This window comes from Dermacentor albipictus, chromosome 7 (genome assembly GCF_038994185.2).
Source record: "Dermacentor albipictus isolate Rhodes 1998 colony chromosome 7, USDA_Dalb.pri_finalv2, whole genome shotgun sequence".
In the NCBI taxonomy this organism is placed as follows: domain Eukaryota; kingdom Metazoa; phylum Arthropoda; class Arachnida; order Ixodida; family Ixodidae; genus Dermacentor; species Dermacentor albipictus.
The window spans coordinates 74,809,789-74,936,420 of NC_091827.1; the positions used below are offsets into that span (position 1 = coordinate 74,809,789).

Sequence of the window (126,632 nt, forward strand, 5' to 3'; positions counted from 1 at the left end):
GGCACATAGCGACTCTATGGATTTGATTTATTTTTCTGTGACAGTTCCGTACATCTAATCGCCAAAGAAAAATCTAGTACTTTAAAAGAGCAATTCAATAGCACATGCTTACATAAAGAGGTCTGTGTGCTATAGAGAGTGCCACCCGAATGTTCGTCTAGGCACTTTGTCATAATTACTTGTTCATATGCACAAGACCAAGCTGTGCAAACTGGTGCTACATTGTTGGTAAACATATACAGGACTAAGTAAGCTTTCCGCCACTTTCAGTTGGGGACGCATTTCGCGGGAAGATGTAACACGCAGTGTACAAGGTGGCGAGAATAGTTACTGAAGTTAGGCCAGCGCCACGCATCCGTCCATGCCCACCGTGGCTGCTATTTTGTCGCCGCACGGGCTGTGGTGGTTCGACAAGTTTCTTTCCGCTAGTGTCTCAGGTTTGCTATCGCCGGAGCGGTACCGAAAGCTCGACAACCGTTGAAGCCACTAAAGGCAAGACTACTATGACTCACGAGCGGAAAGCTGTCACAACAGCGACGGCAACTGCTTCACTGCTGCCGAACTTTTCAGGTATAAGCACACGCCTTTCACTAGACACTCTAGTGGTCATATAAAAGGGAAACCTGTTTTGTTCTATACAAACAAGCACTGATTAATCGAGTCCTGTAATATCACCGACCCAGGTGGCGAAACTAGTGCAACCCGTTAGTGATAGGCATCGCATGTCCACACTTATATGAGAGAGCCTACTGCTTGAAGGCGGAAAGTTGACATTTTTTAGATGGTCGTGCTTTCATTGCTTTGGTAACAAGTTGCTCGCGAGTCAGCGTCTCTCGTTAAGTTAATACAAAACGTCACGTCGCAGCCGCCAACTTCTGTGGGCTGCTGCTAGCCCCACATCCCGCAAAGGAAATTGCACATACTATCGCGATAGTCCTACCGCGCGTTCGGCGTCGTCGCACTCGTGATCTTTCTACCCATCTTCAATGCTGAACGATGTCAGCACCGTCGTGTACTTTGGGAAATCATCGGCGTGGGATAACTGGGATGGAGCATGTAAGGAATGAGCTCGGTTGCGTTTATCCGCATTGACGCCGTGCACACCCCGTACCCAGTGCAGAAAGATGAAGATGCAAAATGTGCGATGATAATTTTGTCCGTCGAAGCTGAGGTCACCACAGCTCTTGCAGACAATATTGTTACAAGGCGTGGTGCTTTCATTATAAATTTTCGGCGCGTAAGCACTGCATCGGACGGGGCCGCCAGAACAAAAAACTGTCATCCTCTTGCTTCTCTTCCACCGCTCTTTCCCTACTGCCTCACACGTAGAAACGCGCCGTTACACTGCTCCTCGTGTAGGCGATGCCCGCCGGGCGAGTCAGGAGACCTTGCGCTGAGTAGATAGCTTGAGCCTGGCGATATGCTTTACTTGAGTCCGGGCAGAACGTCGGCTCTTACAGGTGAGGCGCACTGTGCTATAGTTCACCTCGCGGAGGCGGTCGAGTATCGCAAGAGGGCCATCATACTGTGCCAAAAGCTTTGTGCTTTGCTTTGCGTATTGTGCTCCACAAACACACCGAGTCATCGATGGCATAAGTAACGGGGCGGTAGCGGCTGTCGTATCTGGCCTTTGATCTATCCTGTGAAGCTAGCGCACATAGACGAGCAAGCCTACGAGCTTCTTCGGTACGACAGAGCGTCTCAGCTATAGAACTGTCAGCAGTAGTCGGCGAAGGGAAGATGGTGTCTAGAGTACAACGGGGTGGGCGTGCATAGAGCAGAAAGAATGGGCTGTAGCAAGTCGGCTCGTGTCCCGTATTGTTAAATGCGTACGTCATAAACGGAAGAATCTCATCCAAATTCTTATGATTTGACGGACAGACATAGCAATAATGTTGGTAAGCACTCGGTGGGTATGCTCTGTAAGGCCATTATTCTGGGCATGCCATGGCGTCGAAAGTAAGAAGGTAGTAGTACACAAGCTTAGTAGTTCTTCCACAACATCTTGGGTGAACTGGCGGCACGGTCGCTGATTATTATTCGAGGTGGCCCATGCCGGAGCATGATGGAGGGAGTCATGAAAAGGGAAACTGCTGCAGCAGTGGCGGATGGTATGCCGGCCGTCTCGCAGTAACGGGTATGATAGTCGACGCACACGACAATCCAGCGGTTAATCACGGAAGATCGTGGAAAAGAGCTCAGAAGACCGACCAACTTGCTCAAAAGGGGAGCTTGGAGGCAGCACAGGTGGAAGTTGACCGGTGGGAGCTCTGTTCTGGCGTTTATGACGCTGATGTTTCGTGCAGCTGGCAACGTATAGTTAGGTGGTCTGATGCATTTTCGGCCAATAAAAGCGTTCTTTAGCCTGGTACAGAGTCCGCACTGGTCTGACTTGGCCTGGGGTGGGGTCAGCGTGCATGATACGCAGCAAAGCTGAACGAAGGCTCTCCGAAAGCACTAACAGTAGGATTGCACCAGTTGCAGTGTAGTTCCTCTTGTATAGTGAGTCATCGAACACAAAAATGGCGTGCTAGTGTAGCAGTTTGCGTCGCGGAAAAGCACGGCAGCAAACAGGGGTCCTTCGTCTGCTGAGCGTTGAATGCGTCCCTGTCGGGAACAGCAGATGTCAGGGAAGCGGGTAGTGGTCAATGTTGTCAGCGTCGTAGTCCATGGAACCAAGTGGCATCCTTGAAAGGCAGTCCGCATGAGCATGGCGCCGGCCGCTCTTGTACGACGGAGTGAAATAATAGACTTGAAGGCTAAGAGCCCAGCGCGCAAGTGAAAGAGATGGATCACGTAATTTCACAAGCCAAGAAAGTAAGTGACGTTCCCTGACAACTGTGAAGTGTCGGCGGTATAAGTACGAACGAAATCTCTGAACTGCAAATGTTACGGCAAGATATTCGGGTTTGTTCACGGTGTAATTACGCTCTGGTTTGCTTAGCGAGCGGCTGGCGTAAAAAATAACGTGTTTTTTGCCATCGACATGTTGGGCCAGTGCAGCACCAATGCCTACGCCCCTAACATCCGTATGAGTCTCAGTTGATATGGAAGGATCAAAGTGTCGGAGAATAGGTTGTGACGTCAAAAGAAACTTAAGCTGTCAAAAAGAGGTGTCACACTCGGCGGTCCAATCTGAGGGTAGATTCTTTCATAGAAGACATGTCAACTGATAAGCAACGACAGCAAACTTATGAATAAAGTGGCGAAATTACGCAGACAGTTCCAAGGAAGTGCGGAGCTCCTTCACAGGCCGTGGTGCTTGAAACACTTCGACGGCTTCAGTCTTGTTTTGAATGAGGTCCGAAGCCCCGCTTATCCAGAAGATGACCTAATAGTGATGCTTCTCGTTCGCCCAAATGACACTTCTTTGAGTTCAGAATGATGCCATCGTCTTCGGTATAGCTGAAGAATACTTCAAGGCGCTTATTGTATTTACTTAGGGTGCGACCAAAAATTACGTCACCGAGGTAGCACATGCAAATCTCATAGTCTAGGCTCCACAGAAGTGTATCTGTAAAGCGTTGAAAGGTTGCAGGGGCGTTGCACAGTTCTAACGGCATTATACTGAACTCATTGAGTCCCTCTTGCGTCCCGAATACCGTTTTCTCTTTGTCAGCCGGGTCCGTTGGTACCTGCCGATAGTCAGAGCGCAAGCCTACAGAGGAGCAGTATGAGGCTGCATGGAGGCAATCAGTAGCACCCTCAGTCCACAAAAGTGGATAGACGTCCTTTTTAATGACCGAATTTAGGCGTCGATAATCCAGGCAAAATCTCCATGTTGCGTCTTTCCTTTTAACGAGTGTCACCCTGACGAGTATCTTTGTACGCCGGGTCCATCGGTATCTGCCTATAGTCTGGGCGCAAGCTAACAGAGGAAAAGTATGAGGCTTCATGGAGGCAGTCAGTAGCATCCTCGATCCGCGGAAGTGGATAGACGTTCTTTTTAATGACCGAATTTAGGCATCGATAATACAGCCAAAATCTCCATGTTCGGTCTTTCTTTTTAGCGACTATCACTGGAGCAGTCCAGGGACTGCACGACTCTTGAGCTGCTGCCTCTTGAAACATTTTGCGAACTTGTTCATTTATTACCCTGCGTTCTGCCGGGGTGACAGGCTTTAAGTCTGATCGGATGCCCCGTACCTGTGTTGTTCCTGTGACGTGTGCGAGACGCAGGGATAGAAGGCGCTTTGACACACTGGAAATAGTCAAACACAGGCAAGTGGCTTGACAGAACATTGGCCAAGGCGCGGCGCTCACTGATACTGAGTGAATTCTTGACCATGCGAAGAACACACAAGTCCATAGATCCAAAGATTCCCACCTCGCCTGGTCAATCTGCATCCGCCAGTGAATCCACTGGCAAGAGCGCGTCTTTTCGGAAGGCGGCGAGTTTAAAGCCGTCGGGAAGTTGAGCAGGCTCCATAGAATATTTCAAAATCCACAAACCAGTACGCCCATACTCTACTAGCACTAGGCAGTGCGGGGATGACAATATTCTTTTTTGCACGAACTGACCGAATGGGCTCCACAGTGGCATCAAACGTAGCGTGCGTATTGCTGACACAAGCGACTGGAACGCAGAAAACTGACAAGGGTGGAACTATAGTATCTTCAGAGACAGAAAATGTAACTTCCGTGGCAGAGGCTGCAGTCCTCCAGAAGACCGGGCGGAGTGTTGCCGTGCGCTAACAACTCTTCAGTTCGACAGTTAATTGTAGCATCACATCGCTTCAAAAAGTCAATGCTTAAATTTACGCCATGCGTGCAGTGGTATATAATTACAAATTCGGTAGTAAAAAGTTGACCGCCTAAGGATAAATCGACAGTACACACTAACAGGGCGCAGCGATACGCCACCCGCTTCAAAGAACATTCCTGCAAGATGCCACCGAAACATCACTGTTGCGAAGCACTCTCTTAAAGACAAGACTCAATAATGAAATCCGGCGGTGGCAGCGGTGAGCGCGGCCGTGGAGATGGGGAACGGCGTGCCAGAGGTTCTGGTGGTGGTGTCAGACTCCGGTCAGAGGCCGGTGAAAAATTTCTGAAACCTCGTGATAGAGATCATTGCACGATGTCGTGTGGGTAGGCAGCCGAGGTCTGAGGGGCCCACCAATGCAGCATCGTGCGACAGGCAGGTATTCGCGGAACGTGGTGGGGTTGAAGGAACTTCGCTCCGGAGTAGCTTTTCACGCACGATTTGGCGTATCGTTGAGGCCAGCTCTGACGACAAGTTCACGTGAACGCTTGTCACCATAGTTATGTTGGGCAAACGACCGACTTGGTCGTTTTTCGCTGCATCTGCAAGGTTTCAAAGATGCAGCAATGTCGAATGACACAGTTCAACATGTTCCTATTGGTGGGCAGCGCAACCCAGACCGAAGGACGAGAGGAAATACACAATACGAGCGCAGACTGAGCGCGCAGAGGAGGTGTATAATTTACACGCGTCCTCTGCAATCCCCTTAAGTAGAGGGCCAACTTTGTCTTCCGACATACATGGGTTCACCTGCTTACACAACATAAGGTTCTCCTGAATACATGTGGTGCAAGTCTCATCAGCAAGTTGAGACCTTTGGCCGAGAGTCAGCTCAGCACGCTTTTTTTTGGCAGTGGTGCCATCGAGACAGGGTTTGATTTCTTCACCGGAAGTGTTCGAGGTTGTCAGGGGGTGATGATGACTCTGGTACTAAAGGAGTGTGGTGTCAGCAAGCCAAAACACGACATTTATAAGTTGCGAGTGCCATTTCTTGTTCTTGCTCACCCTTTCGTAATGTGTCAGCGATGCATCGAGGCCTTCCCGAGTCTTTCGTGCGTAGGAACGTGGATTGCTAAGTGGACGGTAAGGGATAAGAGTTGTAGACGTTGAAGGACCTGTATTAGTGGTCATGGCTGGTGGCGATGGTGGAAGTTTGCCAAGCCGACTACTGCCAGGAAGACTTGGAGGGAAAGGTTTCGTGGTCGGACTAGGTAGCTAGTACTTAACCGAAAATGTCACAAGGCGTGAGGCGTGACGCAAGGTAACCAGACCGAAAAACAGTCCTCGTCTTCCTTCTCTTCCAGCGCTCCTTTCCTTCTGCTTCGTACGTACAAACCCGCCGTTACAATATACACAGCACAACTGCCCAACACCCAGGAATTCATTTTTATCGCGCTTCTGAGCTAAAGACGTCTGTATTCGGAGGAAAACACTGTGGATAGTTTTTTTAAACAAAGTGCACCTCAGGTTTGCCTCTAACAGGCTGTTTGTTCTAGGCGGTAGATGATGTTGCCTGGCTCATTCAGTGCTAGCATGAGTTCAAACAAGTAGGCTTCCGTCCAGGTTGAATAGCAGCTCCCTTTCAGTAAATGACAATTATCTCTTCAGGCTGCAAAGGGCCCCTGTAGTACATTCACATCAGGGCTCTGAAAACCAAGCAACAGTACACATATATCCTCAAAGAATTTCTTTATCGCGTCGCGAAAGCAATTTCGAAGCTGCATGAAGCGTTCTCATTCAATGTCATTGTCGTTTCATTCCCTGGGCATATCAGTGGTGAAGGCATAGAACCACTTCGAACCAAGACAAATACAATCGGCCTCCTGAATACAACTTCAGATGCCGGCTTGTTGTGCTCTGTTTGGCGCCTCGTTTTCAATTACTCACGCATTCACGCATTACTCACGCATTGCAGGGGAAATAGGAGCGATGCTTTCCCTTCTTTGCATGTAGACGGCTTTGGTTAAAAATGTAGCGGCTGCAACTAGGTTTGCTCAAGCGAAGGAACAACTCGCTTGCCAAGAGGTTTTGCGCATGTTCGAACATCACATACCGGCGGTCGCAGCTACCGACTCTTCCACTTAAGCATTTCGTGTAGTACTATCGCTAGTTGAGACAACTTGCATGAGCACGTTTGCATTTGCATCGCGGACAGTGAACGCCGCTCAGCGGATATACTCGGACGGTGAGCGTGAGACGAGCCTCTGACTTCGCAAAAACTTGCATGTGTATTTGTTGGGACGACTCTTCACACCCTGAACGGATTGTCTGAAGCACACTAGTGAGCCTGCTGCGTTCTCGCAGCACCGGGCACAGTATTATCCGTATGGCAAGGTGGGAAGCACAGTTCATGTGTTATAACTTTCTAGTGCAGTCCCACCGAACCTTGAAAATAAGATTTATCTTCAATAATTAAGAAGGCTGAGCGGCAGTTTTAGGTGACTTCATGATTTTGCTAATGTAGTCACAACATAGGAATGACTTCAAACTTTGTGATTTATTTATTTGCACAAACTACAGCCCAATTGGGCTATCGCAGGAGTGGGTTTGTACATTCCATATAACAAAACATTCTTCTGCACAAATTAGCATCCATACCATTGGAATCAGGATAACTTTAAAATAAAAGATATAGCGAGTAATAATAAACGCAGCATGAATCAAGTTATACAAAATTCCTCTAAAGGCAGTGACCTAGTTTCACCTGGTATTTTTCGATTGTACGAGAAAATAAGCTATGCCTAAATATGTAAGTACGCGGCGCAAATAGTGTAAGGTCAAGCTTGTGGCTATTTCTTGCAGGTCTCAATTTATCAGGAGACAGATAGTTGTTCATTATTGATTAGCGTGGGGCGTTAACGAGATTATGCAATACTTTATGCCATTCACGATCACGCCGCTGGGACATAGGTTGTCGACCTAGTGCAACAAGGTGTGATGAGGGTGAGAAGTGCCACTCGTCACGGTGGTCTATGAATCGAATTGCTTTATTTTGAACTGATTTGAGGGTGTTAATGTCAGATATTTTATAAGGGTTCCAACCTAGAGAAGCTATTTACACAGCTGTCTCTTCGCAGGTGCTAAACTGCATCTACGATCACAATGTTTCTACCTGCGTCCGGTCGGCGACTAGAACACTTCCCACACCTGCCGTGGCCTCAGACAAGGATCCGGACATTGAGGTTGGTGTTATTCTTTCGCGATACACGCGCTCATTGGCGAGTTATTGTGATTTTCGTCGTACTATGGGCGCTGCAACATGAAGCTTTTCCAAACTTTTCTGTTCCAATTCTGCAATCAGCCCTGCGCGATTGTTAGAAAAACTTTTTTGAACCACCCACACTTGGCCTGTGGGTCACCCGACATCCCGAAGACCGCGATAGCTCCCAGTCTGATATGACGCATACAGACTGATTATGCGTAATTGAACCCAAGAAAAAAAAGAAGTTATTTCTGACTGGATACCTTTTCGGCATTAGCCCTCGGCTACTGGTTAAAAGCTTTCCGGCTGCACCCACTTACCTGCCTGTCATGCGGCATCACAAGACCACAAAAGCTCACCGCGTCAAAGTGACCTGCACGCGTTAAAGACGCATTATTATATGATTTTTTTTCTGAAAAGCCACAGGCTGCCCCGTTTTGAAAGGAATCACGCACATTTACAAAATTTCACATAGAAAAGTTTATAGCACAGTTTTAACAAACTGAGCAAAATAGTTCTTACGCAATGCTTCTGAATTTATGCTGCTACCTTATACCCTAGAAGTGGCTTCCTTTCCCTTCCACAATCTTATGTTCCACAAAAAGTATGTTATTGCCCGACTTGGCCAAAACCCGTACAGACACATAAATTGAATCTGAGTATAAGTAAAGCTACTTGTACAAATACTGCGAATGGGCCGGTTGGAAGATGCTCTCACCACGAAATTACCCAATAAAATACATCACGTAAATATCATAACTATAGTAAATATGTGCCTTGCGATTGATTTCTCTATTAAACTCAGGCTAGTTTTAGTTCATTTTGCCGTTTTACTACGAAACAACTTTCGTGTGCTCTTTGACCAGTTTCCCTGCAGGAACAAGCGTGTTGGTAGCTTAACTGGAATGAACATTTCTGCAAGCAGGTGCCGCCGCGTTAGAACTTTCGAGTCTAAAGGTCAGTACGTTGGGGTCTTTAGTAAAACTGCGTCTCGTTATTCCGCTACTAAATAATCCTTGGCCCTCTCATCCGCGCTCTTGAAATTTACGGCCCCAGTCATGGCGGTCTAGTGTCGTAGGGGTGCGCTTCTGAGAAGTTTGGCGCCACCTTCTGACGTCGAGCTGCAACGACATAATTGATTTTTAGCATGCGCTCAAAGGTGACCAGTTCTTCGACCCTCACGGTGATAGACAGACTCCTGGCGCATCTGCTTCTTTTTGACGATTCCTAGAGGCGACAGGAACCACACTTGCTCGGTTTTCGGTGCCCGATGGGTGGCTGCGTTGCCATGCTAAAAACAGCCTTATGTAACAATGATTCCACGTGAACAAAAGCGGGAAACCGCTGGTGACTTCTCTAACCGACTGTGGCCCACGGTGAAGTTAATTTGCGGAGTAGGCGCTGGGTTGACGGATAGCGAGGATGGGAGGCGATTGTGAACGCGCAAATGTGTCCTGATGTCGGCGGTCGGACAGCAAGGAACGAGCAGATGCCAGGCGTTGTGTCAACGAAGAAAGCTGGTCCAAACGTAAGGACTGTGCACGTTCCCCTTGTGTTTGCTTGTTGTATGTGGGTGCCACGTGGTGAACACTGCACCACGATTTCGCCCAAGGATGATCGACGATCTGACTGTTTGTGCTAGGTGCGGGAGGGGTCTGGTTGCTGTTGATAATTTTATCTGGATGGGGTTCAAGCACGTTCCAAAGTGTGCCGCATGACAAGAGTTCTCAACATTGTTTTAGAAGCATTGTAAAAAAAATTGCCTCGTTACCCATGTTGCCATTGACTATCTGGGATCGGCTAAACGCAGTACCCCGTGGAAGCAACTTACAGATCAAACTGCATACTTTTCGCTGCCTTTCACGCATCCAGGCTTTCCATGTCATTGGATAGAATTATCAGAAAGGGAAGCTGTGGAAACACATGCATGATATCGACTGATGAGCACTGTCTGCGTGAAAGTGCATCTCGAGAATCAAGTATGCAATTCGAACTTCCTTTGGTAGGGGCCACTGCATGCGTTAGAAGCGCACCCGCCCCGCACCCTACACACTCGTGACGTGGCCTGTACTGTTCTTCAGATAGCGTTAACGTAGATGTGGTAATTCGCATTTCAATTTCCTGATACAGGCGAATTTACTTGTGACTACTTTCACCACCCCTACGACAGCCAGCGGCTGCAACTTTTGCAGTAAGCTAGTCAAGTTCTGTAATCAGGTTTTGTGGGAGTAATCTCTTTTCATTCGCTTGCAGCCACTCGGGAAGTTCGACCTGCTCACGTTGATAACGTGAAGAGGCGTATGTTATTTCCACAAGAAAGTGCCATGAAGCAGAAAGATTCACGAAATATATTTTGATGTTGCACAGTTGAGGGCTTACTATGGAAGCGAGGACCGAACAGATATGTCCGGCTGAGGGAAAGGTTGAGTGTGCACACAGCAAATGACAGCGGTACCTTGCAGTAGAATAATGTCTGGGGTTGTATTCACAACGGTGATGAATGCACAACGCTCTTTTGAACACACCAGGCTTCAAGCAATGACAACCTCAGACAGCGGCCTTTCGAAGCGACATAAACACCGCCATTGGTAACGTTGGCGGACAAGAGGGTAACAGGTGATCGTTACCGGGAGGGAGCATACAATAGGCAGCTATGAAGAAAGGTAATCGTCGCACGTAAACACTGGTAGTATCGTCGGTATCGATCGATTGTACGACGCGCTGATGAGAGAAAATTAAACCGGAAGCCAGCGAGCCAAACTGCCAACCTAAATAGAGGTCGCGAGCGGACGAGAATAAAATGGCAGACTGAATGGGGTGACGGATAATGTCAATGATGATGTGTGCAGTACATTGTGCGAATGGACGAATAATTGTTTTCATTTTTTTTTCATGTGATCGCAGAAGTCTGGATGCACCCATAACAGGAATAGTAGTTCCTCTGTCAACGAAAGCCAATAATCGCACACCTTCCACCGACACCAATAACATGCCTGACGGTCGCTATCGACAAATCGCAACAGTTTGCGAATGTGCAGGATTCACTATAAAACTGTGCAGAATAGTTTTCCGCGTGGAAAGGGATCTGAGAGGCTGGGCGTGTCGGGGAAACGGAGCGTTGGAATGATGTCGGGGATCGACGTCTCGAGGTACGTGAACACGTGGTCGTGTTGGAGTAGCCGGCCGGAGATGGAGATCGGTGGGAGAATGGAGGTCGGCTGTATGACAGAAGAGAAGATGATGCATCGCGCCTCAAAGGCAACGTAGCCTCATTCATCGTGTGGCAGATATAACTGCAGATATGTCCGGTGTGCTGCAGCAGTAGCATGTCGGCGGTTGTATATATATATATATATATATATATATATATATATATATATATATATATATATATATATATATATATATATATATATATATGTGTGTGTGTGTGTGTGTGTGTGTATGTATGCTAGGTGATTCAGCTAAATTTAGCCGCAATTTAAAGAAAAACACCGATGCATGCTAAGACGACGCGACCAAAGTCATGTTACTCCCTTTTGTATTTAGTTTTGTGCGCTAATTTTGTATGTTGCCTAATTAGATAATCACTCAAAATTAATGAGCAGACTTCTGAAACAACGAAGTTAGGCAAAAAACTTCCAATTAGAAACTTGTAGAGGGACTCACAAAATGACATATTAGACAGTGCTAACTTCCAATCAATTAAGTATTAGCCTGCAAAATACAAAACATTATGTGGATAACGCTTAAGCTTCGCGTTTGAGAGTGGAACGCGGTAGCAGTCAAAGAACTCTGGCTGTATCTCGCGCTTCCCGGCAACTACAGCGTATGTAACCGTACTGTCTGCAGGGAAAAGTTCGCGACAAATGCTATGCGCGCCGGTGGGCATTCTGGCCGAAACTCGGCCTCTCGGATAGGCTGCGATAGGGCGGAGGAGGTGAGCGCCATCTGAAGTATTCCAAGGAAGTGGGCGTACCACTCCGTGTACTATCAGATATTTACTCGCCGGCGTGCGCAAAAGGCGGACACCGTGTCAGGTCTATGCATTGTAGAAACGCTGGAAATGGGGCTTGTTTGAGTTTTCGCGTAACAGAATTATATTTGCTCATATATTCAAATTACACGCCGAGGGCTATCATGTCTGTAAGTTGTGTGTAAATCATAGTTTACGATGTTTCCACGTATTTTAGCTTGGCAAATTCAATTAGTAGTTCAGTGAATTCCTTGCGTCACATGAAAGGCCTGCGCATACATGGTTCGAAAATCATCCGAAAACACCGGATTTTGCGCGGCGTGGCAAGTGACATACCCGTTTGCGCTCTGTGGTTTCAGCGCTCCCAAACTGTCCGCGAACAAACGAAGATAGCATCTAGCAGGGCGTGACCCGCCATGGTTGCGCAGTGGCTATGGTGTTGGGCTGCTGAGCACGAGGTCACGGAATGAAATCCCGGCCACGGCGGCCGCATTTCGATGGAGGAGAAATGCGAAAAACACCCGTGTGCTTAGATATAGGTGCACGTTAGAGAACCCCAGGTTGCCAAAATTTCCGGAGTCCTCCACTATGACGTGTCTCATAATCAGAAAGTGGTTTTGGCACGTAAAACCCCATAATTTAATTTTTTAAAATCTAGCAGGGCGTGCTGCAACTTAAGCGGTGACAGGGCAGTGATGAAGGCGTTGTCTGTGCGATTTACGCCAGCGATTGCTTCCCTCGCGGCGGTTCATGTTAGCGATAAGCAGACGCAGCGACAGCACATCCGGCTAAATGCTGTGTTTGTTTGTGCGCGGCACGCTTGGGGGCAGTGCAACCAAAACATGCAAGCCGGAATATCACGTGGTATTTTTTCGTATTTTGCGGGCATATACAGTAAGCTGAAAAATGCCAATACTTAAAGATAGAGCGACAGAAGCTGGTCATTCGGATGTTTTGCAAAGCAGGCTGAAACTTTCTATTTATATTGTTTCCCTAGCTTCGCTGCTTCAGAAGTCGGTTATTTATATCGACTAATTATCTTCCTGAGCAAAATAAAATAATGGTGTGACACACTGCACACAAAAGTGTGCAGTGTGTCACACCATTATCTTCTTAGAGTGCATCGCCATATTTTGACGGCGGCCGTAGGGAGGCACAGAGACGCAGAAGGAGACCGAGGCAGACAGAGTTTATTGCAGTGCGCGCGCCTTAAATAGGCTGGGCGTCGGTACGGAAGCGCCCCCCGAGGGCGGCTGAGATACGATTTCGATTTCAAAACCCCAATAGAACAGCTGCCTCGCCATTTCCGGTTGCTGCGTCTTTGCATAAGGTGCCCCAAATAAACCTCTTCTCAATTGGTAGAGTTGCTGGGCTTCAAACCCCGTCGCTTGAAGCCGTGGAGCTGCGATCAAGAACGCTACCGCCCACCATGACCGACAGCTCATCCCAAACGGCGCCGGTGCCACAGTCCATCACGTACACCATCATTTCACGATGGCGGGGCCCCAAGATCTTCAGTATCTTCAGCGGTGCAGACGACGAAGAAGTGGAAGACTGATTTACGTCATACGAATAGGTGAGGAGCAAGTGGGATGAGCCAGCCAAGTTAACCACGCCGTGCTTTATCTGGCTGGCGTGGCCCAACTCTGGTTTCACAACCACGTAAGTGACGTACCCAGCTGGTCCGTCTTTAAGGCAACCTTTGCGGAAGTGTTCGGCCGAACCGCTGTTCGCAAGCTGCGCGCTGAACAACGCTTGCGCGCCCGAGCACAGCATACGGGAGAAACGTTCACCAGCTACGTTGAAGACGTCGTGGACCTTTGTAAATCAGTCAACGCGGCCGTGCCCAAAGCTGAGAGAATTCACCACATACTGAAACGCATTAATAACGGTCATCCTAGATGCTCCTAGCCAGGAGTCAGCGCACTGTTTCCGAAGTCATCAGCCTATGCCAAAGTTATCATGAGTTAAGGAAGTAACGCGCTTCGACTCGGCGTCTTCCGTGAAGCGACGACTCGTTGGCGAGCCTTGACAGCATGTACGACAAATCCTCATTTTTTCAGCTGGTCAAGGACTTCGTGCGTTCATTAGTTTCCTCCTCTCTGGAGCGCAGCTCCCGTCTTTCAAACGCTCTCCGCACCTTCATTGCCGAAGAGGTCGCTCATGTTATCCATTGTGCACACCACCAGCTGCCTCACGTCGCGGGTCTCAACTCTGCGCTGGCAATGCAGCCTGTCGCCGTGCCTCTCACCTATGCGCAGGCATTCCGGCCTGCGGCCGCGCCTCTTACGTATGCGCAGGAAGTTCGCAGGCCTCCGCCGGCGCCTTTCTCGTCCCAGTCCCAACCGGTGCCACCGGAAAGCCATGCTGCATCTTGGACCGCACCGAGAGGTATTTCTTGGAAGACACCTGACAATTGTCCCATCTGTTATTCGTGCTGCACTCTCGGACACATCCCCGCGACATTGCCGCCGTCGTCGTCAAGCGTTCGGCAACGCCTCTCGGCCGTTCTAGTACGGCAGCCATCACTTCCGCAACTACGCCGCTCCTTCCCCCTAACCGTATCCTCATGCTGACCTCCCAAAACTTCGGTCGCGTCTCTCGCCATCCTCTCGTGGACGCTCATTCTCCCCAATGCGTCGGCGACCCGCACCTTGCGACCAGCAAAACTGAACGTCGCAGTTGAAGAGGCAAAAACTGTGTCCGGTTCGAACTCTTTTATGTTCGGGCGCCTGTCCTGCTAACGTGGTGGAAATTTCTGTAGAAGGTGTTCCTGCATTCGTTCTTGTGGATACCGGCGCAGCCGTTTCTGTGATAGCCGCCAAACTGCCGCTGACATTGCAAGGTGACCACGCTGCTTCTGGACTGTCGCTTCCTACGCAAGTGCGCAGCACGTCATTCCGTACGCAGCCTGTACTGTAATACGTGTGCTTATTCACGGCATTGTTTATATCGTCGAGTGTATTGTTCTTCCTGCCTGCTCACATGACGTCATTTTGGATGCGTCTTCTTATCCCGTCATAAAGCGGTAATCAACTGCGCACGCGCTGAAGTTGAATTTTGCCTTCTTTGTGACGCACCATTGCACGAAGATCGTGACTGCCCTTCTAAACTTACCGTGCGCGAGGACACAGATATTCCGCCTGGCTCCTTCGCCCTCGTACCCATATTATGCGATGTCATTACTGATGCAACGTTCCTCTTCACATCGTCCGGCGTCTTCACGAGTCGTAAAGCTCTCCCACTACCCTTCGGAACGCTTGACATCACCGGTAGCTGTAGCAATATATACTTCTACAATCGCCTCTGTCCGCCTATTACGTTGCTCGTTGGTGAATGCCTTGGCTTCGTGGAACACCTCGACTCTGCGTCTTTGGTTGAAGTCTCCGTAGACACTTTTGGTGTCGACTCCGACCAACCATCTGCGATACGGTTTGTTTCTAGAAATAAAGACGAACATAATATTGATTTCATTGTTTTCCTTCTATTGGACACAAAATAATTTCGTAAAATCCTCGTCGACAGTGGTCTTCCGAGTGAGGGAGCCAAACCGATCAAATAAACGGTCACAAATGATTCGCCGCATAGGAATGAACAGGATATTCTCTATCAACGACTAAAGCTAGTACATATTAGTAAACTATATTATAATGTGTTGTATGCACATCATGCCATAGAATAAGGGAAACAATAAATGCAGAAACAAAAACAAAAGTGTGCCATTTCATGAAGTAATTCGTAGGCCGAGGAATAATGCTATATATATTGTTACACGGGTGTGGTATTTGATGGCTTGATCGAGGCGCCTGGGCGCCATCACTCGAAAAAAGAGGAGGAAGAACACTCGCTGGCTCTTGAGCTGTTGGATCAACCAGCCAGTGCTGCATTATCCCTTCTAAATATATTTTGTAAATAGTCTCCAGTTTTAACACTTCGTTCGGGTCACGTTTTGGTGGAGGGTGCCATTCACCGTCGTCGCCACGGAACTCTGCAGAGGCCGCACCGTCCTGCTTTCTGCCATGGCTCTCGTTGTCGACACCCCGTTTCCTTTTATTCTTACGACCCCAACAACAACGTACGTTATGGTATAGCAATCCCCGCGATTCTGGCATATTCTCCGGCCAGGATAATGTCAACGTCGAAGACTGGCTCCGCCTGTATGAGCGCGTTAGTCGAAACAACCACTGGGACCCTGCCATTATGCTAGCGAATGTCCTATTCTACTTGGGCGGACCTCCTCATGTCTGGTTCCGAAACAACCGCTGGGACCCTGCCATTATGCTAGCGAATGTCCTATTCTACTTAGGTGGACCTCCTCATGTCTGGTTCCGAAACAACCGCAGGGACCCTGCCATTATGCTAGCGAATGTCCTATTCTACTTGGGCGGACCTCCTCATGTCTGGTTCCGAAACAACCGCTGGGACCCTGTCATTATGCTAGCGAATGTCCTATTCTACTTGGGCGGACCTCCTCATGTCTGGTTCCGAAACAACCGCTGGGACCCTGCCATTATGCTAGCGAATGTCCTATTCTACTTGGGCGGACCTCCTCATGTCTGGTTCCGAAACAACCGCTGGGACCCTGCCATTATGCTAGCGAATGTCCTATTGTACTTGGGTGGAACTCCTTGAGTCAGGATCTAGTCCTCATGTCGACGCACGAGGACGAGTTCTCTAGCTGGGAGGCTTTCAAGGAGAAGCTCAGTGACCTCTTTGGGAATCCCGCCGGTTGGCAGCTGGCTGCTAGAAAACAGCTTGCTACCACAGGTAAGTATTCTACTGAATCGTATATCTCGTACATACAAGACGTGCTCACTCTTTGCCGGACAGTTGACGAGAAAATGGCCGAAGTTGACAAAGTCGACCAGGTACTCAAAGGCATCGCGGACGACGCGTTCAACTTATTGGTCTTGAGCAATGTGTCCATCGTCAACATTGTCATGAAATGCCGCCGCTTTGAGCTCGCGAAAAGCCGTCGCGTCATTCCACAGTTCTCCCGGCTCCCTAACATGGTTGCGACGTCGTCTTGCGTCGACCTTGCCGCTTCACCACTGTGAAATGAGCACGTCACACGTATTGTTTGCCGCGAGCTCGAGGCCACAAGTTCTTCGCCGTTACATTAAAACCCCCTTGACCTCACCATCGACCAACCAGCCCCAGCGATCTCTCTCATTCAGGCAGTTGTGCGGCAGGAATTTTCAAACGTAGGTTTTCCTGCTGCCTGCTCGATCTACCGACATGACACGCTTTTTCGTCTTTGTACCTCTGCAAACAGGTGGATCGCTGTGTCCACACATTGCGCCACGCGCTACGCCATCACTCGAGAGCTTCCCACAAGCTGCGCCACAGATGACGCCGATTTTCTTCTACGCGACGTGATTTTATTACATGGAGCTCCGCTACAACTCATATACTGTTGGAAATTCCTATCAAAAGTTATCGCGTACATCCTGCAGTCGTGTGCCACGAGGCCCAAACTATCCACGTCTACCATCCGCAAACAAATGGCCTCACGGAGCGTCTCAATCGTACTCTCCCAGGCATGCTCGCCAAATATATCTCTTCAGACCACACTGACTGGTACCTCGCTCTACCGTTTGTCACCATTTTTTATAATTCCTCGGGCCCCGCACAGCCGGTTATTTCCCATTTTTTCTTCTGTTCGGCCATGAACCAGCACGGCCCATCGACACAGCCCTCCCTGTTCACGCGGCACCGACCAGTGAATATGCACTTGACGCCATCACCCGTTGTGCCCACGCTAGGGAAATTGCCCGTGACCGCCTTCTGAAATCCCAAGAGAGTCAAAGGCGTTTGTACGACCGGTGACACCGAGAGTGCACTTCCCACCGTGTTCTTTGGTGCTTCTGTGGTCTCCGTCACGTCAGGTCGGACTGTCAGACATACAGCAGAAAAACTGCTGTCTCGTTACACCGGCCCATACCGAGTGCTTCAGGCTGTGATTCGCGTCACCTACGAAATCGCCCCTGTCGCCCCATCTGCTTCCCAGTCCAGTAATATTGTGCATGTTACATGACTGAAGCAGTATCACCCTCCCATTGATTACATTTAGACGCTCCGGGACGTCGCTTCTGCCGCCGGGGGATTATGCTACACGCGTGTGGTATTTGATTGTTTGAACGAGGCACGTGGGCGTCATCACCCGAGAAAAGAGGAGGAAGAACGCTCACTTGCTCTTGAACTGTCAGCTGAACTGGCCAGTGCTGCATTTTCCCTTGTAAATATATTTTAGTCTCCAGTTTTAATCCTTCGTATGCTTAACAATATTGTTGTTGAAATCTATGAGAAGGAAGAAATTAGGCATACACGATTTCCATAGAAAATATATGTTCATATGGGTTCTGAAGTGCTAGTGTTACTTTTGACGACAATGCGAGATTTTGCTTAATTTTAGCGCCGCCAAAAGTTATCAAACGGCGCTCGTATACATTGCCGAGCTTCGTTGAATTTATTATGAAATACTTTTAATTTTGCCTAAGAACAGTTAATAAGGTGGAACAATGAATTGTGTGCACATGCACTGATGCAGCATACTGTATTTTTATGCCTCTTATTGCTATCAAAACGTGCTTCACTTGTTTCTCGGTGCCTGAGCCTACACAACAGAATGGGCCAAATTTGTCTGAGATTTATTTTCATATGTTGACTGCAATAATGTCAATAAACTCAAGAACGCCAGGAACTTTCAAGCAGCTCCTAATTCTCCTAATTTTATACTGTCGATGAACATACAGTGTCACGTTTCAATGACGGCGGAGGATGAGACGGCACAAATGCGTATCGCAAAAGCAGCTCTTTAGTTGGTGAACGTTTGTCCAGAAATGCAAGTAACGCTCAAGCGCTACGATAGCAGTGAATTGAGTTGTCAATCATCGAAATCTTATCCCTGGGCTAAGAGCATCGGCTGTTCAAACATGACTCCTAGCACATTACACTACCATTACTGGTGTTCAGATGTCATCCAGAATGTGCAACACAAGGTTTGGCGACCGCATAAACAATAGAACAAATCGGCAACAACATTCCAGAGAGTTCGTTTACCGGAAGAAGCTTCTTGCGCTGAGCGACGACTCTCTAATTTGTTTAAGACTGTGAAAAGGGTCACCGTAAAAAGAAACAGGTACTTGTGTCAACGTACCCCTTTTAAAAGGCATCGTCTCGATGTTGGAAACAGCACACGGAGGCGAAAAGAATCAAACGTATACCACAAATAAAATTAAGCTAACAAAGTTGTAAATTCCCAGAGTTTGTTAGCGCGCGTAGATTGCATTAAGAGGCACCACGCGAACGACTTCCGGTCGGGCGCGGTGTCACTGCGATTGCGTTGTGCCTCATGGCGAGACGTCACATCCGGTGTGCTTATACGTAGAACTCGGTAAGGACAGAAATAATGTCTGAGCGGCTTTTCACTGAGTTCACGTCGGCATAATTTGGTTCGGGGTCAATGTGCTCGCCGGCGCTGGTGTGCCACGGGGCTTCGTCGAAGACTGTAGCTTTGGCTGTCGGCCTCTTGCTGTTTCTTGATGCGCAGGGCGTTTTCAGACAAGGATACACTTAAGGGGTCCCCAATATTTTCTGTTATGTGCGAACATTTTATTTGGGGTAGGCGAATGTCTCTGTGCAAAGGAATGTACAAAGTATATTTTAAGACAGAGCTGTGGTGATTTCGAGCAGGAAAACATAACGCACGAAACGTGGAGAATGTTTTTGTGACTTGCAGAAGTTTCCAATTAGTAAAATGTTTGACGCGAAAATAAAATGTCGTACACCACCAATTTTTTTTTGTATGTTTCGAACCATTAAAACTACTGGCTCACCAAAACCGGGGCTGATCTCGAGCAAAGTGTACTTTGAAAATTTCAGCATGCGTCTCTCACTGATACTTAAACGGCGCCTTGGTCGGGTAATTTAGCTAAAACGACAAGGCCTAAAAATTTTCCGAGAAATCAGCTGGCAGTTTGTTGAAAAATAAACTATGAAGAGCTACATTACTCATATTTTTCGTATTAAAATCCCAAAGGCGCGAAATTCGCAAAAAAGAACAAATAATTGGGCAGTTTTAGGGGGATTAAAAAACAAATCATCACCAGTTTAGTAAACGTTTACAGAATATTCTCGCTAACTGATAAATCTTGCACTTTGGAAAGCTCTCGCGTTATCTATTTGAAGAGAAACATTCTTCCTAGTTCTATAATCCTTTATGGTTATCTCGGCGCTCTTTGCAGTTCTACTAAAATTTAAAGTGCATTCATGTAGTATTCCGAGATTGTTTTCGTTGTAGTAAAGAAAAGTGGCTGATCTTCCTTGCCTCCTCTGAGCAAGGAATATTCGGGGTCAATGTGCTCGCCGGCGCTGGTGTGCCACGTGGCTTCGTCGAAGACTGTAGCTTTGGTTGTCGGTCCCTTGCTGGTTCTTGATGCGCAGGGCGAGAACTTCCTGGCTCCGGATACAGAAGCCCGGGTTTTCAGGGCTTCTGTATCCGTATTTCAACTACAGTACGTTGCAGCAAGTACGCTAGAGCGTTCATAGAAAGCAGTTTATGGCAGGTGTGGGGAAGATGTTTTTGGCACTACTCTCAAATTACACAGGTTGTCTAAAACACTGCTTGTTCATATGAGCAATGCACCAGCCTAGTGGGGGAGTGCCATGACGCCACTGCAGTGAATGAGTCAGTTGGGTGTGATCAGATAAGGGCAGTTGCAAAACGAATCCCAAATAATTTGTATTTCACTAAAACGTTTACATTAGGAAAAGGAGCCCTTCCTCACAATGGAATCGATATTGCGTTATCGATGCACGTGTTTGCTTGACACATAAAAAATCTTAACATATGCAGCCCAGAAATCTCGTTATCAAGTGACAAAATGTCGATACTCGAAAAGCGTCTGGTATAGATAATAGCGTTATTCAAACATAAGTGGTTTACTCTATGTCTATGAACCCTCTCAACGAATTATGCTGAATTATGTTTAACCTCGTAGCGCGGCGCGGACGTAAACAGCGAATCCTTTTTTTCCAGTGACAAGACAAGAATTGCGTTGAAGGCTTGCGCGAGGAATGCGCTCTTTCTACATGTGGATTAATGTGAAATTTGGCCAAGAAATGTACTTGTAGTGCACTGCGTGGTTAACGAGCACAGATCTGAAGAAGTTGTAGATGCACAGTTTACACATCATTTGTCCCTGACTGATCAGTTCGCTGTGCGCAAATGAGGCAAGGAATTACACTTGCAAATTCTAATCATGACGTAGACGGTTCTCGCACTTTAGCACACTTGCACCTATCCCAATCGCCCAATCGCCCAAGCACCCAATCAATACATCAGTATGTTCATTCAAGTCTTAAAGCAGCGTTTAACGAACTGCCCTTTTCGGGATTGCAGGCCACGGCCAGTGGAATATTCGCCAAGCAGCCCCTCGTGTCGTGGCTCGCCCCGAACGACAACGTGCACTGCGATGGTACCAGTGACGGCGGGGAAACAACTACGTTGAACAAGTTGAACGCCATGCAAACGGAAGACACCTGCAAGAGGACAAAAAATTGCAAAGGAAAGAGCTCGTTGGAAAAATAACGTGCTACCAAGGAGCCAAAATAAAAAAAAAAGAGACAGAGAGAAAGAGAGAGCAACATTGGAAGACCAACTGATCCTGTTTGTCGTTTTTGTCAGTTTTATCGGGAAGGTGTTAGTGCGGCTGAAGCGATCAATAATACTCTGGGCTCTTTCCGTGGTTTTACGACAGAACTAGCACAAAGAAGTTTGCGTATTATAGAAATGTGGGATATGTAGGGGTGGATGGCAGCCAAACTTCCAGGTGTGTGAATTTTAAGGAATAATTGTTAATTTGTAAAATTTCGCCCTGGGCTTGTTTGGGGACCTAATTGCAGAGCTTCCATGGTCTAGCGCCTTCCTTTCAAGCAGGCAGCTGAATTCTTCAAGCACGCAGCTGAATAAATTTAGGTCATGAGTACTCGGCAACTAAGTAGACCAGTATAAGCCAAATGGTTTCTCTGTAAGTCACTTATAGGAATGACAAATGTTCTCCCTCATCAATGATATGGCCTTTATGTGCAAACTTAAGCCCGACCTATCCTTTCAGATAGTTGAACTTAGGACAGGGGGTTATTCTGCAAATGTGCACGTAGAGACTTGTCAATTTCAGCTTCTTCTGAAGTGCATATTGGCGGGGCTGGTGTGGCAGCTCGAAACAGGTCCGCCAAGCAAGTTCGATTCTCGCACGTAGAGCTTCAGCCAATCAGCGTCGGTCGACATAGCCATAATATAATCAATTACGGAATACCTCGCCTGATATAACGTTTTCGAGGCGAGTGTATCAATAAACCTGCAGGAATTTAGTGAAAAACAAGCGAATTGTTTTGCGCTAACCGCAATTTCAACATTTGATGGGCTTTTTTGAGTCAATTTTTTTTGTTCACAGCAGTTAGAACGTGATTGTTACGTCAATGGTATAAGTGTAACTGCCTAGTGCCTAGAATAAACAATATAAGGTGCTTTAAAGCGGCGTGATTATGCGTGCGTCTTCATTTGACCGTGTTTCTGCTGCGCTTCCGGCACTCTTCGTGTCGCCATGCCAACACGCCCACATCGACATTACCACTATAAGCGCAGGGGATTACCAACGCTTTCACTATAAGGTGGAGGTACAGAGCTTACCTGATTCAGCTAATTAGTATTACGTGCGCATGCATTGTACTGTAGCATATTGCCTATGTCTCGTTCATCATTAATTTCAATACACGCCCCATCTCGAATCTGTATATTGACCTACGATGGTAATGACTCAGTTTCCCACGATCTCATCCCTGAGCGACAAGCGCAAGCAAAGTGCCTGTGGAAGCAAGACAACCCCACTTTCAAGCGAAGCCAATCCGAGCCAAGTGCCAGCAGACGCAAGCTTAACCCAAACTTCGAGAGCAGGAGGCCGAGCAGAGACGTCGACGCTGAGTGATACCTCACACGCAGGGTCCGATGGATTTTTGAAGAGAGAAGTCCTCCAACTTGAGTGCGGCCACAACTACAAGGTCTGTCATAGACTACGGTTTGATGACAACTTCGAACAACTGAAGAGTTTGCGCAACCCGGAGCCGAAGGTCACATCTAGCAAAACGACGGCAATGGCACAAAAGACTTTCATGAAAATTGCGCTATTCACGAGTTCAAAGTTGAGGAAATGGCCACCAGCTTCCATGTTTTGAGAGCTTTCACTGCGTGGAACTGGCTTTACTTCTTTATATCAACCCAATACATATCCCTGGCTCTAATCTTGGGAAGTTAGCGTGTCTATATGATTTGAATTTGTAGCTTCTGGGTGGTGGCCGTCACTAGAGCGTCTCACTGGGAAATTATCTTGGTATTTCATGATGACGTGATGATGTGCTGAGTCATTTCATGATTTACGCACCCACGCACGCACGCACGCACGTACACACACACACACACACACACACACACACACACACACACACACGCACACACACACACACACGCACACGCACACACGCACACACACACACACACGCACACGCACACACGCACACGCACACGCACACACGCACACGCACACACACACACACACACACAGTCTCTCTAATATCTCTGACCACCAGAATGCGGATAGTGGATGTAAAACGGAAGAAAAGACCAGGCCCATCTTTATAAATAAAGGCAGTACCCAAGTGACACCCCTTGCGTTAGCGCAAAAATAATGTATTATCTAGGAGCAAGTGGCCATTGACTTCGCCCTCCTGGATGACGGACATGCCAATATCTTTAGTGATTCCAGGGCAGCCATCCGCACCTTCAGCGTTGGAGCCGTGTGTAAGGAAGCCTGTCGCATCCTCCACGGCAAAAGCATCGCCACCCACACTCTCACGTGGTTCCCCGCTCACATGGGATCCATCACGGGAGGCCCCACAAACCTCAACGAGCTGGCCCACTCCAAGGCGCGAGGTCTCGCTTTCCGCGACCATGGAGAACCCCAACGCCGGCCCGCAGTGGTGGAGAACAGAGATCAACCGACCACATACAACGAAATTGCGCAGCACTTTTATCTCGGTAGGAGAGACTTTCCCCTTCCACACAAGAAGTTAAATAGAGCGCAGGCATTGACCCTTAGATTATTGCAAACAGGCTCATATCCCAACCCGGCTTTATCCCACAAAATTTATCCCGACTCATATGCTGAGGAAATTATGGCAGGTCAAAAAAGAACCGACTGCTTCGTTTGAGGTGAACAAAACAACTAAACTTTATTTCGATAGGGATGCCCGTCGCCGAGCGAGTTCGGAGGAGTACAGGGTTGCCCGTTGACGAAAAGAATGAGGCTAAAGTTGGCAGTTTCTTCATACTCCCCCCGGAATGAGCTTCAGGTCATTCGTCCATGTATTCCATTGGGTACAACAGTTGAATCGGTCTTCTCAATGTGGTTCCATTAGGCATGCGCACCATGCAAGCTCTGATTCTTCCATCTCGTCCGAGAAGAACTTCTGACACTTGTCCAGTTTTCCAGAGTTGCCTCGGTAGATAATGTTCATGAACCAACACGAGAGTTCCTTTCTTCAGTGCGCTTTACGAATTTGGAACAGCGAAATGTGCTGACCGGAGACTCGTCAGATACTCCTTTTGCCAGCGACGCCAAAATTGGTCGACCATCCTTTGTCGGTAGTGCCAGCGACGAGTGAGTTGACCAGTGGGCTGAGCCACCTCTGTAGCGGAACCACTGTCAGGAAGAGTGGTCAGTCGCTTTCCCACTAGAAAGTGCGATGGTGCTAGAGGTTCGGGTTCGCTCGCCTCCGCGTAGACGTAGGTCAAGGGTCTAGAGTTGATGACAGCTTCGATTTCAGTTAGGATTGTTGTGAGCTCCTCGAAGATGCAGTAGCTGTTTCCCAAGACCTTCTTCAACGATGTTTTCACGGACCGAACCATTCTTTCCCAAAATCCTCCTCATCAAGCAGCTTTCTCAGCTATAAATTTCCAGCGGATCTGGTGGCTAGTGAAGAAGTTGTGAATTTCTTCTCCTCTTATTGTTGTCCATAGTCGCTTTAGATCCTTAGAAACGCGCTGGAATGTCCTGGCGTTGTCAGAAAAGATCACTCGACAAACTCTTCTTCTCGAGATAAATCTTCGGAAAGCCATCAGGAAGCTAGAGGTGGACATGTCGGTCACCAATTCAAGATGTATTGCTCTGGTCACTGCACATGTGAAAATAACGATGTAAGACTTCCGGTTACTTCCTTGATCCTTTGTGTTCAGTGGGCCAGCAAAATCTACACCGGTAACATCAAAGGGTGGAGCTTGTGTCACCCTCTCACGAGGCAGAGGAGCGACTGGCTCAGTAGCAGCTCAGCTGTTGAAACGGTTGCAAGTCACACATTTCTTAAGCACCTTTTTCACCATTTGCCTTCCCCGCACGATCCAGTACATTTCCCTCAGTTCGGTAAGAGTCTCCAGTGCGCCTGCATGCAGGAGACGGCGGTGGGATGCGCTGATCGTTAGCTCTGTGAAGGGATGTCTTGACGGTAGGATAATAGGATGCTTCACGTTGTAGGACAAATCGGCTGCACCAAGCCTTCCTCCCACTCTCCGCACTCCATCGTCGTCGTAGATGACGCTGAGATCACGTATCGGGGAATCGCTTGGCATGCGTGTCGAGCGGCGAAGACACTGGAGTTCCTCCTGGAAGGCCTCGAATTGTACTTGAAGAATCAAACAAGTATGCGCCTTTTGAACTTCCTCGGTCGTAATAGGTCCCTCGTATTTCTGGCCGGGGTGCTTGGCGTTGTGGAAAAATCGCTAAACCCAGGCTGTCACTCGAACCAGTCTAGAGAGGGAGCTATATTTCTGCAGAGGCAAGACAGATTCCTTTACAGTCACGTTGTGAACGCGAAGGGTTCTTCTTTCCTCCTCTGCGAGGACCATGTCAGCGGTGCCTTCATGCCTTGGCCAGCAAGTAGATGGCTTCGAAAGCCAAGCAGGTCCATTCCACCAAAGTGAGCTCGACTTGAGTACCTGAGGTGTGACTCCCCTTGTCAAAAGGTCGGCGGGATTTTCAATCCCAGAACAGTGATTCCAGATTTCTGGATCCGATCGCTTCTGAATTTCCAACACTCTGTTGGCGACAAAGGGTTTCCATCGTTGTGCGGGACCTCGCACCCAATGCAGCGCAATAGCTGAATCTGTCCACAGATACCATTTGGCTATTGGAAGGCTCAGTGACCGCTCCAAATATTCCCTCAGTCGAGCACCTATCACCATGCCCATCAATTCCAGTCTTGCAAGAGAAATTCTCTTAATTGGCGCTACTCGGGACTTTGAGAGGACCAGAGTAACCTTTGCTTCCTTGACCCCGGATATGCGCAAATATACAACTGCGCCGTAAGCTTTGGGGCTGGCATCTGTGAAGACATGTACTTCCTTCCAGCTATCGTTGGGTAAGCTACCATATCGTCTTGGCACCGTTATGTCCGTTAAATGGTGTAGCTGGGTGTGCCACTGCGTCCAAGCTGCTTTGACTTCTTCAGGCAGAGGGGCGTCCCACTCAATACCCAATTCCCACAGTGTTTGAAACATCAACTTGGTTGTAACTGTGACCGGAGAAATGAGACCAAGTGGGTCATATATACGAGCCGATGCTTGAAGAATGAATCGTTTTTTGTTGCTGTTTCGGTCTAAAAAATCTAAGATGGCCTCCATGGAAAATGCTAGGTGATCTCTGTCCTTATCCCATACAAGTCCGAGGACCCGTGAGACACTTGTTGTTGGACATTCCACGTAGCCAAGGGCGCATCCGGTTCCTTCGTTGTTGAACAGCTGTTGAAGCTTCTTGGAATTTGAGTTCCACTTACGCAGTGTCATGCTTGCTCGATTCATGACATCTAGTGTCCCTCGGTAAAAATCTGTAGCCTCCTCCACTGTGTTCGCTCCTGTTATGAGGTCGTCCACGTAAAGGCTCTCGCCGATGGTTTTTCTTATTTGTGGATAATCTCCTGTCGTGGACAGATGGTGGCGCACGGTGGCTGCGAGGAGGAATGGACTACTTGTCACGCCAAAAGGGACACGAGTCATTCTCCAGACCTCAATAGGAGGCTCTGGGTCTTCCTTCGTTGGAAGATGTGCATACCAGAGAAATCGGAGGGCATCGCGATCCGCTGGTTGCACCGAAATTTGCAGAAATGCCTTTTCAATATCTGCACTTAATCCAATACGATGAATTCTGAAGTTCAGCAAAACCTTAAGTAAATCTGGATTCAAGTTCGGTCCTGGTTCTAGGGCTTCGTTCAGAGATATACAACCTGCATCGTGAGAAGATGCGTCAAAGACGACTCTAATCTTGGTCGAAAGGCTGTCAGGCCTAAAAACTGCACGATGAGGCATGTAGTATAATCTGCTTACATCGTTGTTGCTTTCTTGCGATGGAAGTCGTTCTGCGAACCCATGTTATTGGTACTGACGGATAGCCTCGTCATACTTGATCACTGTCGTTTGATCTTTCATTAACTTCTTCATGAGGTTAGTCAAGCGCTTCTTTGCAACAGCTTTGTTGTCGGCGAGTTGCATGTTCAAGGGTTTCCAGGGCAGTGCTACCTCATAGCGCTTGTCCATTTTCTCTACCGATGCCGAAAATGAGCTCATGACTTCTTCGCTTTCTTCGTTCGTTTGGGCACAAGAGTCGATAATTCCAATGCTCTCTAGTTCCCAAAACGATTTGAGCTCCTTGGACAAGCTGCTGGTGTCGGCGAACACTCCGGCACGAAGCACTGCCACGGTTGAGCAGTAGGCAGCTGAGCTACTGCTGGGAATCGCTCCTTGTAGAGTCCAGCCAAATTCGGTCTTTACAGCAACTAGTGCACCTTGCAGCTTCTTGACTTCACCACACACCAAAGTCCAGTAATAGTCAGCACCGATAAGAATGTCGATCCCGCTTCCCATCAAATGGGCTGGCGCAACAGTCACGTCTGCCAGTTCATCCATGTCCGCTTGCACCTCTTTTAGGATGTCCTCAGGAACATGAAGCCGATCAGAGCAGATCTCCGGTATTTCCAGAGCTTCGATAGAGTGCTCTTTGCGGTCGTATTGACTTCGTAGCCAAATTTTTACTCTTCGGCGCTTCTCTTTGACAATGTTTCCTGCTCCTCCGAATGGATAGATAGTGATGTCCTCTTCACCTACAACCTCTAGTTGCAGTTCCCGTGAAAGTCTTTTAGTGACAAAGCTTCGTTGGCTACCTCCGTCAAAGAGTAGACGAGAGAGTGCTCTTCTTCGTCCTTCTGCCCATACTTGAGCGGTTTGGAGCAGCACAGTTGCTACCTTTTCAGATTTCTTTTCTGTCCAAGAGTGCAACTCTGTGGCTTTGTTCCCGGGTTTCGGCACCAAATATTGAGGAAATTATGGCAGGTCAAAAAAGAACCGACTGCTTCTTGGCGGAGTTTTGCCATGTGTGCGACGATACGGTCGTTGTATTCTATGGTCCGCACATAATTTAGCTCTGCGTCTTGGTCTTGTACTAAGGGCTCGATGGCTGCGTCCACCTCGTTTAGCTGTATTTGGAGGGCGCTAAGCCTCGCAGACAATACATTAAGAGCTCCTTCGTCTGCATGACTCTCCAAGAATAAGTCCGCTTCAGAAATCAGTTTAGTCACTTGAGTTCTCAATGCACTTCTTTTCAGTTTGAGCCGTTCCATCGTGGCATCAATGTTTAGAGTTCGCTTACCGCGATTGGGCTTGAGTCGTGATGTCGGTTTCAGTTGGGTGTGGCGTCGTTAGGCCTTGCTGTTGAAGGCGCGCCTCGTCGACCGTTTTTTGCCCGAGGATCGTTGCTGGTTTTCCCCGAGCTCGTAGTGGTGTCGACGTCTGTTGACCTCGTTGCCTCAATGGTAAGTTCGATCGTTTCTCCCGGGTTTCGGCACCAAATATTGAGGAAATTACGGCAGGTCAAAAAAGAACCGACTGCTTCGTTTGAGGTGAACAAAATAACTAAACTTTATTTTGTTAGGGATGCCCGTCGCCGAACGAGTTCGGAGGAGTACAGGGTTGCCCATTGACGAAAAGAATGAGGCTAAAGTTGGTAGTTTCTTCATATGCCACTAGTTCTTGCAGGCACTGCAATGACATCGCTAGCCTAGACCATATGCTCTGGCGTTGCCCCTCGTTGCAAGGCACAGAACAAATCAACGAGGACAAGTGGCTCTCCGCTATCAAGAGCCCCGATGCCGGGGCGCAACTATGGGCTGTCCAGAGGGCACACGATGCGGTGGTCGGGCAAGGCCTGACTGTCCCAACGTGGGAGCGGCCCGCAGCGCGCTGAGTCGCGTACCTCAGGACCTTATTAAAGTTTTGCATCCATCCATCCATCTAGAGTTGTAATAGTGCAATCGTAAAAGCGGTAACAGGGAAATATTTTGAAGAGTGGTTTTCTGTGTAACTGACTTTTTGCCCTACGCGGACACAATGTTCCTTGCATTTGAAAAGAAAAAAATAGTACTTCACCCGTGTTTATTTATTTGCTAAGGCACAGAAGAGCCCCCCCTTTCCACGTGTCACTTAAACTTGACACAGAATGGCATGGAGAATGCAATGCATAATGTTCGCGTGTGCTCGAAGGTACAACTTAGGTCCTTTAATGAGAGGCTCTGAGTGCGGCCCGGGCCCGCTGCTTAAAGCCTGAGCCGAACCCGGACCCGCCGAAGAACGCGTCGGACGGCCCGGCCCTATCCGCGGGCCAGGCCGGTCCCGTGCAGGGCTCTACCGTATCCACACGTGCGGAAATTATCTGCACGCACCAGGTGTCCCAACGAGCTTAAGCGTGAGTTTGGGGAGAACTGTATTGTTGATAGAGGATGACCAACGTGTTAACAGCAGTCTTCGCATCCTTTTCTTGCAGCTATCAGTGAGTCTGCCTGATGGTTTTCTTGAAACCGTACACTGCCTTCAGAAAATCGCCTCTACTTTGATTCAATTTCCGGAGCTCAATTACTCAGAGACGAGCATAACTTGCACGCGCATTTGAAAATAATTTTAATAATTTCAAAGTGGAGTAATTAGCGTTTAGGCAATTTGGTTACAGCACATATAGGACGTTATGGTTTGTAGCCCGTGAGGTTGCTAAGCTCAACGACCTAAAACAAATTTTCAGGATTACGTGAATTTTCAGATAATCATTCCCAACGTGTACAAAGAAATACATGGGAGACGCGATTACTTTAGTGCTTCAGTGCATGAAACGGCGGTTTGTGAGTAAACTAAGTATAACGGTACTGTGTTTAATGTAGGACTCATCGAGCTCATCTCAACCGCGGTGCCATGCTGAGTATTTGGCCCAAGTAGATGTGCCTTTAAAGCTGACCGGTAGGAATTGCTAAATTGATTTACCTGCCGTAAACTAATCTATCAGCTGTTATTATCATTTTTTTCATTTGGTGATTACGCATTTCGATATTTTTTCTCAAGATTATAGCTGCCGCTTCGAAAACATTCAGGTCACGGTACAGAATAACGCCTTTTTTCAGGATTTCGCCACCTACTGAATCCGAGCTCATAAATCCAAACGGGACCCTTCGGTGACAGAAATCTTGATTTGGACGTCATGTACAGTAATCAACTAAAAAATCATGAGTCATTACATTCTGAGAATATGGATGACCAGCGAAGCTGTGCAGCACACGAAAAAGAGGTGACACAGAATTTTGTTTGAACAAAGGTACGAACACATTTATTGTCTTGCTCGGTGGTCATCGTCGCGAAAGGTACGCGCATACATTCATTTTTACACATCCGCGTTTATTCTTGCTACAGATTCGTTATATACACTCGTGTTTTCATTTCGCGATGTATTGAGGGAAAGAAATGGAAACCGACTGGCAGTGGGCCAGTGCCCTCAACGGCTTCGCAGAAGCAGGGGCAGCCTGGGAACGCCAGCGTGAGGAGGGGCACCGGAGCCAGCTGTGGAAGAAAACAACGACACCGAACGTGCGGTTATGCAGACACAAAAGGTTTACTTTTAAACTCCAACGCTCAAATTGTTAACTCCCTCGTTATCATTATTATTTTATGCACCTAATTGAACCACTCGATTCTTGGCCGATCCCTCACTGTGGGTATGTACAACGGCCACTCAAGACAACAACAACAATAACTATGCCGAGAGGCGCCAACGAACCAGCTGTTGTGTTGAGCCATTGCTGATGATGATAGTTTTTGCTGACAGATTTGTTGACGGACACCAAAAATGCTCAGAACTCTAGCCATAAACAGTTTCGCTGTAAAAAAAGGTGGCGGCGTGTCGCGATATCTAACTCGGAAAAGAAGGCCGTGCACATAGGCCTTTCGAGGAGGGTGAAAAACCCATGAACTCGCACGGCTACATTCATTGAGGTGCTTCTACTGATGTCGTCATCTCTGCCATGACGACTGCTTTGCAGAATGTCATAACGTGCGGGTCGGTTCACCTGACAAGGTTGAGTTTTCTCAGCGCGAAAATATGCGAGTATAAATAGACATACCTTGGTGCTAGATTCCCGTTTAGGTTTTGTCTGCACGAGTCTATAAATCGCAGGCGGGGCACCCACTGGTTGCACGAGCAATTTGCAATTGTTCTTGCCTCTCATACAAGTAGGTCTAGGTGCAATGTAATTTTTTTCTGTAGGCAAAATAAATCAGGCTATAATAAGTTCAAATTACCCGATGTTAAGAAAATCAGCCTGCAGCATCAGAGTCATAGTTCAGGTTGCAGCCGCTTTCAAATAACGATGACGGACCGCACTGACCAGCATTTATTTGTAGATCTTATATTTTATATATTTCTTGGGATCAAAGTATATTGTAGAAGTTCAATATGCGTATTTGCCGACGGATCTACCATTCTTGACGGTTTCCCTACATTTTGTTTACAACATAATCTTCCATATGCTTGGAGACTCTCTCGAAATAGCGACCTAGAGGTAAGACCATATAGGCAGCTATGCTCAAAAAGATGTTTAATGCCGGATTGGGTGACGCATTTCTCAATAGAATTGTAGGCAGACTTCAGCAGTATTGACGGCATCTAACGGAAATCTCGAGGTGTGGAGACATGACGCGAGCGTGTGAAAGTGTGCGAGAATTAGCAAAATAGTTACGATGTATGCAGAGACGTCACTTCGACTAATTTAAGTGCGCCCTCAACGAACAGGCGCTGTATTGTCGAGTAATTAGATCCAAAGCACGGTATTATACGCTTAGAGAGCTATTGGTGCTTAGCTATAAGCCGTAGTCGCGTTTGTGCAGTTTTCCCCCTCATCCAGCCTTTGCGCGCTTTATCTCCTTTCCGCTCTTTCACCAACGGCTTCTTTCACAACCCGTCGCAGTGGGTAAGCGCCTTGGCTCGAAGAGCAAGAGCCTGCTCCTTGGCCAATCTCCCATAGTGGGTATGCGCCACTGTCTGCGACACAAGACAAGACAAGACAAGACAAGACAAGCAAGAGCGTGTGCGTTGCGCGTGTCGGGTGCTGGCGTGGAATAGAACACGAAGGGCTCGCTACTGGGACCCGCATCGCAGATCCTCAGGAACCACCTACAACCACGATCACAAATGGCACCGGACCCGTCTGGCGAGTAAGTGAACCCATCAGGGGCAAGCATTATCCTGGGCACGCGAACTCGTAATGGGTGCCACAGGGTGCACTTCCGATCGCGCTCGAACACAATCGGCGCTGAACTTCTCGGTTTCTACTGATGTCATTTGCGCAAACTACGGGATGCGTCCATGGGGAGTGGCGAAATTTCCGCCCCATCAGGCTCGAATGCAGTCAGAAGGCTCCGAGTGGCGACCGCATAAGTGTTTCAGCTCGCATTTAGGGTAAAATTTCAACATAGCGAGTGAAAGGCTGCCTTACGAGTCGAGTCTTTGCTAGTGGCTGCTCAGCTATGAACACAAGGATCTGTCGCTTACTCAGAATGCACGATTGAATGCGTGGCGGCGGAAATTCCTTATTCGTGTTGAATGTGATATCGCTTCTCCGTTGTGTTCGTGATTTGGTAGAAGTTGCTGCAAAATTTCGAATAATATGCTGGTGCGCTTGTAGGTGAATCATTTGTGATATTACGCAGACGTAACCCACCGGACAGAATGGCAGAAGGACAATTTAGAGGCACTTCAATGTGCCCTGATAGAGTTGTTGGGTCTTAGCGCCTATGTTTATGCTGCGTAACTGCAAAAAGCGCTATAAAAAAGCCTGATAATCGCGATTAATTTGGTGCCCCGAGAACGAAGGTTAGCACAGGAAGTTATTGATGTTCGTGCATGCGGCTTGAGTAATTCCTCCTAAGTTATTTATTGCGCTCATTTCTTTGGAAATTTCGAAGGGCTAATAGTATTCGAGACATGGCAGGATAATTATTCTGTCTGTACATGCGTGATAATTGGGAATAGTTCCATATAGAAAGCGACGCGCCATTGCTGAAGCAGGTTTGTGGGGTTTTACGTGCTAGAACCGGCCATCTGATTATGAGGCACGTGGTGTTGGAAACTCTGAAATATGATTTACCACCTGGTGTTTCTCCAACGTTAATCTAAATATCTATGATTGCGCGGTGGTCCTTTAGGAACGGGAACACGCGAGCGCGGGGACGGTGCGCTGCGGAGACTGTTTAGAGGGCCAGGAAGTGGCAGCAAGGGGAAGCATGTGCGCGTGTGGCCCCATCTAGTGGTCAGGTTATAGTATTGCAAATGATCGGAAACAATGGACGCGACTGTTTGACGCTAGAAAGACGACGTCAAGAAAAAGTCATGTAGTTGGCTATCATGGCAGGGCTGGCTCATCCACAAGACAGAGCTCCCGTAGACACTAACCCCGGAGTTCCTTACAGCAATTATTCTTAAGAAACGTTTATAGCTGACTTGGCCTAGGTAGCCCGTTGGGAATATATTCCTGAAGCACACGCGACGCAGAAAACGCACTGCAATGATGGAACTATCGTGTACGGCGTGCTAGATCGTATGCATCGTCATCAGGCTGAAAGCTAAGCTCACGGTCATGATCGCTTTTCGAGTGAGTCGTTATTACCGACTGGCCCGTTAATAATGTGATAAATCCCATATACTGTTTAATAAAATGCGCCGCCTCAGAAGATGAAAACTGCGTCTCCGTGAACTTTGTAAATCTAAACGTGTTCTCACGTGCATTCCTTGTCGCGAAAACCACTCTTCTGATACAGAAATGATTTGGCAGAAACGTCACTTGCATCTTGGTGGTGCGAACTTTATATTTATGTAAATTAGCCGTACTTAAACCAAATTTCACAAGAGTCTTTAGTTGTGCTCGGCTACAAAATGGTCTAGATCATGATACTGTGAAATGGAGAGCTAACCATCACGGACTGTTTACAGAACTTCTGCAGTTCGGCATAACCAATATTTTCTATCCCGTGTGAATAGTTTACTCTATCACTTCCGGGTGTATTTCGAGCAAAAGACTAAAGCCAATGTATGGTATGATGCAAAACCAGCTCTGTGATATTCCACAAAATGAAGGAAGGTTCATGAAAAGAAAAACTGACATCCACACATATGTGGCGAAGCTCACATGGTGGATCGACCGCCTAGGAAAGGCGTTGGCGGCGAGTTCGAATCCCGGACGGGGACCAATTTTGCTTCAACTACGAAGCTTTGTTTCTGAGAAAGCTGTGTGGGTTTTCTTTGTGGCTTCGTGTTGCATACGGGTAGATGTCAATTTTTTTTCTCACGAACCTTCCTGCACCACGCGGGATCCTGCAGAACTGATTTGCCATATTCATTGTGTTTCTGCTTCGAGTTATGGATTAATTCTGCCTCGCATTGCGACCTGCTAGCCTCCTGGTTAGTTCAGATGGTATGGTGACCACCCCGGTAAGGCGTCGGTCCCGGGTTCGAATCCCCGACCAGAAGGAATTCTTCAACTGCAAAGCTTTGTTTCTGAGAAACCTGTGCGTGTTTTCTTTGTAGCTTCTTGCTAGATGTGGGCACATGTGAACCTTTCCTTTCACTAACCTTCCTCCACCTGACGGGGTACCGCTGAACTGATTTGCCATATTCACTGTCTTTGTGCTTCGAATTGGCCTATAATTCTCCCCTGTCTTATATAATACCGGTATGTGGGGAGTTTCAGGAAATAAAGAAAGGTAGAATCCTGCGCTACAGTGCGATCTGCTAGCCTGCTAGTGGAGATGGTATGGCGACCTTCCCGGAAAGGCCACGGTGTGGGGTTCGAATCCCCGACCAGGACAAATTTTTCTTCAACTGTGGAGCTTTGTTTTCGAGAAACATGCGTGGGTTTCCTTTGCAGCTTTACACGTGTAGGTGTGAACTTCCTTTCATGTGCTCTGACATACAAGTGGTAGCTGAAGCATGACGCAATTGTGGGAGATCTCAAGTGCCACGTCGACATTTGTTAGGGATTGCAGAGTACCTTTCAGCGAAAGGGTATGAATAGCTCGGACAAAAAATAGGACAATTCGAACCATTGGCATCACGAGTTTACAGGGCGACGTACTGAAAACCTTCATCGCTGCACTATAAAATATTCTGTGGAAAAAATAAACGAGCGTCACCTGCATTATTGGTTGTCGTATCTTATTTCGCTCACTTATTACATCTGCTTCTTTATTATACTAGAAAGATAGATCTGTCACACAAATTAAAGATTATCTTTCCGCCTAAACTCGAAACGTTTTTAGAATAACGTTCAGTTCAAAGAAATCTTCTGTTATAAAAGTAATATTTGGGTCATCTTTCCCTCATTTTTATTAATAGTGTTTCCCTCCACATTGCAAAAAAAAAACTTCGCGAAGTTTCCTCACTTGGGGGAGTACCTTTGCTTCGTTTGGAACGACACCTTTCATGCAGTGTGACGGTGTCGAATGCTGCGATGCCCCTGTAACAAATCAATAAGTGTCGCAACCTATACGTAGGGACAAAACATCCGTACAAAATATTTCCGCCGCTACGTGACATCCACATTGCAGCTCTAGCACTACATGTATGAAATCATGCATGGAATGCCGTGCTTGGTCTGGGCGACTGCTGCGTTTTTTATAGAAATCAGGACACACTGGCTCACAAATAGCAGATTTGTCTGCCTACACGTACGCGGCTGATTAAGAATTGTTGACTATTAGGCCAGTTGGTGTATCACGTGGTGCCGCTGAGGGTAAATAAGGGCGGGAAGAAACGTAGGGGACAGGACAGACGCTCAAGCTGCCCCTGAAAGGTAATGGTAGATAGTAGGACAACGAACAACTCTCATTTTCTTGAACCTATTTTTCGTCCTAATTTAGACGAATAAATCTCGGGCAATAAAGCGGAAGCATATTGGTCAACGTAAACTGAACGAAACATTTTTGAATGAAAGAGTGTTCTTCTTCCAAAACATTTGCGCCTAAAATGTTTGCTTTTGCGTTTCTTCCTTTTTGTTAAACGTTGCCAGTGCGCCTCGCTGTGGTTGTGACATTCCCTTTATTATTCTTCTTTCAGTGACAGCGAATCCAACCCTCCCGCCTCGGAAGCCAGCACGACAGCTGATGAGCAGCAAGGGAGGGTAAAGCCGGCCGGTGGGAGTAACATGGCTGCTTACCTGATCGCGGCCTGCTGTTGCTGTAGCTGCTTATTTGTGGTTGCTGCCCTGTTCACTGCCGCTCAGGGCGTTGTACAAGCTAAACGCCTCACGGAATTACTGACACCAGAGAAGTACGAGTTCGAAGCGTGGGCGACGGTGTCCGACGTCCACGAGTGCTCGTCTGTCGTCAGGTGCGTTCTCAGAGCTCGATTGTCTGTGAAGGAGAAGGAAGCTGAGAAAACTTTGGGCAGGTTTCGATGGGCCTGAGGCCTCCGTTGGGAAGATCATATGTAATACACTGGAGCGCACAGATAAGCTTATCTCGGAAACCAATGCGCCTGCTTTCAAGAGTTTTGTTGGATTTAAATGGAAAATATGAAAATCTTACGAATAGATGTAGTTGATTTTCAATTTAGGCCGACAACGTTATAAGAGCATTCTCTTCAATGCTATATTTCAAAAAAAAAAGAATCAAGCAATAAGTTATCAATAAGCAATAAGCAAAATTATGTAAGAACGCTCCGAAATATGCGCGGAGTAACGAAATAAAATTTATTTTTACGTGCTCCATTGAGTTGTACCGCGATCCCATATCAGGATTTCCGCTGCACCCTCGTAAATGTTGTAGCAGCTTTACTTAAGGTGCAAATAAATACAAAAATGCTGCTGGTTGACATGACCTAGAGGGCACGCTTTACCGCAGTTCGGTACCTTCTTTCGGCGCAGAATACGGCTTTGGAAACTTCATGTTTCTTTATTATGTGATAGTGACTGGCTATCATTGTGTCTCTGTGATCCCTTCTTTCTTCCTCTCCCTAGTTTCCTCTCTCTTTACCTGCCTGCCCTTCTCTCCGCAGCGTAGGGTAACAAACCTGATTTTCCTCTCTTGTTAACATTCTACCTTCCACTTTCTACTGTCTCTCTTTTTGTCTTCTTCAAGCTAGTCAAGCGTAGGAAATTGGAAAATATCTGGACTAAAAGAAAATGTTGCTTCCTCGCATTTGAAATATTCGCTTTCCCTTACATCAAAGAAGTTTTATTAAAAGTGCTCTTTGGCTGACTTATAATGCTATATGTTTCTGCTATTTCTGTTTTTTATATTAGGGTAAGAAAGTTATAATTCATTACGAGCAAATGCTTCCTTTTAAGTATTGTACCAATTCTTGCAAAACAAGCGATGAGAACTTTGCGATGATAGCAATGCAATAACGAACAATGCAGTGTACTTTGCTTGTGTAAATAGGCAGGCAGCTCAGTGGCCTGTCATGGATCTCCACGGAAAGTTGACGGGCGCACGAGAAATAATAAGCCAGTTTTCTCTCGCACCTAATGTATAAGCCAAGTTTTCTTCTTGGGGTGGCACGCGCAAATTGCTAAACTATGGGGTTATCGCTTCTCTTTGATAGCCATTATTTTTGGTCTACGCCACCAAGACGCTTTCAATGTGTATGAAAAAAACTTATGCTAGAAGCTGTCTACTATACCATCAAAGAAGGCTGTAATTTCAAGAAGGCTGTAAATGTGGAACGTGTCACGGTGTGTAAAAAGCGTCGATCTGAGACGTATTGATGAGCTCAAGGTGACTAGTGAGGGAAACATTATAGACTTTATATCTCCGTCAATATCGGCTCCTAGAAACAAGCTTTCTTGTATTTTAGAAAAGATATCGTACACTTCCAGCGCATCACTCTTGTTTCAAGAAAATGGGTTTCACTGCTCCAATAAAGCGCGCCAGCTAGGGGACGTATTGTATTTGTTCTTTGTAAGGTGTGCTTTGATTTGCTCAATTTGACAAATAATTTACTCAATTTGACACATAACTGAGTAAAAAGCAGATGGAAAAAAGACAGATGTACCTTAAAAATTGAGTGCATACATTGAAGTTTCAAAAGCTTTGGCATATTTAAGAACCCCTCTCTAGTTTCGTAAATTGCAAACATACAACGGACCCTTTGATAAGTGCCAAGCTGGATGTTCTGCGAAGTATTTTTCCCAAACAATGGCGGCCCATTTTCAATATATATGCTGGATAATAGGCTATTAGTGTATCGTTGTCTCTTTCTTGCATTCCTTCCCATCGTCGTTTCAGCAGCAAAGCAAAAGTAAAGAAACGTATGTCCAGTGATTGCTGTTTTTGCGTATCGTTGGCCGCCATGTCATGGGAAACTGTGCATCGAGGGAAAGCCAGCCTCGCCCTTTGTTAGAAAAAAAACTATTTATTGCGATCGTAGGCCACACGGTCGCGAACATGTGTTCAAAATATTACACTGGTGTACAACGCAAAATGAGTTTGACATTCGGGCACTCTATTGTCTAAGCAGGCGTGCGAATGACGTAGTGCGCGTTGTCACCAAGATTAGCGACGGTCGCCCATAGAATACAGGAGACGCAGTGCGGACATCACCTCTTCTTCGAACGTGGCAGGCAGCAACAATGGAGCGAAAATGTCATCCAGAGACAATTCAAGCTGTTTACGAAGAAAACAAATATAATTATGAGGTCGCTGAATAATCCCTACGAAAATAAAAACTCAGAGCGCTAAAAAGACGAAGGGCGTAGAAAAAGAAACGCACACCACACCAGTGCGTGTGGTGTGCGTTTCTTTTTCTGGGACCTTTGTTTTTTTTAGCACTCTAAGTTCTTATTATAATGCATTACCAACTAGCCCACCTATCCATCCTTTTGCAATCCGCACAACATTGTGCATCACTAAATGCATTGTTCGAACGAGCAAGAATATGAATGTGGCACACCTGATACTTTACTCATGTATCGACTATGAAAACCAGATGCAGTGTACTGTATTGTTAAAGGGCAAGGAAACATTTCTAGTTGGCCAACAAAATATATTTTTTTTGCAGACTATTCACTTCCTTAGTGTTCCGATGTTATCAAAACGCACAAATTCCCTTGGAGTGCTTGCGCTTTAGTTTTCGTTCCTACTGAAAACACACAGCGACCCTTTTTTATGGAGGTGAGCACTGATGGCGTTGCAGAATGGAAGCAGAATGGAAAGCTATCCCTGTTGTGAGTGCTTCCGCAATCAGAGAAGCTGCTGGTTTACAAATCTCTTTCTGACGCCTACATGTATTACTGCCCCTTAGTCTGGGGGTAACCACAACGCAAACGAACCTACCCCAACTGCCAGATGTTCAGAGAAAAATTTACACTTCATTTTCAACGTTGTGTTCGCTGAACACGCGTCATTAGTGTTCTAAAAGTACCGTGGTATAAAAAAAAAGACATTGACTGCTACAGGTTAACCAGAGAGCAAAGAAAAAAGCTTCCTTTAGATTGACATGGTGAATTGAGCCCGCAAAAGTTTATTCTGTAGAACACGAGAAAGAACGTACTAGAAGGTTCCGATGTGTCGTTCAACTTACGCTCTCAACTTGTAAGAAAATAGCCTACTAATAATGTTTTTGACAAGGCAGGCCCCAACCTTATTTTTAAAGCTAACCTCGCTATAATTGAACCCGCCCTTCCGATACAGATTGAGCATTTTCTTTCTGATGTTTCAATTGAGTAACGGCTACTGGTATAACTGCTTTACTCACTAGTAAGGGATGAGCGTATATTCGAAAGTTTCGATTAATTTGTACTGTTCGATTCTGTATTCGAATCGAATAGAGAATATGTTTCGGATGCTTTTCGAATATTTCATCATGTCAAATGCGCGCAATTAAACATAAAATTGAAATAAATTTCCACGTTGAAATTTCACCACCCTGGGCATTGTACAGACATAAATCGTGAGAACTTGCGTGGTGCAGCAGGCTACTTAGCGTAGGTAGCCTTGCCTTAATGGCTATGCATTGATCCTTCGCACTCTGTGAAGAGGGCTGTACATTCGAAGAAACTACTTGTTTACTCCGAATTGTCCATTGGAACTCGTAATAAACAATGCTCCATAACATACTGTGTCGTGACAGAAGCTTTATGACTTTTAGAATACTAGGATATTACCATCGTTTTATATTAATGGCCATAACGGCTATTAATTTTTACAAAGTAATTGAAAGATATTCAATATTCTATGCGATTCGAATCGCTTATGGCACGATTTCATTCGTATTCGATTCGGTCTCAGAAATCGCTATTCTCCATCCATAATCACTGATGTTCAAGCAGGCGTACGACCTGCATCTTTGCTGGGACCCCTTAAGATTTGTACACATTTTTGGCCTGTACATGACAAATAACATAACACAGTCTACTCGCGCAGCAAACATTCTTAACAATGAAATTCGGAGCGTGAGGCACGACGTTTCGAAAGCACCGTGCACTTTTAAGGTACATCTCTACAATAGACGAGTGCACTCCAAACCTGGTAATTTTCACTTGCGCCTTCGTTTACAGTGCAGGATTCAAAGGAGACAAAAAATAGTCGTTCAGAAAAGCCGTCCACCTTCCAGAAATTGACCAGGGTCACGATTCACACGTATCTGAGATTCAGTGGGAAAACGCTGGCGCTGCTAGCCAACAATCATCCGGTAGGACACCTCGGCGTTGAGCGCGCTCACCAGGTGGTGGTGCGCGGTGGGGTTGGTCACAAGTTAGCCGATATTCGTGGCAACTTTCGTTTATCGAGTCATGCGGTGAAGTGGGCGCTGAGAAAGTTTGCGACGTGTGCCCGGCTTTGCGCCAAGGCAGTGAATGCACCACTGTGCCCACTTCCTAGTGGCCCTGCCCTTCGAAGTCATATAAGTGGATTTTGCCGTGCCAATATTTGTCAAAAGCTATGGAGCTGTGAAAGCGTGTATTGTACTTTCTGCTTGCGCATTTGTGGTAGCCATTATTAGGGGGGAGCATGTACCGGTTATTAAAAGGGATGCTTGCATACTGGCTGTTAAGACGTTCTCTGCTAGACGGAGAACACCGCGAATTACGTACTAGAATAACGCCACCGCACAGCACAAAAACGTCACGCAATATAGCTCACACACGCAAATTGTTAAGAAGAGACCAAGTGATGGAGTACTGCACGAGTTAACACTGGTACCTCGTCTTCTTCGTGTTCTTTTACCAACGTAATACCACTGTCATTGCGCCCATCAGCCCGATGGACTGACCATACGGTCACACTCGCACGTATGCTTATATCGTGCGAACGCCAATTACACATTGACGCCAATCGTCGGGTGTGTCGCTTTGCGTAGCCCGAATGCAAGAGAGCTTTTGCGCGCATCGCAGTTTCCTTTACGTTAAAGACGCAGCCACAGATGGGCAAGTGTATGGCATTTGATTACCTGCTTCACGAATGCTTCGCTTGAGATAGACGCCGAAAAGTGCGTTTCATCATCCTATTTTGATCAAGCAGTTTCGTTTGAAAGGAAATACTTAAAACTACGAATGAGTCTTTAACTGAGCTAGTTGGTTCATTGTTCGAGGATGGTAGCAGCAGAAATTGTAGAGCACGGACACTAAAAAGAACAAACAGACGTGGACGCAGCTACACCCACGTCTGTTCCTTCTTTTCTGTGTTCCACAATCTCTGATCATACAATCCTCGAAGGACTGAAGACTACGACGTATGTTACATTGCCGGCTGTTGGGCTACTGTGTACGCCGCCGTACGAACACCACTGTGAACCACCACTTAACAGTAGGCTGTCAGTGGTTGTGGCTGCAATTATAAGTCGGAAATGTATTTCCAGAATTCTTTTTTATTAACGCTTGTTTGGAATACTGGAACTGGAGTCTTTCTCTGTTGCGTCTATCATAGCAAGCTTGGCTATTTTAGGAGTCATTCTTCCGTGAATCAATAATTTAGTCTCATGTGTGCCAATGCTTGTCCGTTCCTTCTCTCGCAGGGATGTCTTCTCGAAGAACGGAAACCTCGGCGACGCTGCTGTCTCCGCACTTCTCTGCATGGGTGTCGCGGCTCCGCACCTGATGGGCCTCGGCGGGGGATTCCTGGCGCTCTACTATGACGAGTGAGAGCATAGGCCCCGCGTGCGAAATGACTCAGCTTCTCATCAAATGCAAAATCTCGGACATTGGCTACGAGGTCGTGCGCTGTCTTGACTCGCACTCATAGCAAATTGAAACTTTTATCGGAAAGGATAGCCTTTAGCCTAAGATGGGGGTGAGGTATAAGGTGAAACAAAGCATGCCTGCCTTATTAGCACAGTCAAGCAAAATCTAAATGTTGCGTTGCTGCCTCCTTGCGGTGGCACCCGCTGGTCGTACCACGCCAACCTTAGAGGTCGGTTGTGCTCGTCCCTGAGGTTGTGCTCGTACCAGATGACGTGTTTGAAATTGACTTTGATCGCAGCTCAGTTAAGGTATCCCACTTGTGTTGCCCTCCACTTGCTCAACAGCTGGTGTAGTGGATGGCCTAGGTCTTGTCTTGTGGTTAAGGACCGTGGTTGCTCTGGGAATAAGAAGGATGTTCGAAATCCACTAACATAAAAGAAGCACCCTATCATGTTCCAGTGGGGCAATCCGGTGGTCTAATGCAGTGACGGATGACGTGGTGTCATAGCTATGGTCCACCAATAGTTGACTCATGTCGAAACACTATAGTTGCACGCAGTAATTACTTCAGCAAACTCTGGGGCAAGTGTCAGCGGGATCTGCAAGTGGGGTGATTTAGCCAGCAAGGGAATTGTGGTTAGTGCATGAATTTGGCTCAACTTCGTTTCTCTGTTTTTAAGCGGTTTCGCGACTCTGCAAACTCATCATTTTCAACAAAGCACTGTGTGGTAAGTATTTAGGTGAGCAATAATAAAACTGTCCGGCAGCAGGATTAAAACTCAGGACCTCTACCTCACAAGGGCGACATTGAAGCCATTAGAGCACCGACGCATGCACTGCCAAGCGGCATACAGCACGAATAAGTATTTCTCGCGGGCAAGCCAGCGCGTTCACACACTTGGCGTTTTTCGGCCTGGACGACATGAACCGCTGCAATTTGTAGCGTTTATGCGTGTTTGCAGGGTCTACTGTAGTTCGAAAAGTCTAAATTGCTTACAAATTGAGCACAGTGAAGGGAGCTAAAGCATTATAAACAAAGCCACTTGAGCAACTGAAGTTGCAAGCAGGAATATCAGACAAATCTATGTACTAACCGTCATTCTCATAGTGGCAGCACGATGGCAGCACCAGATTCTATGAAAACTTGATAGGAAGCTCTATGTGTTATACAATAACATTTCATCGCATTCTTAGGTTCACTCCAAGCACTTTCAGGTCGGCGGAATTTTAGATTCCTGTGTGCCGTCATTTCAGCCTCTTGCACTAAACATATTGAAATGTATGACGTTGAGATGAAACCGCGCTTTGTAATTATCGGCATAGGTGGGGATAAGGGTTCAACAGATATTTCTCAAACATGGCTTAAAGCGCTCATTTCGGCACAAATAATTCCCTCTTAGGATGAAACCTTGATAGAGACTGCTTTGCTTTAATGTGTACAGCTATACAGTACAGCTATCGGTATTGTGTACAAACAAGACGCACATGCACGGGAAAGAACAAGTACAGACGACTGAAATTGGCCCAAAGATACGTCAACCAAGTAGTTTAGCTTCTAGCTTATAGAGTGGAAACTCTTGATTAGGTGGTTTAACAATCCATAAAATGATTTTATGCAATGAGAAGGAAAAATTGGCATTTGACACGCCATTTCAGTAATGTATGAACCATTGTGGCAGACTGAACACTGCTAACCATACGCTTCTGCATAGTCTCTTGGCTCTGAAAACGCCTTGCCACGCCGTACTGTGGTCGACTGCGCAACACAGATCCAGGAATTTAAGCACTTGGCCTTTCGGCTATCTGCTGAACTTCAGTGTGACAGCGTCAATCAAGGTGGTGTGTTTCCACAAAAACATGTTTCAGTTCGCCAATGAAATTTTAGTACGGCCTTGAAATATTACGCGTATTTTCGGCATTTTGTCGTAACGTCATTGCTGTGTTATAGCAGAATCCTGGTCATGTATAAAAGACTGCTATAACGCTGCAGCAAAGTTATGAATAAATGCCGTAAATACGCGCAGTATTATAAAGGCATACCCACTGGACGTTGCTAATAGACAGTTTGGCTAAATTCAGAGCGCGAGCTAATGGGACACAATCTAAAGCACAAGCAAAGAAGGGACACGGCTCTTTCTTTTGCCTTAGCCTGCGTACCAGTAGTTTCTGATCAACATTTCTCATCAACTCAAAGTTGTTGAAATACGGAAGCCCTTTTGAAATATAATTTCTGGAAAGCACATGGAGTTTCGCGGGTGCATTGTGATAAAGTTCGACAAATGGCCGCCGGCGCAATGATTACCCGATACCCGCTTATGGCCACATTTAAAAATAAAGCAAGATTGGCCCACATGGGACGCAGAGAACGTGCTGGCGAAGTGCCTTCCCTCCTGTGCCCTCCGTGCCGTGCTACCAAAGACTAAGGATAAGTAAATAGGAGCCAGCATGACGTAGGGTAGCTAGCCTCGCCAAGGAAAACGATATCTGACGCCACCTACCGTTTCTTTCGGGGCATGTCTCTGCGTTGGCCGTTGGGAAACAGGACCCACGCGGTTGACCGACCTTTGGAGCTTTTGTATCGTTTGTCTTAGATGACAAGCGTTCGTCGGAATTGACCTTAGCCACATGTTTTCCGCTGTACTATATCCTATACTTTCGCTGCGCACCACAGCTAATACATACCGCTTTTGTATACCTGTCGGAAGGCCTATTTCACAAGATACTTCTTAGCATCTATTCATTGTTAGGCTTCACTTGTTCGGGCGGTGCTTTGTACATTAGCTTTTCCTTCATCCACGGCATGTAGTTCTGTTCTGTTATGACGAACTAGCTCGAGCCTATAAGAAGGGGAACCGCGGGAGCATTTTGCTGCTAGGCACCACCATTTGAAGCTAACTCATAATGAAGCGAAAGAAAGCTTAGGGGAAAGTATAAGTAGCTTTTTGACTGAAGTCTACGAGAGATAGGTGAAATTAAAGTGTATCGATAAACAACTTGCCTTTGGTAGAATTGAAAGCCACAACATCGGGATTAGAAGGTCCTTGCGCTACCAATCGGGCTGCAGCGGCGGCTGTTCTCTCTCGTTCACATTATTGGGCATTTTGGAAAGACAACTGTGGCCTTGTGGGTCGCCAAGTTTCTTTGCATCTACTAACGGAGCTGCCCAGCGCACCTGAAAGGACAGCTTATCGTCCAAGTGTGTGTTTATGTTTACATAACTCCTCCTCTATTTTGATTCGAAGCTGGAAGGTGAAGGGACGAGAAATGTAAATATGACTTTACATTTCTGAGACAAAATTTTGGGCAACTTACGATTTGCGTTTAGTCTTCTTTATTTGTTCTCATCCCTCCTAATCCCCATGAGCGGCCTAGAGCCGTCCCCTTCCTTAAAATAAAGGCTCCATTCATTCATTCATTCATTCATTCATTCATTCATTCATTCATTCATTCATTCATTCATTCATTCATTCATTCATTCATTCATTCATACGAATGCACTCCGAAGTGCAACAAAAGCCAGGTTTGTGCATTTTGCACATCCGAGCAATATTCTATTTCGTCTACGTAACCTTAAGTACCCAGTAGTCCAATTTCTTCAATACAAACAAGTCAACATTTGTGAATAATATTTAGCGCCATTTTAATATTATCTGAAGCCATGACTCATCGCGAGAAATTTGTGTAGAAAAAAATAGTGGTTTTTGAAGAGCCTCAGTGTGTCACCTTTTGATTTGTGCCACACGCAGCAAAAGCGATAAAGTCGAAGCTTTGAATGCCCTTGGAATATCGCCAGCTGACGTGTCCAACGTGGATGAGAACACAGTCAAGCGAGGTACGCTTTCGTTGGTTTATTCAACTTTGAGTGCGTTCAAGTGCCAATGATCAACACAACGGAAAATTATAGCAGTAACGTCAATAACTGGGCCAGAAGCCTAAATAAATTTAAAAAATAATTTTGCCACTTAAAAGTCGGAAAGAAAGAAAAACGTCGCAATTTAGCCCGCAAAGCCAAGCATCGATTGCGATAAAAATTATTAGAGGGATATATAAGTAAAGGCAGTAGTTTCATCGGCTGTGTACACTTTTAAACATTCGGTAACTGAACAAATAAACAAGCCTGGTGTCACGTGCACACAGGCAAACTTGAACAGATCTGACCCTATGACCGTGGACACTCCCTCTGAAAACACCTGTTCGAAAAAGAGCGGCAGCAGCGGCGAACGAATTGCCATTTGCGCTGCCTCTTGCTTCGATGTAAACTAAGCGGCGAGAATGGAGCACATGCTTAGCCCTGAGTACGCGTAGGCTTTGTACTCACCGCAGATCGTCTTGAAGGAGGGGCCCGCGCGGTCGCTCTCAGAAGCGCTAGGAGCAACCACTGCTGGAGCTGAATGCTCGCCATACCCTCTCCTACCCCTTTCTCTGTTCCTACTCCTTCTCCCGTCCCCCACCCCCCGCCTCTGCCTTCCTGCTTTGCGCGCGCGCGATGGGGAAAGCAAGCTTCTCAGTTCAGCCTCGCAAGGTTTCACTCGCGCCTTAGGCATTCGGTGCTAGGTTGCATATTTGCCACGAGTCTTTATATATTTTATGTTGCAAGAAAACGTTTCGCTGTCACTAACCACTTTGTTGCTATGTGAGCTGCCTTTCATTTGAAGGGAAATTAAGTAAACTCGGGGATCGATTTGCTTTGACGCTGGCGAAGATATCAAAAGCGTTCCACTCGACCAATAGTAAAATTGTTGTCAAAATGCATAATCACATCATAATCGCTTATGTACACTGCAGGAGGAAGACCTATCCCGGCGTTCTCCAGTTAGCCCTGTCTAGCGTTATGCCTAACATTTACCTAATTTGGGTACACGACGTAGTTCTCTGTTGTTAACGGCTACACTTCATTTTCGTTTGCGTCCATTAGCTCTAGCATGTCACTGTGCGCAGTGCTACACGTTACATGGCCTGCTCATGTAAGGGGCTACTGATGTACTGCGCATGCATGGCATGTGCATGGCTCTCCCATTTGTGGCCATGGCCTGCGTTATAGAAAGGTTTGGAAATATATAGCACTGATATTCGAAGGATATTCGGATATATGCGTCAATGGAACGGTTCGTACGAACTCGTACAACAGCCTGCATGTTCTACGAGGTTAAGCGCATATAGCTAAGAATATGCGAATATTCGAAACTATGAATAAAGAATTGGAACCTGTCCTATGCGATTGCGCCTTGTATATCGAACAGTAACTATTCGTCGATGCCAATATTTTATTCCAATAGCAATTACGGGGAAATTCCGCGCGAATTTCCTCCCGTAGGCATCGCCGTGATGTTGTGCACAAAGTTAAAGGGCGATAACACCGCCGCGGCGTCGCGTATGCTCTAGGTGCCGGTGAAAGCACGTGAGCGGAGCCTACTTTCCTTGCTTAATCTAGTACACGAAGCGCTGTGGAAAGGAGGGAGGCAGAGGGCGGCGTTCTCGTGCTGCAAGTGTGTACATCGAGAGAGAACGCAAGGGGAACCGACGATGGCGGCTCATTCTTGTGCGCTGAAGAGAGGAAAATGGGGAGGAAGCGCGCCATCTTCCGTAGCGCGCACGGACCCGGAGGGAGGGGAGCAGCGAGGCGCGGGGGTGGGGGGCAGTGTACTTCGGTAGCAAGTCGCGGCCGCGTGTGATCGCGAGGGCTTTATCTACACGGCTACGTACATTGCAGGCAGAGTCTATTTGGGCGGGCGGCACATTGCTGTGTGGTGCTGTTTTCTCGCTTCTCAGTTCGTATTGGAGCGAAAGACAGCACGAAGGTGACTTCGCTCGCTGCTCTTGCCGCGCTCCCCTACGCTAGCGTTTTGAAAACGAGGGTCTGCCGTCATCGAGTGTGATCTGTTCACTTGTCTCCGTGTGTGCTGACCCCATGCTTGGTAGTTTAGTTTATTAGCGAGTGTTTCCATGTTTCTACGGGCGATAAAGCTACTGTCATTACTTCGTATAGCTGTTACGAATTTGCTATTGCAATCGAAGTTTCGCCGTTCGGAGAAATTGGGAATTCTTCGAAATGCTGGTGTATATATCAGTATCGGCAACTGAGGTAAATCAAATATAAGATAAGAGCACAAAAAAAGGACACTGAATTCCCGCGACTAGGCAGGCATAAAACATAAACTTGGGGCGCTATAACGTAAAACTATTCCAAACTTTTCTATTCCAATTCTGCTATCAGCCCTTCACGATTGGTCAAAAACTTTTTTCGACTACCCCCACTTCAGGTGTCTGTCACGCGACGTCACGAAATCCGCGATACCTCCCCATCTGATATGATGTGTACACACTGGTTATGCATGATTTGACAAAAAAAGAAAAACAGTTATTTCTGATTCGACCCCTTTTCGCCATTAGCCCTCGGTCATTGGTGAAAGGTTTTCGGGCTGCACCCACTTCACCTGCCTGTCACGCGACGTCACAGAACCGCAAGAACTCACCGCGTCAAAGTGACGTGTACGCGATAAAGATGCATTATTATGCCGAACAAAACTGAATATTCTTCGGTATAGCCGCAGGCTTCCCCGTTCTAAAAGGAATAAAAGATGGCAGCCGCCGATCGCTCAGACGCTGGCTACTCGCACCTGCCGGAGAGCATGGGTGTATTTGCGTATTATAAAACTTTTTGTGTTGCCGTGTAACGTTTTCGAGCCCTTTCGGCACGTTTACCCCCTTATTCTGTCAACTCTTCTTTGCTGAGGGTCCGTTTTAGCGTCATTCTTGAGCTTCCGTTGCATGCCGCCGCGATTTTCGACCAGCCACCTCAAGCTAAGTAAGGGAAAGCCGACCAATCGTAGACGCCAGCACCACCCTCTTCATCCGGTTATCGACTTTCAGTGCAGTGGCTCGGCCCCATCGAATCCCTCTCCATTTGAGCGTTCTTCTCGCCTCTTGTCAGCCAATTAGATACGACAAGCCGCTCAGTGTAAGGAATGTTATTAGTTTTTCAAGCAAACAAAAGTGACCTCCTATGAACGAGGAGAGCGTTTGATTGGTCTGTTCAGACAACCCTGCAGGTGACCGCCCGATGCTTGCGTTGGGTGTTACGCAAATTTGAGGTCAAGAGATTGGAATAGAAACATATCGGAATAGTTTTACGTTATAGGGCCCTTGGGGAACAATATTTTGCCGGCAAAGGCACGTTGATTATCTAAGTAGATCATTCTCTAAGGCACGATCATTCTACTCAGTTGAGCCCAAAATTAATATAACCACTGGCTAGATTGGTAGCCACAGTGCTAGAGAATTTCGAAGATGCGCAGCACACACCGGCGATCTCAGTGGGGCGTCTCTGCATGTTTGCTTTCCTACTAACGGTGCTCAGAAAATGAATTGTCATTGTTTACACGTGACATACTTGTAAGACCATTTGTCGTCTGGAAAAAGATAATTGCTCTATGACGAGCTTGAGCCTGGGGAGGTATTCTGCTCGAGTCCGCCTAGTGGACATCTCCGTTTGGTCTGCAGTTGAAATTCTGATTCGCTGGGCTCGGCTGCGCGTCCGCAGCAACCAGGCGCCACAGTCAATCAGCACTTAGGGGCAGACCAAATGGACATGTCCACTAGGCGCACTCTTGCCGAATACCTCCCCTGGATTGCAAAGGTTGTTGGTCGCAGCGCCCATCGAGCTATGTCCACCGGCCCTATCGACAGCTGTCACGGGAGACATCACTTCGTGGCAAGCCATGTTTGTCGCTCGTACATGTTGTACCTTCACGTAGGCAATGTTATTGCAAAATTGTTGCAAAATATTTGTTTTTATCCTTTTGATGACGATGAGAACCTTTACTATCGCACGTGCGAGACGTCGGTTCTAGGCGTAGTACAGCCGCTCCCAAGTTCGCACACCTGTCATATGTGTCCTGAGACATTTCCAGCAGGAAAACGACACAAACAAGCTGCGCATCGCGAAAAGTTCACCACCACCCACGCTGCTTCGAACGGACCGAGGCGCAGGCTACGCGAGCCAGCGGGTGATGGCTATTTTAGTCCTATGGGAAGAAACGAGAGCTGCAGCATTGCCTCCGAGATTGCTTCAGTCGCACGCAATGGTCTCGGAAGTCTCGGCAACAGAATCTCTCGGCATTAGCGTCACATACAGTCTGTCACGACGTGGCCGTTAGCTGCTGTAGTTCATGAGAAAATCAATAAATTTAGCATTTTTCTTGACCTTTTTTTCGAAAAACAGCGTTCCCTTGCCCATTTTGGCACTCCAGCTTTCATTTGGGTCAAAAAGCTTGGCGGCAAAATTTTGATTCGCTATCCGTTAAACAAGCGCAGAAGGCATGGTGCATGTGCGTATTCATCTGTTTTTCCTGGCATTCTGACTATGGGAATGTGGCCGCCGTGGCAGCAATCGAACGCTTGCACCATGGAGAAAAGTGCAGGGCCGTGCCATCTAGGCCACAATCGGCAACGCTAATGATCTTACACATCCTCTTTCATTTGTTCAATAAAAAAAATAGTTTTCACGGAAAGGAGTACAAGGACACTGTTACTCTTTCCGCTTGTATGCGGAAATCGTACGGTCACATTTTCGCTTTCCATAACTTCCATAAGTATCTGGAACTAACTTCTTTCGAAATAAGTGTTCTTCTTTCTAAATAGAACCTAAGTACATTTTGATCATTAGCGTTCTTTCGGTGACTGAATGGGGCATTGCGTCAAAAATGCGTATTCATAAAAGTCGAAGAGCACAAAGACAACGCTGACGTACACGCTATATGCAGCTATATGTACTGGAATTCGAGGAAGTGACATTATAGATATTGCAATACTACAATGTGGCGCAATATTTTAGCCTAATGTGCCTTATTCGTTCGGTGGTCTGAGGTGAAAGTTTTTTGTCAATCGTTTGTTTATTTTATTCGCGTAAGCTTTCTCATTCACTTTGTTTCGCGCTTACCGTAAGTCAACGTTCTTTTCTTTCAGATCGAGTTTGGTGACTTTGGTTGGGACAACTTTCTTTTTTTTTTACCAAAGGTCAGGCAGGCCACTTCCGGTGTAACGCAGTATAAAGTAGAGTAGCGTCGTCAAATTTGCATCATTAACGCTGATTACACCGGTGCCAGTAACATTGCAGTTTCTGCAAATATTAAGGTATCTCATCTGAGACCCTTTGATACCTCTTGCGTTCGGCAACGGCATCCTGAAGTAACTAAATTACCCATTTCGGAACAGGGTTACAAACACACACAGGCAGAGCTGTGGTACGCCGAAGGCGTATAAAGTGAGCAAAGAAAACTCTTCGCAGTGCTTAAAGAAATTCTTAACATACCAACCGGAAGCAAGAACTGGCACTGAAAGCAACCACGTCCCTGAGACCTCGGGTCTCGAGACAACAAATCAATCAGCAGTCATGACACGTTTGCTCATTTTGGTGCCTCGCAGGAGCGAAGGCGTCGATTGTGCCTGGAGCCGTACGAGGTTACAAGGAGCTTCACGAAAAGCTCAGAGGTACCATGAGATGGGAAGATCTCTTCGCCCCCGCCATTAAGTTGGCCAAGGAAGGCTTTCCCATCAAGAAGCACTTTGCAAAAGTTCTCGCCAAGCACGCAACTGAATTATCCAATACGGACATCAAGTACGCATTATAGATATTCTCCACATTTTCCCCGTCGTCATTGGCCTATCACTGTAAATTGGATTTGTCGCCCTCATACATTCAGCGCACGTGAATCCACATACCGCATGTTGGCAATTTTCCCACTTTCCGCGAATAATTATGGGATGATTGGTTTAGTTTCGGAACTATAGAGAGTGCTGAGGGAGAGAGAAAAGAAATTACCAGGCAAATATAAGACGTAGACAACTATGACGGACAGGGAGAAATTTTGCCTGTCGTTGATTTCCCTGTACCTCTCTCTCTCTCTGCATCTCGATCTCCCTTGCCTATTCTTTTCTTCACTTTTCTGGGAGTCCTGTCTGTAGCGGTTCTGAAGGTTTGCTGAGGTCTTTCGTTGCAGTTGTTGTCTTTCTTTCTCTTTTTGTTGTTGCCATCGTGGCTGTTGTTGTTGATATTGTTTTGTTTGTTTTAAATTGTAACATAATGACGATGTGGTGAATGCCGTACCTTTGATTGCTCTAGGAAAATCTTCGATGGCGTCAGCAAAGAAGGCGACAAGCTTATGCAACCGGATCTGGCAAAACTTCTGGAGGACATTTCTAAGAAAGGCGCAGAACATTTCTACACTGAAGTCGGCAAAGAAATTGTCAGCGGCCTGGGAGAAGGTAAAAGTTATTTAGTCTCTGGGTAAACCACTCTTTAGCCCTGGTGACCTAAAAGCACATTCATGCTACGCTGCTGTGTCCATTAAAGCTTTAGTGGCACCCTAATGGGAAACAGCCAATTCGGCAAAGATAAGTCCATCCATAGAAACGTAGGCAAGCCTTTTCTGAGGCACTTTGTGCCTGCTTATGTCACGTCATTGCACAATCAGTTTAGAAAGAAATCTTTGATTACTGCTTTCACAAAATTCGCAGCAAGGAGGTTAGTTATTCGAAGGCAAACATCAAGGTCATCTCCAACATTATTCCCCTGAACTCCGTATAGAATCCACAGTGCCGTGGTAAGTAAGTGTGATGTTACGGATTTCTAATCTAATCAAAATGTTTACTTCTATGCACAAATACCATGCACAAGAGCTTGACAAAAACTGACCGAAAACATCTAACATGATCGTAAGTGTCAGCGACAGCTGTCTTCCGTGACCTTCTGGAAATCGCCATATCATTAGGGAGGATACATGCAATCGTCACATGCCATCGGTGAGTTGCGAAACCTTATAGGCACACTAGGAAACACACGAAGTGGCACACACGCTGCTAACCACAACGGCAAATGATGCCATGATGAAGCTTATCTAAGACACTGTGGCCACCGCTCATGATGACAACAGTATTCTCTTTTGGTATTGTAGAAATGCAATGATCTTATACGCACCGAGACATTTTTTACTTGAGAAATAACGCGACTTGGCGTTTTTTTTTTCGCAGTGAAGCTAACCGCCTGCATTTGCTTTATGCCGTGCTGAACCCTTCTCGGGAACATTTAAGGGGAACCCCTGAGTGGGCATTTCAATGAAATTTCAATGACATTTCCAATTTGCAAAAAACAAGGATTCAGCAATATATGAAAGGATTTTGCAATATAGTGCCGTATTTACTCGCATAGCGCTCGCGCTTATTTTTTGCCGTAATTATATGCAAGCTTGGCATGTGTGTTATATCTATTGCGAGAAAATTTGCTTTAGAAATGTCTTCGCTCCAAGTACAACAATGAAAAAAAAGTCCATGCATATCCCGCCCATATGTTAAAATGTAAGAAGCTAAGCTATCTTGAAGCGTTAAAAATTGATTTTATTCTGCACACTGCACCACACCATAGCGCTTGCCTACTTGCTAAGGAAGGTAGCAATAGGTGGAATCTCAACCACGTGACCTACGTCATCGCGCATTTTGCTGTCTACAGGAATGAACCCTGGTGCCATGGGAATGTATCCAGGGTCAATACGCTTACTCGAGCTTGCCTATTCTGGAGATAGTGCAATAAGTGTCGGTACTTCACTCTTGTATTTTTTACTAAAAGCACACGGAGACAATACCTCAACCTAGAGTCAATAGATGAATAAAAAGGTGGCTCTTAAGCGATCTAGCCAGAGTAGGTTTCAGACATTGGAAAAAACAGACCGCTTTTGCAGGTGAAATGTCCAATGGCCAGTGTGTGAGATGCGAGAATTTCACGAATGCATATGGACTAGCACTCACACTGCCTGAATATTGTTTCTATTCTAAAGATTAATTTTGTGCGCAATGTAATTGAGCGAGAGAAATATATTGAGATAAATTATAAGAGGGCAGCCTCGACAGCTGTTGAAGCCTGCTACTCACCGCCGACACATCACATAGCCAGCAATGTGGGGCATGAATCGCACGAGAAGCTTTCGAACGTAATTCACTTTGAGTTAATTACTGACTTGGCACCGCTGTTCAACACTCGAACCTCTCCAAAATGCGTAATTATCAATGTTGGCTCCTTTGATTTTTGAAAAAGGCCCAATTAAAGACTTTGGACTGTTCCAGCTCACACTTAAGGAAGTTATCGCTTCCGGTGTAGACTTCCATTTCAATGGGACCTCGAGGAAATAATCAGATTGCCCAGCGACTCAGAGCTTTGTTGCGAGAGTGCTCAATCTTTCCAAATATATTTTCCGAAACACCCATTTCAAATATAAAGAAAGCCTTGTTGACAACATTAGGTTCGGGAGGGATTCGATATTGGTAACAGCGTTGCCACGTTGGTGCCCTGACGTAGACTAGACCCATGTCAAAACGTTGGCTCAAGCGCCATCGTTTTGCCCAACCACAGTGACTAATGTTGCCTACCAGAACAACATACGAAGAACAACATACCAGAAAATTCGTTTTCCATGCTGGCCTTTAGTATTGAATATGATTATTACGGTTATTTGTCTTCAAGGCCAACGCCGAATGACAGGCATCAACCGTCCTTTGATGGAACACAGGGTGGGCACGAGACTCACATTATTTTGGAAGCACGTGTAGAGCAGACCAACCGATGCGAGATCTTCGGCTGCGGTGGTCTCACACGTGGGATGTAAAGTAAATTAAATGTCAATTTACGGTTCACATATATCGAGAGCTCTCTGTACAAATTCGAAACACACATGGATGGCTCGGGTTGAAGGGCACTGAGCTTTCGTCTCGGTGCTTCCCTCCTGTTGCAGAAAAAGCGTGAAAAAATATTTTTCGACTTCTTGATAAAGTTTCTTCTCGATGTATATTGGGCAGTAAGAAAGAAAATACCCATTCTTTAGCCGATCTATAGGTGGCGTCCTCAAAGGGTTAATCACTTAAAGCATCCATCTAGTTGTGAATGCCTTTCTTGCTTGGGCGCCTAGTGAATTACGAATTGCGGGTGGATGCCTGCCATGGAAAGACGCTGAGGATCTCGAACGCCTATGAAGATTGCCGGCGGGACTGTTTCGCTGCATTTACCTCCCCCCCCCTCCCCCCGAGCACCTAAATTCCGGCAACGTCTTAGCAGGAGCTTGGTCCTATGAAGCAGCCCGGAGAAATGCGTTCCGAGAGTTCGCTCATATTGGCCGCCGAACGAAAAGCCCACCGCCACACCGTTCCAGAACATTTGAAAGGGACCGGTGAAGACTGCTCAAAAGTTAAAGCACGATGTTTTGGCGAATCCATCTACTCGTATTCATTGGCATGCAGGTTAGAAAATATAACGCACGCCGGTTCATTTAAGAATCAGAATTTCGTTTTGCATTAGTGTAAATATTCCGGGTCTAATATTGTACTACGGGTGATGTTCAGCGTTTACAGTTTTTATTTTCCCGACATTTGGCCAGCTTTGTTCAACGTTTATTTCGTACATGCACATGGTCTCACGCAACCAACTCTGACAATGAATAGGTCAGGACACCGTGGCCAGTAAACCCCGTCGTGGCGGCTGGGCTTTGGTGGAGCTGAAATGCGAAAACGCGCATCTACCATCCATTGGGGGCATGTTGATGATCCCTAGATGGCAGAAATTTCCGGAGTCTCCCGCTAGGGCTAGTCTCATAATCGAATGCTGGTTTTGTCACGCAAGGCCTCGGAAATAAGAGTTTTTTAAACTGTGGCCAGTGCAGGGAGTCTTTAATTAAAACTTCCCTGTACCAAGGAAATTGTGCATTAGGCAGCGACGACTGGATATGGTAATTCGCGAATAGAGGATGAAAAGAGTCCTAAATTATTCCAGTAATGAGGTGCATCTGCCGGCGTAGCGAATGGCCTTTCGGTAGTCTGAGATTTCAGGGAGAAAATATGCATTACACTGTATTTCACTGTACACTGTTCACTGTATTTATTGACCAGTGCAATCATTGTAATCGATGCAGGTAAATGTTTTCCCTCGTATTGCCCTATACATACAGTGACAGTGCAAATCATCTGTTGCCTTTACACGGAAAACTTAACTATTGCCATGACTTCCGCCCATTTCGGAGATGACTTTTCAGTTTGAAATAAGAGTTCACGCCTCCGGCAAAAAAAGTCCCGCATAACGTGACACTTCCAAAGCAGCAAACTGAACGCTGAAAAGCGGCGCAACTTCTCTGCATAACCTATTGGACTTCGGCACCGGCAGGACGGGGAAAATCTGTTGGGTTTGATGTCACGTATGGTAACCACTGGGTGCACGCGTCCTCTGCTTCAATGCCATTTAAATGCTGGTGATGAAACATCCAGAGAATTAGAACTGCCCAAGCTTCGCCAGGATTCCTTCAGTGTTGTACACTACTAATTTATAATTTTGGCAAAATCAAGTCTCGTCAGAGTTGGCTAGAGAACTTGCCAGCAATAGACGCCAATACAGAGAGAAGTGCACCTTTGGTAAGGGCAGCCTGCGCAGTGTACGCCCGCTGTATCTGCGACCTACAATGTTGCAACGTAGATTGAAGACGGAGTCGTACAAAATAGACGTTTCTCTTTAATGGCGGGCCAGAAGAAAAGCGTGCGGCTTATGCACTTCATCGTCTTTCGTGGGGCCGACCTTCGCGGGTGCCGCACATCGGTGCGGCAGACCCACATCTTTGTGTCAGTTGCCCCCCGTGCGAAAAGCGACCTTCTCGGTCACGTCAAAAAGTTCTTTCAGCGACATAAGAAATGGAGCTCCTGAGGTGCGTCTCGGCGTTCACTTACGCGCATAGTATGGTTTCATGCACACTACATCAGCAACTTCAGCGCGAGGACGACGACGAAGTGAACCAGGGTCAGAACCGCACGGCACGACTTCGTAGGCCACGTCACTGAGGCGTCGTGTAACCTTTTAGTAACCGAAATACCGGCGGATCAACTTTTCCGAGAGTCCACGGTGACGGACGGGCGTCCAGACCCAGACACAGGCGCCGGTATTGCAATGGACGTCGTGTGCACCATGGTTGTATCGAAGGGTGTCAGTATGCTGTTGGGTCCGGATACAGTGCCATGCAAGCTGGCGTGCCTATTCGGCTCTTTGTACGAAATCTTCCACGTGTTCGCTTTTCGGGCTATTATCAGCCAGAGGTAGCATGGCGTCAACTGTTGACGTGACGTGGCGCCCGTATACAAGTTCGAACGGCATAAACTGTGTAGTCTCCTATACAGCAGTATTATACGCGAAAGTCACTTAGTGTAAGATCTCGTCCCACGTCTTATGCTCTACGCCGACATACATGGAGAGCATATTAGCCAACGTTCTATTCAGACGTTACGTTAATCCATTGGTTTGAGGAAGATACGCAATGCTCTTGCTGTGAGAGCTGTGCGTCAGCTTGAGAACGCCCTGCATAAGTTCCGCTGTAAATGCCGTACCGCGGTCGGTGATGAGAACAGACGGTGCACCATGTCGTAGGACGATGTGGCGTACAAAGAACTTGGCCACTTCATACGAATTTGTTTGCAGAATAGCTTCGCTTTCGGCTTACCGGGTTAAGTAGTCGGTAGCGACGACTATCCATCTGTTGCGCGAAGAGGTCACTGGGAATGGCCCAAGTAGATCCATTCCTATTTGTTTGAACGGTGCTTGAGGAGGGTCCACAGGATGGAGGAAGCCAGCCGGTTTAACTGGTGGTTTCTTGCGGCGCTGACAATCGCTGCAGGTCTTCACGTACCGTTGCACAGAATAATAAAGCCGTGGCCAGTACTACTTCTGCCGTATGCTTGATAATGTCTTAGCGAATTTTAGGTGTCCCGCTCATGGTTCATCATGACAGGCTTGCTAAATGTATTGGCGTAGTGCCAATGGCACGACAAGGAGGTACGTATTGGGACCGCTCCCGCAGTTTTTCCTGTAATGGACTTTGTTTTGCAAGTAGTATGATAATAAGCAGTGCACGAGCGACCGAGGTAAGACACCTTCAGCTCCTTGAAGGTGCCCGATCAGCGGCAGCAGCTCAGCGTCAGCACGCTGGTGCTCAGCCAGCTTTATGGCGTCGATAACGCCGACAAACGGCAAGTCATGGTCAGGGTCCGATGACGTCGTAGTGAGTGGTGCGCGTGACAGTCAGCGTCACTGTGCTTCCTTCCAAATTGGTAGACAATTGTAAAATCGCACTCTCTTAAGCGCATGCTCCAACGGGCTAGTCTGCCTGAAGGATCCTTGAGGTTGGCAAACCAGCACAATGCGTGGTTGATCGCTGACAGCCTGAAAGGGTCTACCATACAAGTAGGGTCGGAATTTACCAATTGCCCACATAACCGCTAAGCATTCTTTTTCAGTGGTTGAGTAGCTTTTCTCAGCCTTGGTGAAGCTGTGGCTCGCATAAGCAATGGTGCATTTGGCAGCAGCTTGTCACTGCACAATAACTGCGCAGAGACCCGCAGTGCTGACGTCAGTATGAATTTTAGTGTCAGCGTCTTCGTCGAAATGAGCAAGTATTGGGGCCTCTTGCAAACGCTTGCGCAATTCATTGAACGACTGCTGCTGCTCGTCCGCCCAAACGAAAGGCACATCGTCAGGTGTAAGCCGTGTCGGAGGCTCAGCGATTCTCGAGAACCCCTCGACGAAGCGCCTATAATATGCGCACACGCCAAGGAAGCGTTGGACAGCCTCCTTGTCTGGGGGTGGCTAAACTCGGCCACGGCAGCTAACTTGTCAGGGTCTGGTCGGACGCCTTGAAGACCAATGACATGGCCAAGCAATTCGAGCTCTTGGAACCTGAAGTACCATTTTTCAGGCTTGATGGTGAAGCCGGCAGTATGGATCGCAGTGAGGACACCCTCGAGTCGTGTGAGATGTTAGTCAACCACGCTCGAGAACACGACGACGTCATCCAAGTATACGAGGCAGGTTTGCATTTGAGTTCAGCAAGCATGGTACCCATCATCCGCTGAAAGGTGGCAGGTGCGGAATAGATACGGAAGGGGATAACTTTGAGCTCATAAATCCTGTCAGGCGTCACAAATGCTGTTTTTTCACGGTCCTGTTCATAGTCTTCGATTTTCCACTACCCTGGTTTAAGATCCAACGAAGAAAAAAACTTGGCATGTTTTAGACCTTCCAATGCGTCGTCGATGCGTGGCAATGGATAAATATGGCGCTTGGTGACACGGTTCAACTTTCTGTAATCTGCAAAGAAGCATAGTGTGTTGTCTTTCTTTCTGGCTAACACTACAGGTGAGGCCCACGTGCTGATGGATGGCTGGGTCACGTCGTGTTGGATCATCTCTTTCACCGGATGCTGGCGAAGAGGATGTACGTGCGCCGCACTTTAGATGACGTTGAAAAACAGTCTGCAAATTCATTCACGAGACTCAGTAGACGGTCTTTCTGATGGTCTGGCAGAGCGGCGTTAACGTGAATCTGTTGTCAGATTGCTGAAACTCAGATTGCGGAGACGATGCGGTTTCAAACGTGGCAATGTCGATAACGTCAGTGATTTCGCGAAGAAATGCGATTCTCGTTCCGCGCGGTACATGCCGATAAGCGCAGACAGTGAAGGCGAGGACGAAAACCAAGACACCAAGACGTATGAGGCATGGGCCAAAAAGCAACGCGAATTTGTAAAGAAATTTACGCAGAAGATTACTACTACCACGCAAATTCCCTTCGTAGACAGCAGGCTTAGTCACATGTGGGCGGCCAGGCACGGTCTTACTCGAAGGTGGAAGAGGCAAAGACATAACAAGAAGCTTCGCAAACGTATACACGCGCTCAACAAGCAAGTGACCGAGTATGCGGAACCACTATGCAGGGAAAACTGGATGAAGATGTGTGATGACCTGCAAGGCACACTGTCTACGAAGAAGACTTGGAAGCTGTTGCGACACCTCATAGATCCATTCAAAAGCAAGAGCGCATGCGTCCGAGACCTCACAAGAACGATCAACAGTTACGACGGGGACGGGGAGAAGCTCATTCGTGAACTCACAAGTAAATACCTCAAGACTGAGAAGAGCGGTAACCCGACTCACGAGTATGAAGGCGATAGCAACGTCGAGATGGACGAAGCCTTCACCGAACTGGAGCTGGTTGCGGCCATCGATGAAAGTAATCAAGGCAGCGCACCGGGAATTGACGGCGTTACATACAAGATGCTAAAAAATATGGGCGACAAAAGCCGAGCTGAACTGCTAAACCTCGTCAACGCGTCCTGGGAGAAGGGCTCGTTACCAAAAGAATGGAAAGAAGCGGAGGTGCATTTCATTCCCAAGCCAGGGAAACCACCCCACGTCGACAATCTACGCCCCATCTCCCTCACGTCATGTGTAGGGAAGGTGGTCGAGCGTATGGTGTTCAAGAGACTTCAGAGACATTTGGATGTCACTGATCAGATGCCACCGACCATGTACGGATTCCGGAGGCACCTGAGCACGCAAGACGTCTTGGTGCAAATACACGAGCTGGTTATCAAGCAAGCGAAGACCCCTACGCCAAGAGCTATCCTGGCGCTCGATCTCAAGGGGGCCTTCGATAACGTCACACACGAAAGTATTCTTCGTAACCTGCACCAAACGGGATGCGGAAAGCGGACATTCAAATATGTGCAGGATTTCTTAACCAATAGAACGGCAACCATCAAAATTGGAGAGGAGAATTCGGAACCGATAGCCCTGGGAGACAGAGGCACTCCGCAAGGATCGGTTCTTTCGCCGCTTCTCTTCAACCTGGCACTCCTCCCTCTCCCGACTTTGCTTCAAGACATAGAGGGCATAGATCACGCTCTCTATGCAGACGATATCACTGTGTGGACGTCGAGGGCAGGGTCGGAGAGTTGGATGGAGGAGACCCTTCAGAGAGTGGCAAAGACCGTGCACGAGTTCGCTAAATCGTGCGGCCTCAGTTGCTCGCCACAGAAGTCCGAGTTACTCGTCATCAAGCCAAGAAGAAAGAAAGGAGTCCAAGAGAACGTACGCATCACCATCGACGGGACGACCATAACACCAACCACGCAAGCACGTATCCTGGGTGTCATCTTCCAGAACAATGGCAAGGCGGGAGCGTCGATCGACAAAATCAAAGTTTCAACGGAACAAATTTCGAACATGATCAGAAGAGTCACAAACAGACAAAGGGGATTGAAGGAGGACGATGTACTGACGCTCGTCCAGGCCTTCTTGACTTCGCGCATCGTTTACGCGGCGCCGTACCTCAAGTTACTGAAAAAAGACAGGGACCAGTTGAACGTCATTATACGAAAGGCAACCAAGTTGGCGCTGGGCATTCCGAAGCATTCTTCGACCGACAAGCTTCTCGGCATGGCCAAGCACAACGTCGTCGAAGAGCTAATAGAAGCTCATCTATCTAATCAAAGAGTTCGGCTCAGTCAGACGTCGGCGGGACGTCGCGTTCTTTCCAAGTTGGGCTGGCAAGAGGCAGAGCGGAAGGAAACGGGGCCGTTACCCAGGTTGTGGGTGCATAAAATCCACAGTAAGCCACTGCCTAGAAACATGAGGTCGGGTCGTAACGACGGCCGCAGAGCAGCTCGTATAGCGGCCTTGACGGAGACTTTGGGTCAAATAGTAGAAGAGGAAGAGGGGGTCACTCTCTTCACAGACGCTTCGCTACCCAAGTTTTCATCGAAAGCAACGCTGGCAGTTACGACGCGGGATGTGCTCGTAACCTGCGCCTCCATCAAGACGTCTTTTCCAGAGGTAGCAGAAGAGGCCGCTATAGCGCTAGCACTCACGCAGCCCAAGGTGGGAAGAATTGTCACCGACTCGCAAAAGGCGTATAACAACTACAGGAAGGGGTGGGTGTCTCTTGCGGCACTAGATATTCTCCAAAGGAAACGCGACATATATGAAAGGAAAGTTGAGTTAATATGGACACCGGCTCACTCTGGGCTGGAGGGCAACGAACTTGCCCACCAGTTCGCCCGAGAGATGGAACACCGGGTTGAGGAAGATGAGCCACAGTCCATATTTACTTACAGAGACATTACGAACCATTATAAGACGGAGAGGCGCCGTTACCCCGATCCTCACAAATCGCTTAGCAGAGAACAGCAAGCGATCTACAGGCAAATACAGGCAGGATCCTTCCCGCACCCTTACCTTCTAAACAAGATGTACCCGGAGAGGTACGAGAAGGATTGTAACTTCTGCAAAACTCATTTAGGCACGCTCCAACACGTCATTGGAGTATGCAATTTAATCAAGGCGATCCCCCCACCTCTTAACTGCCCCACTACCCTACCCCATGCCTCATCCACCCTTACCGAGCGATGGGAGACCTTGCTAACCAGCACCGCCCTGGAAGACCAGCTCGTCCTGATCTCCAGGGGCCAGGCGGCTAGGGAAGCATATGGGTCCCGTGAAGAGGGAACCACTTCCATCAACGGCGTCTAAGAAGATGTCGAGCTCGGCTCAATAAAGTTGTTTCTCTCTCTCTCTCTCTCTCGTTGCTAAAGTTTGTTAGCAAAACGACTGAATGCTTGTTTCGCACCTGAGGAAGCCCTCTGGCTATACAAATGCGGTGCTCAAGAAGCAGGGGCATGTTTGCCTCAGCAATTCCTTCGGAGTGGTCCTCCGTGTCGCATCGGACAAGGGTAAGCACGCTGCTCTTGGGTGGCAAAGTGACGTGATCGTCCGCTAAGCGAAGTGCGATGTCATGGTCGTTGTCATTACTGTTCGCTATGGCTTGCGCAGTAGCGAAGCTGATTTTTAGACTCTTGCAGGTCGATGATGGCACCGTTCGCCCGAAGGAAATCCATGCCGAGTATACGGTCCTTTGAACGTTCAGTAAGAATGACGAAGTCGCCGATGTATGCGAAGCCCAGAATGTTGACTCGTACCATGCACCGGCCCATTGGAGTTATGAGATGCCCTCCTGCAGTACCAATCTGAGTTCCGGTCCATTGCGTCGAAACTTTGTTCAGTATACGCGCGAGATTCTGGCTCATAACAGACGTGTATCTATAGTAACTGACACGGAACTACACCGCTTTCTTTGTGTGTAAATTACGTCATATTGCGGTCGTCGTAGTGGCGGATATTCAGCGTTCGCAAAGGTCAGCGACCTCACCTCCGCCGGTCGGTGGACTCAGTTTTCCCGGGAGGCTGGGCTGGGTGAGCGACGCCTCATTGCTCTCGGCGTGAGTAGGGGGCTGGAAGACGTGTTTCGGGCGGGTGAAGGTGACCGGGGTTCACAAAATCGTGGGGCAAGCGAGGTCCTGGTGTCTGCGAGGTATGCTTCAATCTCCACGGGGCGTTCACCATTGAGCGGGCACTGCGCATTCAGTGAAAATCCACGGAGCCCAGCCCGGCGGTAAGGACACGCCTTGTAGAGGTGATCGGCTTCACTGCAATGAAAACACGAGGGTCTTCATTCTGTGGTGTGCCATACGTCTCTCTTGCGGAGTGGCCGTGTTTCAGCCATGAATGGCGTGCGGGGAGTCCTGAAGTGGCCAGTTGCTGGTTCAACGGCGCGTACATCGTGAAAGTCCGGGTCGTCGCGCGCATCGTGAAAAGTGGGAGACAATGAACTTCGCGCAGTTTCCGCTAACGACATGCGAGCTGTGGCTGCCGTACCTCATGCTGTGGTGTCGCGCTTCGCTCTTGGACTAGTACTGCCTGCTTGATTTGTTCCCGGACGACCTCAGCCAGAGCGAGCCGCGGTACCGATGCCGGAGTCACCTGAAGCTGTTGGAGCTCTTCTCGAACAACAAGCTTAATGAGCTCCCGCAAGGCGTCGGTATTGTCCAAAGGTATAGCGAGAGGTGCACGCGATAGGGTCGACACGTCGCGGTTGTACTGCCTTGTTCGTTGCTGCAGTGGCTTTTCCATTGATGTGGCTTCGGCGAGAAACTCTGGAACAGTCTTTGGTGGGTTGCGTATTAGGCCATCGAATAACTATTGCTTGACACCGCGCATCAAGATCCCGAGCTTCCTTTCTTCCTGCATGCATAGATCTGCGCGTCGGAAAAGTCGGCACATATCTTCCACAAACATTGCAACGCTTTCGTTCTGCCGCTGTACACTCGCCTGAACTGCAGATTCAGCTCGCTTCATGCGATCGAGGCTGGCGTATGTGCTGATTAGCTGCCGTCGGAATTCGTCCCATGTCGATAAGGCCGCCTCACGGTTCTCAAACCACGTCCGCGCATAGCCCTCGAGGGCAAAATAGGCGTTGCCTAGCTTCCGCTCTGGAGTCCAGCCGCTGAATTCTGCGACCCGCTCAAAGTGATCGAGCCAGTCCTCAACATCTTCGAAGGTGTCCCCATGGAAGGATGTGAGGATTCGCGGCTGGTGAAGGAAGACCTCGGTCGGTGCCGTTGAGGAAGAAGACGGAACCGATGTACTCATCCTTCTGACTGTATTCGGTAGAGGCTTGTGCTCAGGTAGCAGTCCTAGAAGGCGAAGGCTTCTCCGTACGTGAACAGGAGTCAGCTCGACCGGACTTCGTACTGGGCTTATTGTAGGCGGCGTTCGTTCTGGAAGTGGTAGCATGTACCCAGCACCTCCCCCAGAAAAATGTAACGTACATTGAAGACGGAGTTTTACAAAATAGATGTTTCTCTTTAATGGTGGGCCAGAAGAATTGAGTGCAGCTTACGCAATTCATCGTCTTTCGTGGCGCCGACCTTCGCGCGCGCCGTCCTGCGGTGCGGGAGCCCCACTTATTTTTGTCAATATAAAGAAAACACTAACATGTGCTGGTTTGTTTTGCAGATGCCGTGTTGACCGAGGACGACTTCAAAAAGTACAAACCTACCTGGTCTGCACCAGTGACGAACGAGTTTTTAGTCTACAAGTTTTACACTCCACCTTTTCCATCCAGCGGCGTGTTGCTACTTCCAGTGATTCCGTCAGGAGCGCTCAAGTAAGTGCCCCTGCCACCCACCCCCTCCGCAAAAAAAAAAAAATGCTACAGAATGCGGCTTGCCCAGGCGCGACACGCAATACCCAAAGCTTTCCACTAACCTGCGCTCCAGTTTCCACTAATATTCTAGAAAATGTTGGCATTTAGATGTGGATGTAATTGAAAGCTTTACCATAGGCGGTTTTTAAGTAGGTGCAATGCTAATATTCATGTATAACTACCCGGCTTATCGGACACTCCCACCTGCATCAGCAGGTGCTTAGTCTAACCTATGCCTTGTTGACACGTTTTTGTGTTGCAGGAGATCTCTTGCGGAAAAAAAGAAGCATTATTCATTGTGGAGGTTGTATCAGAGACTTAGTGGGAGCGGGGTACGTGAAACGTCTTCTGCATGCTACTAATGTGTAGTTGCAGCAGGTGCAGAATCAGACGTAACAAAATGCAGAAGTCATTTTTCTGTAGTTTTAACACGCACCAACTTCCCGGCGCAGTGTTGCAGTCAACACCCATTTACGTTTTGTAGGCCGCGGACATGTATTAGTTATTTTAGCACTGATGGGCGTGTTACCGGCTTATTTTGCAATCGTCTTCCCTCCATCACCATCATCAGCCTTTGTTATGTCCACTGCAAGACGAAGGCCTCTCCCTGCGATCTTCAATTATCCCTGCGCGGCGCCAGCCAATTCCAACTTGCGCCTGCGAGTTTCCTAATTTCATCACCTCACCCAGTCTTTTGCCGCCCTCGACTGCGTTTCCCTTTTCTTGACACCCGTTCTGTAGCTCTGACGGTCCACCGGTTATCTAACCTATAGATTACATGATTTGCCGACCTCCATTTCTTTCTCTGAATGTCAATTAGAACATCGGCTATGTCCGTTTGCTCTCTGATTCACACCACTCTGTGCCTGTCTCTTAATGTTACGCCTATAATTCTTTATTCCATCGCTCTTTGTGGGGTCCTTAACTTGTTTTCGAGCTTCTTTGGCAGTTTCCATGTTCCTGCTCCAGATGTTAGCACCGGTAATTCTACCGGGGCGTTGATTGTACACATTTATTTTTAGTGATACTCATAAGCTTCCGATAAAGATCTGAGTATGTCTGCCCAATTTTATTCTTCTGTAAAAATCCTTCTCATGATCAGGGTACCCTGTGAGTAATTGTCGTAGCTAAACGCATTCCTTCACATACTCTAGATGCTGACTGGCGATCGTGAACTCTTGCGCCCTTGCCAGGCTATTGATCATTAGCTTAGTTCTCTGCATAATAATCTTCAACCCCCCTCCTGCACTCTCTCGGTTAAGGTCCTCAATCATTTGTTGAAACTCGTCCCCAGTGTTGTTGAATAGCACAATGTCATCCGCAAACCGCAGGTTGCTGATATATTCGCCTTTGATCCTCACCCCTATAAGCCGTGCCAATTTAATAGCTTGAATACTTCTTCCAAGCACGCAGTGAATAACACTGGAGAGATTTTGTCTCCTTGTATGAACGCTTTCTTTATAGTTATCTTCCTAATTGTGGAGAATTAGGGTAGCTGTGGAATCTTTCTAGATATTTGCCAAGATATTTATGTAAGCCTCCTCTACTCCTTTAATACGTAGTGGGTCTATGACTGCTAGTATCTCTACTGAATTAGGTGCATTTTTCTAATTTATGAAAGCCATGTAGAGAGTTCACTGTAATCTGCAGACTTCTCGGTTACCTGATTGATTACACGGATGTTATCTATTGTACAGTATCCCTTCCTGAAGCGAGCCTTTTCCTTTGGTTGACTGATGTTAAGTATTGCCCCTATTCTATTGGAAATTATCTTCGCGAATATTTTATATGATACTGGAGGGGGGGGGTATTCTGCAAGAGTCCACCTAGTGGACTGTCCATTTCGGCCGCTGCTGATTGGATGCAGTTGTACGAGCGCGGAGGGGGCGGGTGGCCCTAGCCAATGAACAGCAGCCCGAATGGACAGCCCACTAGGTGAACGCTTACAGAATACCTCCTTGGAAGTAAGCTAATGGGTCTATAAAGTTTCAATTCTTTAACGTCTTCCTTTTTGTAAATAATATAATGTTGACATTAGTCCAGTTCTCTGGCACCCGTGAAGTCGTGAGACATTTTGTATAAAGGACCGAAAACTTTTCAAGCATGATATCTCTTCCATCTTTGATTAAATCGACCGTTATTCCATCTTCAGCTGCCGCCTTTCCTCGATGTCGGAACGTATTGAAGGAGCCTGTGTAACCTGTTCATTACTACTTTCAAAGGAGGTGTCCTGGCTGCTCTGGGTATTGTGTAGACCAGTACAGAATTTTCCGCTGATTTTACTATATCTTCGAAAGTGCTGATGATATTGCCCTGCTTATTTTGCTGGGCATATATATTGGCTTATACTATGGCAAGTCATCTTTTCCCTGGTTTCATGCTGCATCCATTTATTACTGCTTCCTCAGTCTTTCTTACTTTATAGTTTCGAATATCCTTGATTTTCACCTTCTTGATTAGTTTTGAAAATTCCGCAAATTATACCTGCAATCTCCAGTTGGACTGTTTTATTCTCTGCGGTTTCTTTATTGAGTCTTTGGTTGGTTGGGAGAGCTGACCTATTTGTTGCGTTGGTGCATTGCCTCACACTTCAAGTGCTGCTTCTGAATTCAGCCTAGTTACAGTTTCATTCCTTAACTCTACGTTATCTACATCTCCCTCTTTTAAGGCAGCATATTTGTTTTCAAGTGCCTGCCTCAATTGGTCCCCTTTTCGTGCTTACTGCGTCTAGATTGCCTGTTTCTTCTCGACATATTTCACTCTTTCTCTCTTCAGATTCAGGTGAATCCTAGACATCACTAAGCTATGATCACTGCACTTTACCACGTAACACTTCTACTTTCTACTTCCTGTACTATGCTGGGATCAGCAGAAAGTATGAAATCGATTTCATTCCTTGTTTATTCATTAGGGCTTTTCCAGGTCCACTTTATGTTTATACTCTTTCTGAAAAAGTTGTTCATTATTCATAGCTTATTCTTTTCCGCGAATTCTTCCAACATCGCTCATCTAGTGTTTCTAGAGCTGACGCTGTAGTTGCCAATTTGATGTTTACCAGCCAGCCTTTCCCCACTTCTGCATTGAAGTCATTCATTATTCAGTATACTGAGTTCGCGCTTTTATCATGGCTAATTCCAGATCTTCATAAAACTGATCTACTTCCTCATCATGGTGGCCTGAGGTTATAGCGTACACGCTTGTACACCTTTAATCTATTAGGTTTTATTACGACTCCTGCTACCCCCTTAATAGGGCTGTAGAATTCAATGTCGCCCGCTATGTACTAGCTGGGACAAATGTAAATAGAAATTGACGGAGTTGTTTGGCAAACCAGCTGGCCTTAAAATTGCCGTAAACCAGGAACTGACCCCCGTGCCCAATCTCCCATGGAGTCCTATATCTCGTACATCCAGCACGTGCTAGCACTTCTTCGTAAGGCCGATCACGACATGACAGAAGCTCAGAAGGCCGGGAACGTTCTTAAGGGCATTACTGACTACGCGTTTAATTTGCTCATGTGTAAAAGCTGCTCTACAGTTGATGCAATCATTAAAGACTGCCGACAATTCGAGCAGGCCAAAAGCCGAAGCGTCTTGCAACTGTTCGCCAGACTTCCCAATACCGCCGCAACGTCGACGTGGGAAGATCTAACCACACAACAGCATGCGTCGGCATCAGAGGACGTGGTGCGAATCGTTAGACGTGAACTGGATGCGATGGCGCCCGCAGCTTTCTGTTGGCGTAGCCCTGATGCTACCACATTTTCAGTTCCTCTTGTACAAGCCATCGTTCGCCAGGAACCTGAAAACATTGGTTTACATTCTGTGTGTGCAGTCGCCCTTGCCAGAGCTAACTAATGCTTTTCTACTATTTTAGCTCTACCCAGACGCTTCTCTCCGCGTTATCGCAAGCCGGCTGAGTGGAGAACGGCGGATGACCAGCCGATATGTTTCACCTGTCGCCGCATTGGTCATGTCGCCCTATACTGTCGCAACTCGTGGTCCTCAACACCTCGCACGCCGACCAACCTAAGCCGTTTTCATTGAAATGCCCGCAATGTTTTGCCCACCGCCGTGTCTAACAGAGCCGCCAACTCTGCTAGAAACGCGTGGTACAGCCGCTCACCAGCGCCGTGCGAACACCAGTCTCGTTCACCGCAAACACATCGTCTATCATGCCGTTCGCCGCCGGCAAGTCGTCTTTCGTCCATTGTGGCGTTTGGCGGCACCATTTCGGAAAACTACGAAATAGAGCCCTCGTAGGTGGTGCTGCATTGCCTACTACCACGGCAAATCCTCTATCTGTTCCCACGAGGGGAAGTGTAATAGACATTAAAATAGACGGCGTACTTGTCCAAGCGATCGTCGACACTGGAGCCCACGTATCTGTGATGAGTGCTATCTTACGTAGACGCTTAAACAAGGTCCTCACCCCAGCAGCTGCCCGAGTGCGTCATGTGGCCGACGGCGGCATGCTGGTTGTTCTCAGAATGTGTACTGCGCGTTTAATTATAGCCAGCCGCCCTACTTCTGTTCTCTTTCCTGTGATCGACAACTGCCCTCACGAAGTTATCATTGGATTGCACTTTTTATCCACTCATTCTGCTCTCATCGAGCGCGCGACTGGCATTCTTCAGTTGGAACTGCCTCAACTCGCCGATGCTCCGAGCACCGCCCTATCGCACTTCTGCTCGCTTCACGATGTGCGTCTGTCACCTGAGCCAGTCACTTACGTCACCTTGACCGCCCAGCCACAGGTTCCTTATGTTGAATATGTGCTTCGCCCGATCATCGATGTGCTTTTGAACCGGAACGTTGCTGTTCCGCATACGTTGGTCAGGGTTACTAACAACGACGTCATTCTACCGCTTCTGAATTTCAGCCTGTGCCTTCAAGTGATTCCGGCCGGCCTGTCCTTGGCCAGTGTTTCTAGTGGTTCCGAATTTGACATTGAGAGTCTGAATGCTGAGAGTGGCATATTAGCGTCATTTGCAGTTCACAGCTCTGGTTCCTTAACGAATGACTTCGCGAAAATGATTGCACCTGACCTCACCTCTGCACAGGCCATGGACACACGTCACCTGCTTGAATCGTACAGTGACATCTCTGATTTAGGCGACAGGCCTTTAGGTGAAACATCGGTCATTCAACACCGTATAAACACTGGAGACACGAATCCCATTCGTCGGGGTCCCTATCGGATATCGCATGCAGAATGTCGAGTCATCAAATCAGAAGTGGACAAAATGCTCCGCAAAAGGGTCATCGAGCCATCAGCCAGCCCTTGGGCTTCGTCTATCGTCCTTGTGAAAAGCAGAGATGGTAGCTGGCGCGTTTGCGCCGATTGTCGCCAGTTAAGCAAGCTCACCTGCAAAGATGTCTACCCACTACCACGAATCGATGTCGCCTTGGACTGCTTGCACGGATCAACATACTTCTCGTCCATCGATCTACGATCCAGCTACTGGCAGATCTCAGTTGATGAAACGGACAGCGAGAAGACGGCCTTTAGTCACGCCGGATGGCTTATATCAGTTCAAAGTCATGTCCTTTGGCCTATGCCATACTTCTGCGACATTTGAACATAGGATGGACTCTCTTCTGCGAGGCTACAAATGGACCAACTGTCGCTGTTACTTTGACGACGTTATTGTTTTTTTCTCCCACGCTCGGCAGCCACCTTACCCCACTCGCTGCAATTCTTGCGGTTTTCCGAAAAGCCGGCCTTCAACTTCGGGCGCCGTCAGATTACAGTGGTGGGACACCTCGTTGACGCATCCAGTGTCCAACCAGATCCGGAAAATGTTCGCGCAGTACGCAGTTGTCCTGTGCCACGTTCTGCTTCTGACTTTCGCTGCTTCGCCGGCCTGTGTTCTTACTTTAGCCGCTTCTTCTAAAATTTCGCCGGCGTTGCTCGGCCTTTGGCAGATCTTCTAAAGAACACGCCATTTTCATGGGGCCCGAAGCAGGCTCACGCGTTCGCCGCTGTCATCGGCTTTCTGACCACCCCTCCCATACTTCTCCACTTTGATCCATCTGCACCGACCGAAGTCCACACTGACGCAAGTGGCCACAGCATCGGCGCTGTCCTCACCCAACTGCAGAATGCTACCGAGTGCGTCATAGCTTACGCCAGCCGCCTGCTGTCACTCGCCGAGAGAAATTACTCCATCACCGAGCGGGAGTGCTTGGTTTTAGTTTGAGCTGTCGCCAAGTTCCGGCCATATTTGGGCGGCGGCACGTCCTCGATTGTTACAGACCACCTCGCCCTCTGCTGGCTGTCTTCCCTCCGGGACCCCACAGGACAGCTTGGTCGCTGGGCTTTGCGGCTCCAGAAATTTTCATTTGCTGTCAACTAGAAGTCTGGAGTTCTGCACAAGGACGCTGACTGCTTCTCGCGTTACCGCATGGATCTCCCTGATCCATTTGCGCATGATTCAGTGACCTGCGTGATGGCTTTAAGTGGTATGACCGACATGCACTCTGAACAACAACGTGACGCATCCTCGCAGTCCATCATCGCCGGAGTGCAATTTGGCAGCACCGATGGCACGTGCCGCATGTTCGTGCTGCATGACGGCATCCTGTACCGCCGCAATATCAATCCAGACGGCCCCGAGTTGCTCCTTGTCCTTCCTCGTCATCTGCGATCCGTCGTTGTCGAACAACTTCAGGATGCACCGACGGCGGGACACCTTGGAGTTTTGCGTACATACGACCGCGTACGATGCTGGTTCTTCTGGCCGCATCTCTACCGCTCTGTGCGTCGTTATGTCTCAACTTGCGAATTGTCAGCGCCGGAAGAAACCTCTCCTGACACCTGTCGGATGACACCATCCAATTGAAGTTTCCTGTGAACCGTTCTTTCGTGTAGGCCTTGACCTGCTTGGCCCTTTTCCGACGAAGATTAGGCGGAAGTGGATCACCGTCGCTATTGATTACGCGGCATTCTACATAGGGATGAACATTAGGTAGATATGATAGAAAAACGCAAAAATAATGCTGAATAAATAAATGAATTAGTAATATTTCTAATATATAGATATAGATATAATATATAGAAACTATCACGGAATCACATATTGGAACGCCTCTCATAGCGTAGCGTCGGATGGCGATTTAAAGCTTAGTGGTGTCCGAATAACAGGTTTTAAACCGAATCGAATGAGAATTGAATAGCGCCAAAAGCTAATCGATTCGAATATCGTTTGCTGTTCAAATATTTCGAAAATAATGAAGTGGCGTTCTCACGTTTGATATAAAACGATCTTCATAGCCTAGTATATTCACAAAATGAGCAAGTTTCTGTCAATACATTACACGTTAGGAAGTGTTCCACATTAAAGCATAACTGGGGCATCGAAATTATTCGAGAACTTAATTTGATCTCTCACGAAAGGCTGGTGATTGCGAAAGGTAGCCGTGTAACTAGAATAGTATTGCGCACTAAACGATGTTGCGTGCTCCCGTCGTCTTGTCTTTTGTGTCTACTGCAGTCGCCGTGATGTAGGTTATAGTATTTTTTCTCAGACTTCACGAATGGGCGAGCAGTTTTGATGATATATTATGTTCGAAAGCGATTTGAAGACTATTACTATCTACAAATAGACGATTTGATTTGAAGATTGAATCCAGTGGAGCTATAGTTCATTCGGTATTCGCAAGTTTCGGATATCGACATATCCCTAATTACGCACCATGCATAAATAAATGAACGCCATAATGTTTATTCAGGTAATGAAGATATTACTCCGTCACTTGTCCTGGGGTATGTATTCGAATAGGAAAAGGGGAGATGACTCACAATGTCTTGTATTAACAATTTAATACTTTTGTTTACCTTCACTACTTCTCTTGATAAGTTTTTTTATTTCCGAACTGCAGACTTTCAGAGACGCTGAAACAAGGTGGACGTGGACTTTCTAAAGAGGAAGAACTAATTCTTTATATGAACATAGACTCCACCAGGTATGAGGATTTCTTTATTCTTTGCAACTTTTTGTGGCAAGTGAATATGACCAGAGCTGGCACAGAAAAATGCGAAAAATGCACGGAACAATCTTTTCATGGCTATCGCTGTGAAATTCTAGGGACGAATGGTTCAGCGGCTGGTTATAATCATTACATAAATTTCTACTACGGTTTCTCCTATCGGACGTATAATTTGAAGGCGCTGTCGTGCCCAATAAAACTGGTTCCTACGTTAAAGGGACACTAAAGCTAAACAATAAATCAGTTTAGACTAATAAAGCATTGTTTGAGAACCCTGCAGGTGGTCATTCCAAAAAAATGGTTTGATTAGTAGATGAGAAAATGAAGGTCCAATTATCAGTATTTGAATTTCGCGCCGAAATCCCAGCGCCGCTACGTCAGCGTGACGTCAGGGATCCCCAAGTATGTTTTCGCATTTGGGCCGCGTTTGCCACGTTGCCACGTTTAATATTTGGTTCCTTTAGAGCACAATGTAGTCAATCTGTACCGCAATATATAGTTAGTAGGCACTAGAAGATGCCAAGAAAATCTACGACGTCACAGCCCCCAGGTGCGGGAACTTAAGTAGGCGTCGCCACCCGTATTTCGTTCTTGCGCTTTTTCTGGCTTACCAAACATCTTATCGTTATAAGAGTGTTTTTTTTTGGCGTTGTAGAACGGTAATTTACTGATGCAGAAGAAATCACTTTTCACTTTAGTGACCCTTTAACCTCTCGCGTCCAGTGCCCACATTTGTAGACAAGCATGGGCCCTCTAAACTGAAGTGGACCTCATCAAAAGTTACCCAACTTCCACAGAAGGACACCACATGTGAGCTGAGGCGGCCCTTAAAGAGAAAGGTGGTTGTCTGGAGCTCAAGCACCATTTTCTGATGTCGCGTTTTGATTTATCGATGTGGTATTTTTACTTCGTAACGTGTGTTTTTTTATATATAACGTTATTTATTTTTCTGTGAGCTCCTGAAACACTGTGATATCTACTTTTAGACGTAGTTGCTCATTGAATTGTCTACATTTTTTCCCGTCTTGAAGAGGTTAAAGGAGCGCTGACGAACAGTTTAAAAGTCGATATAATGCCGAGATTCATTTCTGGGGACACACACACAGAACAAGATATCCATAAGAGAGTGGAGCTTGTAACTAATATAAATTCGTTATAAGGTAGGTGTGGGGAGTCGACTGCAATGTGAAGCAGTCGGCGACGTCGACCTCAACATGTGTTGCATCGTAAACATTTGCGGCCAAACAACAACGTTACACGGCTACTTTTTAGTGCAGGTCATCATACCATCAGCCTAGCACGGCGTACTGCTTCGATTTTTGCTGATCCCTGAACCGTGACTGCGGTGCTATGGCGTTATGCAGGCTGCACTTCCAATTTTCCTCAGCTGTTGCTTATGGCGGAACACGGTACGAGCATGTCGTGCTCAAGAGTTTTACACTTAACAGGAAATAAAACAAATTCCGACTACCGCTGCTCTGTGCTTACTGAAATTTAGCAGTAAGATCACATTCATTGTGCAGATAGCTAATCATAACCCTTGAGATCCTGACTTGCCTGGATGTAACAAAAAACAAAACTAGCGGCTGCCAAGGCGGTGCTACCATATATCTGGCATATACTTAGGTCGCCTCCTATCGGTAGCTGCAGAAGCTAAAGCAGCTATTAAAGCGTGGTGACCACGTAGGAAAGGCGAGTGGTCTGATGATGCTTAGGCAAGAAAGTTATCATCAGCCACGTCTAGTACAGCGGCAACTAGCGTCAGCATAGCTTCGTCGTCACTGGATGACGAAATGTGGACGGCCATAACATCGCACGCGGGAATCGTGCTGGTGATGGAGCTGGAGAATCAGCAAAACAGATGCCGTGCTTTGGCATCCTCGTCACGGATTTGTGCGATCACGTGGCGGACTGTGTTTACAAAACCTTACATGCAGTTATGCACCTCTTTTTGTTCTCCTAAACCTAAACTTGCACTGTTCACTATAAATAAAGCTTCGAAAATCAATCTTCCTCTGAAATCAAAATTTGGGCTGGTCACTTTACCTAAAGCTTCAAATATTACACATCCCGTGCTATTTCTGGGACAGAAACCGGTTTCAAAAGATGTATCGATGCTTGTGTTAGCCGAACGCTCATGCATTTATCAAACTACTTGCGCCCGGGGTTAGCATATCTCGAAGTTACCTGTCGTGTCTCGAAAAATTAGGTCGTCTCGATTGGCGAAGTTTTAAATCTTTCAACTGTAGTTGTATATTTCATGTGCTTGTACTCAACGTGACATTCAACTTCAGGTAATATCTTACCCTATGTGGCACGCAAAATCTGAATCACATGCGTCGTAAGCTTTCATTCCTTAAAAATTGCAAGAACTGTGTATGTATGTCCAGATATGATTGATAATGTCCATGGTTTCCCATCTTTGCTCAGTACCTGCTTATTAGAAGTGCTGAGCTTACTAGAATAAGTACAGTACTTATTAGAAGTAATGAAGTATTAGATTATAGTACTCCATGGCATACATATTTTTACTGAACAAGTCATTCATTGTGAAAAACAGCGGTAATTGAACAAGGATGGACAGAACACACGAACGAGGGCTGACTCGCAATGCCGCTTGACAAAAATCATGTGAACCTATATGGATATATTTAAAAAGAAGCCCGATGAAAAACAAGTAAAGAAAACAAACAGCACCGCTAGGATGAACAACTATAGACACAGTTACTGCACAAAGATGTTCAGAGGCTCAGATCTTATTGCGTCTGGTGATACAGCCATGGTCTGCACCTATGTTCACGTGGTTCATTGTAGGGGCGCACTTTGCTTTCACTCTTTCTTTATGAGCTGCGTTCTTGATAAATTTTGTGTATATAGGGTGACGCGATTTCTCCCGTGTTCAATACAGGCACTTTTTCACTGTGAACGAAAAGCAACTTGCCGAGCTTTTCAGTCCTGTTACATCATCGCAGTGAAATATTTACGGCAGATAACACCTCCACGGGCTTTTGTGCTATGTGTGAAAGTAATGCCACAGGTTGAAGATATTTTCATGAAACCTGCTTTGTGTTAACATACATAGTCAAATTTGGAGGCTTTTGCAGGATTGAGAGAGAGAAAGAAAGTATGGGATACGAGAGGCTCAGGGTTACTGCCGCCGGTAATTGCTGACAATTAAATAATGCGCGCTTGTCAGCCGGTGCTATTTCGGCGCATCCTACTGCTTTCTTTCTGCAGATTGAAGGAGAGTCTGAGCAGCGTGCTTGCAAAGTTACCAGAGCTCGATGGAGAAGCACCCGACAAAGTAAGAGACCGGCATTACATAGTGTAAACTAGTGGATAAGATAAATTGGGCATCGCTCTACCGACTGACTTTTTAAATTCCTTTGCGGCCTCTCATTTTCTTGGAACATAAATGTGCTGCATTCATATAAAAATGAAATGAAAGGATGGGTCGAACACATATAGCGATGAATGTCGACGTAAAAGCCATTCACATTGTAGCAACGTAGTGACATGCACTTCCAAGGCCAAAACGTGTATGCAGTTGGAATCCCCTCTACTACTCGACGCTGATGATGATTGATTGGCACCTCCTTTGAAACGGGGCAGAGACAAATGTTTACCTAACCTGCTTGAGTTATTCAGATGTGCTATCAGTGTGTTTCCCGCCCGCTGGCATTCGTGTATACACCTCTTTAATCTTCCCTATTTACCTTCTATTGCTGCCTATGCCAGTAATGGATCCGGTTTTATTAGTCTCTTCCCTGCTATTTTTCCGCCAATACTCTAAACTTCTCTTGCTTACCTCGACGGCTGACCGGTTGATACCCTTCCCTCTAGTTTAAATCAAGCACTTCGCGAAGTTGTATGTTACGTACGGGTCTAGCTAGGTGAATTCCCTCGCATTCCATTAGGATGTGCAGAGTGGTCTGCGGATTTTGGTTGCAGGTGACGCATGCTTCACTTAATTCTGAATGTTTGCTCCGGTAAGTTGTTGTGCTTTGGCAACCAGCTCGAACCTCAATTAGCCAGGAACTCCTGTTCGTGTTCGTACACATTTTCTCTTCTAATTTCTTATTTCTCACTATTCTGAATGTACATTTTCTGTTTTGTTTCGAGTCTTCGGATCCAATTTGCAGTCCCTGTCTCTTGCAGTTTGTGATTAGTGATTGTTGTCTGTCTACACTTCCAATTACGCTGTACTTGGATGCTAACCTTCTCGCCCTCGTCCACGCTTTTTAGATAGAGGCACTTCTGCATTTCAGAAACCGATTAATTTTGATCCGTGTTCCTGAGACTTTCATCAGAACTAATTTTTCTCTGCGCTTCATTGACTTCCTATGAGGCCCCACCCATGTACCCTTGCCCTGCCTCATGTCGGGTCTTGCCATGGGCTCGCAAGGACAACCGGCTTCCCATTTGGTCTTCGATCATGCGGCCTCCCAACCCCATCTTTGGTTAACTTCTTGTGGCGACAATACATGCAATTTTTATAAGCAAAATGGCATTTGTGATTATCAGCGCAGGCGCCATGACTTCTTTTCAGATTTCACACACCACCTCATATTTATAATGGCCCTAAAGTGCCCTATGTTTCATTATTGCTGCATTCCGCATCCCTTTTATTTTCAGATTATCTTGGTGGGTGTCTGAGTACGCGTTCCCTTCATATATATATACGCCGAGGTATTTACATTGCGTGGTTATTGGTATGACTTGCTGTTGAGTTGACACCGCGTAGTTACTCGTTTCTTCATTAGAGATCATAATTCCCGATTCCACTGTACTAAATTTGAGACCTAGTTTTGTCGTTGCGCTCTCTTGTATTGTCAGGTAGTCGCGCTATGTTGACCGCATACATCTCTTTGGGATGCTTCTTTTACACCATTTCACCATTACGCGTGCGCAATAAATCAAATCTTAATTGACTGTTCTCCAGTTGTTGGCCTTCAACGCCTTTAACGTAAAGCGTGAGCCACAATGGAGACAGAGGGCACCCTTGCTTCATGCCTTTGTGAATTTTCGGAATTTCGTTACAAGTACGGCCTTCGCATACAATGTTTACTCGGTTGGGTGTATACATTGTTACGGCGCAGAAAGGGTGGCGCCAGGCAGAAGGTGACGATTTGACGCGTAGAGGTGCAATCCGTCTCGACAGCCATCTTGTTGATGCGTCGTTGTCTCTCTTGTAAATATTTTAAATATATCTTAAATTGTGACTTCTCCAACGTAACAAATTGGCGAGAGGTGCAAGGTACCCACTGGAGACAACGAAGCTTCGCTGTGGTCATCACCTCGGACTCGACAACATGACCGACGAAACAGGACCCGACATGGCGCGGCCTACATCATCGCCTACAATCCCCACGGTTGTGCTGGCCCAGCCGCGGGATCCACCAACACTCTGCGCATGGAAGGCTGGATCACCATGTATGAGTGAGTCTGTAAATGCTCACAAGAAAAGGGATCCGAGGATTATGTTGACTAACTTTGTCTTCTACCTGCAAGGACAGCCACGAGGAAGAGCTTAATGACTGGGATACGTGCAAACAGAAGCTGAGGAATTGTTCGGCCGTCCCGCGGACGGAAGAGCGCCCCTGAATATAACTAGCGACCCGTGCCCAGATCTCCACAGAATCATACGACTCACATCCATGACGTGCTGGCTCGGAGCCGCAAGGCCGACAGCGATATGGCTAAGTCAGACAAGCTTGGGCATGTATTGACGGGATCGCTGACGATGCTTTCCACTTGCTCATGTGGAACAATTGGGAAACGGTACAGGACATCATAAAAGAGTGTCAATGCTTTGAGCAGGCCTAGAGCCGCCATATTGCAACTCCGTTCGCACGTCCGCCGAACACAGCTGCGACATCCTTTTCTGACGACAATCTAGGTGTGCAGCGACCATCATCTTCAGGTAACCTGACGTGGATAATGTGGCAAGAACTTGAAGCTCCTGCAGGCCTTTTCTCCCGCCCCAATAAGCCGTACAACTTGCCTACAGCACCCTTTCTGCCGGAAATCATCCACAAAGAACTCGCTTACCTTGAAGTTCCTTCTGTATGTGATGTTGCCGCTTCACAGCTGTCTCGTGCTCCAGGTTCATCGACTAGTCCGCGGTATCCTGCACCCTACCTAAATCCATTCGAGTGGCGAAACACAGACGATCGGCTAGTCTGTGTTGCCTGCTGGCTTATCGGTCACATTGCTCGCCATTGTAGCAGCCATGCTGTCTCCTGCCCTCTATGACGGCTATTCACCAGTTATTATCACCCCGAATAAACGAAGTGCCGCTACCAGCCTCCTTTGGCGCACCACAACAGCCAAACAATGACGCTCGTGTTCCATGAAAAAGACCCTACTCGTCGTTCTGATGTCACCAGTCGCGTTCGCCACCAGCTAGTTGACCATCGTCCCTATCGGTACAGGCTCAACGTCCGCCGTCCACGATGCAGCCACTAACGCCCGTCTCACGAAAACTAAGCGATGCAGCTCCCGGAGTTGACGCTGCATCCATGACTAGACCGCAAGACCTTCTGATCACTTTGCCGACCAAACAGAACTTCATGGACGTTTTAGTCGATGGTGTCAGTGTGCCAGCACTTATTGTCACTGGCGCGCTTGTGTCCAAGATGAGTGCCCAAGTGCGCCGGCGCCTGAACAAAATTCTCACACGCGCTGCATCACGCACCCTACCCGCTGCCGAAGGATGAATACCTATCGTCCATGGTACATGCACCGCTCGCATTGGCATTGCGGGGCGCCTAATAATTGATCTTTTTTCACCATTTTGGAGCAATGCCTTATGATGTTACACTTACCTTAGAGATGCATCGATCTATTCAGCCCTCTAGGAGTGCGCTTCTAGTGTCACTCAGCTTGAACTGCCCGACGGCTGCTATAGTCCACCAGTCACACAACCACGGTTATGCTCTGCCGCAGGCATCCGCCTGTTTCCTCAAGCCACTGCCTACGTCACTGTCGTTTACATCTGTTCCAGACGGCGTCTACGTACTATGTCCCACCACTGACATACTGTTTGAAAGAAATTTGACCGTTCCGCATACAGTGCTCACTGTTGCAGGCAATGAGACTTAGTTCCATCTCCTCAATTTGAACTGCTCGACTTAAATTATTCCCAGAGACATGTCCTTGGGTGACATCTCACCTTTGAACGACTGTGAAAATTCGGCTATTGACGAAATTCTGTCGCCCTCTACAGGAATCTGCGATTCACCGACGCTCACCGACGAACTTAGCAAGATGATTGCAGCTTATCGTCTTCCGGCCCAAGCTGCTGACTTTCGCCGTCTCTCGAAAGCGTACCGCAATCTTTTTGACCTTGACGGCTGCTGTTTAGCCCAGACATCAGTTGTCACCCATCGTATTTACAGCGGAGACGCCAATCTGATACGTTGTCGGCCGTACCATGTTTCACATGCTGAACAAGAAGTGATACAGAAAGAAGTCGTTAAGATCTTGACTAAAGGCGTTATCGACCATCTTGCAGTCCGTGGATGTCCCCTGTTGGCCTTGTCAAGAAAAAAAGATGGCAGTTAACGCTTTCGTGGGGATTACAGACACCAACAAAATCACACGCAAGGATATCTACCCCTTCCAACGTATTGAGGCCTTGGACTGCTTCCACGGAGCCAAGTATTTGCATCGACGGACCTTCGATCAGGCTATTGGCAAAGATCGGTGGACGACATGGACCGTGCGAAAACTGCCTTCGTAACACCTGACGGCCTTTACCAATTCAAGGTTATGCCGTTTGACCTTTGTAATACCCCGGCAGCCTTCGAAAGAGTAAGGGACTTCTTACTTCGCGGCTTTTAATGGTCCACATGTATGTGTTCTCTAGACAATGTCATAGTCTTTTCACAATCTTCACGAGTCATCTAATGCGTCTGTCGGCTTCTCTTGCTGTTTTCTAACACACCGGCCTGCAATTGAACTCATCGAAGTGGCACTTCGGACGTCGTCAAATCGCCATTCTTGGCGACCTCACCAGTGTCGCCGGCGTTCAACCCGGCCCTGACAAGGTTTTTGCTGTCCAGAACTTTCCTGTTTCATCTTCCGCCCAAGATGTAAGACGCTTCGTTGGGCTATGTTTGTTGTTTCGTGGGTTTATCAAGAATTTCACCGAAACGGCTGGCCCACTCACCTACTTACTTAAGCAGGACGTTGCTTTAATATGGGGCCTTGCTCAAACCAAAGCCTTCTCCGCCCTCGCACGCTTGCTGATGACTCGCCCATTGCTGGCTGATTAGGATCCATGGGCTGTCACTGAACTTTGCACGGATGCCAATGGCCATAGAATTGGGGTTGTACTTGTTCAATTGCAACGTAACCTAAAGCGCGTAATTGCATACGACAGCCGTCTCCTGTCACCTGCCAAGATGAATTTTTCGATTACCGAACGAAGTGCCTGGCGTTAGTTTGTGAACGTGCCAAATTGTGCCCCTACTTCATATGAGACTTGATATGCCCCTACTTGACATGGAACATTGTCCTTGGTTACCGATCACCACGCCTTGTGCTGGCTTTCTCCACTTCAGGACCCCACTGGACGATTGGGTAGACGATTGGGTATGGTGCCATGAATATTCATTGCCGTTTTTCTACAAGTCAGGCCGTTTGCACAAGGACGTCGACTGCCTCTCTCGTCATCCTGTCGACCACTCTCAGTATGATGCGCATGACATTGACGCTTGCGTCCTGGCCATTGTTGACCTGCACGACATCCGCACTGTTCAACGGCGTGTTGACTGCTTAGGTGTTCTCATCGATCGTCTCATTTCAGGAGAGTCGGAGCCCCATACTGCGCATGTTCGTGCTCCGCGACGACGTTCTCTACCATCGCAGCTTACGCCCTGAAGGATCCGAAATTTTACTTGTACCAGGCCATATCCGCATATTAGTTGTTGAGCAGTTGTCAAGACGTTCTTGAGCACTTACCTTTCGTGACCTTCCATTATAAATGGTCTAGTCCCGAGACCGCTGGCTTTTCATCCTTTTACATTCTGTTTCGCCGCCGCCCTTCTTTCCCCTTTGACTCATTGCTTCCTTCCTCGAGGAACACTCCTACTGATTATGCTCAAGACGTCTTCGCACGGGCTTGCACGACACGCCAGATTGCCGGCACCCGCCTCGCCATAAGGCCGCGCAGAAGATCCGGTATGGCAGCCGACATCGGGACGTCCGATTTCCTGCGGGATTCGTTGTCCTCCCTACGGACACCTGATCCGTTGTCCTCCTATGGACACCGTGTTGCCACTTTGGTTTGTCTGTAAAACTCGCCGCTTTGGTTTGTCTGTAAAACTGCTACCACGTTACACAGGGCTCTACACAATATTGCGTCAGCTTGGCGATGAGAACTACGACATCGTTTCGCTGGACTCGCCTGTGTCGCTGCTGAAGCCTTACTTTGCCGCGAAAAAAAATTAAATTATGGGGTTTTACGTGCCAAAACCACTTTCTGATTATGAGACACGCCATAGTGGAGGAATCCGTAAATTTCGGTCACCTGGGGTTCTTTAACGTGCACCTAAATCTAAGTACACGGGTGTTTTCACATATCGCCCCCATCGAAATGCGGCCGCCGTGGTCGGGATTCAATCCCGCAACCTCGTGCTCAGCAGCCTAGCACCATAGCCACTGAGCAACCACGGCGGGTACTTTGCCGCGAGTTCACCTCGCTCATAACTAGAGCTGAGACGGCGCTTTTACAGGTGGGGGTTATGTCACGGCGCTGAAATGGTGGCGACATACATAAGACGACGATCCGACGTGTAGAGGTGGATCGATCTCGACAGCCATCGTGTTTATGCATTGTTGCCCCTCTTGTATATATTGTAAATGCATCTTTATATATGACTTCGGCAATGTAACAATATCTCACCCAGCAGCTCCACGATATCGTCATCTATGTCTTCGCGCTTGAGAATATCCCATAACAACTCCTCGTAAAAGTTGTCGTTGTAATATCTAGAAATACTATTCTCAGCTACTGAAATCTCCATGCACGGAAGTAGAACAAAAATATTTTTTGCCATATGCCTGGTTTCAACCCATTCTGCAGTTTCGCCAGTACATGATTTCTTTTCACCCATTTCGACGGTTCTAATGTTATGGCTTCGCCAGTGCCATCCTACATCCCCCCGAAGTTACTGTAACTAGCCTTTATGAGCTCGTCCTATCCTTACACTTTCGCCCTTGTAGATGAGGTTGATCTTCTTTTAACGCAATCCAACTGTAATTTTCTTCGTTTTAATCACTTGTTTAATGGCATTAGTGAGCAGTACCTTGTTCTCTCTACCTAAGTTTTTGATTGGCTGTATTGGGATTTCATTGGGTCCTGCGGCAGGGTTATTCTGGACGTATTAGTCTGCTTTTTTGATACAGACCTTTTATATGGTAAAATATGCTCTCTCAGGCTTCTATGTTGATGCTGAATCTGTTTGGGTCGAAACTGTGTTTTCTTATGTGCCGAAGTTAGCCCTCATGGCGGCTGTGATGTAGCGCAGCAACGCCTCTTTCGAAAATGTTACCTTATAGCCGTGTGGAAAATTTTAGTTGGAGCTCCGAGTGCTCTTACATGGTTCGTGAAGCTTTTTGGTGCGCCTTTGTCTATATTGCAAATGTTATGCATCCAACGCTCACTTGTGTATTCAATTTGTTCTTGTACGAGCTCAGTCTCCACTCGTTTTTTTTTTCACGGTGTTCCTTCTAAGGAGCTCCTCCTCTTCGTGTAATCCCAAATTTTTGGCTTCTCAATGAGCCCTAGGCGCTTGCTTGCGGTCTTCTATAGCTTGCTTTAGTTTTGTTGTTCCACAACATACATAGCCTTCTATTTCCAATCGAACAATTGTTTTCTTTGCCTGTTGCACAACGTCTACTAGTTGCCTCTATTCTCCGACTGTTCCAGGAAACACTTCCATTTTCTTCTCTATTTTTTTGCAATGTCTGCTATTTGCTTTTTATTTATATTTAGAAATTCCGATTTTATTGGTTTGTGTTTTGCGTTGGTATATCTCCCAGATTTTAAGGTTAAACATTTATGATCGCTACCAAGCTTATCTTTTTTGTGTTCATATATCATTAGTTGGTCTACACATAAAACCCAAGAAAGCGAATGGGGAAACGGCGCCCCGGTAGCTTAATTCGTAGGGCATCGCAGGCGAAATGCGAAGGTTGTGGGATCGTTCCCCACCTGTGGCAAGCTGTTTTTCATCCACTTTCATTTCCATTTTTTTAATGTTTCTTTATTTCATTCACTAAGCACAAGTAATTTCCCCCATGTTGTCCTTGGTGTCAGTGTTTGTTGGCTTCTTATGATATGACTAATAAATATCGGGCCCCTAGGATAACCCCCTTTCTTCTAGTTCATAAGTCGGTCTAGCCATTCGTAGACGGTTGCTGAAGCAGAGGCGCAATCGATACATGATTGCTTATTTCCTGTTTCCAAACTGCTATGTTACCTGTGCGTGACACTTACTCTCGCTATTAAGTACTACATCGCTCCGTTCATCACACAGATCCAACTCTAGAGACCCGTTGTAATCAGTATATGCTCCTAAATCATCTGCGTGCGCGATCATACTCCCACTGATGTCTTTTTCCTACTTCCTCAACTCAATAATATCGCTTCTAATGCAATAAATCAATTCTTCACTCGCTGCGGTTGTTTAGTGGCTGCGTTGTTGGGGAGGCTCAGCACGAGGTTGCGGGATTCAGTCCCAACCACGGCGGCCGGATTTCAATGGGAGCGAAATGCGAATACACCCCGTGGCGCCCACTACGGCATGCCTCATGATCAGAAAGTGGTTTCCCCATATAAAACCTCATAATTTAAATGAATTCCTCTATTTAATGTCTGCTCGCTACCTGCCCATAGGTAAACTTCTCCCAACCCCGTCTTCTTGCCTAGCAATGGGCCGCTAATCCAAAAACGCTCCACACCATTTGTCGCCTTAGAACTCGCCTTATTAGCATGCCTATACCTCCACCTTTCCTCGACACAGTCATTCTGTTGTACCTCTCCCACACAAAGTTGGGATTAACAGGCAGCTTCTCCACATATCGATGTGTTTAGGTCAACGCGTAAACGCTGAGCAGCCTTTCATTTCACGGCCATTCTTCCTGCTTGCGGTCATCCTGCAAGTTTATGTAAAAAGGTTTACCTTTTCTATGCTTATTCTTGATGCGTCCGTCCTTTATTTATTCTATGTGGTCTACTTAGATCTGCTGTTTGCTTTGAGGGCCGCTGCATTCAATACTTAATCTTTCTTCCTGATTGCCTGGGGCCCGCCTGAAAGAGCTTGCAGCACACGCGTCGCCAACTGGTGGCGCCACCATGAGCGTCATGCTTGGAATTGGTTTCGTTACACTGAGCTTCGGGAAAAAAAATTAAAAGAATCATTTTGAGTGGTCTACAAGACGAGCACGTACTGAGTTGCGCATAACCAGTGACCTAAGTTCCCTTGTTCCCGCAGCACAGCAGCTCAGTGCGCTGCCACTCCTACGATGGGTATATATATATATATATATATATATATATATATATATATATATATATATATATATATATATATATATATATATATATAGTGAGAAAAGAAGATTGAAACATGTTTACAGGGTGTTTAGTAGACGTCCATGGCCATGCAATGCATACAAAATGGAAGGCACTCCGCGCGACATCAGTGAGTGTCGCACTCGTCTGTACTGGCCTGAGCTTCTTCTCTAGCTGTGCTTTGTAACATGACCCCCCGGGGTGAATGCACCATCCCAGTGCTTGCTAGATCATACGAACGGTGTCGCTTGAGGCGGTTGACATGGATGACATCAGTGGAAGTTTAAGACATAGTGTACTCGAGAGGCGTGATCTCATACGTTACCTCGGTCACTTGGCGCAAGACATGGTACGGGCCAGGGTAAGGCGATATCAACTTCTTGCAGAGGCCAATGGCCATGGCGTTGTCCAAAGAAGGACCATATCACCATGGTTCAAGCGGGAATCCTCGTGGCGGGCATCACATAGAAGCGTCATTGATTTTCCCGCAAAGCGTTAACGCGCAGGTGTACAATCTCGCGCACCTCTGCAGCTCTGAAGATGGCTTGACGGGCGCATTGCGACGACATGTCAAGAACGGCGGAAGGAGCGTGTCAAATTGAAGCATTGGATTTCTTTCGTACAAGAAATAAGACGTAGTAAACAGGCAGAGCCATGTCAGGAGGAATTATAGGTAATTGTTAAAAGCGCAAAGTGGCGTCCCAGTAATGATGGTCGGCAGAAACATACATAGCAAGCATGTTTTTGATAGTTCTATTAGGACGGTTTTTGATGCTGTTGGTGTAAGGGTGGTGCAACGTGGTCCACTTGTGTTTTGTAGCGCCGGAGTGTAAGTGGTATTGGACAATTTTCGATACAAAATGGCGGCCCTGGTCTGCGAGGGGGCTGTCGAGGTGCCCAGTGGTGAAGTATAACGTCTTGGAGAAGGAAGTCTGCAACATCGGTTGCACAGATGGTTGGGAGAGACCGAGTTATCGCGTACCAGGTCGTGTAGTGGGTAGCGGCTGCTATCTATTGATTTCCGTAGGCAGATAGCGGAAATGGACCACGGAGGCCGAGAACAACCCTAGAGAATGGCTACGGTGGTTCGTCAAGAGCTTGAAGGTGACCTGCTTGGAGTACTGCTGGTTTCTTGTGGCGCTGGAATTGCTCACAGGATGCGGTGTAGTGGCAGAGGAACCGTAAAAACCGGGCCAAAAGCAGCAACGCCGAACACGTTCATAGGTCCTAGAGGGTCCAAGGCGATGTGCGATAGGAACATAGTGTTGCTCTGCGAGGACAGTTTGATGTGTATGTGTGCGAATAACGAATAGCAATTCAGGACCGTTAGGGTGCGTGTTGCAGCGGTACAAGACGCCATCCTACAGCACAAACATACGCAGAGAAGGGGAAGGTGTCTGAGATGTTAGCCGGATAATGAGGTCTCGCAAGTATCAGGTCACGGCGTTGCTCATCTCTGATGTTCTGAAACGCAGTAAGCGACAGCACGCACATAGACTCGCAGCTTTCGGGAAGCCCCGGTGGGTCTACTGGATGGCGTAGCATCCAGTCTGCATCTTCATGCAATCAGCCATTCTTAGGAACAAATCAACCGAGAGTTACAGTTGGATCCTCGAGGGATGAAAGCCAGCAGAAGGCACGATGGTCAATGATAACTGGGAATCGCCGGCGAAATCGCAGGGGCGAAATTTAACCGCTGCCCAAACGATGCAAGTCACTCGCATTCAGTAACAGATTAAGTGTGGTCCGCTTGTGACAGAAGACTGCTAACATACGCAATAACACACTCGAAACCTCACTGGCGCAGAGCCAAAACAGTGCCTATTCCATGACCGGTGGCATTGTTTCAAACTTCGGTTCGAGAGCTCATGTCCGTATGGGCCCGAATTCGTCGTGAATTTACCTGTACGGCAAGCTCAGTGAACGGAGTAGCTTGTTCCGGACTCCAGGCAAAAGCCGTGTCTTTCTTGAGACGTTCTGTTAAAGGACGCGCAACGTTAGTGAAATTGCATACGAACCGGCGGAAATATGAGCAGGGACCCACAAAGCTTCGAGCGTTGTTGGAAAAAGTCGGCACGGGGAAATTCTTGATGGCGCGAACTTTCTCAGGATTGATGCCGACGCTGGAAGAATCGATGAGGAGTGAGAACCGTAAGTTGCCGGCTGCAGAAATGACATTTGGACGAATTGAGTTGAAATTGGAGAAAACAAAGAATTGCCGAAAGGCGATCGAGGGGCGTGACAAAACTTGGCGAAAATTTAATAACGTCATCAAAGTAGCACTGGCAGATGAGTTAATTCAAAACCCTGAAGTAGAGCGTCTACCATACGTTCAAATGTAGCCAGGGCATTACATAACCTGAACGGCAACACTTTAAACTGTTAGAGGCCATCATGTGTAATAAGAGCGGTCTTTTCAAGATACATGTCGTCAACTGCAATCTCCCAGTACCCGGTGCGAGTGACTATCGAAGAAAAGTAATTGCCCCACGTAAACAAACGAGGCCCTCAGCTTTCCACGGCAGCGGATGCACATCCCTTTTGTTTCTTTGTTGAAATGACGATAGTCGACACACAAGTGCCACCTCTCATCCTTGTTTCTCACGACTACGAGCGGAGAAGCCGGAGGGCAACAAGAAGGTTGAATGATATCTCGGGCAAGCATCTTGTCGACTTCATTCAGTATGATTTGGCGGTCAGTAGAAGAGACGCGGTAGGGTTTTCAGTCAAGTGGGCTGGTGTCGTCGGTTTTTATCCGATGCTTCACAACTGACATTTGAACGAGCGGCCTGTCATGAGATCGAAAATATCCTGGTAAAGAGGTGAGAAGGCAATGAAGTGAGTCCGCATGGAGATCGGATGGTTAGGGACGACCATTGTCGTGAAAGGTTTTAATACTCGGGTCCCGGTTTTATTGCTACACTTCCAATTACCCTGTACTTCATTGCCAAATTTCTTGCCTGCTTAATTAAAGTGCATATACACTTGTTATCTATGGAGGCTTTACACAGCTAAGTCCTCGTAGTTATAATGAAAAGATCGATGGCGTGTGTGAGAAAAAAAAATGAGTGCTGCATGAAAAAATGCACATCTTTGAATTAAGATCTCTCCTGAGGGACAAGCAACATAAAAAATTCAACCTTGTTGAGCATACCCTGTTAAGATGTCGCAGTGTTTGCATAATGGTACAGATTTCTAAGGGGAATTGTTATGAGCGGGATGCTAATAGAGAAAGGAGCCTTTCCAAATATGCATCTTATTTTGATACAGTTACTTCTTCACCGGGAACACATCAGATAGTATTCGTAGATGTCCAACTTCCTTTGTCCTGATGACCCCTCGACCTTAATTTGATGGTCCTACCTGGAAGGAATAAGACATTTCACTTGCTGTTGGACAATGCTAGACGCTGTTTCACCTAGGCCCTGGTAGGGCTATGTTCAATAGCTAGTGAAAGCCGATACAAAAATAATTTTGCACGAAACCTGTCTCATTGTTTATCGTAAAGTCCTGATGGAGCCAGAACGGGATCCGAGATCTTTAATGTGACTGCCTTTATTTTGGTGCACCTAGCAAACCGCTCTCCAAGGCGCTACATTTGCGGCATGTTGGAAAAGAGAACCATTGTCCAGACTGTCCGCAACAACCTCACATTGCTTGGCCACTTCACATGTGCGAAGCTGCTTCAGTACACTGGATCTTGTTGCTGTGCGGACATTTCTTTACCTCTTTTATACCTCGACTCACCTACTGAATGGTATATGAGCGTGTCTAGCCATTAACGTTAAAACACTCAATTTGAATTTCACGTGCATTATTAACAACCAAATGTATTCCTACTTGATATGAATTAAATGACCCCATACCTACTGTAAACAATGTAATAAGCAATGCTAAATGGAGGAACAGATTTAATGCTATGAGCAATTTAGAAAAAGGAGTCAAATACGTTCAGTTGTGTTTTCTACATACCGTATACATAGAATATGCTTCCCATAAAGCTGATCTCTCTAAATTCTTATCCCCGCGCATGGCCTTGTGTTTTTTCAGGCATATTTGTCAACATTTGCAAGTAATTACTAATCAGGTCATCGGGTCAGCTGGCGCTCGTGCGCACTAATTTCTTCCCCCTTACACGAACTGGCATTCAACTCCACTTTCGTTCATTCATGCTCACCTAAACTAAGTCAATGACTATGAACTCTTGAGAAATAAATCTAAGTGAGTGAAATGGCTCTCGAATATTTCCGTAACTGTGGTGATATTACAGCGCATCTACCTGCCGAATTGTTATCACCATTAGAGCAATCTTGCAAACACGTCGTTTTTTCAGCTCCACCCCACTTATGTACTTCAAATTATCAGCTTTTTTCTTCTTGTGGTTCATCATAGGCATACGATCTTTGCTCCCTGCAATGAACATCAATTCCTGGCCTTCGCTTTACAGTGCTCTGAGCTACTCTAAACATTCACTGGAGAGCCGGGGGTTCTGCTTTCTCTGGTGGAGTTGTTACAACTGTAGCCCCGTGGCACATTAATCCTGCATACAAAAATATTCAGATGGGAATGACAAAATTGTGAAATTTGACAATTTCTGAAACCCAGGCCCTTAAGATATGTCTTTTTAAGCTATATATGTTTAGCATAGTTGATATCCTATAGCGAAAAATCAACATTACATATTTTCACAAAATGCAAAATGTCCACTTTGTTTATATTTTTCTCTCATTTGACAATACTTTTTGCTATGCAGCGCAGTTTTTAGGCAACAATACGAGATAACTCATGCACTGCAAACCATATGTTTTTCAGTCTGCCATGGAAGTTGAAACTGCTACACTGTACGTCAGATATCACACTTTCAGAATTTTGCCAGTGGCATAAAACTTCGCCTCTTGTACGCGTAACGAGTGTAAAGTTCATCTCCGAGACATGCGTAGGTGGTTATGCTTCTAGGGCAAACTGGCACTTCGGAGCTGCTGCTTCATAGGAGGTGAATGATCATTTGCGCGTGAAGCATGCACGGAGCCAATTGCGGTATGAATTTTAGTTAACCCGATGTATTGTAGAGGAAAGCAAGAAACCTACGGAAATCTACACACTACACGCAATAAATTACGTAACACAGTAAGAAATCGTTCAAAACGCTGCCGTCCTTTGACAAACTTCAAGTACAAAATGCAATGAACTCCTTTCTCGATGCGCAAATTCCTTATAAAATCAGAATATATCTTGCTTAAAACCGTACATGGGCTTACCATCAACGCTCTAAATGCAGGAGCAAATACACATTCGCGCGTGAAATTTTGACGATTAGGTTATTAGGCTAGAAAAGAAAAAATTGCTGAAATAATGCATTTGTAGATAACAGAAACGGATCTAAGCTTGCAGTTAAGGGATGTTGACACAGCAAAACTTTGATGGGCGTGTTCGTATACGGTTGTCCGTAGTAGGCATAAAGACTTTTAAATTGACGACATCCGTTATTTGTGGGCTCAAAACGATGCGATGCCAGGAATGAAGCATTTAGCAAGCATAGCGTATGAGAAGCGATAATCGACTTGCTGAATCGACGCTGCTTCACTGTGGTGCAGCACGCACACCTGCACCCGCCTAATCCAGCGCACATGTCTGCCGGCCGCCACTGCTCCCCCCTGTGTGGCTGCAGCACATACAAATTTTGTAGAGGTTGCACTGGCTTGAAATTTTACAGTAACATTACTGAGATCACTGACAGCCTTCATCGACGCGGCCAGATGATTCCTCAACACAAACACAGTAGCATAATATCGCCGGCTCATCGAAATGGCAACAATTACCAGTTACAGCAGTGGACTCTTCAGCCAGGTCACGCAATGATTTTCATCCTTCTCCAATGGCGCATTCTTTTCTCCTTTCTGCCAATCCAATACTCTGAACAGGGCACATAGGTGACTACTTGTTCCTTAGTATATCTGGTCTCTCCACGTTTTCCCTTTCTTTCGCTTTTGAGACTGCTCTCCTAAAGGCCGTTAGCATCACCATCTCCGCTCCTTATAGCTTTTGCTTCTTTGCATTCTCTCAACGCGTTGGCGCACATCCTTTGGCACCAATTTGGCAGGGCCACATACACACGCCCCGTTTGCCCATCGTCCGCATACAGCCATGACCAGCAGGTAACCTGCGTTTTGTCCTGTATTAACGGGCTTGAATGTACGTTTATATGCGGTGCCGGCAGCATTGAGTGCAGCTTTCATAGAGGAAAGTATGCAATACTAAACTAAGAGTGCAAAAGCCCTATCCTCAAATTGTCGGAGTATCGAAGCTGTGTATAATCCATAAATGTTTCCCGCATTTGACATAATGTCGCGTGGACACTACAACTTTGTCATCTTATTTTAGGTTGCTTTATATACTTGTGTTTCTGAAAATCTTGCACCTTTCTAGAATATTAAGAAATATATATCCTAGAAAATGTACTCACTGCAGTCACTGAACGTGGACGCTTCTTCTTGGTTTTAACAAACGCGTCGAAAATCACTGAACTGGTCCTCCCCATCCCCTGCACAAAAAAAAAAAAATTCTCCATGATCCTGTACCTAAATGAAAATTTTCCAGAAATACCTCCCTCTCACTTTCAAATCAATTCACTTCCACCTATATCGTGCCTATTTATAATAAATTAGGCCGAATTGTTTTATTGGTAACTGCTAAAGGTAGAGATGCTATGTTGTTCTGTGTGAAGGGGAGGGTCAATACACTGATGTTAAAAAGACGAAGACATGTGTTGAACGCGGGACAACATTGTCTTGATATCCACGAGACTGCGGAGTGATGCTTGAAGTAGACAGTAACATTGTGCTCATTTGCTGTGATAAGAACATATGAAACTTATAACTATGGACAAATGTGCATTGACAGTCGTTTTGAACAGATTCTTAAAGAAAGGTTTCTAGAAGAGCTGAGAATATATGCCCCTTTTTAGGTTGATTACTTGCAGTATTGGAGGACACTATTCCTTCTTTAGGTTTACTTGAAGAGGTGCAATCGCGTCACTTGACAAAATCACTTTTCGTAATATGTGAGCTTTAAAGAATAAACAACAAACGCAAGTGGCCACTTCAGTAAATAAGAGAACCCGAAGAAAACAGGTCCGCGTACTCAGCGTCTATGAACACTCAATATCAGCGCGTGTTTTTCTTCTGTAACAAACTTCAACAAACGCTCCTTGCAGGGCTTTCCGGAACTTGTGAAAGAAATAGAGGAGAGCCTTTTGTTTGGAAGGACAGTCAAGAACTCACAGCACAAGATTGTTCCAGACTACGGTGGTGTCCACCTGTCCATAATCAAGGGTTTCGAAGCCGTGACTATCATATCCGGCATCAACGAACCGTAAGTGCGCAAAAAATTACATAGGTGCTGACCCTGCCGGAATTCTGGAAGATTGTTTTTCTCTGATTATTTCATAAGAAGCACGCTTAAAAATACCATTGTACCTATTACATTTGACAAACTATTGTCACGTAGTAGTGACGGTGAGGAAAGCAACAAAACTGGGAATGAAGAAACTAGCCTTTTGAGGGGCAAACTTTTGTGGGTCAAGCGCGTCAGCCTTTATACACGAGTCGTTGAAGTTTCCAGAGTAATCGGTGGTGCCCGCGTTTCTTCCCGAAATTTCTACACAATTCGCGTCACACATGAAATCAGATTAAACAAGCTTCGGTGACAGCAGAACCATCGATAACATTTGAGAAACTTCCGATACATGCGGGTGCGTCCCGCGCTGAGCGATAACATTCGTTGGACGATCAAAAGCGCTCCCCCGTAAAAGATAAACAAGTCCATGTGTCACTATTTACTAGTTAGTACCGCTGCAGTAGGTAAGAGTAGAGTTAATACAAAAAATTTCGCCATATGCATACCGATTGCTTAGCTTTCAGTTCTGCAAAATGTTTACAAATCACCTGTTGGAGAAAGCAAACTTCTTGACCGTGAGCTGAAATATTCGAAGCGGTGGTCAATACTACCACGAGAAATCGAAACGTATAATCAGCAACTTAAAAAAAATCAACTAATAAATTCTTCGCGTGAGATAAGTTTTCGGGATGACAACAGTTTTGAGAAAGTATGGAAAGAAGTACATGAACATTCAAGATAGTCTCAGCATAAAAAAAACGTCTCCATCAAGTATTGCGAATGACAGTGTATTTTCATACTGAATTTACTCTCGATTCAACATGCTAACACATTTTCCCTCGTTTCCGCATCCTCCCGCCTCACACCCTCTCCCCTTTAGAAGAACCCCACCTATATATACTGTGGCGAGGAAAGCATACGTCGCCTTGAAAAAGACAAGTCAACTTGTCGAAACGTTGGCTCCTGCATTCACCTTGTTGACGTTTTGCTCATCGTCTTGAATTTCCATCTACCGCATTCCCCGTCTTTTATGCTGAATTTGGTGGCACTTATATCCCAACTGGTGGCATACTGGAATTCCAAGTAGATAGGCGTCAGGAATTCACCGGCTGGAATTTGTAAATTGCAAGATTACCTGTATAGTAATATTTCTGAGGGTGATTAGTGAATTTTGGGTAATTTCTTTTGTATGTGTTGTTACTCCAAGGTATATAAAATGTGAGGTAGATAAAAGCTGTAACTAGTGTGACCATGAAGCACTAACTACAATGACCAATTTTTAATATGTGTTAGGTACATAAGTATGTGAACGCCGGGTTAGATAAGAGAAGTAACTAGTGTAACAACAAAGTAGTTACGATGGCGACCTTTTTCAGGGTCAATACCTGAATGAATGAGTGAAGGAATAAGAACGTTTTTTACACATGGAGACATTTTTTTTGGACTGATGGCTCCTCTCTTCTTGTTTTGTTTATATGCTTAAATAATCATAACTTAAAAATAACTCGCATTAGAAACCTGGCCCTAGGTATATCAAGCAAAGCCATATCTCCGTTTCAATGTATTTGCTAATGGGCTCTGCTGGTACTCTTAAACATATTCCAGTCTGGTTTCAGGAATACGTAAAACATGTGTGCGAATATTTAATGCTTGATATGGATATACGTTCAACAATAACTCATGAAATACAAGAGATCCTGAATAAAACAGACTTTTAAGTTTCTTTTTTAAGCTATAGTAACGAAAAATTTCTCATCAGTGTTCCAATTTCCTTGAAATTGCTGCAGCTTATGGACGTCTTGTAACTCAAAGACGTACCGCTTATGTTGCTCAATGGTTCCCGTATTTTGTATTCCTGCGCGGCGCGTAAGTGAAAGAATCTAATTGTCTGGTTGATCCTCAATATATATCAAAAAGGTTCACATACGAAATTTGGACAAACTCCGGCTAACTTACAAGTGTGTGGAAGATTGTTCAAATGAATAGGTGCAGTTTATGAAAGTTGTGTGACAGGTGTTGACTTGCAGTGTCTTCATGTAGTCCCGCTTTCAATATCTGAAATAGAGTGCGAACTTTGCGCCCATCCCATGAATGTACCCTTCTTCGTTATTTTTTTCCACCCTTCACTGTTATGTGCTCAAAAACAGGTACAGATATCTGTAAAACGGCTGCAGAAAAGAGCTAACGTTTTACAGGACCATAATTTCACCTGTTTATTCTTACATGACACATAGCGAACGCAGAATCTTGTGTTTTGTGATTTTACCCGGAGCTCCTTTCAGCAGTAAGCGGTAACAATATGTTGAATTTTTTTCACTTTGCGCTTAAACGTAAGCGGAACGAGATTCAGAAGGATTGGCCTTCCACTCAAAGTGCGCAGCGAAGCACGAAGAAAGACTGTAAACGCACGCCTTGGCGCGCGTGCAGGTTTGGAAGCAAGAAGGCTTCAGTACCAGGCCTCATCATGAACAACTACATGAGCGCATTCGCAACGACACCCCACGTGCCAAATGGTCTTAAAGGCGGCAAGCAGCCCAGGACATCCATGGTCGCCGTGTTCGCCAAGCGCATTGACCAGCGAGTCCTCCGCTTCCAGGCGGGGGCCGGAGGAGGACTTCCTGGAATGTGGGCTTTGGCTGAGGTAAGCGGCGTGCACAAAGATAACGAAAAGCAGACGTGGCAAACACAGCTGCCATTACCCATTTTCATATGTTGCCGTTTCGGTCAGATATGAAAGTGCAAACTTTTCGTAAATGTTTCAGACTTAGACTGGAAACACCTTTTGTGTAAATTAATAAAATATGGGCATCGGCGAATAATATGTTTCAAGTGGCAAGATACGTAATGTATAGTTTGGTGGTTGTCTATGAATGTCGTTTTCTTCAAATGGGCAGTACGCCAATGAAACGGGACACCATTTCTTCCAAAGCTAAGACTCACTACGTGAAAAAAATTCTTCAGCTGAAATCCCGAAGGAGATATTTGGTCCAATGCGGCTGTTTGGTACTTGCTTATGAAATCTAGCAGAACACCGGTTTTGTGATACTAATGATAGAAACGGACGAAAATGTTTTTACACTGCAGACACGACGAAGAATCGCACTATGAATACTTCAAACCACAAGCACCTTCGTCACAAAGCTGACAGTGGCTTCTCTGCTAAATACAAGTTCTGAAGCAACTGAATGATTGCTTTCCTGCCCCAGCTAGCAAACTCGCAACAAACTTTAAAGATTTTATTCGGGTACTTTGAGGCACTTTGGTTTGGAAATGTTAATTCCGTTCCACGTTCTGCATTTCGTTATATAGAGGTGCCGTTCGGTTTTTGTCGTGCTCGGCGCACTATCGCCAGTAACGGGAATCGATACGAAACTTTAGCTCTTGGGTGTCGTTCAAGAAGTGAAAGATAGCTCAGTCTGTGGTTGTATCTACCACGCGATGGAGTAGAGCCGTCAACAAAGTCAGCCAAAGGACATGTTGGACACCTTCTTACCGGAAGATTTGACGTTTTAGGACACACTTTTATCAGCAGGACAACATTAAAGTTACACGCTCGCAAAAAAGTAGAGTTGCGGGCTCACAAACTAACCTTTTTCCAGCAATGTATGTGCCATCTGCCAAATAAGGTTTCTTTTTGCACGAAACGGCGGGGGGGAGGAGGGGGGGCGTCCTTTGGAATGTGCAGTTTACGCACCCTCTATGTTGTCAGTAAAATGTCCACTAAAGAATGTTTCCCGGGAAATCAGGAATTCCATACAACGCAGTGCGTATGGTGCCCAGCATGAAAAGCGTGCCCGAACTCTTAACTGGCAGCTTAAATGGCGGCCTCTAGTAATGTTGTATTTCGCTTAGGGTGATGATCAACTTTTAGGCACAAACAATGGCGTCATCAAGGTAGACCAAAGAGGTCTGCCATTTCAAGCTGGTCAATACCATGGGCGCTATAACGTGAAATTGTTGCAAACTTTTCTATTCCAATTCTGCAATCAGTCATCCACGATTGGTCAAACACTATTTTCGACCATCCCCACTTCACCTGGCCCTCACGCGAAGTCATGAAAGCCGCGATAGCTTCCCATCTGATGACGTATGCACACTCATTATGCATGATTTCACTGAACAGCAGAAAAATAGTTATTTCTGATTCGACGTCTTTTAGCCATTAGCCCTCGGCCATGGGCTAATGGCTAATGGCCCGCATTATTGCCCATCGATGAAAAATACTTCCGCAGAAGAGCCGGTCCGACGCGTCGCCTATTTTTGGCGGGCTGGAGGTGTACGTTCTTCTTGATATTGTTTGGACGATGATAATTGACGCACAAAAGCAGAGTTGCATCGTCACAGCAGCCAACTTCTGTGGGCTGCTGCTAGCCACACATCCCGCAAAGGAAATTGCGCATACTGTCGCGATAGTTCTACCGCGCGTTCGGCGTCGTCGCACTCGTGCTCTTTCTACCCATCTTCACTGTTGAATGACATCAGCACCGTCGTGTACTTTGCGACATCACCGGCGTGGGATAACTGGGATGGATGATGTAAGGAATGAGCTGGGTTGCGTTTATCCGCATTGACGCCGTGCGCGCCCCTTACCCAGTGCAGAAAGATGAAGATGCAAAATGTGCGATGCTAATTTTGTCTGTCCAAGCTGAGGTCACCACAGCTCTTGCAAACAATATTGTTACGAGGCATGATGCGTTCATTCTGAATTTTCGGCGCGTAAGCACTGCATCGGACGGGGCAGCCAGACCGAAAAACTGTCATCCTCTTGCTTCTCTTCCACCGCTCCTTCCCTACTGCCTCAAACGTAGAAACGCGCCGTTACACTGCTCCTCGTGTAGACGAAGCCCACCTGGCGAGTCAGGAGACCTTGCGCTGAGTAGATAGCTTGAGCTTGGCGATATGCTTTACTTGAGTCCGGGCAGAACGTCGGCTGTTACAGGTGAGGCGCACTGTGCTATAGTTCACCTAGCGGAGACGGTCGAGTATCACAAAAGGGCCATCATACTGTGCCAAAAGCTTTGTGCTTTGCTGTGCGTATTGTGCTCCAGAACCACACCAAGTCGTCAACGGCATGAGTAACGGGGCTTTAGCGGCTGTCGTATCTGGCGTTTGATCTATCCTGCAAAGCTAGAGCACACAGACGAGCAAGCATACGAGCCTCTTCGGCATTACATAGTGTCTCAGCTATAGAACTGTCAGCAGTAGTCGGCAAAGGGAAGATGGTGTCTAGAGTACAACGGGGTGGGCGTGCATAGAGCAGAAAGAATGGGCTGTCGCAAGTCGGCTCGTCTCCCGCAGTGTTGAATGCGTACGTCATAAACGGTAAAATCTCATCCAAATTCTTATGATCTAACGGGACGGACATAGCAATAATGTTGGTAAGCGCTCGGTTGGCATGCTCTGTAAGGCCATTGGTTTGGGGTTGGTATGGCGTCGAAAGCCAGGAGGTAGAAGTACACAAGCTTAGTAGTTCTTCCACAACATCTGCGGTGAACTGGTGGCACGGTCGCTGATTATTATTCGAGGCGGCCCGTGCTGGAGCATGATGAAGTGAATCATGAAAAAGGAAAGCGCTGCAGCAGAGGCGGAGGTTATGCCTGCCGTCTCGCAGTAACGGGTATGATAGTCGACACACACGTCTATCCAGCGGTTAACCGCGGAGGATCATGGAAAAAAGCCCAGAAGACCGATGCCAACTTGCTAAAAAGGGGAGCTTGGAGGCAGCGCAGGCGGAAGTTGACCGGCGGGAGCTTTGTTCGGGCGTTTATGACACTGATGTGTCGTGCAGCTGGAAACGTATAGTTAGGTTGTCTAATGCATTTTCGGGCAATAAAAGCGTTCTTTAGCATGGTACAGAGTCCGCACTGACCCGACATGGCCTGAGGTGGTGCCATCGTGCATGATACGCAGCAAAGCTGAACGAAGGCTCTCCGAAACCACTAACAGTGGGATTGCACCAGTTGTAGTGTAGTTCCTCTGGTATAGTGAGTCATCGAAAAGAAAAATGGCGTGCTAGTGTAGCAGTTTGCGTCGCGGAAAAGCACGGCAGCAAACTGGGGTCCTTCGTCTGCTCAGCCTTGAATGCGTCGCTTTCGGGAACGGCAGATGCAAGGGAAGCGGGTAGTGGTCAATGTTGTCAGCGTCGTAGTCCATGGAACCAAGTGGCATCCTTGAAAGGCAGTCCGCTTGAGCATGGCGCAGGCCGCTCTTGTACGACAGAGTGAAATAATAGACTTGAAGGCTAAGAGCCCAGTGCGCTAGTGAAACAGATGGATCACGTAATTCCACAAGCCAAGAAAGTAAGTGACGTTCCATGACAACTGTGAAGTATCGGAGGTATAAATACGAACGAAATCTCTGAACTGCAAATATTACGGCAAGATATTCGTGTTCGCTCATGGTGTAATTAGCCTCTGGTTTGCTAAGCGAGCGGCTGGCGTAAAAAATAGCGTGTTTTCTGCCATCGACGCGATAGGCCAGTGCAGCACCAATGCTTACGCACCTAGCATCCGTATGAGTTTCAGTTGATATGGAAGGGTCAAAGTGTCGGAGAATAGGTTGTGACGTCAACAGAAACTTAAGCTGTCAAAAAGAGGCGTCACACTCGGCAGTCCAATCTAAGGGTACATGCTTTCATAGAAGATATATCAACTGATAAGCAACGTCAGCAAACTGACGAATAAAGCGGCGAAATTACGAAGACATTTCCAAGAAAGTGCGCTGCTCCTTCACAGACGGTGGTGCTTGAAACACTTCGATGCCTTCAGTCTTCTTTGGAATCAGGTCGGAAGCCCCGCTTATCCAGAAGATGAACCAATATTGATGCTTCTCGTTCAACCAAATGACACTTCTTTGAGTTCAGAATGATGCCATCGTTCTCGGTATAGCTGAAGAACAAATACTTCAAGGCGCTTATTGTATTTACTTAGTGTGCGACCAAAAATTGCAACGTCACCGAGGTAGCACATGCAAATCTCATAGTCTAGGCTCCACAGAAGTGTATCTACAAAACGTTAAAAGGTTGCAGGGGCGTTGCACAGCCCTAACGGCATTACACTGAACTTATTGAGTCCCTCTTGTGTCCCGAATACCGTTTTCTCTTTGTCAGCTGGGTCCATTGGTACCTGCCGATAGTCGGAGCGCAAGCCTACAGAGGAACAGTATGAGGCTGCATCACGCCATTCAGTAGCACCGTCAATGCACAAAAGTGGATAGACGTCCTTTTTAATGACCGAATTTAGGCGTCGATAATCCAGGCAAAATCTCCGTGTTGCGTCTTTCCTTTTAACGAGTATCGTTGTGACGAGTATTTTTGTACGCCGGGTCTATCGGTATCGGCCAATAGTCTGAGTGCAAGCCAACAGAGGAAATGTATGAGGCTTCATGGCGGCAGTCAGTAGCATCATCAATCCGCGAAAGTGGATAGACGTTCTTTTTAATGACCGAATTTAGGCGTCGATAATACAGGCAAAATCTCCATGTTCGGTCTTTCTTTTTAGCGAGTATCACTGGAGCAGCCCAAGAACTGCACGACTCCTGAGCTGTTCCCTTTTGAAGCATTGTGCGAACTTGTTCATTGATTGTCCTGCGTTCTGCTGGGGTGACATGCTTTAAACCTGATCGTATGCCCCGTACCTGTGTTGATCCTGTGACGTGTGCGAGACAGAGGAATAGAAGGCGCTTTGACATAGTGTAAATAGTCGAACACAGGCAGGTGTCTTGACAGAACATTGGCCAAGGCACGGCGCTCACTGATACTGAGTGAATTCTTGACCATGCGAATAACACACAAGTCCATAAATCCAAAGATTCCCACCTCACCTGGTCAACCTGCATCCGCCAGTGAAGCCACTGGCAAAAGCGCGTCATTACCATAGGCGGCGAGTTTAAAGCCGTCAGGAAGTTTAGCAGGCTCCATAGAGTAATTCACAATCCACAAACCAGTACGCCCATACTCCTCTAGCCGTAGGCAGTGCGGCATGACAATATTCTTTTTTGCACGAACTGACCGAATGGGCTCCACAGTGGCATCAGACATAGCGTGTGTTGTGCTGACACGAGCGACTGGAATGCAGAAAACTGACAAGGCTGGCACTATAGTATCTCCAGAGACAGAAAATGCACTTTCGTGGCAGAGGCTGCAGTCCTCCAGAAGACTGGGCGGAGTGTTGCCATGCACTCACAACTCCTTAGTTCGACAGTTAACTGTAGAATCACATTGCCTCAAAAACTCAATGCTTAAATGTACGCCATGCGTGCAGTGGCATATAATTACAAATTCGGTAGTAAAAAGTCGACCGCCTAAGCATACACCGACAGTACACACTAACAGGACGCAATGATACGCCACCCACTTCAAAGGGCATTCTTGCGAGATCCCACCTAAAGATCACTGTTACGTAGCACTCTGCTAAAGACAAGACTCATTACTGAAATCCGGTGGTGGCAGCGGTGAGCGCGGACGTGGCGATGGGGAACGGCGTGCCAGAGGTGCTGGTGGTGGTGTCAGACTCTGGTCAGAGGCCGGTGAAAAATTGCTGAAGCCTCGTTGATAGAAATCATTGCACGATGTCATGCGGGTAGGCAGCCGAGGTCTGAGGGGCCCACCATAGCGCCGAGGGTGCATGGCAGGCTGCTTTTACTGAGGTGACTGTCGGCGTCCGCGTAACCGTTCGATGTGGCCTGCCAAAATGCAGGCATATCATTAAGGGGAGGTAGAGGTCGATGCATGCACGTCTCTTTCAATTTGACAGGCATATCGGAATGCGCACAATAACCGACCTCCGCATCATAACCATTGGAAGGTCGTCGATATTTTCGGGTGGGACGAGAGCGGGGTTGATAGTCGGACCTCGCCGACAACGATGCCATTGCACGTAGGGTTTCCGCCTGGTTGTCGTCGCCAGCGGCGTTCACTGACCGCCAGGTAGGAGTGGGCCATGAGACTGCAGCATCGTACGACAGGCAGGTATTCGCGGAACGTGGTGGGGATGCAGGAACTCGCGCCAGAGTGGCTTTTCACGCACGATTTGGCGTATCGTTGAGGCCAGCTCTGACGACAAGCTTACGTGAACGCTTGTCACTGTAGTTATGTTGGCCAAACGACAGAACTTGGTCGTTATTCGTTGCATCTTCAAGGTTTCAAATATGCAGCAATGTCCAATGATACACTTCAACATGTTCCTATGGATGGGCAGCGCAACCCGGACGAAGGACGAGAGGAAGTACACAATACGAGCGCAGACTGAGCTCGTATTGTGTACTTCTTCTTGTCCTTCGTCCGGGTTGCGCTGCCCACTCATAGGAACATGTTCAATCACCAACTCGCCCAGCATGCCGTGTTAACACAGTTAAAGTAATCCTTACCAATGTGCAAATTATAAGCGTCCTGTGGAAGCTCCTTAAGTAGATGGCCAACTTTGTCTTCCGACATGCATGGGTTCACCTGCTTACACAACATAAGCTTCTCCTGAATACATGTGGTGCAAGTCTCATCAGCAACTTTAGCCCTTTGGGTGAGAGTCAGCTCAGCACGCTTTTTTGGCAATGGTGCCATCGAGACAGGGTTTGATTTCTTCAACGGAAGTGTTCTAGGTTGCCAGGGGGTCATCATGACTCTGGTACCAAAGGAGCGCGGTGTCAGCAAGCGAGAACACGACATTTATAAGTTGTGACTTCGAGTCCCATTTCTTGCTCTTGCTCACCCTTTCATAATGTGTCAGCGATGCATCGAGGCCTTCCCGAGTTCGTGCGTAGGAACGTGGCCCGCTATGCAGAAGGTAAGGGGGCCACGTTCCAGTTGTGGCCAGTTGTGGACGTCGAAGCACCAGTATTAGTGGTCATGGCAGGTGGCGATGGTGGACGGCCGTCAAGCCGACGACTGCTACGAAGACTTGGAGGGAAAGGTTTCGTGGTCGGACTAGGTAGCTAGTACTTTCACCAAAAATGTCACAAGGCGTGACGCGTTTATTCAGAAGGGCCTGCGCGAAAGCACTTGGTGGGGCAAGGCCACCAGACCGAAAAACAGTCCTCGTCTTCTTTCTCTTCCAGCGCTCCTTTCCTTCTGTTTCGTACGTACAAACCCTCCATTACAATATTCACAGCACAACTGCCCAACACCCAGGAACTCATTTTTCTCGCGTTTCTGAACTAAAGACGTCTGTATTCGGAGAAAAGCAATGTGGATAGTTTTATTTAAACAAAGTGCACCTCATGTTTGCCTCTAACAGGCTGCTTGATCAGGGCGGTAGATGCTGCTGCATGGCTCATTCAGTGCTAGCATGAGTTCAAACAAGTAGGCTTCCGTCCAGGTTGAATAGCAGCTCCCTTTCAGTAAATGACAATTATCTCTTCAGGCTGCAAAGGGCCCCTGTAGTACTTTCACATCAGGGCTCTGAAAACCAAGCAACAGTACACATATATCCTCAAAGAATTTCTTTATCGCGTCGCGAAAGCAATTTCGAAGCTGCGTGAAGCGTTCTCATTCAATGTCATTGTCGTTTCATTCCCTGGGCATATCAGTGGTGAAGGCATAGAACCACTTCGAACCAAGACAAATACAATCGTCCTCCTGAATACAACTTCAGATGCCGGCTTGTTGTGCTCTGTTTGGCGCCTCGTTTTCAATTACTCACGCATTCACGCATTACTCACGCATTGCAGGGGAAATAGGAGCGATGCTTTCCCTTCTTTGCATGTAGACGGCTTTGGTTAAAAATGTAGCGGCTGCAACTAGGTTTGCTCAAGCGAAGGAACAACTCGCTTGCCAAGAGGTTTTGCGCATGTTCGAACATCACATACCGGCGGTCGCAGCTACCGACTCTTCCACTTAAGCATTTCGTGTAGTACTATCGCTAGTTGAGACAACTTGCATGAGCACGTTTGCATTTGCATCGCGGACAGTGAACGCCGCTCAGCGGATATACTCGGACGGTGAGCGTGAGACGAGCCTCTGAGTTCGCAAAAACTTGCATGTGTATTTGTTGGGACGACTCTTCACAGCCTGAACGGATTGTCTGAAGCACACTAGTGAGCCTGCTGCGTTCTCGCAGCACCGGGCACAGTATTATCCGTATGGCAAGGTGGGAAGCACAGTTCATGTGTTATAACTTTCTAGTGCAGTCCCACCGAACCTTGAAAATAAGATTTATCTTCAATAATTAAGAAGGCTGAGCGGCAGTTTTAGGTGACTTCATGATTTTGCTAATGTAGTCACAACATAGGAATGACTTCAAACTTTGTGATTTATTTATTTGCACAAACTACAGCCCAATTGGGCTATCGCAGGAGTGGGTTTGTACATTCCATATAACAAAACATTATTCTGCACAAATTAGCATCCATACCATTGGAATCAGGATAACTTTAAAATAAAAGATATAGCGAGTAATAATAAACGCAGCATGAATCAAGTTATACAAAATTCCTCTAAAGGCAGTGACCTAGTTTCACACTGGTATTAGGTTCCATTTTTCGATTGTACGAGAAAATAAGCTATGCCTAAATATGTGTGTACGCGGCGCAAATAGTGTAAGGTCAAGCTTGTGGCTATTTCTTGCAGGTCTCAATTTATCAGGAGACAGATAGTTGTTCATTATTGATTAGCGTGGGGCGTTAACGAGATTATGCAATACTTTATGCCATTCACGATCACGCCGCTGGGACATAGGTTGTCGACCTAGTGCAACAAGGTGTGATGAGGGTGAGAAGTGCCACTCGTCACGGTGGTCTATGAATCGAATTGCTTTATTTTGAACTGATTTGAGGGTGTTAATGTCAGATATTTTATAAGGGTTCTAACCTAGAGAAGCTATTTACACAGCTGTCTCTTCGCAGGTGCTAAACTGCATCTACGATCACAATGTTTCTACCTGCGTCCGGTCGACGACTAGAACACTTCCCACACCTGCCGTGGCCTCAGACAAGGATCCGGACATTGAGGTTGGTGTTATTCTTTCGCGATACGCGCGCTCATTGGCGAGTTATTGTGATTTTCGTCGCACTATGGGCGCTGCAACATGAAGCTTTTCCAAACTTTTCTGTTCCAATTCTGCAATCAGCCCTGCGCGATTGTTAGAAAAACTTTTTTGAACCACCCACACTTGGCCTGTGGGTCACCCGACATCCCGAAGACCGCGATAGCTCCCAGTCTGATATGACGCATACAGACTGATTATGCGTAATTGAACCCAAGAAAAAAAAAGAAGTTATTTCTGACTGGATACCTTTTCGACATTAGCCCTCGGCTACTGGTTAAAAGCTTTCCGGCTGCACCCACTTACCTGCCTGTCATGCGGCATCACAAGACCACAAAAGCTCACCGCGTCGAAGTGACCTGCACGCGTTAAAGACGCATTATTATATGACTTTTTTCTGAAAAGCCACAGGCTGCCCCGTTTTGAAAGGAATCACGCACATTTACAAAATTTCACATAGAAAAGTTTATAGCACAGTTTTAACAAACTGAGCAAAATAGTTCTTACGCAATGCTTCTGAATTTATGCTGCTACCTTATACCCTAGAAGTGGCTTCCTTTCCCTTCCACAATCTTATGTTCCACAAAAAGTATGCTATTGCCCGACTTGGCCAAAACCCGTACAGACACATAAATTGAATCTGAGTATAAGTAAAGCTACTTGTACAAATACTGCGAATGGGCCGGTTGGAAGATGCTCTCACCACGAAATTACCCAATAAAATACATCACGCAAATATCATAACTATAGTAAATATGTGCCTTGCGCTTGATTTCTCTATTAAACTCAGGCTAGTTTTAGTTCATTTTGCCGTTTTACTACGAAACAATTTTCGTGTGCTCTTTGACCAGTTTCCCTGCAGGAACAAGCGTGTTGGTAGCTTAACTGGAATGAACATTTCTGCAAGCAGGTGCCGCCGTGTTAGAACTTTCGAGTCTAAAGGTCAGTACGTTGGGGTCTTTAGTAAAACTGCGTCTCTTTATTCCGCTACTAAATAATCCTTGGCCCTCTCTTCCGCGCTCTTGAAATTTACGGCCCCAGTCATGGCGGTCTAGTGTCGTAGGGGTGCGCTTCTGAGAAGTTTGGCGCCACCTTCTGACGTCGAGCTGCAACGACATAATTGATTTTTAGCATGCGCTCAAAGGTGACCAGTTCTTCGACCCTCACGGTGATAGACATGCTCCTGGCGCATCTGCTTCTTTTTGACGATTCCTAGAGGCGACAGGAACCACACTTGCTCGGTTTTCGGTGCCCGATGGGTGGCTGCGTTGCCATGCTAAAAACAGCCTTATGTAACAATGATTCCACGTGAACAAAAGCGGGAAACCGCTGGTGACTTCTCTAACCGACTGTGGCCCACGGTGAAGTTAATTTGCGGAGTAGGCGCTGGGTTGACGGATAGCGAGGATGGGAGGCGATTGTGAACGCGCAAATGTGTCCTGCTGTCGGCGGTCGGGCAGCAAGGAACGAGCAGATGCCAGGCGTTGTGTCAACGAAGAAAGCTGGTCCAAACGTAAGGACTGTGCACGTTCCCCTTGTGTTTGCTTGTTGTATGTGGGTGCCACGTGGTGAACACTGCACCACGATTTCGCCCAAGGATGATCGAAGATCTGACTGTTTGTGCTAGGTGCGGGAGGGGTCTGGTTGCTGTTGATAATTTTATCTGGATGGGGTTCGAGCACGTTCCAAAGTGTGCCGCATGACAAGAGTTCTCAACATTGTTTTAGAAGCATTGTAAAAAAAATTGCCTCGTTACCCATGTTGCCATTGACTATCTGGGATCGGCTAAACGCAGTACCCCGTGGAAGCAACTTACAGATCAAACTGCATACTTTTTGCTGCCTTTCACGCATCCAGGCTTTCCATGTCATTGGATAGAATTATCAGAAAGGGAAGCTGTGGAAACACATGCATGATATCGACTGATGAGCACTGTCTGCGTGAAAGTGCATCCCGAGAATCAAGTATGCAATTCGAACTTCCTTTGGTAGGGGCCACTGCATGCGTTAGAAGCGCACCCGCCCCGCACCCTACACACTCGTGACGTGGCCTGTACTGTTCTTCAGATAGCGTTAACGTAGATGTGGTAATTCGCATTTCAATTTCCTGATACAGGCGAATTTACTTGTGACTACTTTCACCACCCCTATGACAGCCAGCGGCTGCAACTTTTGCAGTAAGCTAGTCAAGTTCTGTAATCAGGTTTTGTGGGAGTAATCTCTTTTCATTCGCTTGCAGCCACTCGGGAAGTTCGACCTGCTCACGTTGATAACGTGAAGAGGCGTATGTTATTTCCACAAGAAAGTGCCATGAAGCAGAAAGATTCACGAAATATATTTTGATGTTGCACAGTTGAGGGCTTACTATGGAAGCGAGGACCGAACAGATATGTCCGGCTGAGGGAAAGGTTGAGTGTGCACACAGCAAATGACAGCGGTACCTTGCAGTAGAATAATGTCTGGGGTTGTATTCACAACGGTGATGAATGCACAACGCTCTTTTGAACACACCAGGCTTCAAGCAATGACAACCCCAGACAGCGGCCTTTCGAAGCGACATAAACACCGCCATTGGTAACGTTGGCGGACAAGAGGGTAACAGGTGATCGTTACCGGGAGGGAGCATACAATAGGCAGCTATGAAGAAAGGTAATCGTCGCACGTAAACACTAGTAGTATCGTCGGTATCGATCGATTGTACGACGCGCTGATGAGAGAAAATTAAACCGGAAGCCAGCGAGCCAAACTGCCAACCTAAATAGAGGTCGCGAGCGGACGAGAATAAAATGGCAGACTGAATGGGGTGACGGATAATGTCAATGATGATGTGTGCAGTACATTGTGCGAATGGACGAATAATTGTTTTCATTTTTTTTCATGTGATCGCAGAAGTCTGGATGCACCCATAACAGGAATAGTAGTTCCTCTGTCAACGAAAGCCAATAATCGCACACCTTCCACCGACACCAATAACATGCCTGACGGTCGCTATCGACAAATCGCAACAGTTTGCGAATGTGCAGGATTCACTATAAAACTGTGCAGAATAGTTTTCCGCGTGGAAAGGGATCTGAGAGGCTGGGCGTGTCGGGGAAACGGAGCGTTGGAATTATGTCGGGGATCGACGTCTCGAGGTACGTGAACACGTGGTCGTGTTGGAGTAGCTGGCCGGAGATGGAGATCGGTGGGAGAATGGAGGTCGGCTGTATGACAGAAGAGAAGATGATGCATCGCGCCTCAAAGGCAACGTAGCCTCATTGTTCTTCGTGTGGCAGATATAACTGCAGATATGTGCTGCAGCAGTAGCATGTCGGCGGTTGTATATATATATATATATATATATATATATATATATATATATATATATATATATATATATATATATATATATATATATATATATATATATATATATATATATATATATATATATATATGTGTGTGTGTGTGTGTGTGTATGTATGCTAGGTGATTCAGCTAAATTTAGCCGCAATTTAAAGAAAAACACCGATGCATGCTAAGACGACGCGACCAAAGTCATGTTACTCCCTTTTGTATTTAGTTTTGTGCGCTAATTTTGTATGTTGCCTAATTAGATAATCACTCAAAATTAATGAGCAGACTTCTGAAAAAACGAAGTTAGGCAAAAAACTTCCAATTAGAAACTTGTAGAGGGACTCACAAAATGACATATTAGACAGTGCTAACTTCCAATCAATTAAGTATTATCCTGCAAAATACAAAACATTATGTGGATAACGCTTAAGCTTCGCGTTTGAGAGTGGAACGCGGTAGCAGTCAAAGAACTCTGGCTGTATCTCGCGCTTCCCGGCAACTACAGCGTATGTAACCGTACTGTCTGCAGGGAAAAGTTCGCGACAAATGCTATGCGCGCCGGTGGGCATTCTGGCCAAAACTCGGCCTCTCGGATAGGCTGCGATAGGGCGGAGGAGGTGAGCGCCATCTGAAGTATTCCAAGGAAGTGGGCGTACCACTCCGTGTACTATCAGATATTTACTCGCCGGCGTGCGCAAAAGGCGGACACCGTGTCAGGTCTATGCATTGTAGAAACGCTGGAAATGGGGCTTGTTTGAGTTTTCGCGTAACAGAATTATATTTGCTCATATATTCAAATTACACGCCGAGGGCTATCATGTCTGTAAGTTGTGTGTAAATCATAGTTTACGATGTTTCCACGTATTTTAGCTTGGCAAATTCAATTAGTAGTTCAGTGAATTCCTTGCGTCACATGAAAGGCCTGCGCATACATGGTTCGAAAATCATCCGAAAACACCGGATTTTGCGCGGCGTGGCAAGTGACATACCCGTTTGCGCTCTGTGGTTTCAGCGCTCCCAAACTGTCCGCGAACAAACGAAGATAGCATCTAGCAGGGCGTGACCCGCCATGGTTGCGCAGTGGCTATGGTGTTGGGCTGCTGAGCACGAGGTCACGGGATGAAATCCCGGCCACGGCGGCCACATTTCGATGGAGGAGAAATGCGAAAAACACCCGTGTACTTCGATATAGGTGCACGTTAGAGAACCCCAGGTGGCCAAAATTTCCGGAGTCCTCCACTATGGCGTGTCTCATAATCAGAAAGTGGTTTTGGCACGTGAAACCCCATAATTTAATTTTTTAAAATGTAGCAGGGCGTGCTGCAACTTAAGCGGTGACAGGGCAGTGATGAAGGCGTTGTCTGTGCGATTTACGCCAGCGATTGCTTCCCTCGCGGCGGTTCATGTTAGCGATAAGCAGACGCAGCGACAGCACATCCGGCTAAATGCTGTGTTTGTTTGTGCGCGGCACGCTTGGGGGCAGTGCAACCACAACACGCAAGCCGGAATATCACGTGGTGTTTTTTCGTATTTTGCGGGCATATACAGTAAGCTGAAAAATGCCAATACTTAAAGATAGAGCGACAGAAGCTGGTCATTCGGATGTTTTGCAAAGCAGGCTGAAACTTTCTATTTGGATTGTTTCCCTAGCTTCGCTGCTTCAGAAGTCGGTTATTTATATCGACTAATTATCTTCCTGAGCAAAATAAAATAATGGTGTGACACACTGCACACAAAAGTGTGCAGTGTGTCACACCATTATCTTCTTAGAGTGCATCGCCATATTTTGACGGCGGCCGTAGGGAGGCACGGAGACGCAGAAGGAGACCGAGGCAGACAGAGTTTATTGCAGTGCGCGCGCCCTAAATAGGCTGGGCGTCGGTACGGAAGCGCCCCCCGAGGGCGGCTGAAAGTTGTGATCGGTGTTTGTTACCGACCACCATCATCAGCCCCTACTTTTTGCGATAGCATGTATGATTGCTTGTGCCAGATAAGTGTTCGCTTCCCCGGAACGCCAATATTACTTATGGGCGATTTTAACTTTCCGAATATTTCCTGGTCAAGCACGTGTCCTTTACTAAATACAATTTCCGCAGAATCAAAGCATTTTGCAGAGGTATGTGCTGATTTCAACCTGGTTCAGGTAGTTACTTCCCCTACACGTGTAACGAACACCACATCATCTCTTTTAGATCTTGTTTTAACATCATCAACAGATATCATATCTAAGGTTACACACTCACCCGGCTTGAGTGATCACGACGTCTTGCATTTTTTCATTAGCTTGGCAATCCTACCGTCCCAAAACAGTATTAAAACCATTCGTGATTATAAAAACGGCAATTTCACCGCTATCAACAACGAACTTGCTCTATTCCTTGATAATTACCTGCCTAAAGTTGCTGAGCGCTCACTGGATACTAACTGGAATATATTCAAAGAAAAAATTCACGATCTTGTTAACAAGTTTATTCCGAAGAGGCGTGTTTTTTCGAATAACAATGCTTCATGGTATACTAAATCTTTGAAACGCCTATCTAACAGAAAAAAACGTCTTTTTCGCACCGCTAAGCAGACGGAAAGCCAGGCTAAATGGTCGGCTTACAAAGAAGCTGCCTCGGCCTACTCATCTGCGATAAAGAAAACAAAATTTTCTTTTTTCAATAATACCCTTCCGAACATGCTCATCAATAATCCAAGAAGCTTCTGGAATGTAGTAAGGCCTAGTGCGTCGAAAATCGTATCACTTAGCACGTCTTCCGGTGAGCCTATACCTCGGCAGCACTGCGCTACGATTTTAAATAATGTATTTATAAAGGCTTTCACTCCTTCAGCACATGATAACGACCTTCCTAAGCTACCATGCTGCAATTTTTTTCCTATGGATCCCGTAATTTTTAACTCTACTGGCATAAAAAAAATAATAGACACTCTTAAACTTACGTCTTCTTGTGGAATAGATGAAATCACGACGAAATTTCTAAAAAAATACTAGTGAGTATTCCTCTATCATCTTAGAGAGCATTTTTTCACAATCGTACGTGTCCTCATCCTTGCCTCATGAGTGGAAAACAGCAAAGATTATTCCTATCCACAAATCTGGCGAAACTCAAGATCCTTTTAACTACAGGCCCATATCGATTACCTCAGTACCATGCAAAATTATGGAGCATATCATATTTTCTAACCTCGTCAACTTTCTTGAAGAAAATAATTTTTTCTCTAACGGTCAACATGGCTTTCGCAAATTTTTTTCTTGTGAGACCCAGCTGGTAACTTTCACTAATGACTTACATGTATATCTTGATAGCGGTTTTTTGACTGATTGCATATTTTTGGATTTTTCTAAAGCTTTTGACAAAGTGAAACATGTACTGCTACTACACAAACTTAGCGCACTCAACATTGACCCTGGAGTACTCAGCTGGATCCAATCATTCCTTTCTTCTCGTTCCCAATTTGTTGTAACTAATGACTCCACATCTCACGCGGCTCCAGTTGAATCCGGTGTTCCACAAGGGTCTGTTCTTGGTCCTCTTTTATTTTTAATATATATTAACGATTTACCTGATAACATTTCCTCACAAATTTGTTTATTTGCTGACGACTGCGTTATATATCGAAAAGTTACTAATGCTTCCGATATAGCTACCCTTCAATCCGATTTAAATAACATATCTAACTGGTGCCTCACTTGGTGCATGGAACTCAACATTAATAAATGCAAATCTATGCGGGTTTCTCGTTCTAACACAACTTGCCCTACCTACGCCCTTAATGACTGCCCCATTCAATCCGTTACATGCTACCGTTATCTTGGCATTCATATAACTAACGATCTTTCTTGGAAGCAGCATGTACAGTATGTAATATCTAAAGCTAACCGCTCCTTAGGATATTTGAAGAGAAATTTTTCGCTTGCGCCAGTTTCATTAAAACGGCTGTTGTACACGACATACGTCCGCCCCCAATTAGAATATGCTTCATCCGTTTGGGATCCTCATCAGATCACATTAATTAACGAAATTGAATCGGTGCAAAATCGCTCGGTTCGTTTCATTTTAGCTAACTACCATCGCACTGCTAGTGTTACATTAATGAAGAGAACCCTTCAAATTCCATTATTATCTCTTCGAAGAAAAGAATCACGCATTTCCCTTTTTCATAAAATCTACTACCACAACACATCTCTTCGTCCTCTTTGGATCCAACCTGCACCTTATTATTCGGCTCGTCGTGACCACTTACATAAAGTTAACGTACCCCGTCATAACACCGTTGCGTGCTCACAATCATTCCTTCCTAGGACTTCAGTCGACTGGAATAACCTACCAACATCATTAGTAAGCATCAGTGACCCCACTCGTTTTAAGAATGCACTAACCAACACAAAATAATGTATGGTAGCAAACGGCATGATTATGTACTTATCCGTCAACATTGTCTGCTTGTTAAAGTGTATTCTTTGTGTATTTTCATGTTATGTAAGCCTCTGAGATTTGTTATGAATGTGTTGCTACTTTTTTCATATTGCTTTTGTTCGTTGGAAATTCCTTGAACTAATCCTGCATTTTTTACTCTTCGAATGTATTCGCGCCCCTCCCCTCTGCAATGTACAATTATGTACCTTGAGGGTATCACAAATAAATAAATAAATAAATACGATTTCGATTTCAAAACCCCAATAGAACAGCTGCCTCGCCATTTCCGGTTGTTGCGTCTTTGCATAAGGTGCCCCAAATAAACCTCTTCTCAATTGGTAGAGTTGCTGGGCTTCAAACCCCGTCGCTTGAAGCCGTGGAGCTGCGATCAAGAACGCTACCGCCCACCATGACCGACGGCTCATCCCAAACGGCGCCGGTGCCACAGTCCATCACGTACACCATCATTTCACGATGGCGGGGCCCCAAGATCTTCAGCATCTTCAGCGGTGCAGACGACGAAGAAGTGGAAGACTGATTTACGTCATACGAATGGGTGAGGAGCAAGTGGGATGAGCCAGCCAAGTTAACCACGCCGTGCTTTATCTGGCTGGCGTGGCCCAACTCTGGTTTCACAACCACGTAAGTGACGTACCCAGCTGGTCCGTCTTTAAGGCAACCTTTGCGGAAGTGTTCGGCCGAACCGCTGTTCGCAAGCTGCGCGCTGAACAACGCTTGCGCGCCCGAGCACAGCATACGGGAGAAATGTTCACCAGCTACGTTGAAGACGTCGTGGACCTTTGTAAATCAGTCAACGCGGCCGTGCCCAAAGCTGAGAGAATTCACCACATACTGAAACGCATTAATAACGGTCATCCTAGATGCTCCTAGCCAGGAGTCAGCGCACTGTTTCCGAAGTCATCAGCCTATGCCAAAGTTATCATGAGTTAAGGAAGTAACGCGCTTCGACTCGGCCTCTTCCGTGAAGCGACGACTCGTTGGCGAGCCTTGACAGCATGTACGACAAATCCAAATTTTTTCAGCTGGTCAAGGACTTCGTGCGTGAGGAAGTTTCTCGTCAACGTTCATTAGTTTCCTCCTCTCTGGAGCGCAGCTCCCGTCTTTCAAACGCTCTCCGCACCTTCATTGCCGAAGAGGTCGCTCATGTTATCCATTGTGCACACCACCAGCTGCCTTACGTCGCGGGTCTCAACTCTGCGCTGGCAATGCAGCCTGTCGCCGTGCCTCTCACCTATGCGCAGCCATTCCGGCCTGCGGCCGCGCCTCTTACGTATGCGCAGGAAGTTCGCAGGCCTCCGCCGGCGCCTTTCTCGTCCCAGTCCCAACCGGTGCCACCGGAAAGCCATGCTGCATCTTGGACCGCACCGAGAGGTATTTCTTAGAAGACACCTGACAATTGTCCCATCTGTTATTCCTGCTGCACTCTCGGACACATCCCCGCGACATTGCCGCCGTCGTCGTCAAGCGTTCGGCAACGCCTCTCGGCCGTTCTAGTACGGCAGCCATCACTTCCGCAACTACGCCGCTCCTTCCCCCTAACCGTATCCTCATGCTGACCTCCCAAAACTTCGGTCGCGTCTCTCGCCATCCTCTCGTGGACGCGCATTCTCCCCAATGCGTCGGCGACCCGCACCTTCCGACCAGCAAAACTGAACGTCGCAGTTGAAGAGGCAAAAACTGTGTCCGGTTCGAACTCTTTTATGTTCGGGCGCCTGTCCTGCTAACGTGGTGGAAATTTCTGTAGAAGGTGTTCCTGCATTCGTTCTTGTGGATACCGGCGCAGCCGTTTCTGTGATAGCCGCCAAACTGCCGCTGACATTCCAAGGTGACCACGCTGCTTCTGGACTGTCGCTTCCTACGCAAGTGCGCAGCACGTCATTCCGTACGCAGCCTGTACTGTAATACGTCTGCTTATTCACGGCATTGTTTATATCGTCGAGTGTATTGTTCTTCCTGCTTGCTCACATGACGTCATTTTGGATGCGTCTTCTTATCCCGTCATAAAGCGGTAATCAACTGCGCACGCGCTGAAGTTGAATTTTGCCTTCTTTGTGACGCACCATTGCACGAAGATCGTGACTGCCCTTCTAAACTTACCGTGCGCGAGGACACAGATATTCCGCCTGGCTCCTTCGCCCTCGTACCCATATTATGCGATGTCATTACTGATGCAACGTTCCTCTTCACATCGTCCGGCGTCTTCACGAGTCGTAAAGCTCTCCCACTACCCTTCGGAACGCTTGACATCACCGGTAGCTGTAGCAATATATACTTCTACAATCGCCTCTGTCCGCCTATTACGTTGCTCGTTGGTGAATGCCTTGGCTTCGTGGAACACCTCGACTCTGCGTCTTTGGTTGAAGTCTCCGTAGACACTTTTGGTGTCGACTCCGACCAACCATCTGCGATACGGTTTGTTTCTAGAAATAAAGACGAACATAATATTGATTTCATTGTTTTCCTTCTATTGGACACAAAATAATTTCGTAAAATCCTCGTCGACAGTGGTCTTCCGAGTGAGGGAGCCAAACCGATCAAATAAACGGTTACAAATGATTCGCCGCATAGGAATGAACAGGATATTCTCTATCAACGACTAAAGCTAGTACATATTAGTAAACTATATTATAATGTGTTGTATGCACATCATGCCATAGAATAAGGGAAACAATAAATGCAGAAACAAAAACAAAAGTGTGCCATTTCATGAAGTAATTCGTAGGCCGAGGAATAATGCTATATATATTGTTACACGGGTGTGGTATTTGATGGCTTGATCGAGGCGCCTGGGCGCCATCACTCGAAAAAAGAGGAGGAAGAACACTCGCTGGCTCTCGAGCTGTTGGATCAACCAGCCAGTGCTGCATTATCCCTTCTAAATATATTTTGTAAATAGTCTCCAGTTTTAACACTTCGTTCGGGTCACGTTTTCGTGGAGGGTGCCATTCACCGTCGTCGCCACGGAACTCTGCAGAGGCCGCACCGTCCTGCTTTCTGCCATGGCTCTCGTTGTCGACACCCCGTTTCCTTTTATTCTTACGACCCCAACAACAACGTACGTTATGGTATAGCAATCCCCGCGATTCTGGCATATTCTCCGGCCAGGATAATGTCAACGTCGAAGACTGGCTCCGCCTGTATGAGCGCGTTAGTCGAAACAACCACTGGGACCCTGCCATTATGCTAGCGAATGTCCTATTCTACTTGGGCGGACCTCCTCATGTCTGGTTCCGAAACAACCGCTGGGACCCTGCCATTATGCTAGCGAATGTCCTATTCTACTTAGGTGGACCTCCTCATGTCTGGTTCCGAAACAACCGCTGGGACCCTGCCATTATGCTAGCGAATGTCCTATTCTACTTGGGCGGACCGCCTCATGTCTGGTTCCGAAACAACCGCTGGGACCCTGTCATTATGCTAGCGAATGTCCTATTCTACTTGGGCGGACCTCCTCATGTCTGGTTCCGAAACAACCGCTGGGACCCTGCCATTATGCTAGCGAATGTCCTATTCTACTTGGGCGGACCTCCTCATGTCTGGTTCCGAAACAACCGCTGGGACCCTGCCATTATGCTAGCGAATGTCCTATTGTACTTGGGTGGAACTCCTTGAGTCAGGATCTAGTCCTCATGTCGACGCACGAGGACGAGTTCTCTAGCTGGGAGGCTTTCAAGGAGAAGCTCAGTGACCTCTTTGGGAATCCCGCCGGTTGGCAGCTGGCTGCTAGAAAACAGCTTGCTACCACAGGTAAGTATTCTACTGAATCGTATATCTCGTACATACAAGACGTGCTCACTCTTTGCCGGACAGTTGACGAGAAAATGGCCGAAGTTGACAAAGTCGACCAGGTACTCAAAGGCATCGCGGACGACGCGTTCAACTTATTGGTCTTGAGCAATGTGTCCATCGTCAACACTGTCATGAAATGCCGCCGCTTTGAGCTCGCGAAAAGCCGTCGCGTCATTCCACAGTTCTCCCGGCTCCCTAACATGGTTGCGACGTCGTCTTGCGTCGACCTTGCCGCTTCACCACTGTTAAATGAGCACGTCACACGTATTGTTTGCCGCGAGCTCGAGGCCACAAGTTCTTCGCCGTTACATTAAAACCCCCTTGACCTCACCATCGACCAACCAGCCCCAGCGATCTCTCTCATTCAGGCAGTTGTGCGGCAGGAATTTTCAAACGTAGGTTTTCCTGCTGCCTGCTCGATCTACCGACATGACACGCTTTTTCGTCTTTGTACCTCTGGAAACAGGTGGATCGCTGTGTCCACACATTGCGCCACGCGCTACGCCATCACTCGAGAGCTTCCCACAAGCTGCGCCACAGATGACGCCGATTTTCTTCTACGCGACGTGATTTTATTACATGGAGCTCCGCTACAACTCATATACTGTTGGAAATTCCTATCAAAAGTTATCGCGTACATCCTGCAGTCGTGTGCCACGAGGCCCAAACTATCCACGTCTACCATCCGCAAACAAATGGCCTCACGGAGCGTCTCAATCGTACTCTCCCAGGCATGCTCGCCAAATATATCTCTTCAGACCACACTGACTGGTACCTCGCTCTACCGTTTGTCACCATTTTTTATAATTCCTCGGGCCCCGCACAGCCGGTTCTTTCCCATTTTTTCTTCTGTTCGGCCGAGAACCAGCACGGCCCATCGACACAGCCCTCCCTGTTCACGCGGCACCGACCAGTGAATATGCACTTGGCGCCATCACCCGTTGTGCCCACGCTAGGGAAATTGCCCGTGACCGCCTTCTGAAATCCCAAGAGAGTCAAAGGCGTTTGTACGACCGGTGACACCGAGAGTGCACTTCCCACCGTGTTCTTTGGTGCTTCTGTGGTCTCCGTCACGTCAGGTCGGACTGTCAGACATACAGCAGAAAAACTGCTGTCTCGTTACACCGGCCCATACCGAGTGCTTCAGGCTGTGATTCGCGTCACCTACGAAATCGCCCCTGTCGCCCCATCTGCTTCCCAGTCCAGTAATATTGTGCATGTTACATGACTGAAGCAGTATCACCCTCCCATTGATGACATTTAGACGCTCCGGGACGTCGCTTCTGCCGCCGGGGGATTATGCTACACGCGTGTGGTATTTGATTGTTTGAACGAGGCACGTGGGCGTCATCACTCGAGAAAAGAGGAGGAAGAACGCTCACTTGCTCTTGAACTGTCAGCTGAACTGGCCAGTGCTGCATTTTCCCTTGTAAATCTATTTTAGTCTCCAGTTTTAATCCTTCGTTTGCTTAACAATATTGTTGTTGAAATCTATGAGAAGGAAGAAATTAGGCATACATGATTTCCATAGAAAATATATGTTCATATGGGTTCTGAAGTGCCGGTGTTACTTTTGACGACAATAATGCGAGATTTTGCTTAATTTTAGCGCCGCCAAAAGTTATCAAACGGCGCTCGTATAGATTGCCGAGCTTAGTTGAATTTATTATGAAATACTTTTAATTTTGCCTAAGAACAGTTAATAAGGTGGAACAATGAATTGTGTGCACATGCACTGATGCAGCATACTGTATTTTTATGCCTCTTATTGCTATCAAAACGTGCTTCACTTGTTTCTCGGTGCCTGAGCCTACACAACAGAATGGGCCAAATTTGTCTGAGATTTATTTTCATATGTTGACTGCAATAATGTCAATAAACTCAAGAACGCCAGGAACTTTCAAGCAGCTCCTAATTCTCCTAATTTTATACTGTCGATGAACATACAGTGTCACGTTTCAATGACGGCGGAGGATGAGACGGCACAAATGCGTATCGCAAAAGCAGCTCTTTAGTTGGTGAACGTTTGTCCAGAAATGCAAGTAACGCTCAAGCGCTACGATAGCAGTGAATTGAGTTGTCAATCATCGAAATCTTATCCCTGGGCTAAGAGCATCGGCTGTTCAAACATGACTCCTAGCACATTACACTACCATTACTGGTGTTCAGATGTCATCCAGAATGTGCAACACAAGGTTTGGCGACCGCATAAACAATAGAACAAATCGGCAACAACATTCCAGAGAGTTCGTTTACCGGAAGAAGCTTCTTGCGCTGAGCGACGACTCTCTAATTTGTTTAAGACTGTGAAAAGGGTCACCGTAAAAAGAAACAGGTACTTGTGTGAACGTACCCCTTTTAAAAGGCATCGTCTCGATGTTCGAAACAGCACACGGAGGCGAAAAGAATCAAACGTATACCACAAATAAAATTAAGCTAACAAAGTTGTAAATTCCCAGAGTTTGTTAGCGCGCGTAGATTGCATTAAGAGGCACCACGCGAACGACTTCCGGTCGGGCGCGGTGTCACTGCGATTGCGTTGTGCCTTATGGCGAGACGTCACATCCGGTGTGCTTATACGTAGAACTCGGTAAGGACAGAAATAATGTCTGAGCGGCTTTTCACTGAGTTCACATCGGCATAATTTGGTTCGGGGTCAATGTGCTCGCCGGCGCTGGTATGCCACGGGGCTTGGTCGAAGACTGTAGCTTTGGCTGTCGGCCTCTTGCTGTTTCTTGATGCGCAGGGCGTGTTCAGACAAGGATACACTTAAGGGGTCCCCAATATTTTCTGTTATGTGCGAACATTTTATTTGGGGTAGGCGAATGTCTCTGTGCAAAGGAATGTACAAAGTATATTTTAAGACAGAGCTGTGGTGATTTCGAGCAGGAAAACATAACGCACGAAATGTGCAGAGTGTTTTTGCGACTTGCAGAAGTTTCCAATCAGTAAAATGTCCGACGAGAAAATAAAATGTCGTACACCACGAATTTTTTTTTGTTTTTTTCGAACCATTAAAACTACTGCTCACAAAAACCGGGGATGATCTCCAGCAAAGTGCACTTTGAAAATTTCGGCATGCGTCTCTCACTGATACCTAATAGGCGCCTTGGTGGGGTAATTTAGCTAAAACGACAAGGCTTAAAAATTTTCCGAGAAATCAGCTGGAAGTTTGTTGAAAAATAAACTATGAGGAGCTACATTACTCATATTTTTCGTAATAAAATCCCAAAGGCGCGAAATTTGCAAAAAAGAACAAATAATTGGCCAGTTTTAGTGGGATTAAAAAACAAATCATCACCAATTTAGTAAACGTTTACAGAATATTCTCGGTAACTGATAAATCTTGCACTTTGGAAAGCTCTCGCGTTATCTATTTTAAGAGAAACATTCTTCCTAGTTTTATAATCCTTTATGGTTATCTCTGCGCTCTTTGCAGTTCTACTAAAATTGAAAGTGCATTCATGTAGTATTCCGAGCTTGTTTTCGTTGTAGTAAAGCAAAGTGGCTGATATTCCTTGCCTCTTCTGAGCAACGGAATTCACTCAGCCCGGGTTTTCAGGGCTTCTGTATCCGTATTTTAACTACAGTACGTTAATGCAGCAAGTACGCTAGAGCGTTCATAGAAAGCAGTTTATGGCAGGTGTTGGGAAGATGTTTTTGGCACTACTCTCAAATTACACAGGTTATCTAAAACACTGCTTGCTCATATGAGCAATGCACCAGCCTAGTGGGGGAGTGCCATGACGCCACTGCAGTGGATGAGTGAGTTGGGTGTGATCAGATAAGGGCAGTTGCGAAACGAATCCCAAATAATTTGTATTTCACTAAAACGTTTACATTAGGAAAAGGAGCCCCTCCTCACAATGGAATCGATATTGCGTTATCGATGTACGTGTTTGCTTGACACATGAAAAATCTTAGCATATGCAGCCCAGAAATCTCGTTATCAAGTCACAAAATGTCGATACTCGGAAAGCGTCTGGTATAGATAATAGCGTTATTTAAACATAAGTGGTTTACTCCATTTCTATGAACCCTCTCACCGAATTAAGCTGAATTAAGTTTAATCTCGTAGCGCGGCGCGGACGTAAACAGCGACACCTTTCTTTTTTCCAGTGACAAGGCAAGAATTGCGTTGAAGGCTTGTGCGAGGAATGCACTCTTTCTACATGTGGTGTAATGTAAAATTTGGCCAAGAAATGTACTTGTAGTGCACTGCGTGGTTAACGAGCACAGATGTGAAGAAGTTGTAGATGCACAGTTTACACATCATTCGTCCCTGACTGATTAGTTCGCTGTGCGCAAATAAGGCGAGGAATTACACTTGCGAATTCTAAACATGATGTAGACGGTTCTCGCACTTTAGCACACTTGCACCTATCCCAATCACCCAATCGCCCAAGCACCCAATCAATACATCAGTATGTTCATTCAAGTATTAAAGCAGCGTTTAACGAACTGCCCCTTTCGGGATTGCAGGCCACGGCCAGTGGAATATTTGCCAAGCAGCCCCTCGTGTCGTGGCTCGCCCCGAACGACAACGTGCACTGCGATGGCACCAGTGACGGCGGGGAAACAACTACGTTGAACAAGTTGAACGCCATGCAAACGGAAGACACATGCAAGAGGACAAAATATTGCAAGGGAAAGAGCGAGTTAGAAAAATAACGTGCTACCGAGGAGCCAAAATAAAAAAGGAGACAGAGAGAAAGAGAGAGCAACATTGGAAGACCAACTGATCCTGTTTGTCGTTTTTGTCAGTTTTACCGGGAAGGTGTTAGTGCGGCTGAAGCGCTCAATAGTATTCTGGCCTGTTTCCGTCGTTTTCCGACACAGCTGGCACAAAGAAGTTTGCGTAATAAAGAAATGTGGGATATGTAGGGGTAGATGGCAGGCAAGCTTTCAGGTGTGTGAATTTTAAGGAATAATTGTTAATTGATAAAATTTCGTTCTCCGCTTGTTTGGAGACCTAATTGCAGAGCTTCCATGGTCCAGCGCCTTCCTCTAAACTGCAGCAAATGTATCATTCGTCAAGCAGGCAGCTAAATAAATGTTAGGTCACGAGTACTCGGCAACCAATATAAGTAGTAGACCAGTAGTAGTAGACCAGTAGTAACCAGTAGACCAGTATAAGCCAGATGGTTTCTCTGTAAATCACATATAGGAATGACAAATGTTCACCCTCATCAATGATGTGGCCTTTATGTGCAAATATAAGCCCCAGCTATCCTTTCAGATAGTTGAACGTAGGAAAGGAGGCTATTCTGCAAATGTGCACGTAGAGACTTGTCAATTTCAGCTTCTTCTGAAGGGCATATTGGCGGGGCTGGCGTGCCAACTAGAAACAGGCGCACCCAGCAAGTTCGATTCTCGCCCGTAGAGCTTCAGCCAATCAGCGTCGGTCGACATGGACAGCCATAATATAGTCAATTACAGAATACCTCACCTGATATAATGTTTTGGAGGGGAGTGTATCAAGAAACCTGCAGGAATTTAGTGAAAAACAAGCGAATTGTTTAGCGATAACCACTCTTTCAACACTTGATGGGCATTTATGAACCAGTTTTTTTTATTCACAGCATTTAGCACGTGATTGCTACGTCTATGGTATAAGTGAAACTACCTAGTACCCCGGAATGAACAATATTAGGTGCTTAAAGCGGCGTGATTATGCGTGTGTCTTCGTTTAACCGTGTTTCTGCTGCGCTTCCGGAACTCTTCGCGTCGCCATGTTAACATGCCCACATTGACACTCCCACTATAAGCGAAGGGAATTACCCGCGCTTTCACTATAAGGTGGAGACAAAGAGCTTACCTGATTGAGCTAATCAGTATTACGTGCGCATGCATTGCAGTGTAGCATATTGCCTATGCCTCGCCTTTTATTTCAGCACACGCCCCATCTCTAAGCTGCATAATGACCTACGACGGTAATGACTCAGTTTCTCACGATCTCATACTTGAGCGAGAAGCGCAAGCAAAGCACCGGTGGAAGCAAGCCAACCCCACTTTCAAGCGAAGCCAATCCGAGCCAAGCGCCAGCAGCGCAAGCTAACACGAAGAAGAGGAGGCCGAGCAGAGACGTCGACGCAGAGAGATTCCTCTCACGCAGGGTGTCGATGGATGGTTGAAGAGAGATATCCTCCAACTTGACTGCGTCCACAACTACAAGGTCTGCCATAGACTGCGGTTTGGAGACAACCTCGAACAACTGAAGAGTGTGCGCAACCCGGAACCGAAGGTCGCATCTAGCAAAACGACGACAATGACACAAAAGATTTTCATGAAAATTGCGCTAATCACGAGTTCATACTTGAGAAAACGGCCACCAGCTTCCATGTTTTGAGAGCTTTCATTGCGTGAAACTGGTTTACTTTTTTTATATCAACCCAATAATTATCTCTGGCTTTAATCTTGGGAAGTTAGCGTTTCTATTTGATTAGAATTTGTAGCTTCTGGATGGTGGCCGTTACTAGAGCGTCTCACTGGAAAATTATCTGGGTATTTCATGCTGGCGTGATGACGTGCTGAGTCATTTCTTGATTTACGCACGCACGCACGCACGCACATACGTTGATGTAAAACGGAAGAAATAACCAGGCCCCTCTTACAAATAACGGCAGTAGCCAAGTGACACCACTTGCGTTAGCGCACAACAAAATAATAATAACGAGAGTTGTAATAGTGCAAACGCAAAAGCGATAACAGGGAAATATTTTGAAGAGTGGTTTTCTGTGTAACTTACTTTTTCCCCTACGCGGACACAATGTTCCTTGCATTGGAAAAGAATAAAATAAATAGTACTTCACCCGTGCTTTTATTTTCTTTGCTAAGGTACAGTAAGAGCCCCCTCTTTCCACGTGTCACTTAAACTTGACACAGAATGCCTTGGACCATGCAATGCATAATGTTCGCGTGTGCTCGAAGGCGCAACTTAGGTCCTTTAATGGCTTTAGTGGCTTCAAACCCTAGCCCGGCCCGGGCCCACTGCTTATTACCTGGGTGGAATCCGGGCCCGCCGAAGAACGCTTCGGACGGCCCAGCCCCACCCGCGGGCCAGGCCGGGCCCGTGCAGTGCTCTACCGTAACCACACGTTCGGAAATTATCAGTACCCGCCAGCTGTCCCAACGAGCTTAAGCGTGAGTGTTAACCAACGTGTTAACAGTCGTCTTGGCATCTTTTTCTTGCAGCTATCAGTGAATCTGCCTGGTCGTTTTTCATTCTTTTTTCTTTTTTACGTATTAGCATTTACTATCGTGATAGTGGAAGAAGGAGCCATTGTCGCTTTCTATGGTTAATGGTGGCCACTCCCTTCTCGTGCAATCAAGGCAACTGTTACACCTCCTTGCCACAGATCCGTAGCGACTACATAATCAAGTAAAGCGGCCTGAAAGGAAGATGAACCCAGTGGTGGGGGAAAGGCTGTGGTGCGCAGCAAAGGATCAGTCTGAGCTTCGGCGTCTTCTTGAAGTCATCATAGCGACGAAACTTTCTATGCTGGCCCTTCTGGAAAGTGCACATTCCGTACATCTGCAGCTGACCGGATAGCTTGACATTACATGAAATTGTGCTAAATTGTTTCCACACTTTTGCTTCAGAACAAATGGGTCTCATTCTTGTGTGAATATTTTCAGCCATGTGCTCTTCTCAAGCAGCCAGTTGTAGACTCAAATGAAGCAAGGAACTGCCCTTTGCGTTATGGTACACACTTTAGTCCCTGATTTCTTATTTTACAATTTACATGGAACTTTGAGAGAGATAACTCTACTCTCTAGGTACAAACCCAGAAAACTGCTGGTTCCCTAAGTCTGACCTTGAATATGAGCCAATGTCAAACTGAGAATTAGTCTGCCACTACCGGCGGCTGCAGCGTACGCCGCGTGGGTGCCCATATCTCAGAACTGATTTGCGATGTGGACAAAGTGCGCCATTTGCTGGTAGCTTCATATACGCTGTGCTTTCGGCACTTAGTTCGGCTGAAGCGAGACGCAGCAGGAGAGAGAGAGAGAATCAACTTTTGTGCTGAGCCCTTAGTGACGGTTGGTGCGCGCTGGCACCAGATGGGGTGGAACCCTCTTCTCAGGTCCCATATGCGTCCAGCAGTTCCTGGCCCTTAGCCACCAGCGCGAACTGGGTCGGTAGGTCGGGGCTGGACAACAAGGTCTCCCATCACTCGGGGGGGTTGGGGCTGGGGAGGGTGGGGGGTAGGGATGGTGGGGGTTTCTTGAGCTTAGTGCACTCTGCAAGGATGTGTGCTAGAGTGCCTTTTGACCGTCGGCAAAAAGGGCATGAAGTGTCATGCTCTGTTGGGAACATCTTATGCAAGAGCACGGGATGCGCTAGCGACCCCGCTTGCGTGCGTCGCACTATCGTTTGCTGAATTCGGTTGAGTTGCGGATGCGGACGAGGAAGCCTACATCGGCCGCTTCTGTACATTTGCGTGATTTCTTTGTAGCTTGTCACGGGGTGCGGTAGCCCTTGCTCGTCCTCGGCCCGAATCGACAGTTCTCGGGCATAGTGGTCGGCGAGTGCGTTGCCTTCCCCTTGCGAGTGAGCCGGAACCCACACGAGGTCAACGGCCCGCCCCGGTGATTTGCATTTGTTGAGGATCGCTAGTGCCACGGAAGAGATGTTCCCCTTGCGGTAGCTTGCGTAGGAGGTCTGGGAGTCTGTGACAACGGTCCTCACTCCCGGTTGTGCGAGTGCGAGGGCCACGGCCACTTCGTCTGCTTCGGCTGTGTTCGTCGTCCGTGTCGACGCGCCTGTGAGCAGTTTATCGATGGTGGTGACGACCGCCGTTGCTCTGGTTCCGTGCTTGGGAAGTGAGGCGTCCACGTAGAGGACCTCGGGGTCCTCTTCAAGCTGTCGAGCCAGTGCATTGGCCCGCGCAGAGCGTCTCTCGTTGTTCCTCCCCGGCTGAATGTTCCAGGGAGGGGCGTGGTCTTAATAATGTCTCTCCACGTTGCGGGGAGCGGCTCCGTTGTCGGTAGCTCTTCAATTTGCCATCCTACCTTGCGTAGGATGGCGCGACCGTGCTCTGTCCGGCTCAGCCTTGCCCTCTGGTGGGATAGCTGTGCTGCCACCAGCTCTTCCACCGTGCTGTGGGCGCCCATTTCCAGCAGCTTCTGCGTTGACGAGTGGACTGGGATGCCCATGGCGAGTTTTACTGCTTTCCTTATCGTCGTGTTCAGCATTTCGCGGTTCAGCTTCGCAAGCTGGAGGTACGGGGCGGAGTACGTTACGCGTGACACGACGAATGCCTGCACCAGGCGCAGTGCGTCTTCTTCTTTGATTCCTCTGTTCCGGTTGGCGACTCTCCGGATCATGCTCAGGACTTGCTCGGATGTGGTCTTGATTTTGTTGACGGCTGCGTGCGCCTTGCCGTCGCTGCGCAACAGCAGGCCCAGTATCCGGATCTGCTGCGTTGGTTTGATCTCTGTGCCGTGGATGGTGATGATTATGTTCGGCGGCGGCTCTTTCTTTGGTCTTCCGGGCTGTACCATGAGCAGCTCCGATTTCTGTGGAGCGCAGCTCAGGCCACAGGTCCTGGCATACTCGTGGACGGTCGTTGCCGCTCTCTGCAGGGCTTCCTCCGCCCAAGCATCGGAACCCGCGCGGTTCGTCCACACCGTTATATCGTCGGCATAGAACGCGTGGTCCACGCCCTCGATCTGATTGAGTAGTTCGGGCAGGGGCGGGAGT

General features: G+C 46.9%; 3 protein-coding genes across 4 annotated transcripts in view; 2 read left to right on the forward strand and 1 right to left on the reverse strand.

The window, feature by feature from the left end:
• Nucleotides 1–21,581, forward strand: part of LOC135899103 (scoloptoxin SSD14-like) — a 99,642-nt gene extending 78,061 nt beyond the window's left edge. For both annotated transcript variants that reach the window (XM_065428380.2, XM_065428381.2), the window contains 2 exons: nucleotides 7,843–7,947; nucleotides 21,347–21,581. In XM_065428380.2, coding sequence (XP_065284452.1) covers nucleotides 7,843–7,947; nucleotides 21,347–21,535 — 294 coding nt within the window. In that variant the 3' untranslated portion in view covers nucleotides 21,536–21,581. The remainder of the gene's footprint in view (nucleotides 1–7,842; nucleotides 7,948–21,346) is intronic.
• A 5,837-nt stretch (nucleotides 21,582–27,418) lies between these two features.
• On the reverse strand, nucleotides 27,419–27,952 carry LOC139047847 (uncharacterized). The gene has a single exon (XM_070521987.1). The coding sequence runs from the start codon at nucleotides 27,950–27,952 to the stop codon at nucleotides 27,419–27,421; it is 534 nt and encodes a 177-aa protein (XP_070378088.1).
• A 4,456-nt stretch (nucleotides 27,953–32,408) lies between these two features.
• On the forward strand, nucleotides 32,409–121,658 carry LOC135899101 (glutathione hydrolase 1 proenzyme-like). The gene is made up of 13 exons (XM_065428379.2): nucleotides 32,409–32,569; nucleotides 36,465–36,737; nucleotides 42,360–42,482; nucleotides 46,272–46,357; nucleotides 51,949–52,141; nucleotides 52,646–52,788; nucleotides 65,227–65,377; nucleotides 73,300–73,383; nucleotides 76,645–76,711; nucleotides 93,204–93,361; nucleotides 95,813–96,026; nucleotides 105,221–105,325; nucleotides 121,409–121,658. The coding sequence occupies exons 1-13, from the start codon at nucleotides 32,547–32,549 to the stop codon at nucleotides 121,595–121,597; spliced, it is 1,809 nt and encodes a 602-aa protein (XP_065284451.1). The 5' UTR covers nucleotides 32,409–32,546; the 3' UTR covers nucleotides 121,598–121,658.
• The last annotated feature ends 4,974 nt before the right edge of the window (nucleotides 121,659–126,632 follow it).

Bases quoted from the DNA above. Each gene is read 5' to 3' on its own strand.
- LOC139047847 (XM_070521987.1), bottom strand. From the start codon at position 27,952: ATGGATGAACTGGCAGACGTGACTGTTGCGCCAGCCCATTTGATGGGA.
- LOC135899101 (XM_065428379.2), top strand. From the start codon at position 32,547: ATGGCACCGGACCCGTCTGGCGA. The intron at 36,738-42,359 runs GTGCGTTCTCAG...CTTCTCTCGCAG, and splicing joins GAGTGCTCGTCTGTCGTCAG to GGATGTCTTCTCGAAGAACG. The intron at 52,142-52,645 runs GTACGCATTATA...TGATTGCTCTAG, and splicing joins TTATCCAATACGGACATCAA to GAAAATCTTCGATGGCGTCA.